This window comes from Epinephelus lanceolatus, chromosome 4, assembly GCF_041903045.1.
Source record: "Epinephelus lanceolatus isolate andai-2023 chromosome 4, ASM4190304v1, whole genome shotgun sequence".
Taxonomy (NCBI): domain Eukaryota; kingdom Metazoa; phylum Chordata; class Actinopteri; order Perciformes; family Serranidae; genus Epinephelus; species Epinephelus lanceolatus.
In genome coordinates, this window is record NC_135737.1 from 22,799,793 (window position 1) to 22,916,734 (window position 116,942).

The following is a 116,942-nucleotide window of genomic DNA, read 5'->3' on the forward strand; positions in this document are numbered from 1 at the left end:
TTTACAGGGAGTGGCATTGCAACTGCATGTTTCCACAATGGGTGAACAAGACACTGAGACTGGGCTTTTCTCTCCAGATCTATCATGTGCTATCCTCCCAGGCGGATATAGATTACCTCTCAGCAGAGATCCAGGACGTGTTACAGAAACAGTCTGTGTCTGTAGTTCCCACTCACAACAAACAGAAGGGTTTTACTCCACGTGCTTCCTGGGTCCAAGGAAGATGGGAGAGTTCAGACCTATTTTGGATCTTTGCATCCTAAGCCGATGCCTTGCACACAAGACATTTCTTATGCTAACCATCAAGCAGTTACTGTATCTGGTCCAGCTGGGCAATTGGTTCACCACTGTCAACTTTAAGAACACATTCTTTCATGCCAAGGTGGCTCTGAAACACAGAGAATTCTTGCATTTTGCCTTCCAAGGTATAGCTTTTGAGTTAAAAAGACTGCCATTTGGCTATTTCCTGGCACCTCACACCTTCAGTGGTACCATGAAGTACTACCTCCCACCTTCAGCAAATGTGTGGATGTGGCGCTTAAGCCGCTGTGCAACCATGGCATGAGGGTCTCCTTTTATCAAGTATAACCTCATTATCATGGCCAGGTCCAAGGAACAGGAACTGGCTATGTTCCACACAGTGCAGTAGCACTAACCAAGTTGGTGTTCCCAATCAACTGGAAGAAGAGCAGCCCCCTAACACACTAATGAGTGGAGTGTCTATGCAGGTTGTGCAGACCATCCAGGCAGCAAAAGTGGGGTCCACCACTGCTTGCTACAAGGCAAAGTGGTTGGGGTTTAAACGCTGGTACGAGGAAAGAAAGCTAGATCCCCTATCATGTGCAGTTGTCTCTGTTCTTTCCGTTTTGCAGTGTTTGATGGGTAGAGGGCTGTCACTTGCCACTATTACTGTGTGGTTAAACTCAGCTAGAGAATGTGTGAACTAACAGCCCTTTCGGTGCACCAGACTGTCTTTCTGCTTTGTGGTGACTGCAATGGGGCTTCTCTCAGTCCCTCCATTGTTCCTATAAGATGTTCCCAAGAACATAAGGAGTTAGTTCAGGTCAAGAGCAATACAGTTAGATGCTTTTTGTCCTCCACCCCATGAGGGGGCCAGGGAGGCAAAATTGCATCTATTCTGCCAAGTTCTTGTGTTGGCATGTAATGTTGAACACATGGCCTCTTTCAGATACATTGAACAGCTGTTTGTGTGCTTTGGTGATGGTGTGGCCAGTAACGACCTATCCAAGAAATGCCTTGGAAGATGGCTTTGTGAGTGCATCTCCCAGGCCTACAGGTGGGCAGGCCCTCCCACTATGGTCACTGTGCACACATATTTTGGCATTGTTGGGGGCCTTGTTCAACAGGGTGGAGAGTGTTGAGGACATATAAGATAGGATAAGATAAGATAAGATAAGATAAGATAAGATAAGATACACTTTTATTGATCCCACAATTGAGAAATTCCAGGGTTACAGCTGTCAAGGAGAAAGAGTCAGACTAAAAATTTCAAAATTTAAAAACTAAAAAACTAGGCATGCATAATTATGATACTACTACTACTACTACTACTACTTCTACTACTACTACTACTACTACTACTACTAATAGTAATAATAATAATAATAATAATAATAATGATAATGAACAGTGGATAAAAATGAACAATGGATTAACCCTATGGGCCCTAGGCGTTTTTGGGGTATTTTTACTGCCTTTACCTTTAAGCTCATATCACAGTCATTATAAAGGCTATATACACATGCTATATCTTGTTTTTTTCAGGACAATGTGGGCTATCCAGATTTGCCATCATTCCATGTCCTTTTATGTGCCTGTATTTTATATTATTTTATATATCAATGAAAAAAAAAAATCTGTGTTACTAAATTCTTACATTTTTACATGTATCTCACCATAGCAAGTTGGAAAATGACATATTCTGCCATATATGAAGAGGGGAGACTCTCTGGAATCTGGCAATATAAGAACCACGATGCTGGGACATTCTGTCACTTCACAGCTGTCCAAAACCTGTGGTTTGTGCCAGGCGGACAAGATTGCCAGTATTTTTTCATTATTGCAAGAAATTCCATTGACTCATTCACAAGTCAAAAATGTGTTTTATCTGAAAGAAACATGCAATATTTACATCTAAGATAATAGAAAAATAGTCAACCAAGTGCAATGATGTCCTCCAAGATAATATTTGCCACTTTGTTTGCGGTAAACAAAGTTTCTTGTTGTTTTTCAGTTTCAGTTATATATTGGGGGACATTTTGGGCATTGGGGGGGACACATGTCCCCCTCAATGTATATGGTGACTACGGCCCTGTCATGCATGCATAATTAGGCTACAGTTGTCTGGGTGCGCAAAGGTGAAGTGGCTGGTCTTGTCATACAAAGTTTGATGGAGTGTCAACTTGAAAGCCGGTCTACAAATGTGGATAGACAGGGAGAAACGCACGCAAGCCTAAGACGTGGTAAGATACATATTCCTCACTATATGAAGTGACTGATAACAAGATCTGTATAATGGGTTGTAAAGAAATTCGTCAGGTTTTTATTTTGTAGACAATTAATCTGGAACTATAACACGATGGGATGACAGCACAATGATGCGTGTGGTATCATTGGAAAGCTCTGCTCCTGCACTTTCATGTGATATGCGTGGCATTTCTGTGCGAGCCTGCATTTGCGAGTAATCCATCCAAGAGTAATGTGTGTGCAAAGCTGTATGAAAACTCTGTTATACATAATTTTAGTGTAACTTTATCATTTTTTTTCGCTGTGAAAACCTTGGACTACCGACAAGTGGCCTTGTCGGAAAGCTACAATTCCACTGTTTCACGTGATATATGCGTGGCTTCTCACTATGATGCACGGTCGCGGAGAAAATCAGTAGAGAAGAACAGGTGTGAATTCGGACACACTATGCGTCGTTCGGGCCCATAGGGTTAAAGAGAGCATATTTAGTGCAAAATATATATGGCAGCATCATGGTCTATGCCCTATCCATGTGTACGATTCTACTTCTTGGACATGTTAGGCTCCTTTTCAGGGTCCGTGTTCACTGGAACTTGCACCTGACTCCCTTCTGGGCACAATACCATCATGTTTCCGTGCACTTTAATGACCTGGTAAATGTGGAGTGCAGGGTGTCTATTGCTTTACTTTAAAGTCTTGCAAGGTTAGGCCAAAGCTCCAGCCACTGCTTACCACTTGGGTTGGCTGGGGTCCCGTATTTGTACTTACTACTACAACAACTAGCCTTTAGCCAGTCAGGATCTGTGTGGCTGGATCGATGTTATGTTGCAACAGGGCGTTTGTTCATCGGGCTCCCACTATACCCAGAAAATCCAGTAGAGAGTGGACACTGTGTGAGATAGGACAAGGGTTCCAATATTGTAACCCTAGTCAGGGGCGGAAATCCCAGGGGGGACAGGGGGGACATGACTCCCCCTTCAATAAAGCTGTACCCCCCTAGAATAATTTGAGACACAATTAATAATTTTTGAACATTGCAGTAGTATTTATTAAAAGCTCAATGTAAGCAGTGCTCATTATAAAAGCGCAATAATGTGCTATATAAATCTTAAAAGATTTAGTCCCCCCCCTCCCATTCCTAGTAGTGGTATATCCCACACTCTTTCCAAGGGGCGGGGCTAGCAGCCGTTAGTACTTGGCAGCAGTTGCAGCGTGTGGCTGGACCCCGCTGCCCACATCGCGCGGGGTAAGATGTACACTTGCAGATACAGTTTAACTTACACAAGTTACAACACATCCCATTTACTGTTACAACAAGCCCCAGGGCCAGGCTGATAATATAAACTGTCTGCAGCATTTCTCCTGCATTGTTCAAAAGCCAGAGTTTAGTGATAGTCAGAGAGGACAGGAGAGAAAGAAGAGGGAGAGGACAGGACAAGAGCAGTCAGTGACGGAGCAGCTCATAGTTAATATCTGTAGGCTCTCCACCTGTCAGTGAGACAAAAATGACAGACGTGCAGTTTAACTGATGAGGAGCAGCCATTACGCGCGATTATTACGCACGGTTTTGAGGTGCGCAGCGGCAGATCTCACAGCACACTGTTTATAAACCATTCACCAGTTTAATTGCAGGAAATGTTTATCTCACTGCCGGCAAAAAAACGAAAAAAACAAACAAAACGGTTTGCTCCTGCAGCCAGCAAGAGGCGAAGGATCCATTCCACACACCTGAGCCAGATGATAAAGAGGGAGAGAAGGAGAGAGATCGAGTTTCAGTCTTTGATGAATGAAGCCTTATTGTTTTGCTGCTATTAAACAATGACATGTTTTCTCCGTTTACTTAATAGCATTAATATTCACACTACTGCGCACGGGGAGACAGAGACCTGCTCTGCTCCAGACACACTCAGCACCTTGGACAGCACGGCGCACCTGACTGTTGTCGTTGTGTACATGTTAATTTGATTTCAATCATTTTGTTTTAAATCTGGACATGTGCAGGTGGACTCAGCCAGTGCTAAGAAAGGTCCTATGCCTGCCTGTTGGAGAGATAGAGAAAAGATTAAAGCGTCAAATTGCGGAAAAAGATGTTGTATAAAAGACAGGCTACAACTTTTTTTCCTTGTCCCCCCCTGGAATTACTCTCTAAAATTTTACTGTTTATTGTCCCCCCCAACTATGAAATGGGATTTTCGCCCCTGACCCTAGTTCTATTAGCACAGGTAGAGCCCTCTAATTAGGGGCCCTGTCGCTATATATACTGTGGGGTCTGCACATAGTCGGGTAAGCACATCCTGATTAGTGGGCTACCTTTATGCTTTTCTCAATGTGCAAATGCTTGCTTGTGATTGGATGAGTGAGTGAATAGTGGTGAAAAATGCATGAAATTGTGTCAAATTTAAATGTTTCCTCCATAAATTTGAAAAGGAAAATGATCCTGAAAAACACTGAATATTTCTGAAAGCTTGAAAAATATGATAAAAGTAATAGCAATAGTGTTCTAATTGAGATTAACATTTTGAATGAAGACTCTGTTGAAAAATATGGAAGGATTTAAGTTGAATAAAAGTAAAAATAAAGCAGCAATAATAATAATGAAGGTTTTTAAGAAGATCCTAGTTTGTGAATGCTTCTAGAATTCACACCCACTAAAAAGGTGAGTGAGATGGTGGTGCCAAGCCTCTGTCATTTGGAATAAAAGTATGTGATGTTTTGAGTCAACAGAAAGTAATACAACTACCTCACAGCTAGATGGACATTTTGTACTCAAATACCAGGAAACAGTACATAACACGAAAAAGAAAGGCAGAATTGGTGGACTCAGTTATTTATTTATAGCTTTATTTATTTCCATTTTGTTTTGATTTTTTATTCCTATAAAGAAACTTTAAAGGTCAAAAGAAAGCTATTGTTTTAGGCTTGTAAAGGACTGTAAAATACAGACAGCATCATAAGTTTTGCTTTATGTCTTGGGGGTTCCTCGACCCATGATTGCTTTCTTTGTGTTCCTCTCTGGTCTCACCAGGATTATGTAACATTTGGGTCCAAACAGAGCAACCAGCAGGCCAAAACTTGAGGCCAGGATGGCAAATACCTCAACTGCATCTGCATATTTTCCTGGGGAGTTGACATAAGCAGGGACAAAGGCCACCCACACTGCACAGAAGATCAGCATGCTGAAAGTAATGAGTTTGGCCTCATTAAAGTTATCTGGAAGATTCCTTGCCAAGAATGCTAACAGGAAGCTGAGGATAGCCAGTAAGCCAATATAGCCCAGTAGCACTCCAAAACCAATGGTGGACCCAACTACACACTCATAAACTATCTTGTCATTGTGGTATTGAGTGTTTTTATGAGGAGCTGGTGAGGAAGAGACAAGCCAAGCAGTGCAGATTGCACCCTGAAGAGATGTAAGAACCATAACTGTTCCTCTCTGCTGCAAAGGACCAAACCATTTCAGGCTGGCCCCACCTCCTTGCTTGGAGGCCTTGAACACAGCCAGAACCACCACAGTTTTTACCAAAATACAAGAAACAGAAAGCACAAAGCTGATCCCAAATCCTGCATGTCTCAGTTGGCATGTCCACAGCCTGGGACGTCCAATAAACAGCAGTGAGCAAAGGAAACATAATTTAAGTGACACCAAGAGCAGGAAACTCAGTTCTGAATTGTTGGCACGTACCATAGGTGTACTGCGATGATAGATGAAGATTGCCAGGACAACAGCACAGACAAATGTGCCCAGCAATGAGGCGGTTGTCAGGCAGATACCCAGAGGCTCATTATAGGACAGGAACTCTGTTTCCTTAGGAACACAGTGATCACTCTGGGCACTGGACCAGAAGTCCGCTGGACAACTGGTGCACTCCATGGAGTCTAAGAAGAGAAGAACAAGAAGAGATTCTCTTTGTTTCTGCAATATTTTACAATTGTTACCTTCTGTCACAACTTAGCATGACCAATTTTATACATTTGTTGTGGTCCCAGTCACTACACATCTATCATTAGCCTGTGTAGAATGTCAATGGAAATATACACACAAAGGTTTTATCTCACACAGGCTCCACCCTCTACTGGACTCTATGCATAATACTTTCCTCCAATTTTTTTGCACAATATGGAAAAAAAAAAAAAAAATTCCTGTGACTGCTTATCCTGTTAGGGGTCGCAGGGGGCTTGAGCCTATCTCAGTTGACACTGGGCGAGAGGCAGGGTATACCCTGGACAGGTCGCCAGACTTTCATAGGGCTAATACATAGAGACATTCATGCTCACACTTACACCTACAGCCAATCTATAGTCACCAGTTCACCTAGCCTGTCTTTGGACTGTGGGAGGAAGCCGGAGTAGTCAGAGAAAACCCATGCTGACAAGGGGAGAATGATGAGATGAATTGTGTCTTCTGACATCATAATGCCACATGGTCATACAGTGTTCATGAATGGACAAAGAGTCTTAATTTTCTCTAGTCACCTGTATGGATTGTAGGGGGAAATAGACATCATGCCTGGGGAGTAGATGTGTATGTGATAAGGTGAGCCCCTCACCAACTTCTCCTTTACTGGAGATTGGTTGGAGTTGAAAAGTGTGTACATGCTATGCCCTGGGCAGGTATGAATCTTCCTTGCCACCCATGCTGACATGGGGACAACATGCAACTTCTGCACAGAAGGGTTCGAATCCTCACCCCAGGTTCAAATCAGAAATCCTTTGCTGTGAGGTGATAAGGCTAACCACTGCACCACTGTAACGTTCAGATGCATTGACAGTCTATATTATAACTTCTTTTTTCACTGTAAAATTTTATATGATATGATTTTTGCTGGGGTCTCTACCAAACAAGCATATTCCCATACATTTGAAATATGGCTCCCATCAGACGAACTGAACAGCTGTTTGCGTGCTTTGGTGATGGTGTTGCCGGCAAGATCATGTCCAAGAAATGCCTTGTGAGATGGCTTTATGAGTGCACTTCCCAAGTCTACAGGCAGCCAGGGACTCTTCCACTGTGGTCTGCACGTGCTCCACATGTGGTATGGCAGTGTCTGCGTTCTTTTTCAGCAGGGTGAGTGTCGAGGATATATGTACGACAGTGTTATGGTCAGGATGTCTACTGCCTGTCTTTTGACCCCTGCAAAGTTAATCTGAGGCCCCACTCACTTTTGTTACTTACTTACCACTTCTCTATTGTGGCAGCCTAGGTTATAAAGAAGTAGTAGGGGACTTTCCCTTAGCTGGCCAGGTTTAAGTGTGGCTCGTTCGATGCTTTGTTGCGACAGAGCATTCGATATTGTAACCCTAGTTCTATTAGCCAGGTGGAGCCCTGTATGTTTGGGCCCTGTGGCTCCTAAGCCGCTGGTTAAATATGGTGTAGGATGTTTGACAGCGGGAATCTGCCTCCTTATATACTGTGGGTTCTGGACATATTTGGATAAGTATGTCCTGATTGGCGGGCTACTTTTAGGCTTGACAGTTTGTGAATGTGTGCTCGTGATTAGACTCATAGAGACTTGTGGAGGGGTCCGCCTGAGTTAACAGAACTAGGGTTACAATATCATAACCTTCATTATGTCAGATGGACCACCAATGCCAGGAGGTAAACTGTGATTCTGCAGTGCAGTAGGAATGTGTTTTTTTGGTCTACATTACCAAGGCACCAAGAAGAGGAATATGTCTGAATTGGATTCAATTTCCACTTCATAACATGTAGATTTATAATATTATACATTACATTTTATAATATACCAACCTGTTTCATTGCTGAACTTTCCCTCAGAACAAGGGACACAGTCGAAACAACACATAGGCTGCCCCTTTTTTCTAGCCATGCGGGTACCTGGAGGACAGCTCTCACTGCACACTGACTGGGGTGGCTGTAGGGGTTGTAAATGTAAAGTCATAGTTATGCTGCACTGTTTGTTTCTGTTTTTATGTGTCATACAGTAAAAAGGCAAAAAAATAGTAACCTGTTTGGATTCAAAGTTCCAGAAGATTTTGTCTTCATCAAGTGTGAGTTCTTCACCTTTGGAGGCCAACTTCTTAACAACCCCCACACTCTGAACTTTAGTTCGTCCATCAGGGAGCCACAGCCAGTTCATGATATCATATATTGGTAAGGCATCACCATTCTCATCAAATGACACTTGATCACCAAATGGTGTGGTGAAGTTGACCTTTTCCATGTAATACACAAGCTAAAGGGATGAAATATAGATAATTTGAGACAAGGGGACGCAATAAAAAACAAAACAAAACAAATAAACAACAACAAAGAATTTATATATATTGTTGATTGTGAATATGTTTCAGATGTTCTGTGTGATAGATTGAGGATTGAATCATACTAGTTTTCAAATGTTCTGCACACCTTTCTAAATTTCGTTAACCATTGTTGCAATAAAGTAATTAAATCTGTCACGAGAAATAAGGGAAATTTTAATTTGTTTTGATTTTATCCTCAAGACAGTCAGGGGATTCAAATTGACCAAACACAGCCATATTAATTTATTTTCTATTTTTCGACAATCTACTTCAGTATTACCTCTGGATGCAACAGGTTTTTTTTTTTTTCTTTTTTTTTTTTTCAAAAACTAAACAGGTGGAGTGTAAACTGGTATCACACCTGCCACGGCTCCAATGTTTGCAAAGTGGCACAGCTGTGCCTACTGAAGGGCCCTCTCCCTGGCTCACACTGCAGCATGTCATCAAGGGCATATGCCAGGGCATACACAGCCTTGTAAATATTGTACTCAGGCCTGAGATTAGAAACATCCAAAAACTCAGTCACACTCTCTAGGTCTTCATCACCAGTGCATAGGTCTCCCCCAGCCTCTACCCAATCTGCTGGCTGCGGAGCAAATCTACACTGGAACGTCTGCTCCCAAAACTGCCTCACCTGAAATGTATTTAAAACAAAGTCTTAACAGAAATAACAATACTAATTATTGTGATTACAGATGTGATTTTAAGGCTACAACTTTACCATGCTATGGCCAAAATCGTTATTGCCATGTAGGTCTGGACGTATTCTTAACAGAAATTCCCTGAGCCCTGGTATTTCTCCTCTGCGGATGGCAATGCCCAGAGTGCCACCCAGGTATGGCATGAGACGTGGAGTCTGGAGAACAGGAGATGCAGTCCAGGCTTCACTGGCCATCCACTGAAGGCCTGTCACATTCTGCCTCACCACCTGTGCATTGCATTATTATATATATATATATATATATATATATATATATTGTTCAGACTGATGTGGAGCAAATGCAGTCTACTTTGAAGGACTGAATCACAAAACATAGAATGAAATATGTAAATATTATAAAAACATGATATAGAAAGATACCTCTTCCATAAGTTGAATCATGTGGATCCGATGTGCAAACACAATGACCACACGAGCTGTGGATGTCTTCATCACTTCCACAATCCTTTTTATTTCAGCTGGGTTGTCACCCCAGGGTAAAATCTCTGAATAGGCTAGACAACCTCCACCAGACTGAGCCAGGTCTGATTGAAAGGATCGGGCAACATGGAGTCCATAATCATCATCACTGACCAGCAGACCTGCCCAAGTCCAGCCAAAGTGTTTCAGAATCTGAATCATGGCACGCACCTGATTTAATAGAGAGCAGAGGGATCAGTGGATAGTTTAGAATAATTTTTCACTTGAAACCAACATATTCATATCTCACAGTACAATTAAACCATTCCACAAAACTCCTTCTCCTAAATGCATGTAGTTTCATCAATTGTTCACAAAGAAAATACAGAAAGCTACTTTGCAGGCAAAGTATTTCTTTCTGTGTAACATATTTTGTTTCTTCAGAGTTTCACCTGGAAAGCATCACTTGGGATTGTTCTAAAGAACGATGGAAACCTTCCCCTATCACTTAGGCAGGAGCATGTGGCAAAGTAACTCACCTGAAACATACAGTATGCACAGAGGTTTTACTTCTCATGCAAATCAGTACAAACATTCAAATGATCTCACCAATGAAAACATTTAAATCATCTAAAATAAAAACCCAACTTGAAAACAAATCAAAGCTTGATGGAGAAACAGGATGAAAGATTTTATGTATATGGTCTATCCTGTTATTTTAAAATTTGAACTAGCCTACATTCAAATACGGCACATCAAAAACAAAGCTAAGACAGATGAAAGCAAACTTACAATGGGCAGTTTGAATAAACCTATCACATCAGAGGTGGCAATAGAAGATGTTGAGATGGTATCACCCACAATCCCCAGGACTGGAGGGGTTCCCAAACAAGTCTCCTCGAGCAGAAACTGCTCTTCTCGACCACTGGCCAATGATAATGCAGCACTGAATCCAATTACAAGTGTGGCACAGTTGTCATAAAGACTGTATCCCAGAGTCACATTAGGTAGCAGGTTGGAGTTTTTGTTGATCTCATCAATAGCAAAGGCCATGGTCATGGCATGCCTGAACCCTGGAGGGTCAAAGCTAGCACAACAAATGTCACTATCAACCACAAAATATTATGCAAAAAGTACATTATCAATTATCCATTGTGCACATTGTGTGCTATGTGTGTGAAACTTACCCTTGGCAGATGAGCTGATGTGGTTCTGAGGTGAACGTCAGCTCAGGTAAGACTGAGGTATAGTGGACCTCAAACAGCCCACCCAGCATCACATCACCTGGCTTGTGCATCCCATTAAAATAAAACTGTCTCCTCAATTTACAAGATGAGAAAAGAGAGGAAGCCTTTGTCGAGAAAATGGAGGAAGAGGACAAAATCAAGATCAGGTCGACATATAATAACAAAAATGTGTTGAGAACTGCCCCCATAACTGCCCTCATCTCTACACCCCTGTTACTGAGCTTCAAACATGGTTGCTTAATTTTATAGCCTATGTCATCTCCTTTGGTGCTTTTTGTCATAATTTAACACCACCCATCAGGGCTCAGAGAGGCAGGGCATATACATCTTAAATTAGCTCAACAGACAGAGAATGTCATAATTACATTTATTTTCTATTAATTACTCATATGTTTGAGGTCTTAAATCAATTTTTATTGGCGAAGCTGGAGCTCACCTTGAGTTTCTGTCTGTCAAATGTAAAGAATTATGCTGAGCAGAGTGACAGATAAATCATGTTTTTACCTCAAATGTGCAAAGTAAAGGGAAAACTCTGTAAACACAGTTGAGATAATAGACGAACAAGAGCAAAGCAATACAGCAATGGCAACAATTATGTTCACACTATGAGTACCGTTTCTAAATTTATGACAAAATAACATTCATTTTTTGTATACATTTTATTGTGTGTGTGCATTGTTGTGTGGGAAATATTTTTATCTAGCATTATAAATATGATTTATTTTCTTGTGTAAACTTAAGAGAAGGTGGCTAGTGGAAGGCTAGTGGTTAGCACTGTCCCCTCAAAGCAAAGGGGTTCCTGGTTCAAATCCAGGGTGGGGGAGCCCCTCTTTGCTGAGTTTGTATGTTCTTCCTGTGTCAGTGTGGGTTTTTTTCTGGGTAGTCCAGCTTCCTTCCACAGTCCAAAGACATGCAGGTTAGGTTAACTGGTGACTCTAAATTGCCCGTAGATGTGGATGGGAGTGTGAATGGTTTTCTGTCTCTATGTGTCAGTCCCCCCCGCAACCCCCATTTATGTTGCCTTACTATACAATGTCTGGTCTGGCATGAGAGATCACAGCAGCCCAACTACCACCACGTTTTTCATGGGACAGGTCAATCACATGAGTTGCAAGGGCAAGGCTGGCCCCTTTATGAAAGTCTGCATTCCTAAACACAACATTGTTGCTTTCTTTATGCATATCACTAGCAAGAACTGCAGTATGCTAATAAGGACATGCGCCAAACTCTCCAACTCCAACTGACTGGCATTCAGATACAATTATTTGGTTTTACAGCTGGTGACACTACCTTCCCTAATGCATTTAGTCCTCAGTGTGAGTTCTTCATAGGCATGTCGCTATAAGTCCATGACTAGGGTTCATGGTGTTGGTCCTCTCAGTTTTGATGCATTATTGGCTTCGGAAATATGCAATTTAGGATTGGGTCATATCTCCCATTGTGAAGTACTGAGGGAGGTTTCAAAGAGAACATTTGCTCACCAGGGTAGCCGTAGTTCTCTGAGTCAGGTATCTCACCACACTGAACTTTTTGCCATGTTTAGGGTTGTTAGAGACTGGCCTGCTTGTGCAATTCAAGTGATTGGTCTGTCACCTGACAGATGTGGTAGTAGTGGAGCTTCCGGGATTAGTCATGCCAGAAGGCACTTGCCTTCCAGAGATACATCATACAAACCTCAGAGAACTGGGATTTATCTGGTAACCTAAAAAATGTCAGTACCCCAAAAGATTTGATTGTAGTGTAATCTAATTATTAGCAGGTGCTAGGCCACTGGCCACTGGTCTCTTTCTTTCCAAACAAACGGACCAGAAGTCTCATTTATAACAATTGTGTATGCACATAACAAGGCCTGTAGGAGGCGTACGCTACTTCCCATGCAAAAGTTATGATCTATAAAAACAAACTTGATAGGAGAATGTTTAGCTGGTCAGGATCAGTGTGGCTGGGATTATGTTATTCATCAGGCTCCCACTGTACCCAAAAAGTCCCGTAGAGGGCTGAGACTGTGTGAGATAGAACAAAGTTTATGATATTGTGACATTAGTTGCATTAGCACAGGTGGAGCCCTCTACCTATGGGCCCTGTTGCTCCTATACCACTCATTGAAGAGGATGTAGGATGTCTGGTGCAGGAAATCCACTTCCATATATACTGTGGGCTCTGCATGTTGTCAGGTAAGCACATCCTGATTGGCGGGCTACTTTTATGCTTTCTTCAGTATGCGACTGCATGCTCACGATTGGAGGAGTAATATTACCCACAGAGTCCAGTCGAGGGCTTTGCCCGTGCTGATAGAACTAGGGTTACAATATTGTAACCTTCATTTTCTATATTGTAGTTTTATCTAAAACTAAATGACAATATAGGTAATGCTTTCCGCAAATCACAAGCACGCATTCACCCCCTGAGATTTGCACAAATTTAGCCAGTCAATCAAGGTATGCATACCTGAATATGTGTAGACCCCACACAATATAAGGTAGTGCACATGGCTGTCACTTTCAGATTCACAGTGCCAAGTGTAGGTGTGTTTGAGTCCATCATTACATATTTGTGACCAGCAAAAATTTTCAACATCTTGACCTAAATGATGCATGAATACTGAAAATTGTGGGACCAAGAGCAAGTTTAACATTTCTTTTTTTCACAAGATTTTAAAACTTCAAAGTCTGTCACATACACACTGTACAAAATACAATGAATCAAACAAAAATCGGAGGTTGTTTTTACTAAGCTTCAAAGAGGGTTGAATATTTAAAATGTTTTAATGGGATTTGACATTTGAATAACACCCCGAATGTATAAAAGATGTGGAACAGTTTAATATCTGAATAGAGTTTCTTTGTACATGTATGAGTGTGTGGATAGTGGAAAAAATGCAAATTTGTGAGTAATTTGAATATTCCCTCCATTAATTAGAATAGGAAAAAAAAATCCTGAAAAATGCTGAATATTTCTGAAAGCTTGAAAGGTATGATAAATGCAACAGCAATAATGTTCTAATTGAGATCAACATTTTGATGTTTGAATGAGGACTCTAGGTTGAAAAATATAGAGGGAGTTAAGTTGAAAAAAAAAAGAAAAAAAAGGAAAACGTAAAGCAGTACAGAATAATAATAATGAAAGTTTAGAAAGAAAATCCTAGTTTCTGAATGCCTCCAGAATTCACACCCAATAAAAGGGTGAGTGAGATGGTGGTGCCAAGCCTCTGTCATTTGCAATAAAAGTATGCGATGTTTTGAGTCAACAGAAAGTAATACAACTACCTCACAGCTAGACATTGACGGACATTTTGTACTTCTCTCAAATACCAGGAAACAGTTACGATAAAGAAAGGCAGAATTGGTGGATTCAGTTATTTATTTATAGCTTTATTTATTTCCATTTTGTTTTGATTTTTTATTCATATAAAGAAACTTTAAAGGTCAAAAGAAAGCTATTGTTTTAGGCTTGTGAAGGACTGTAAAATACAGACAGCATCACAATTCATCATTATGTCTTGGGGGTTCCTCGACCCATGATTGCTTTCTTTGTGTTCCTCTCTGGTCTCACCAGGATTATGTAACATTTGGGTCCAAACAGAGCAACCAGCAGGCCAAAACTTGAGGCCAAGATGGCAAATACCTCCACTGCATCTGCATATTTTCCTGGGGAGTTGACATAAGCAGGGACAAAGGCCACCCACACTGCACAGAAGATCAGCATGCTGAAAGTGATGAGTTTGGCCTCATTAAAGTTATCTGGAAGATTCCTTGCCAAAAAGGCTAACAGGAAGCTGAGGATGGCCAATAAGCCAATATAGCCCAGTAACACTCCAAAACCAACGGTGGACCCAACTACACACTCATAAACTATCTTGTCATTGTGGTATTGAGTGTTTTTATGAGGAGCTGGTGAGGAAGAGACAAGCCAAGCAGTGCAGATTGCACCCTGAAGAGATGTAAGAACCATAACTGTTCCTCTCTGCTGCAAAGGACCAAACCATTTCAGACTGGCCCCACCTCCTGGCTTGGAGGTCTTGAACACAGCCAGAACCACCACAGTTTTTACCAAAATACAAGAAACAGAAAGCACAAAGCTGATCCCAAATCCTGCATGTCTCAGTTGGCATGTCCACAGCCTGGGACGTCCAATAAACAGCAGAGAACACAGGAAACATAATTTAAGTGACACCAAGAGCAGGAAACTCAGTTCTGAATTGTTGGCACGTACCATAGGTGTACTGCGATGATAGATGAAGATGGCCAGGACAACAGCACAGACAAATGTGCCCAGCAATGAGGCAGTTGTCAGGCAGATACCCAGAGGCTCATGATAGGAGAGGAACTCTGTTTCCTTAGGAACACAGTGGTCACCCTGGGGGCTGGACCAGAAATCCTCTGGACAACTGGTGCACTCCATGGAGTCTAAGAAGAGAAGAACAAGAAGAGATTCTCTTTGTTTCAGCGATATTTTACAACTCTTACCTTCTTTTGCAATGTAGCATGACTGATTTTACACATTTGTGTCCCTGTCACTACACATCTATCATTAGCCTGTGTAGAATGTAAATTGGAATACACACACAAAGGTTCTATCTCACACAGGCTTCACCCTTTAATACTTTCCTCCAATTCATCATTTTTTGTATGGGGTAACGGGGAAGGCCGGGGCCTGTCCCAGCTGACACTGGGCGAGAGACGGGGTACACCCTGGACAGATCGTCAGACTATCACAGGACTAACACATAGAGACAGACAACCATTCATGCTCATATTCATCCTACGGCCAATTGAAAGTCACTAATTAACCTAGCCTGCATGTCTTTGGACTGTGGGAGGAAGCCAGAGTACCTAGACAAAACCCTTGCTGACACAGGGAGAACATGCAATCAAGGATGCTATGTGTCAGGTAATGTTTGTCTTCTGACATCATCATGTCTTAATTTTCTATTTTCTCCTGTATGGAGATTGTAGGGGGAAACAGACACCATGCCTAGAGAGTAGATATATGCACTGAGATTTGGTGGCCACAATGGGCATTAAATATGTTAACCAAAACGGCCATAGCAGGTGATGCACGCTTTCTTGACATCATCACAGCAATTATTGTGTTCATGAATGGAGACAGTGCTGTGTGCCACTGGCTAAGACCACTTTCTCTAAGGTGAGGCCCTCACCCACTTCTCCTTTACTGGAGATTTGCAGGGGTTGATAGGTGTGTGTGTACTATAGACTAGGCAGGTATGAAACGTCCTTGCCAAGCTTGGCAAGATGGATCATAACAAAGATGAGTTACTCACTTCAGAAAAGCTTGAGATAGGGGTAGTTTTATAGTATTATATACATTACATTTTATAATATAATGATACCAACCTGTTTCATTGCTGAACGTTCCCTCAGAACAAGGGACACAGTCGAAGCAACACACAGGCTGCCCCTTTTTTCTAGCCATGCGGGTACCTGGAGGACAGCTCTCACTGCACACTGACTGGGGTGGCTGTAGGGGTTGTAAACGTAAAGTCATAGTTATGCTGCACTGTTTGTTTCTGTTTTTATGTGTCATACAGTAAAAAGGCAAAAAAATAGTAACCTGTTTGGATTCAAAGTTCCAGAAGATTTTGTCTTCATCAAGTGTGAGTTCTTCACCTTTGGAGGCCAACTTCTTAACAACTCCCACATTCTGAACTTTAGTTTGTCCATCAGGGAGCCACAGCCAGTTCATGATATCATATATTGGTAAGGCATCACCATTCTCATCAAATGACACTTGATCACCAAATGGTGTGGTGAAGTTGACCTTTTCCATGTAATACATAAGCTACAAAGGGGTAAAATATAGATACATACTGTGACAAGGGGACGCAATTTAAAAAACAAACAAACAATGAATAAACAACAATTATATATGTGATAGCAAACAGGAAAAGAATCCAGGCACTCCATAACAAAAATGAGAATGAGGAAGGAAAGATTAGATTAAAAAGCCTTTATTATAATGGCCAACTCATTAAAAAGCCGACATGTTTCGATCACTGTTGGTCTTCATCAAGGCTTTTTTTTTTTTCTCCAGCCCTGATGAAGACCAACAGTGATCGAAACATGTCGGCTTTTTAATGAGTTGGCCATTATAATAAAGGGTTTTTAATCTATTTTTCCTTCCTCATTCTCATTTTTGTTTTGGAGTGCCTGGATTCTTTTCCTGTTTGCAGTATTTTGGATTTCCCTCCTTTTTTCCAAAAGCACCCGATACATTTTTTAATCTACACTCTACAACACAGAGCAACCAGTTATCTGTTTTTCTATATATGTGATAGATTGAAGGTTGAGTCATACTAGTGTTCAGATGTTCTGCACTTCAGACATGTAAATGTAAACTTTCCAAATTTCTTTAAAGTAAGTAAAGTAATTAAATTTGTCACAAGAAATGGGAATTTTACTTTGACTTGATTTTAACCTCAAGACAATCAGGGGATTCAAATCCACCAACTACTGCCATCAAAAACTAAACAGGTGGAGTGTAAACTGATATCACACCTGCCACGGCTCCAATGTTTGCAGAGTGGCACAGCTGTGCCCACTGAAAGGCCCTCTCCCTGGCTCACACTGCAGCATGTCATCAAGGGCATATGCCAGGGCATACACAGCCTTGTAAATATTGTACTCAGGCCTGAGATTAGAAACATCCAAAAACTCAGTCTCCACACTCTCTAGGTCTTCATCACCAGTGCACGGTTCTTCCCCAGCCTCCATCCAACCTGCTGGAGGTGAAGCAAATCTACACTGGAACGTCTGCTCCCAAAACTGCCTCACCTGAAATGTATTTAAAACAAAGTCTTAACAGAAATAACAATATTAATTACTCTGATTACAGATCTGATATTAAGGATACAACTTTACCATGCTATGGCCAAAATTATTACTGTCATGTAGGTCAGGACGTATTCTTAACAGAAAATCCCTGAGCCCTGGTATTTCTCCTCTGCGGATGGCAATGCCCAGAGTGCCACCCAGGTACGGCATGAGACGTGGAGTCTGGAGAACAGTAGTTGCAGTCCAGGCTTCACTGGCCATCCACTGAAGGCCTGTCACATTCTGCCTCACCACCTGTAAAGTGCATAATTTTATATATATATATATATATATATATGTATTGTTCAGACTGATGTGGAGCAAATGCAGTCTACTTTGAAGGACTGAATCACAAAACATAGAATGAAATATGTAAATATTACAAAAACATGATATAGAAAGATACCTCTTCCATAAGTTGAATCATGTGGATCCGATGTGCAAACACAATGACCACACGAGCTGTGGATGTCTTCATCACTTCCACAATCCTTTTTATTTCAGCTGGGTTGTCACCCCAGGGTAAAATCTCTGAGTAGGCTAGACAACCTCCACCAGACTGAGCCAGGTCTGATTGAAAGGATCGGGCAACATGGAGTCCATAATCATCATCACTGACCAGCAGACCTGCCCAAGTCCAGCCAAAGTGTTTCAGAATCTGAATCATGGCACGCACCTGATTTAATAGAGAGCAGAGGGATCAGTGGATAGTTTAGAATAATTTTTCACTTGAAACCAACATATTCATATCTCACAGTACAATTAAACCATTCCACAAAACTCCTTCTCCTAAATGCATGTAGTTTCATCAATTGTTCACAAAGAAAATACAGAAAGCTACTTTGCAGGCAAAGTATTTCTTTCTGTGTAACATATTTTGTTTCTTCAGAGTTTCACCTGGAAAGCATCACTTGGGATTGTTCTAAAGAACGATGGAAACCTTCCCCTATCACTTAGGCAGGAGCATGTGGCAAAATAACTCACCTGAAACATACAGTATGCACAGAGGTTTCACTTTTCATGCAAATCAGTACAAACATTCAAATGATTTAACCATTTTCAAAAAATAACAATTGGAAGAAGGGTTTATGCAAATGTTGTATCCTATCATTTTAGAATTCATTATAGCCTACATTAAAATACAGTGCATCAAAAACACAGCTAAGACTGATGAAGGCAAACTTACAATGGGCAATCTAAATAAACCTATCACATCAGAGGTGGCGATAGAAAATGTTGACATGGAATCACCCACAATCCCCAGGACTGGAGGGGTTCCCAAACAGGTCTCTTGAGGCAGAAACTGCTCTTCTCGACCACTGGCCAATGATAATGCAGCACTGAATCCAATTACAAGTGTGGCACAGTTGTCATAAAGACTGTATCCCAGAGTCACATTAGGTAGCAGGTTGGAGTTTTTGTTGATCTCATCAATAGCAAAGGCCATGGTCATGGCATGCCTGAACCCTGGAGTGTCAAAGCTAGCACATAAAATGTCACAATCAATCAATAAAAAGTAATACATTACTAAAAATCATCCGTGCATGTTGTCTGCTACATGTGAATGAAACTTACCCTTGGCAGATGAGCTGATGTGGTTCTGAGGTGAACGTCTCTTCAGGGAAGACCGATGTGTAGTGGACCTCAAACAGCCCACCTAGAATCACATCACCTGGCTTGTGCACCCCATTAAAGTAAAACTGTCTCCGCAATTTACAGGATGGGAAAGGAGAGGAAGACTCTGAAAAGAAAAAGAAGGAAGGGAACAAAATCAAGATCAGGTCAACATACAGGAACAAAACTGTGTCCAGAAATTCCCCCATAACTGCTGTACTCCCTACAACCCTGAAACAATTCAAACACAGTTACTTAGTTTTATAGTTTATAGTTTTTATACGCAGGGATATGTCAACTCCTTGGTGGTTTTCGTCATAGTTTCGCACCACCCATTGGGCACAGACAGTCATGTAGGGGCAAGGCATACACATATCAAATTAGCTCCATAGACACAAAATGTCAAGAGTAAATTAATATTCATCACTTTTATTTTTGAGTTCCTAATTATTTTGTTATTGGAGCTCATCTTGAGTTTTTCTCTTAACCCCAAATACACATCAAGGGGAAAACATAACTGTGAAACTCTAAAAGTCTAAATATAAAGTTTTTAATACTGCAATATGAATAACAGCTCAGTACAGTTCCACTGTATATAGAATTAGTAAAAGAAGGTCGATGAACAATGCAGTGCGTTGGCTAATTCCAACAAGGCCTTTTTAGAACAAACCAATGTGTTGATGAAATGTAAATAGATTCTGTTACTGTGTTGCCTATTTCTTCACTAAGATGTTTTCAGAAACTTTTTAGTGTACTGCTGAACTGTAATACAAGATTGTTACCAGCTGCCACCATACTGTTTTCAGATGGGCAGCTTGAATTATGTCATCCATCAGCGGGAGTGTTTATTGGTCTGGTGCTGTGCAGTGCATTCTGGTAGTTGTAGGTTTCCCAGCTTTTGAGCAAAAGCAAATGCCACAGCCTTTTACGTCTGTTTTCTCTGGTAATGTGCAACAATAGAAGACAGCCTATTACTGCATAGACAGCTCAAGTTTATGAAAAGGCCAGCTCTCCAGCAGTGAAACACTTCCTCGTGTAGTCTTTGCAGGTTTCCTGAAATTGTCCAGTTTTAAATGTACCCTAACCTAAAAGGATTGGGCAACATGAAGACCGTGGGGCTCATCACTGACCAGAGGGTCAAATCAAGTCTGGATGAAACATTTTAGAATTTGAATTGTAGCATGTACCTAATTAGATATTCAGCATTGTTATCTCAATGTTTTTTCATTAATTATGCCCAAAACATGCACTTCCTCATGCCCCAAACAGGAGTTTTCATTGAGGAGACTTATTTTTAAGTTTGCTATACCTGTAAAACTGTTTTTTCGCCAATAGTTTCACCTGGAAAAAGACAGATGGAAAGTGTTGCTGGTCACTTTGACAGGAATGTTTGGCAAAATGACTGTAAGGTAGCGAGATACGGGGGAGATTGGGGACAGGCCACACAGACTCATTACTGGAACAAGGAGAGAGAGATGTGATTTCAAAATAAACCAAAATTTTATTGAATTTTATTTATTTATTTGTTTAATTAATCAAAATAAGCAAATAGGCAAGGACTGGAGCTGCTGGGAGAAAATAAAATATATGATAGTCAAATCAACACAGATACCAGTAAGTGGAATTGAAATTGTATTTTATTACAGTTAGTTTAAAAAGGCCATAATGCAAAATATTTTTAATTTAATTTTAATTTTATTTAATTCATTTTAATTTTTAATTTATATACTTTATTAATTGTATATACTTGGCAAAATGACTATAATATAAAAAGAATAAAAGAAATGAATATAAAAGCACAAATAAATATTCAGTCCAACATAGGCATAGGTCTTTTTCAGGTCTATCCCCAGGGTCCACACATGGCTTCTCTGTGCTCATAGAACTAACGTAGTTTGTAAAATGTGTAAATGTGCCTTCATTTTCCATTTCCTTTTAAATCATTTGATTCTGTTATGATTTATGTGACCATATGCTTTGTTGATTTTAGAATATTGTTATGAAGAGTTTTACACATTATATCAGTCACATCCATTTAAACTAACCACAGAGCTGTGTATAATCTCTGATTGATTCAACACGCTGTCATATATTTTCTGAGTTTGACTAAAATGTCCACTAGGTGGTAGCAACAGAGTGAGCCATTAAGTGGGTATCTGTATTTACCTGGGTGGCACTTTGCATCAGTGAATTCGACAGATAGCAAATATGCACAAAAGCATGAATGAAAGACAGATAACTTCATCAATCTTTTTGTTGCTCAGTTAATCCCTTACCCAAAACCAAAATCAATGCAAACAAAATACATTTTACTGACATGAAATCGAAGACAACAGAAAGAAGAAAATAAAAGTTGGGTCACTATAACCACAAAATATTCGGTGGGTATATTGGCCATTTCAGGATACCTTAGTTTGTCAGAGGCAGTTCTGCTTGGTGGCTTTAAATTAGGGTTTATTGTTATTCTTAACTAAATGACTTTGTTATAAATTTGTGTATCATATATCAGAGTATGTTACTGTACTTAGAACTGAAATTCAGATACATATAAAAAAATTGGTGCTTCCTCCAAAGTTTGGAGTACTAAATCTAACCTTTCAGATGATAACCTCTGATTATTTGCAACTAAATCAGATTATAAATGTTATTTTCAAATATATCAAGTAAACCTTGTGACCAATAGGTAAGAGCATCCTCTTTCTGGTGTACAATAAGCTGACACACATTAGGAGGAGGGAAGCTTTTGTCTGAAAATCTATATAAACTGGTATAAACACATACAGTATCCCCACATGCAGAGAGTTGAGAGATGGAGATCTCACCTCTCGTGATTGGCCTGATCCTGTCTCTGCGTTTGCATGAGCTGAGCTCAGCTCTTGCTTTAAATGGTTCTGGGGATGAAATCAAACAAAGGGCTGGGTTTACAGAGGATAACACTGGTGCTAAAGTCAAAACTGAGGCTTCATCTTTGAAATGTAAGCTCCAGGGTACCACTCGTCTACCTGTCTTTTCAATGGATGGTGACTATATTATTGGGGGTGTTTTCTCCATACACTACTACATGCACACAGTGAAGCATAACTACACCACCATGCCTGAGCCACTAAGGTGCACAGGGAGGTGAGTAAGAGGGGGGAGTGAAGGATAAGAGGATGTTAGACTGTGTTGTAAAAAAAAGTTTGTATTCTGCCGTATAATTTGCAGGAACAAAGAACTGTCTTTTTAAGTGATAATTTTGATGTACTCAACAACTGTAATCTGCATATTTAAGACTACAGATTTAATTTAAGATGAATAATCCTTTATTTTCAATTTTCTGGTGTTCAGGCACATATTGATATATATTTGGTTCAAAGATGCAGTGAAGCTATCGGTGATGGTCAATAACTATGAGTTGCAGTTCTCTTGTATCGTGTATATGTCTGTGTGCAGCATGGACTCCCGTGAACTTCGCTTCTCACGTGCAATGGTTTTCGCCATCGAGGAGATTAACAACAGCACGGAGCTGCTTCCTGGCATCAAGCTTGGATATCAGATCTATGACTCGTGTGCTTCAGTGCCTGTGGCTGTGCATGTGGCATTCCAGGTTTCAAGCAGCCTGGACCCAGTGTTTTACACCAGTGATAATTGCTCACAGTCTGGTAAGGTGATGGCTGTCGTTGGTGAGTCTGGGTCCACACCATCCATCAGCATGTCACGCATCATTGGGTCCTTTAACATTCCTCAAGTAAATATTGTGTATTTCTGGCAAACTACGGTTAATACAGAGTACAGTGCTGTTTATTTTTTTGTCTGTCCTGTTAAATAATTACACTGTTGTTTTCATTTAGGTGAGCCACTATGCCACTTGTGCATGTCTGTCAGATAAGCAGCAGTACCCGACTTTCTTCAGAACAATCCCTAGTGACCAGTTTCAGGCTGACGCTCTAGCCAAGCTGGTAAAACACTTTGGCTGGACATGGATAGGTGCTGTCAGGTCAGATTCAGACTATGGCAATAATGGCATGGTGTCTTTCCTGGACGCAGCACACAGAGAGGGAATCTGTGTGGAATACTCAGAATCTTTTTATCGGACCCACCCACGCAGCAGGATCCAGAGAGTGGCTGATGTTATCCGCAGGTTTCTATATCACTTATTATGCTATTGATACCTGTGTTGACACTGGCCAACTGCACACAACACCAAATAAATGTTCTGTAAAATGCAAGATTGAAGATTTTTCTATGATCTCAGTGGCAAATTGGAAATGTATCTTTTTCCCCATCATCAAATTTCTCTGATAGTTATTAGTGATATTGTTACGAAATGATATATATACATGTAGACTGATATTATATTATGCACTATCTCTCCAGGTCAACAGCAAAGGTTGTTGTGGCATTTACAGCCTCTGGAGACATGAGGATCCTGCTGGAGGAGCTGTCACTCAAGCCTTCTCCACCTCGCCAGTGGATCGGCAGTGAGTCTTGGGTAACAGACCCTGACATGCTGAGGTTCAGCTTCTGTGCTGGAGCCATTGGATTTGCCATTGAACAGTCTATCATCCCAGGTCTGAGAGACTTCCTGCTGGATCTCTCTCCCTCTAAAGTGGCTGCCTCTCCAGTGCTTACTGAGTTCTGGGAGGATGCATTCAACTGCAGGCTGGGAAAAAGTGAGGAAGCTGTGCTGATTTTTTTTGCACATGTGCCATGCACTGTTGGGTCCTTGTGGTTGTGTTGTGTTGTGTTGTGTTGTGTTGTGTTGTGTTGTGTTGTGTTGTGTTGTGTTGTTTTGTTGATTGTCTGTCTGAGTGTGGCAGTAGCTGCTTTAAGACCAAACCCCAAACTGACAGGGAAATTACTGATATTGAACAAATTATGAGGTGCTCATGGTGCATCTCTGTGAATACTCTCACTTGATGTGATGATTGTTCTGCTCATATTGATGTACTCTGCTGTCTTGGAGAAGATTTCATATGCAGTGGTTTCTCAACACTGGATTTCTGAACACAATCACACACAGACTGCAGGCCACCAAGCTAAGTAAAGTACTAGTAAATCTCTTAAATTGTAATTACTACCATCTATTACTTAAAGCATATTTGTAAGGAGGTAGGTACTTATAGTTAGGCTATAATTCTGACAGTGATCTTATTGTTTTGTTTTAAGGCTCAAGCTTTATAGTTATATGCTCAACAATTATAAAGCAGTTGTCACTGGCATTGGAAATCTTAGATCCCAGGTCCCTTTCAAAAATGCTCATTTAATATTGATAAAAAGCAAATAATGCAGCAAAATGATAATCTACTTTATTTCTAATCTCTATGTCTATCTTTACTTCATCACTATCTCTGTCTGCCAAATGGCAGAAGGCAGAATTTGTGGTTAGGGTGACTGGGGTCTGATAATTCTCTAGGTCTTTTTCCTGCACCACTGGATACAGAGGTCCTCCACAGGTCACTAAACAGGTCAAGTCAGTATTTATTTGAAGGAAATAACTTTTTTTGCCTTTTATAATTGTGATTAATTTTCTGATGACGGATTCATGTTAACACGAGCTGATATACATAAAAGCAAAAAGGAAAGGACACATAAAATGAAACAACAACAATAAAAAAGAGAGATGTCTTCACAGCAGTTCTTTGAATTATAGGTAAAATAAACACGTTTTACAGATACATTTGAACACAGTTTGTACAAGGCATGTGTGGCAGGTTAATTAAAAAGAAAAAAAAACACAGAAGAAAGAAAAAAAGATCATTTGATTGTCATGGCCTCTGTCTCTGTGTGTTTCTAGGTGCAGCCACACATGGAAGTGTGTGCGATGGAACTGAAGACATCAAGACAATCCAGACCCCGTACACTGACACATCTCAGCTTCGAGTCACTAACATGGCATACAAGGCTGTTTATGCAATAGCTCATGCCATTCATAATGCAGTGTGTCAGGAAACTAATTCAACAACTAAATGCAACAAATTCATCAAGACAGAGCCCAAAGAGGTCAGTTGTAAGGAATATGTGAACACCCCAATGCCCACCTTTTCTATAATAGAAATGAAATATTCTTTTATTTTGCATTATTTCAGTTCTCCCTTTCACTGTCTAACTTAACTTCATCCTCACAGATTTTTATGCAGCTGAAGAAAGTAAAATTTTCCCAAAATGGTTATGATGTGTCATTTGATGCCAACGGGGATCCTGTGGCCAAATACGAGCTGGTTAACTGGCAAAAAAGTAAGAGTGGCAGTATTGAGTTGGTGACAGTAGGACACTATGATGCATCACTGCCAGCGGGCCAGGAGTTCAGTATCAACAGGAAGCTCACCTGGGTGGAAGGTGGCACACAAGTAAGGAGCCCAAAAGTAATGAATTAACATATTCAGATTTGGTGATTGTAAATGATAAAATATGTGTTTTTGGTCTCTGTTCCTTCTGTCCACATTCGCTGTGAAGAGATCCCTACCAAACTTACAGTATTTCTAGTATAAAATTCCGTCTTTATATTATTCAAGGAACTTCTACCTGCTAAGCAGCAGCAGAGGGATGGTAATACAAAGAGGGAATTTGCACTGAAAAGACTGTAATTTAGGTAGATAAGCAATTGTCCAAGTCTATTTACCTTCAGCCAAACATTAGAATGCACTTTAACACAAGAACTGTGGATTTCGTCCCCTAGCAGGAACACAGCTTTGAAGCACACCTGATTATTTGTGGGTCTATTTTTATCTATGTGTCAGGTGCCTGTGTCAGTGTGCACTGACAGCTGTCCTCCAGGAACTCGTAAAGTACTGCAGAAAGGAAAACCCATCTGCTGTTATGACTGTATACTGTGTCCCGAGGGAGAAGTTAGCAATGTTACAGGTACCTTTTTGGATTTATTTATTTATTTGTTTTAGTAATGCATATCTGCAATATCAACTATGTGACTGCTAAAAGCCATTTATTTTTTCAGATTCCCCTGACTGTTTCCCTTGTCCCAAGGAGTTCTGGCCTAATGCAGAGAGAGACACTTGTCTCCCCAAGCCTGTAGAGTTTCTTTCCTTCAACGAGGTCCTAGGAATCATCCTGACTGTGTTCTCAGTTGGTGGCGCCTGCCTTACTGTTATAACAACAGCTGTGTTCTATCATCACAGGAAATCCCCGATTGTCAGGGCCAACAACTCTGAGCTGAGCTTCCTGCTGCTCCTCTCCCTGACTCTATGTTTCCTATGTTCATTAACCTTCATTGGACCACCCTCTGAGTGGTCCTGCATGCTGCGCCACACAGCATTTGGGATCACCTTCGTCCTCTGTGTGTCTTGCGTTCTCGGAAAAACAATTGTAGTGCTAATGGCCTTCAAAGCTACACTCCCAGGCAGTAATGTGATGAAATGGTTTGGTCCTCCACAGCAAAAAATGACTGTAGTGTCTTTCACATTTATTCAAGTTTTAATATGTACTATATGGTTGGTTCTTAGTCCCCCTTTTCCAATGAAAAACCTCACCACATACAAAGAAAGAATAATTTTGGAGTGTGCATTAGGCTCAGCTATAGGGTTCTGGGCTGTGCTTGGATACATAGGCCTACTGGCTGTCTTTTGCTTTGTGTTAGCTGTCCTAGCCCGGAAACTACCTGATAATTTTAATGAAGCCAAACTTATCACCTTCAGCATGTTGATATTCTGTGCAGTCTGGATCACCTTTATTCCAGCATATGTCAGCTCTCCTGGGAAATTTACTGTGGCTGTGGAGATATTTGCTATTCTGGCCTCCAGTTTTGGACTGATACTGTGTATATTTGCTCCAAAGTGTTTCATCATATTGTTTAAGCCAGAGAAAAACACCAAGAAATATGTAATGAATAAAAATCACTTTTAAGACACCTGAGGTTTAGATATGAGGGGCCGCCAGGGACATTATTCAGAATTGCCTCTCACACACACATGTGAAATGCTCTTATGTACACTGCTGAAACACTCTCACACACACTACTGAAATGCTCTCACACACACTACTGAAATGCTCTCACACACACACTACTGAAATGCTCTCATATACACTACTGAAACGCTCTCACACACACTACTGAAACGCTCTCATATACACTACTGAAACACTTTCGTATACACTACTGAAATGCTCTCACACACACTACTGAAACGCTTTTGTATACACTACTGAAATGCTCTCACACACACTACCGAAACGCTCTTATATACACTACTGAAATGCTCTCACACACTACTGAAATGCACTTTCATATACACTACTGAAATGCTCTCACACACACTACTGAAATGCTTTCGTATGCACTACTGAAATGCTCTTACATACACTACTGAAATCTCCTCACACAAACAACTGAAATGTGTTTCACATACACAGTTGAAACACTCTCATACATACGAATGAAATACTGTTAGAAACACAACGGAGTACACAGCAGGTCTTAGACCTGCCTCATAGGCAGTAGCATAGTGTGCCACTGTCTGTTGGGCGTTCATCGCCCTAAAAGGAAAAAATAAATACATTTTAATTTTCTTCATTGCAATAACAAATGAACAACGGAGGAAATAAACATTTTTTCATCTGCCCTGACCTGTGTTTCTACTGTGCAAACTGAAAGTTGGGGTTTGATGCGCATCACAGTGTCAGAGAGATTGCTAGACTGTCAAGAGGCAGATATGTATTATCACATTTTATTTCATAATGGAAAAAGCTCCAAAACTTACACAAGGAAGAAACAGGAAAGATGAGGAGGAAAAGAAAGCCTAATATAGACGTATGTTGTCCAGTGTTAACATTAAAATGCTGTTTTGTGTGTAGACATTTTATTCGTAGCAGCAGTCGCTGGCTAAGCAGCAATAAAGCAAGATAATAGGCTTGTTCAGGATGAACTGTACCTCACCTCGAAAACAGACGAGATCAGGTGGCAGCAGCAGGGGGCAGAGACAAAAAGCTGTGGTCAAGTTGGACAGTTTCCAGCAGCTTTCAGTCTTCTTCTTCTTTTTGTTTAATTGCGGGAAGCAGTTAGCGTTCAAGGTGCATTATCGCTGTCAGCTATGTTGGAGTGTGGACCAACTTTACAGAAAGTCACAGAAACACTCACATCTTGTTAGATCTAATTCACATTTCTTAAAATGTTCTCAGACTCATATATCAGTTTGTACAGAGTCTCTCCAGTTGTTTTAATTATGATATTTAACTGTTCTACATGTGATTTGTGATTTCTATTCATGGTTCAACCTCAATGTGACAAGAATTCTCATGTAAATCAGCATCATATCAGTTTGCTGCAGTAAATAAATGAGCTGAGTAGACCTGTCCCTCTAAACCACATCAAGAAATTAAAAACATTAATAGTCAAACACAAAGGAAAAAGGACAACAGCTGTATCATATTAGTGATCTGTCAGATATGCAGACTGTCAGGGCTTCACGTCTGTACGCGTTTTTAACAATCACATTACTTACCAGAAGTTTTTGTGTTGATAAAAACTTCCATAATAAAATCAGTGTGATGTTAATATATATTAGACAACAACTATGATATATTGTATGCAGTTTATGATCTGTAAAACTGATGTATTTAGTCCCTGATCACTAACTGTCACAACATGCATTCTGTTAACACAATGAACCTTTAAAATCAGACAAATAAAATTAAAATAACTCCAGTTCAACAAAATAGAAAAGTTTTTGTAAAATGTCATATAGTAGAGTCAAGATCTAAACCAATCATCTGTTACATCAGGTGAGAACCAGGCGTTTCCCATCATGCCCTGGGTCTTGCAGTTGGTGGAGAGCAACTGCGGCGTCTGGCTCAGAAAACTGTGTCTGCCTTGATCTCATGAGGTTATCTTTGCTCAAGTGTGCATGACGTCAGAGCAAGTCATGATCAAGTCAGACACAAATCTAACCGGCATGCATTGTGCGCCGATCACTGGTGATCAATTCTGCGTAGGTCTGGCTCATCTCAAACGAGCCTAATGATGCTACGATAGCATCTCGACTCAGACAGGCTGAGCCAGTATCATCAGGAGAACTGCTCATTCCTACAACATACAGGCATTGTGCTGAAATTTTCAAACAGACCAAAAGGAGCGTGTGACACTGTTGCATCTGTCTTTCACTAAGATAGAGTTGTAAGATCGAGCTGACCCACTCTTAATAGTCTTCTTAGCGACCAAACGCTCACAGATCCAGCCGCGGCAGGCAGATTAATATTACACTAAGCAAGGAGACGTTAAAACAGTGCGCACCGTATATATTTTTATCTATTTTATACTTCAGATTTATATTGTTTAGCATTAATTGGTGCAATTTTGCACTCAGCCCTGAGGTGCAGTGACTGGCTGCGCTGCATTTTTACGCAAGGTGGTGGGAGACGGCACCGGCCTCAGCAAGGCATCTGTGGTGCGAAATTGCACTGGGTTGCCCTCCGGATGTGTGGAGACACTAGTTGATGAGGCTTTGTATCTCAGCCGGTACTTCATATGGACAGCCCAGTCTGACAGCACGTCGAGTGGGCTGAAGTGCTGATGCACAAATACATTTACATATGCAGTTTGGCTTCGCACACAGTGACGCTGTTGGTTAGCAGTGATAATATGCTGTAAAGCAGCCATGGTATCTCACACATGTGTGATGTGGCAACGCCTTTATATAGAGTAGCGGGTGCAGCGTCCCTTGATGAGGTTCCAGCTGAGGTCAATTACACCTGTCAGTTGCCTGATATGTGAATGTTGCAGGTTTGGAGGGTGAATGTGTTTCTGTTGCGCCCTGACGCATTTTTTGGATGCGGTAAACTATCTGATATGTGCATGCAGATGCGGGATATGTGCGGACAAACTATGATAAATGATAGTCATGATGATTCATTTTATTTGTGTGCCTGATGTGCACAGCACATACAGGAACACACTTGTTATTCCTCATACTTATTTTTCGTCTTATTATTATTTTTCTTCTGCCAGATTTCGGTGCGTAACTTGTGCCACAGCTTTGAGCGCACACAGGGTCTTCATAAAACATTCTTAGTGAAAGACAGTTGCAACTCCAAGCCAGGACACGCTGGACATACGTAGCGTCACTTTTCCCCTCCGGACAACACAGCAGCAACTACAGCTCCAGTCAGGAGAGAGTGTCTTGATAATGTGGCGCACACTCTCTCCTGAACGGAGCTGTAGTTGGCAGTGTCATGCTGCTGTGCTGTCCAGAGGGGAAAAGTGACGCCCTATGGGCCCTAGGCGTTTTTGGGGTATTTTTTACGGCCTTTACTTTTAAGCTCATATCACAGTCATTTTAAAGGCTACATACACACGCTATATCTTGTTTTTTTTTAGGACAACCTGGGCTAACCAGATTTGCCATCATTTCATGTCCTTCTATGTGCATGTATTTTATATAAATTTTTATATCAATGAAAAAAACAAATCCGTGTGACTAAATTCTTACATTTTTGCATGTATCTCACCATAGCAAGTTGGAAAAAGACATATTCTACCATATATGAAGAGGGGAGACTCTCTGGAATCTGGCAATATAAGAACCATGATGCTGGGACATTCTGTCACTTCACAGTTGTCCAAAACATGTGGTTTGTGCCAGGCGGACATGATTGCCAGTATTTTTTCATTATTGCAAGAAATTCCATTGACTCATTCACAAGTCAAAAATGTGTTTTATCTGAAAGAAACATGCAATATTTATCAATCAATCAATCAATTTTATTTATAAAGCCCAATATCACAAATCACAATTTGCCTCACAGGGCTTTACAGCATACAACATCCCTCTGTCCTTTGGACCCTCACAGCGGATAAGGAAAAACTCCCCAAAAAAACCCCTTTATCAGGAAGAGCAGCTGAGGAGGGATCCCTCTTCCAGGACGGACAGATGTGCAATAGATGTTGTACAGAACAGATCAGCATAATAAATTAACAGTAATCATCTAAGATCATAGAAAAATAGTCAACCAAGTGCAATGATGTCCTCCAAGATAAAATTTGCTACTTTGTTTGCAGTAAACAAAGTTTGTTGTTGTTGGTGGGGGGGCATGTGTCCCCCTCAATGTATATGGTGACTATGGCCCTGTCATGCATGCATAATTAGGCTGCAGTTGTCTGGGTGCGCAAAGGTGAAGTACACTGGTCTTCTCATACAAAGTTTGATGGAGTGTCAACTGGACAATATGGAGATATTTGCATCTTGAAAGCCGGACTACAAATGTGGATAGACAGGGAGAAACACACGCAAGCCTAAGACATGGTAAGATACATATTCCTCACTATATGAAGTGACAAGATCTGTATAATGGATCGTAAAGAAATTCGTCAGGTTTTTATTTTGTAGACAATCAATCTGTATTTACAGCGTGATGGGATGACAGTACAATAATGTGTGTGGTATCATTGGAAAGCTATGCTCCTGTGCTTTCATGTGGCATTTCTGTGCGAGCCTGCATTCGCGAGTAATCCATCCAAGAGTAATGTGTGTGCAGAGCTGCATGAAAGCTCTGTTATTCATGATTTTAGTGTAACATTATCATTTTTTTTTCGCTGTGAAAACATTGGACTACCGACAAGTGCTTGGTCTTGTTGGAAAGCTGTGATTCTGCTGTTTCACGTTTGGTCGCGGAGAAAATCAATAGAGAAGAACAAGTGTGAATTTGGACGCACTATGCGTCGTTCGGGCCCATAGGGTTAAACCGGAAGGCCATCCGGTTTAACTGAAATACCTTTCGTTTTGACTGAAATGACTTCCGTTTTAACTGAAATCATCTCTCACACACTACTGAAATGCCCTCATATACACAACGGAAATCGTCTCACACACACTACTGAATTACTCTTATATAATATACTGAAATCCTCTAATTTGTGTGAGATAATAGAGCACATAAAGCTTGTATATGGAAACCATGAATTTTATTTTTGGATGTGGAGGCACTTCAGATTTGACTTGGGACTAGGCAAAGGGCAAGCAAATTTCAGACTGTCAAATTATGGTGGGGGCTTTATTTAAGGTTTTTGTGAAGCAGGGATGATTGTGCTTGTATATATATTTTTGTCTATTATCTTAATATTTCTGTTCTCTTTTACTGTCTGATTTTCTTACTCATTTTGTTTGTCTATCTACCTGCCCAGGGACTACGGGTGGAAAATAGTGATTTTGCTAAAACCTGGTATATACATCTACATGTTTTTTGTGTATTGTCCCTATTTAAATAAAGATACATTATTATTATTATTATTCCACTTTTTCACAGGCATAAATCGGCTATTTTTCCTTTACCCTTTTACAGGGCTGGTCCTAGCCATTTTGGGGCCCTTGGCGAGATTGGGATTTGGTGCCCCCTGCTCCGCCCCCCCTCACACAGACTCATTCCACCACCACCTCCACCACTTTACCCCACTAGTACTACCTCATCACCACCCACTCAATCTACAGTAACAATATGGACAACACCAGACACTACAATGGTTTCGGAACAAAAATGTTTTTTTATTTGTATAAATGAAAATTACACAACACAGAATGAGTAAATTGTTATACTGCTTACCTTTTGGCAACATCCCTACAGGCTGTTTCACTGGACATAGCTAGAGTGCTTCATGTTACGTTTTGCTATGTTTTGTCGGGGCTGAACATGCCCCTGCATTCCAACATACAGTACACAGCAGGGGCGAAAATCCCATTTCATTTCGCAGTAAAATTTCAGAGAGTGATTCCTGAAAGGGACATGAAAAAAACTGCCTTATTTCACATATTTTCGAATGTCAGTAAAATAAATAATATCTATGAGATTAATGTGTCCTCCTCTGACTGTCACTGCCTGTTGCAGCAGGTAGAGAGAGGAGGGGCTGTTTACAACAATCTGCACAATTTTAAAATTCATAGCAAACTCAGTAAAATGCGCTGGCAGACTTCAGACAAAGCAGCTGAAATGTAGTTTTTCATGCTACGTTTGTGCTTGTTGAACAAGTGGTTTGATAAATGACTTACTGGCATTTTACTCATTAAGGTTTTATTGCACTTACAGTTGTCATATTATAACATAAATTATAACATTAGTTATAACAGTCTAGTTATAAATTATTAGTGCTGTACATTGTGATTTATTAATTACTGCATAAAAGCAGTTACAACACAAGAGATACAACACAACTCTGAGGAACAACTGACAAGAGTCGAGATGCTATTGTAGCATCATTAGGCTCGTTTGAGATGAGCCAGGCCTGCATAGAATCGATCACCAGTGATCGGCGCACAATGCATGCCGGTTAGATTTGTGTCTGACTTGATCATGACTTGCTCTGACGTCATGCACACTTGAGCAAAGATAACCTCATGAGATCGAGGCGGACACAGTTTTCTGAGCCAGGCGCCGCAGTTGCTCTCCACCAACTGCAAGACCCAGGGCATGATGGGAAACGCCTGGTTCTCACCTGATGTAACAGATGATTGGTTTAGATCTTGACTCTACTATATGACATTTTACAAAAACTTTTCTATTTTGTTGAACTAGAGTTATTTTAATTTTATTTGTCTGATTTTAAAGGTTCATTGTGTTAACAGAATGCATGTTGTGACAGTTAGTGATCAGGGACTAAATACATCAGTTTTACAGATCATAAACTGCATACAATATATTAACATCGCACTGATTTTATTATGGAAGTTTTTATCAACACAAAAACTTCTGGTAAGTGATGTGATTGTTAAAAACGTGTACAGACGTGAAGCCCTGACAGTCTGAATATCTGACAGATCACTAATATGATACAGCTGTTGTCCTTTTTCCTTTGTGTTTGACTATTAATGTTTTTAATTTATTGATGTGGTTTAGAGGGACAGGTGTAACACTGTTAAAAGTATAACTCCTCACAACTTTTGGTTGGCCCACCAGTAGAGGAGTCAGTCATTCCAGCTGAACCAATCAGCAGCGTTCTCCGTCACCTGGGGGCCGTCCCTTTCCTCCCGGTGAGGGAGAAATAGCTACCGGGCTCAGAGAGACACCAACAAGCCAGCAGTCAACTACACCCTACACCTCGCTACTCACACATTCGGTAAATAAGAGCAGAATGACGGAGACAGGAGGACTGGAGCTGGAAGACGGAACTCTTTAATGCGGGAGCTGGGAGTCGGTGACCGTAGGAGGGAGCAGGACAAACTCCCATGTCAAGTTCCAACTGAAACGTGTCGGTGAGTGAGAGCCATTCATGCTAATGCTAATGCTAGCGGGCTGCTGCTAACGCCGCTAGTATTGCTAACATGGCTAACGCCGCTAGTTCCACTGCTAATTAGCAATGCCTGCCATCATTTAACAGTTTAACTGCCCTGCTTGGATGATGTGATGCTGCGCTGCTACTGGAGACTGATGCTGGATTGGACTGGACACTGGTGAGAAATTGAGTGTTGATGGATGTGTTAATTCATTCAACCAGGCGGAATTAAACACAGAGATTGATGAATGATTGTACCTGTTCATTAAACAGGTCAGGCTTGATGATGATGATGATGAAGATGTGGATGAAGAACATGGAGATCAACTGAAATGGATGGCGAGCTACCCAGAAATGCGAAGGAGAAATAGCAGCTAAGACACACACACAGGCCGCAAGCCTGGCTGACAACCAGGTGGTGTGGTAGAACTTTCCTTCACCATTTAGCCTGTTACCCATTTACTTAAGTGACTAGTAGCAATTATTTCCTGGAGTTGTGCAATATTATTATACTTGAATCATGGTTATTAAGGTATTTATTATTCACCGAGTATGTGTGTGAAACTGGTATTGGGAAATGTATTTTGCAATGAGTATTTAACTGAATGAGTGTGTTCTGACTGAGTTGATTCACCTCAGTTAAATTTAAAGCTGCCTTGAGAACTGTGAACATTCCTGATAGTATACTATATACTATATTGCATTGAACTTTTGTAAATATTTTCCCTCTAAAAGGCCTTTATTTTGGTTAATCACTTTCTTTAATTATCATTAATTCACTTTAAAGTTCTGTTGTATATATCTTGTCAATACACATTTCATCTTTGCAATTCTGTCGTGTGTGCCTCGTCAATTCTCCTCAGCTCCCAGAGTCGAACCTCCTGTTACCATTAGTCCATCAACAGGTTAATTCTGGTATCCTCCAATTCTGATAGTCGGTTGGGTATCTTAAGTGCTACACAGGTCTGCTCTGCTCATTTATATATTGCAGCAAGTTGATATGATGCTGATTTACATAAGAATTCATGTCACATTGAGGTTGAACCATGAATAGAAATCACAAATCACATGTAGAACAGTTAAATGTCATAATTAAAACAACTGGAGAGACTCTGTACAAACTGATATATGAGTCTGAGAACATTTTAAGAAATGTGAATTAGATCTAACGAGATGTGAGTGTTTCTGTGACTTTCTGTAAAGTTGGTCCACACTCCAACATAGCTGACGGCGATAATGCACCTCGAACGCTAACTGCTTCCCGCAATTAAGCAAAAAGAAGAAGAAGACTGAAGGCTGCTGGAAACTGTCCAACTTGACCACAGCTTTTTGTCTCTGCCCCCTGCTGCTGCCACCTGATCTCGTCTGCTTCCCAGGGAGGCGCAGTTCATCCTGAACAAGCCTATTATCTTGCTTTATTGCTGCTTAGCCAGCGACTGCTGCTACGAATAAAATGTCTACACACAAAACAGCATTTTAATGTTAACACTGGACAACATACGTCTATATTAGGCTTTCTTTTCCTCCTCATCTTTCCTGTTTCTTCCTTGCATAAGTGAAGTTTTGGAGCTTTTTCCATTATGAAATAAAATGTGATAATACATATCTGCCTCTTGACAGTCTAGCAATCTCTCTGACACCAAAACACCAACACCAACACCAACTTTCAGTTTGCACAGTAGAAACACAGGTAAGGGCAGATGAAAAAAATGTTTATTTCCTTCGTTGTTCATTTGTTATTGCAATGAAGAAAATTAAAATGTATTTATTTTTTCCTTTTAGGGCAATGAGTGCCCAACAGACAGTGGCACCGTATGCTACTGCCTATGAGGCAGGTCTAAGACCTGCTGTGAACTCCGTTGTGTTTCTAAGAGTATTTCAGTCGTATGTATGAGTGTTTCAACTGTGTATTTAAAACGCATTTCAGTTGTTTGTGTGAGAAGATTTCAGTAGTGTATATGAAAGTGTTTCAGTAGTGTGTGTGAGAGCATTTCAGTAGTGTATATGAAAGTGTTTCAGTTGTGTGAAAGAGCATTTCATTAGTGTATATGACAGCGTTTTAGTAGTGTAGTGTATATGAGAGCGTTTCAGTAGTGTGTGTGAGAGCATTTCAGTAGTGTATATGAGAGCGTTTCAGTAGTGTGTGTGAGAGCATTTCAGTAGTGTATATGAGAGCGTTTCAGTAGTGTGTGTGATAGAGCATTTCAGTAGTGTATATGAGAGCGTTTCAGTAGTGTGTGTGTGAGAGCATTTCATTAGTGTATATGACAGCGTTTCAGTAGTGTGTGTGAGAGCATTTCAGTAGTGTATATGACAGTGTTTCAGTAGTGTGTGTGAGAGCATTTCAGTAGTGTATATGAGAGTGTTTCAGTAGTGTGCGTGAGAGCATTTTACTTGAGATTTTACTGTGAGAGGTAATTCTGAATAATGTCCCTGGCGGCCCCTCATATTTAGACATGATGATTGCAAAAATATAAAGCTCATGATGTACACATTCAACAGTCTTCACCTGGCTGATCTACACAATTACATTTTTTAATGTAACATTTTCCTGACTTTAATACCATTTGGTGAATGTGCTTTTAATATGTTAAAGTCTTATTTTACAAATATTATTTTATCATGGTCTGAAAATATAAAATGAAGCGAATAAATAAAATCAAAAGTCATAAGATAAATGCATGGTTTTGAGTTTTGTTCCAACACTTTTCAAAAATCATTGCTTTTTCAATAATATTTCTGTATGTTCAATTATCCAAGATGGAATAAAACAACACAAACAATTAAAGGTGTGCATTTGCAAGGTTATACAGTACTGTAATAGGGGTAGATCAAAATTGATAAGATATATGGTGCATATAATGATAACTTAACAAGAGTAAAAAAGTGACATGGTCACTTAATGCAGGTATATTGTACATGCAGCCCACTGAGAAGAAGTAAACAAGAGTTAAATTAAGACCACTGGGTGAGAGCATTTCCTGTGTGCTGAACAGTAAGGTGACGTACAGTAGAAGGAGGGAAGCTTTTCTCCACCTATGTATAGTATAAACACACACAGTATGATCACATGCAGACAGTTGAGGGATGGAGATCTCAGCTCTCTTTATTGGCCTGATGCTGTCTCTGGGTCTGTGTGAGCTGAATTTAGCTTTTGCTTTGAATGGTTTTGGGTATCGTATGAAACAAAGTGCTAGGTTTAAAGAGGATAGGACTGTTGCTGGGTCCAGCTCTGAGGCTTCATCTTTAAAATGTACACTTCAGGGTACTACTCGTCTACCTGCCTTCTCAATGGATGGTGACTATGTTATTGGCGGTGTTTTGTCCATACACCACTACATGCACACAGTGAAGCACAACTACACCACCATGCCTGAGCCACTAAGGTGCACAGGGAGGTGAGTAAGAGAATGTCACACTGTGTGGAGATGAAACTGTGTTGATTTGTATAATGTGCTCACAATCATGTTGCAAAGTTTTTGGTGTCACCAAAAATTTTTAAACAAAGTTTCTTTGTTCCATTAAGTGCCAAATGAAGTGTGGCCATATAAACTGCAGGTATTATAAAGGCATGACTGTATCAAAAAGATGTTTTGTATTTCTGAGCTCAAAACATACTGAAGGATAAAAACAAATTAAGACAACTGATTTAGTTGACTATTTTGCTTTGATTATTTGCTTTGAGATTCTTGTGAATTCTGGACTGATATTTAATCCTGTGTTTTGAATTTTGGTGTTTAGGCAACTCTTTGATATATATGAAGTTCACAAATGCAGTGCAGAAATCTGTTATTATTTATAACTGTGACATTCACTTTTTCTTTATTATGCATTTCTGTTAAAATTGTGAATTTTCCTCATGTCCTGTAAGTCTGAACAATGACACTAGTGTCTGTGTGCAGCATTGACTCCCGTGAGCTGCGCTTCTCACGTGCGATGATCTTTGCCATTGAAGAGATTAACAACAGCACGGAGCTGCTTCCTGGCATCAAGCTCGGTTATCAGATCTATGACTCATGTGCCTCAGTGCCTGTGGCTGTGCATGTGGCATTCCAGCTTTCAAGTGGTGTTGACCCGGTGTTTTACACTGGCAACAACTGCTCACAGTCTGGTATGGTGATGGCTGTTGTTGGTGAGTCTGGGTCCACGCCATCCATCAGCATGTCACGCATCATTGGGTCCTTTAACATTCCTCAAGTAAATATTTTGTATTTCTGGCAAAGTTTTTGTATGGACATGTGCTGATGTTTTGTCTGTCCTGTTAAATAATTACATTGTTTTCATTTAGGTGAGCCACTTTGCCACTTGTGCATGCCTGTCAGATAAGCAGCAGTACCCGACTTTCTTCCGAACAATCCCTAGTGACCAGTTTCAGGCTGACGCTCTGGCCAAGTTGGTAAAACACTTTGGCTGGACATGGATAGGTGCTGTCAGGTCAGATTCAGACTATGGCAATAATGGCATGGCGTCTTTCCTGGCCGCAGCACACAAAGAGGGAATCTGTGTGGAATACTCCGAAGCTTTCTATCGGACCCACCCACGCAGCAGAATCCAGAGAGTGGCTGATGTTATCCGCAGGTTTCTACATCACTAACTGTGCTTTTGTTCCTGTTGGTGACACTGGCCTACTACACACAACACCACAAAAAATGTTCAAGAAAATATAAGATGGAAGATTATTTTATTGTGTCAGTGGCAAATAAGAGATTCATTTTCATCATGTTAATTTATTTCATATTAGTCACTGACATTGTTATAAAAATAGAATTAGTGAGACCAATACTGTGCATTCAGGACACAAAAAAGTAGAGTATGTCATGTTTGTTGGTACTAACTATGTTGATACATATTTAAAATGGAAATTTTATATAATATATTGATATAATACCATATATATTAATGTCTCTCCAGGTCGACAGCTATGGTTGTTTTAGCATTTACGTCCTCTGGAGACCTGAGGATTCTGCTGGAGGAGCTGTCACTCAAGCCTTCTCCACCTCGCCAGTGGATCGGCAGTGAGTCTTGGGTAACAGACCCTGACATGCTGAGGTTCAGCTTCTGTGCTGGAGCCATCGGCGTTGGCATTGAGAAATCTGTCATCCCAGGTCTGAGAGACTTCCTGCTGGATCTCTCTCCCTCTAAAGTGGCTGCCTCTCCGGTGCTTACTGAATTCTGGGAGGATGCATTCAACTGCAGGCTGAGAAAAAGTGAGAAAGTTGTGCTAATTTTTAACATAGGAAACATTCACAGTTGGCTCCTTGTGTCAATGCTGTGTTGGCTTTTGATTATCTGTCTGAAGTGGAGCTTCCTGTCTTAAAATATGCATAACTGCTTGTTGGCAAATCCTCAGATTAAGAGGCAGATCTAGTGAACTAAGACATTTGAAGGATTTTAGGTGCATTTCTTTGAATAATCTCACTTCATGAGATGAATTTTGTTGATTGTATTAACTTGGCTGCAGTAGTATATGAAGTCTCCAGGCCTCCTAGTTAAGAAATACATTAGAAATTGTACTTACTAACTATATTTTTAATTGCGTAGGTAGTAATGCTTTTTGTACTGACAGGGATTTCAGATTATTTATTCATTTTAAACACATAAACATAGATCATGTCAGCATGCAATGGAAAGGAGATGTTTTTGCTCTTTATAAAGTAAGTAATCATCTGAAGACTGATTCAAGATAACATGACCTGGTAAACATAAATGTAAAATTAAAAAAGGGACAATTACAAACAGAAATAATCAGTTTATCTGTGAAACAGTACAAGGTAATGTGATGAAAAATACATTTTTACTTATAACTACAACCAATACAGATTTATTAGTTTCTTGTATGGCGTGTTTGGCAGGTTAAATCAAACAAAAAAAGAATATTAAATACATACGAATGAATGACAATATCTTATCTCATCAACACCTGTCACTGTCTCTGTGTGTTTTTAGGTGCAGCCACAGATGAGAGTGTGTGTGATGGAACTGAAGACATACTGACAATCCAGACCCCGTACACTGACACATCTCAGCTCCGAATCACTAACATGGTATACAAGGCTGTTTATGCAATAGCACATGCCATTCATAATGCAGTGTGTCAGGAAGCTAATTCTACAACTAAATGCAACAAATTCAACAGGATGGAGTCGAAAGAGGTCAGTTGAAACAAATACGTGAACACCCTAATGCCCAACTTCTTGCTATAAAACAAAATATAATATTCATTCATGTTACATTATTTCATTTCTCTCCCTCAATGTCTAACTTTACTTCATTCTCACAGGTTCTTACTCAACTGAGGAAAGTAAATTTTTCCAAAAATGGTTATGATGTATCATTTGATGCCAATGGGGATCCTGTGGCCACATATGAGCTGGTTAACTGGCAAAAAAGTGAGAGTGGCAGCATTGAGTTGGTGACAGTAGGACACTATGATGCATCACTGCCAGCGGGCCAGGAGTTCAGTATCAACAGGAAGCTCACCTGGGTGGAAGGTGGCACACAAGTAAGGAGCCCAAAAGCAATATTTTGACATATTAAAATGCCTGTGTATATTCTCATTCATCCAGGTCATAGTTATCTCCAGGCAATTGAATTGAACGCAACTGGACTTGGTTTTGTCTTAGAAGACGTTTCACCTCTTATCCAAGAGGCTTCTTCAGTTCATGCTTGTCTGACTAGGCTGGAACTAGTCTGACAAACTGGTGTGGAAGCACCCAGGTATTTAACCTCTGGGGAGTTCTTCACAAGGCCAATGATGTCACTGGTTCGTTAGTGCTCCAATGGTGTGTCAACGACAGTCGTTGAAACTCCTGCTGCAACGCTGCAATTGGAGTCGTTAGAGTCACATGAGGCCATTTGTGAACGACCATTGTTTTTAGAGGTTAAGTTGTTAAACCTCCTGGGCAAGGATGAAAGGACAGCATTATAGGTGGGGGATAGGTGGTGTCGCAGACCATCTCCTCTATTGAGAGATGGCTTTTCCAATTTCACATAGATGGCTTCTTTTACACCTCTTTCAAACCATCTGTCTTCCCTGTCCAAAATGTGCACATTGCTGTCTTTGAAGAAGTGTACTTTCTCCTTGAGGTGTAGATAGACAGCTGAGTCTTGCCCTGACGAGGTAGCCCTTCTGTGTTGGGCCATGTGTATCTAACAGCACTCAGGCCCAAGGGAAGGAGCATGAACATCTGAGGGAGGCTCTAAAAACATGTGGTTACCCCAGTTGGACCTTTGTGAAATCAGCAGCCTGTTCCAGAAAGAACAAGGTGGGTGAGGAAGAAAAGAGCAAGCGCAATAAGATTGACATCCCCTTTGTGGCTGGGGTATCTGAAAAACTCAGGAGGATTTTCAGCAAACACCGCATCCCTGTGTATTTCAAACCCAGTAACACACTCAGACAAAGACTGGTACACCCAAAAGACCGTACACCACACACTCAGAAGAGCAACCTGGTGTATGCTGTCCAATGCAGTGAGGAATGCCCAGACTTGTACACTGGTGAAACAAAACGACCACTAAACAAACGCATGGCCCAACACAGAAGGGCTACCTCGTCAGGGCAAGACTCAGCTGTCTATTTACACCTCAAGGAGAAAGTACACTCCTTCGAAGACAGCAATGTGCACATTTTGGACAGGGAAGACAGATGGTTTGAAAGAGGTGTAAAAGAAGCCATCTATGTGAAATTGGAAAAGCCATCTCTCAATAGAGGAGATGGTCTGCGACACCACCTATCCCCCACCTATAATGCTGTCCTTTCATCCTTGCCCAGGAGGTTTAACAGCTTAACCTCTAAAAACAATGGTTGTTCACAAATGGCCTCATGTGACTCTAATGACTCCAACTGCAGCGTTGGAGCAGGAGTTTCAACAACTGTCGTTGACACACCATTGGAGCACCAACGAACCAGTGACATCATTGGCCTTGTGAAGAACTCCCCAGAGGTTAAATACCTGGGTGCTTCCACACCAGTTTGTCAGACTAGTTCCAGCCTAGTCAGACAAGCATGAACTGAAGAAGCCTCTTGGATAAGAGGTGAAACGTCTTCTAAGACAAAACCAATTCCAGTTGCGTTCGATTCAATTGCCTTGAGATGACATATTAAAATCTTAAATGTTAAGATATGTGTATGTTGCAAGTATTTTTGGTCATCATAAATGTTTTTCCTGTCCACAATTATGCTTAATAAATCCATATGTAATACAATTCCACAGTTTTTTATTACTAAATTTAAGAATGAAATTCCCCCTGTATGTTGTCCAAGAGAGTTTTCCATTGCTGTGCTGTGACTGAGACATAGTGACAAAAAGAGACTGGTGAGGTCTCATTTTAGCTCCAGCTGAACTGATAAAAATATTTTTACACAAAAATGTATTTTATCCCCTAGCAGCTCCATTGAATTGGCTCTCAGACAAGATTTCTTCACAGCCAGTATGAATAGGATGAATGATTATGGAGACCAATAACACTTTTAGTACACATATTAAAATGTGAGGATTGTTTTAATACAGACTTGAGGATTGTTTTAATACAGACTTGAAAAAATGTGAACCTATCGTTTAATCCTCACAGCTTTGTAGCACACCTGAATATGTGTAAGTCTATTTGTATCTGTGTGTCAGGTGCCTGTGTCAGTGTGCACTGACAGCTGTCCTCCAGGAACTCGTAAAGTGCTGCAGAAAGGAAAACCCATCTGCTGTTATGATTGTGTACCATGTCCCGAAGGAGAGATTAGCAATGTTACAGGTACCTTATTCTTTGCTAACATGTATCTAAAACATTAAACATACAACTACTAAAAGCCATTTCTTTTTTTCAGATTCCCCTGATTGTTTCCCTTGCCCCAAGGAGTTCTGGCCTAATGCAGAGAGAGACACTTGTCTCCCCAAGCCTGTAGAGTTTCTTTCCTTCAACGAGGTCCTAGGAATCATCCTGGTTGTGTTCTCAGTTGGTGGCGCCTGTCTTACCATTATAACAGCGGCTGTGTTCTATCGTCACAGGACATCCCCGATTGTCAGGGCCAACAACTCTGAGCTGAGCTTCTTGCTGCTCCTCTCCCTGACTCTATGTTTCCTATGTTCATTAACCTTCATTGGACCACCCTCTGAGTGGTCCTGCATGCTGCGCCACACAGCATTTGGGATCACCTTTGTCCTCTGTATGTCTTGTGTTCTCGGAAAAACAATTGTAGTGTTAATGGCCTTCAAAGCTACACTCCCAGGCAGTAATGTGATGAAATGGTTTGGTCCTCCACATCAAAGAATGACTGTGGTATTCTTCACATTCATTCAAGTTTTAATATGTACTGTATGGTTGGTTCTTAGTCCCCCTTTTCCAATGAAAAACCTCACCACATACAAAGAAAGAATAATTTTGGAGTGTGCATTAGGCTCAGCTATAGGGTTCTGGGCTGTGCTTGGATACATAGGCCTACTGGCTGTCTTTTGCTTTGTGTTAGCTGTCCTAGCCCGGAAACTACCTGATAATTTTAATGAAGCCAAACTCATCACCTTCAGCATGTTGATATTCTGTGCAGTCTGGATCACCTTTATCCCAGCATATGTCAGCTCTCCTGGAAAATTTACTGTGGCTGTGGAGATATTTGCTATTCTGGCCTCCAGTTTTGGACTGATACTGTGTATATTTGCTCCAAAGTGTTTCATCATATTGTTAAAGCCAGAGAAGAACACCAAGAAACATTTAATGAATAAAAATTAGACATTTAGGGTTTAGAAAACACCTTAGATGTTCAGATGTTTTTTTTTTTTGTTTTTTTTTAACATTAAAATTTTCATTCATTCATTCATCTTCTAACCGCTTCATCCTCTTGAGGGTTGCGGGGGGGCTGGAGCCTATCCCAGCTGACATCGGGTGAGAGACAGGGTACACCCTGGACAGGTCGCCAGACTATCGCAGGGCTGACACATAGAGACAGACAACCATTCACACCTACGGACAATTTAGAGTTTAACCTAGTTTAACCTAGTCCCCAATCTGCATGTCCTTGGACTGTGGGAGGAAGCCAGAGTGCCCGGAGAGAACCCACGCTGACATGGGGAGAACATGCAAACCGTGCACAGAAGGGCTCCCACACCTGGGATCGAACCGGCAACCCTCTTGCTGTGAGGTGACAGTGCTAACCACCACACCACCGTTCCGCCCATTAATTATTTTCCATATTTCAAAACCATTCTGTTACTGTCTTCTTTATAAATGTTTTTTTTGTCATGTCCAGAGAATGTAAGATAAAGTAAATACATTTAAAATGCACAACAACAATGTGTCTTAACATTTTGAAATCAACAAATCATTGCTATTTGAATAATCTTCTGTAGAATTAATTAAAATCATGCAAATTAAAGGCTGATGCAGAATGAAACTGCAGCAACTGTAAAATACGATGATTTAAAGTATAACACATAAATTTGCACTGAGCCCTTTGTATCTATCCAAAGGCTGGAAGATATGATGGCCCCTTTGTTGAAATGGCAGCCTTTTTGTTTCACCTTCTTGCGGTGTTGGCATACTAGCAAGGTAAAGACATGGCTGTTTTTAGTAACTAGGGGGTTCTGCTTGGGATGTTTCAGTAGAGCATTTTTAATACGCCTCAAATTCTCACAAGGCCTTCTTCAACTGCAGGACTGATTTTGAAGAGTGGACTGCTTTTGTGCAGGGTTTTGCAATAAGTGAGGGCAGAGAATTCCACTGGGAAAGGTTATTTTTTGACTGCATTTATGATGACGTCCTTAGCTTGAGAATGCTTGTCAAGAGTGCAGGGCTGTTTGCACCGATGCCACCCTCCATATCCTTTTACACAGTCTGTGGACTTGTGAGATCAAGGTGAAAGGATGAGGAAGGTAGTGGCTCTCAGTAGTAAGTCCCATGCAGAGAAGTGTTTGAATTGTTCATTAGTGAGATTTTGCCTTTGAACTTGGGTGTGGAAATTTGACACCTTAGGCTACACACATTGATGTTAAGTTCAGGACTGATGATTTCAAACGGCACAGGTTTCTCCTGCATGCCCTGGTATGGTCTATAAAGATAAGCTGGTCTGCTTAGCCATGTTGTTTTTACAAGGTTAGATCCAGGGACAGCCCTGAACAAATGATCAGCTGGATTGTGCCCTCTCTGTATAAAGAACCACTACTCTGGCTTGGTCGACGGACATGCCTGCTAGATTCTATTGCAAGGACTACCTTGCTATCATAATAAAACTTTACCATCTTGAGGTCCACCTCACTAAGGATGAACCCTGAACTTGAGGAGCTAGCTTGGCTTTTCCTAGGATGAAGCCAACATTGCTTTTTCCATCTTTGTTGATGGCCCTGAGGTAAGCCACAACACCAATAGCCTTGGTAAAGGCATCAGAAAACCCACAGATTTTCAAGCTTCTTGTCTTAGAAGAGGGAATCTGGTGTGTAGGTTGTACATCATCTTCAGCCCCTGAGTCATGCCAGAGTACCCATTTACTCCGTTACTCCTCTGGGAGTGGGGGATCCCAATTAGATGTGTCACATCCTAATTAGATGTGCCTTCTGGGTGCCCAGTAAACCACCTCAACTGGCTCCTTTCAACACAAAAAAACCTGCAGCTTTACTTCGAGCTCTCTCTGGATGTCTGAGCTCCTTACTCTATCTCTAAGGTTGAGCCCAGCCACCCTCTGAAAGGAAACTCATTTCGGCCACAATCTCATTCTTTCAGTCACTACCCAAAGCTCATGACACAGGTGAAGGTTGGGATGTAGATGGACCCGTAAATCCAAAGTTTTGCCTTCTGGGTCAGCTCGCACTTCACCACAACAATATGGCTAAGCGTCTGCATTACTGCCGATGCCGTGCCAACCTGACTATCCATCTCACACTCCATTCCACCCTCACTCATGAATAATACCCCGAGATACTTGAACTCCGTAGCTTGGGGCAGTAACTCTTTCCCAACCTGGAAGAGGCAGTCCACCATTTGCTGGCTGAAAACCATGGCCTCAGACTCAGTGGTCCTGACTCTCATCCCGACCACTTCACACTCAGCTGAAAACCCTAGTGCATGCTGGAGGTAACGGTGGGATAAAGTCAACAGAATTACATCATCTGCAAAGAGCAGAGTTGCAGTTCTGAGGTCCCCAAACAGGACCCCTTTCTCTCTCCGGCTGAGCCTTTCAAAGCTTTGAAATCCATGACTAGCACAGAAGTCCAATATCATAACACCACTCAAGTTCAGATCAGGCAGGCTGTTCCTCCCAATCAACCCCCTTCAGTTTTCCCCATCATTGCCAACACGAGTGTTAGAGTCCCCCAGGAGAACTACAGAATCCCTGGTCGGCATCACTTCCAGGACACCCCCAGAGACTCTAAAAAGGCCGGGTACTCCAAACTGCTGTTTGGTGCATAAGCACAAACAACAATTAGAGATCTCCCCCCAGGAACTTGTGGTCGCATTGAAACAACCCTGTCATTTACCAGAAAGAACTCCAACACAGCGGTGCTCAGCCAGGGGCTCGTGAGTATCCTCACACTTGCTTGGTGCCTCTCACCCTGGAACACTCTGGAAAAGGTGAGGGTCCAGGCCTTTTCCAGGAATTTGGTTCCAGAACTAGTGCTGTGAGTAAAGGTAAGCCCTTTTATGTCTAGTAGGTACCGCTCCACCTCCTGCACCAGCTCTGGTTTCTTCCCTGTCACAGAGGTGACATTCCACATCCCTAGAGTCAGTCTGCGATGCCAGGGATTAGCACACCTGGATCTCTGCCCCTGCCTGCCGCCCTGCAGACAATGCACCTGGCCCACAATGCAATGGTGGGCCCACAGGGCGGTGGCTTCAAGGTACCCTTTCTCCGAACAGTTACCATGGAAGGGGATTCCAAGAATAGCCAAGGAAACTGTAACGTTGCAATTTATGTTGAAAGCTAGAAAAGATGAAATAGTAACATATAACCATAACCTCAATTTTAGTATAAGTAATATTTACACTCACATTCCTTTTTTTTTCATTAAGTTCTAAACCAGAAGTCACTGGTGCTTTCCCCTTGAGGTTTAGAGATACTGCGAGTACAGCCACTATCAGGAAACCTAGACCTCATCCATCAGCCCTGATGTTTGCCTTCCTCTTAGAAATCATGAAATTTGGAATTGTTGGAAAATATCTTGCAAGATGAGAATAGCCACCTAATTTTATACATATTATTATTACTACGTACCTAATAGCTTCTAGTAGGGACAACCAGCCAGACGTAATCACTGAAGTGCACTGTTAGTTTGGGGAGGAATGGGACCTTACTGTGCAGACCCCAGGCTACAAAAACTGGTTCTAAGGACATGGAGCATCACCTCTCTGGTTGAGGAGCTGGAGTTGGTGGAGCAGCATGGACTCTTTCTGGGAGGGTCTTGAAAGGCATGCCACTTGGGGATGCCATAGTTCTACCAGGGGACCTCAACAATCACATCAGAGAAATCTTAAGGGGTGTGACTGGGAAGAACAGCGTGCCTTATTGATTGTTCATAATAAACACCAAGAACAAACAAAAGGTGGTTCATTTGTTTACCTGGTACCAGAACACCCTAGGCCACAGGTTACTGATGACTTTATCAGCTCTGTGGTCGTATGTCTTATATCAGGTGGACTCCTGAAGCAACAAACAACGGATAAATAATGTAACAGATTCCATCCAAATATACATCAGATTAGTTATAGCTATAAAGTATTCTATTGTTGTAAAGTATAATTTGTTCTTTGCTAGAATTATCATTATTAATATGTGACCAGGCAGCAAAACAGTGTTTTGCTGCCCTCTGCGGTTGAAGGTTTCTGTCTGTTCATCTCTGACCACACCTGGAATCACTGATATAGATGACTTTGGTCATAAGTGTGCTCTGAAACTGTAACCACATAACAGTGAGGTCACCCGGTCCTAAAGTCAACCTGTAATTCATTGCAAGCCAGGTGAAAAGTTTCACCACTGGAGGTCAGCAAAGACAAGATATTCAGGGGGCGTCCAGTTACACTTACAATATAGAAAACAGAATAAATTAACCTCTCAAATTATAACATAATTTTTGAGAGACTATGAATTCTGGATGTTTTGGTTAATTGCTTAATTACTATGGTTTATTATCACTGTCACATAGCATAATGGTGATTCTGCTAGGAGGCTTGTTTATTAATGTCATTGTGAGATACTGTGTTTTATGTGTGTGTGTGTGTGTGTGTGTGTGTGTGTGTGTGTATATGTGTATGTGTGTGTGTGTGCAGGTGAAATAGCTGTATTTCACTTCCATTATACTCAGCTTATATTCTTTCCAAATTCCTCTGTAGCTTAGAGTAATAAATGTTGTCAGACCATGGTTTCATTGGAATGTTTAGCACAAATGACTGTATATTGTACATACAGCTCATAGAAAAGACTTGGACACAAGTTAATCAAAGACTACTGGGTGAGACCATTTATTCTCTCATGAACAGTGAGCTGACGTACAGTAGATGGAGGGAAACTTTCGTCTGACAGTCTATATAAACCAGTGATAAAACACAAAATGAATCATAATATGCAGCCAATTGAATGATGGAGATCTCAGCTCTCTTGATTGGCTTGATGCTGTCTCTTGGTCTGTGTGAGCTGAACTCAGCTCTTGCTTTGAGTGGTTCTGGGGATGGTTTGAAACAAAGGGCTGGGTTTAAAGAGGATAGGACTGGTGCTGGGTTCAGCACGGAGACTTCATTTGTGAAATGTAAACTCATGGGTACCATTCGTCTACCTGCCCTCTCAATGGATGGTGACTATGTTATTGGCGGTGTTTTGTCCATACACCACTACATGCACACAGTGAAGCATAACTACACCACCATGCCTGAGCCACTAAGGTGCACAGGGAGGTGAGTAAGAGGGAGAAGTGGGGGATAAGATGATGTTAGATGTGCTTATAATCATGTTGCAAAGCATTTGTGTTGTACTAAAAATGTTAAAAGAAATAATTCCTAATAATTCACATCAAGTAAATATCATTACTTGGCCATATAAATTGTAGTTATTTACTTATTATTAGTTATTTACTTACTTAAAAAGTAGTGTGTGACCATGAAAAAAATGCAGCATAGACATGCTTATCAATGGATTTAAACATATTAAACAGGATAAAAACACTTAGACTACTGTTAATGTGAGCATTAAAAATTCTTGAAGAATTTTGGAATGACATCTAATGCTGTGTTTTAAATATTGTTGTTCAGACACATCCTGGAAGTTTGATGGTTCAAAGATACCTGTGCAGCTATCAGTTATTTTCCAAAACTAAGAACTGCATATTTCCATTGTTATGTATTTTTGTAAAAATTCTGAATCGTAAATTTGAACAGTGACCTAAGTGTCTGTGTGCAGCATTGACTCCCGTGAACTGCGCTTCGCACAGGCAATGATTTTTGCCATTGAAGAGATTAACAACAGCACGGAGCTGCTTCCTGGCATCAAGCTTGGTTATCAGATCTATGACTCGTGTGCCTCAGTGCCTGTGGCTGTGCATGTGGCATTCCAGCTTTCAAGTGGCATGGACCCAGTGTTTTACACCGGTGACAAATGCTCACAGTCTGGTCTGGTGATGGGTGTCATTGGTGAGTCTGGGTCCACACCATCCATCAGCATCTCACGCATCATTGGGTCCTTTAACATTCCTCAAGTAAATATTTAAATTTTCTGGTGAATGGTGTATTTAATCTTTTTTGTCTATCCAGCTAAATAATTACACTGTTGTTTTCATTTAGGTGAGCCACTTTGCCACTTGTGCATGTCTGTCAGATAAGCAGCAGTACCCAACTTTCTTCAGGACAATCCCTAGTGACCAGTTTCAGGCTGACGCTCTGGCCAAGTTGGTAAAACACTTTGGCTGGACATGGATAGGTGCTGTCAGGTCAGATTCAGACTATGGCAATAATGGCATGGCGTCTTTCCTGGACGCAGCACACAAAGAGGGAATCTGTGTGGAATACTCTGAAGCTTTCTATCGGACCCACCCACATAGCAGGATCCGGAGAGTGGCTGATATTATCCGCAGGTTTCTAAATCATTTATTGTGATTTTTTTCTCAATTTCACTGACTTTCTGAACTCAAATTTGCAAAACTGAAGATTTCGTACAACCTCAGGGGCAAATCGGAAATGTGTTTCTTTTCATCATCACATTTATTTCTTTCATGTTTGTTACTAATATTGTTATAAAAATAGACTTAGTGAGATCAATACTGTACATTCAACTCACCAAAAAAAACAATAATCTTATGTTTCTTTGTGTTAACTACCTTTGTACGTCTTCAGAAATGCTATGTTTATATTTGATATAATTTATATAATATAATGCAGTATAATTTCTCTCCAGGTCGACAGCAATGGTTGTTGTGGCGTTTGCACCCTCGGGTGACATGAGGATTCTGCTGAAGGAGCTGTCACTCAAGCCTTCTCCACCTCGCCAGTGGATCGGCAGTGAGTCTTGGGTAACTGACCCTGACATGCGGAGGTTCAGCTTCTGTGCTGGAGCCATTGGATTTGGCATTGAGAAATCTGTCATCCCAGGTCTGAGAGACTTCCTGCTGGATCTCTCTCCCTCTACAGTGGCTGCCTCTCCAGTGCTTACTGAGTTCTGGGAGGATGCATTCAACTGCAGACTGGGAAAAAGTGAGGAAGCTGAATATAGACAGTCTGTCGGCCACCACCCTAAATAAAGATACAAAAACAAAAAAGAACCAATTAATAGTATCAAATACATTACATATAGGTTTAATTAGGCTTTTATATTGAGAATGATTTCAGATCATTTTAACCACACCAAAATGTGACTAATTAATAACTGAATTGTGTTAACCTGAGCGGGGACACATAAAAAAAAGGGCCAACAAACACTGAAATTGCAACAATTACAAACAAAAAAAAAAAAAAAAAAAATGTCTACAAAACAGAACAATATAGATATGTGAGGTTTGATATAATGTACATTTGGTGGGTTAAATATAACAAAAATAATAATAAACTCGAAGAAAAGAATGATGACATTATTGCAAATGCTCGTTAATATGTGCCTCTGTCTCTGTGTGTTTTTAGGTACAGCCATAGACAAGAATGTATGTGATGGAACTGAAGACAAACAAATGCTAGAAAAAAGCCCGTACACTGACACATCTCAGCTGCGAATCACTAACATGGCGTACAAGGCCGTGTATGCAATAGCTCATGCCATTCATAATGCAGTGTGTCAGGAAACTAATTCTACAACTCAGTGTGACAAATTCACCAAGACAGAGCCCAGAGAGGTCAGTTGAAACAAATATGTGAACACCCCAATGCCCATCTTCTGTTACAACATATATATACATTTTCTTTATTTCTGTTCTTCACTGTCAAACTGAAATTCATCCTCACAGGTTCTCACACAGCTGAAGAAAGTACATTTTTCCCAAAATGGTTATGATGTATCATTTGATGCCAACGGGGATCCTGTGGCCAAATACGAGCTGGTTAACTGGCAAAAAACTGAGAGTGGCAGCATTGAGCTGGTGACAGTAGGACACTATGATGCATCACTGCCAGCGGGCCAGGAGTTCAGTATCAACAGGAAGCTCACCTGGGTGGAAGGCGGCACACAAGTAAGGAGCCCAAAAGCAAACATTTTAAATTTGGTCATTTTAAAGGGTACAATATGTGTACATTTACCAAGTTTTTCTTCACTGTAATTGTTCATTCTGTCCATATAGGCTATGAAAAGATCTATCCCTAATGCAATTACATGTAAGAGATGGGGCAAAATCCATCATCCCCATTCCATGTATAGCCTAAGTGTCATCCAGAATTCAGCCAAAGTTAATGTGTAACTTTAGCAGTCCAAGAAATACAAATAAGGAGGGTATCTTCCAAAATTAAAGTATTTTTAGTGTGAAATTCCTCCAATATATTTTCAAAAGAGGTACTCCTTTGCTGAGCCATGGCAGGTGGTTGGCAACAAAAAAAGAGAGTTTGTACTAGTACAAGTATTTTGTACTAGACTGTAACTTTGGAACATAACAACTTGATATGCCCAAGTCAGACTGCTGAGGCGTCATTTTAGCCTCAGCTGGATTGTTATTCTTTACAACCAGCATGAACAAGAGAAAGAGTTACAGGGACCAAGAAAACTTTTTACTCTGTATCTATGTGTCAGGTGCCTGTGTCAGTGTGCACTGACAGCTGTCCTCCAGGAACTCGTAAAGTGCTGCAGAAAGGAAAACCCATCTGCTGTTATGATTGTAAACCCTGTCCTGAGGGAGAGATTAGCAATGTTACAGGTAATTCTTTTTTTTTTTTGTATCACATATCTGCAATATCAAATATCTGACTGCTAAAAGCCATTTATATTTTCAGATTCCCCTGATTGTTTCCCTTGCCCCAAGGAGTTCTGGCCTAATGCAGAGAGAGACACTTGTCTCCCCAAGCCTGTAGAGTTTCTTTCCTTCAACGAGGTCCTTGGAATCATCCTGGCTGTGTTCTCAGTTGGTGGCGCCTGTCTTACCGTTATAACAGCAGCTGTGTTCTATCATCACAGGAAATCCCCGATTGTCAGGGCCAACAACTCTGAGCTGAGCTTCCTGCTGCTCTTCTCTCTGACTCTATGTTTCTTATGTTCAATAACTTTCATTGGACCACCCTCTGAGTGGTCCTGCATGCTGCGCCACACAGCATTTGGGATCACCTTTGTCCTCTGTATGTCTTGTGTTCTCGGAAAAACAATTGTAGTGTTAATGGCCTTCAAAGCTACACTCCCAGGCAGTAATGTGATGAAATGGTTTGGTCCTCCACATCAAAGAATGACTGTGGTATTCTTCACATTCATTCAAGTTTTAATATGTACTATATGGTTGGTTCTTAGTCCCCCTTTTCCAATGAAAAACCTCACCACATACAAAGAAAGAATCATCCTGGAGTGTGCATTAGGCTCAGCTATAGGGTTCTGGGCTGTGCTTGGATACATAGGCCTACTGGCTGTCTTTTGCTTTGTGTTAGCTGTCCTAGCCCGGAAACTACCTGATAATTTTAATGAAGCCAAACTCATCACCTTCAGCATGTTGATATTCTGTGCAGTCTGGATCACCTTTATCCCAGCATATGTCAGCTCTCCTGGGAAGTTTACTGTGGCTGTGGAGATATTTGCTATTCTGGCCTCCAGTTTTGGACTAATACTGTGTATATTTGCTCCAAAGTGTTTCATCATATTGTTTAAGCCAGAGAAGAACACCAAGAAACATTTAATGAATAAAAATCAATCCTAATACATTTGGGGTTTGGAAACAGAACAGTGTAAACATCATGATGTGCAAATTCAACACAGGCTTTATCTTTTTGATTTTAATGTATATAACTACAAGTTATTTTTATTCAACATTTTAATTTTATTACTGTCCTTTGTGCTGCGTTATCATGTTATATTCCAAATATTCAAAGTCCTGACAATATAAAATACATTAATTTAATTAAATTAATAAAGACAAAAATCACAACATAAATGTGTGGTGCTGGGTTCTTTCTCAAAATTTTAATACCATTATTATTATTTCCATCATATTTCTGTACCAGCTTTGTTGAAGACAGCATTAAACCACACAAACAACCCATTCAAGGTATGTATTTGTTAGGCTTAACTGTAAAATGAGCTAAAACAAAACAGAAACAATTGTAAGTGAAGAACAATCTTAAGAACCATCTGGTGTTCACAATTATACTGTAACTTTGCAAGAGAAGTAAAGACACATGGACACTAAGTACAGATTACTGTATTGTATTGTACAGTGACCATTGGCTAAGAGCATCCTTTCTGCTGTATTGTAAGATGACGTAAAGTAGGATGAGGGAAGCTTTTGTCTGAAAATCTATATCAACCAATGTCAACACACAGTATGATCACATGCAGAGAGTTGAGGGATGGAGATCTCAGCTCTCTTTATTGGCCTGATGCTGTCTCTTGGTCTGTGTGAGCTGAACTCAGCTCTTGCTTTGAATGGTTCTGGGTATCGTATAAAACAAAAGGTTGGGTTTAAAGAGGTTAGGACTGGGGCTGGGTTCAACACTGAGGCTTCATCTGTGAAGTGTAAGCTTCAGGGTACCACTCGTCTACCTGCCTTCTCAATGGATGGTGACTATGTTATTGGTGGGGTTTTTGCCATACACCACTACATGCACACAGTGAAACATAACTACACCACCATGCCTGAGCCACTAAGGTGCACAGGGAGGTGAGTAACAGTGAGAAGTGGAGGATAAGTGAATGTTAAACAGTGTGGTGATGGGAATGTTTGATTTGTATGATGGGCTGACAATCATGTTGCAAAGTTATTGTTGGTACTGAAAACTAAATCTATTATTTCACAATCAGTGCCAATTCAGTATTTGGCCATAAACATTGCAGGTATCACATTCACAAAAACGTATGAAAATAAGCATTCTGTGTTTTTAAACTGAAAATATGAATGTGTTTAAAATCTGATTTACAGATATTTAAGATAATAAAAACAAATAAGAATTTTGATTTACTTGACTATTGTTAGTTTGTGCATTACGGTCCATGTGAATTTTGGACTGATATCAAATCCTGTGTTTTTAATCTGGTGTTCAGGCAACACTTTGATGTGTATTTGGTCCACAGATGCAATGCAGTCATTTTATCAGTTCCAGTCCATAAGTTATTCTTTAGTGTGCATTTCTGAGACTATTTCTCTTACGATTGTGACTTGTCCTTCTGTTAGTTTGAATCGTTACACAAGTGTCTGTGTGCAGCATTGTCTCCCGTGGACTGCGCTTCTCACGTGCAATGGTCTTTGCCATCGAAGAGATTAACAACAGCAGCAAGCTGCTGCCGGGCATCAAGCTCGGTTATCAGATCTATGACTCGTGTGCCTCAGTGCCCGTGGCTGTGCATGTGGCATTCCAGCTTTCAAGCAGCCTGGACCCAGTGTTTTATACCGGTGACAACTGCTCACACTCTGGTATGGTGATGGCTGTCATTGGTGACTCTGGGTCTACGCCATCCATCAGCATATCACGCATTGTCGGGTCCTTTAACATTCCTCAAGTAAATATTCTTATTTCTAGAAAATTGTGCGTTTAACATACAGCACAGATTTTTTTTTTGTCTGTGCTGTTCAATAATGACACTGTTGTTATCATTTAGGTGAGCTACTTTGCCACTTGTGCATGTCTGTCAGATAAGCAGCAGTACCCGACTTTCTTCAGAACAATCCCTAGTGACCAGTTTCAGGCTGACGCTCTGGCCAAGCTGGTAAAACACTTTGGCTGGACATGGATAGGTGCTGTCAGGTCAGATTCAGACTATGGCAATAATGGCATGGCGTCTTTCCTGGACGCAGCACACAAAGAGGGAATCTGTGTGGAATACTCTGAATCTTTTTATCGGACCCACCCACGCAGCAGGATCCAGAGAGTGGCTGATGTTATCCGCAGGTTTCTACATCACTGACTGTGCTTTTGTTCCTGGTGGTGACACTGGCCTACTACACACAACACCTAATAATATGTTTTATAAAATATACAATGGATTCTTTTTTTTTTCCATTGTCGTGGGGTATTTCTGTTTTTCAACATGATTATGTCTCATATTTATTACTGCTTCAGGTCGACAGCTACAGTTATTGTGGCATTTGCATCCTCTGGAGACATGAGGATTCTGCTAGAGGAGCTGTCACTCAAGCCTTCTCCACCTCGCCAGTGGATCGGCAGTGAGTCTTGGGTAACCAACGCAGACATGCGGAGGTTCAGCTTCTGTGCTGGAGCCATTGGATTTGGCATTGAGAAATCTGTCATCCCAGGTCTGAGAGACTTCTTGTTGAATCTCTCTCCCTCTAAAGTGACTGCCTCTCCAGTGCTTGTTAAGTTTTGGGAGGATGCATTCAACTGCAGGCTGGGAAAAAGTGAGGAAGCAGTGCTGATTATTGACAGGCTGACAGGGTAATTGCTGATGTTGAACAAAGATATGATATAAGATGAAGATATTAATAGCATGTATCAGTTACACTGTATGTAGGTCTTATTCAGCTATTCTGTTAGCAACAATTTAAGATAATTTATTAATTTAAATATGGGATCATGTCAGTAGTTAATTCAAGAAAAAAGCCTTTGATAAATATGATTAATGTGTTATGTTGAGCTGATATCTGCAAACATTGCTTTGAAGTGTGTGAGGATGTTTTATAAATAAATTAGAACAATATACAGTATGTGGTTCTCCGTAGGCCACATGTGGCAGTTTAATAATAATGAAAATAAAGCAAAAATTTTTTGATAAACACAGATTAATGAATAACAATGTAATGTTATTGTCAAGGCTAATATACACCTGTCACTGTCTCTGTGTGTTTCTAGGTGCAGCCACAGACGAGACTGTGTGTGATGGAACTGAAGACATACAAATGCTTCAGACCCCGTACACTGACACATCTCAGCTGCGAATCACTAACATGGTGTACAAGGCTGTTTATGCAATAGCTCATGCCATTCATAATGCAGTGTGTCAGAAAACTAATTTGACAACTCAGTGTGACAAATTCACCAAGACAGAGCCCAGAGAGGTCAGTCAAAACAAATATGTGAACACCTCAATGCCCATCTTCTGCTACAACATATTATTAATTTCTTTTTTCTTTTACATTTTCTTAATTTCTGTCCTTCACTGTCACTTTAATTCATCCTCACAGGTTCTCACACAGCTGAAGAAAGTAAATTTTTCCCAAAATGGTTATGATGTGTCATTTGATGCCAACGGGGATCCTGTGGCCACATACGAGCTGGTTAACTGGCAAAAAACTGAGAGTGACAGTATTGAGCTGGTGACAGTAGGACACTATGATGCATCACTGCCAGCGGGCCAGGAGTTCAGTATCAACAGGAAACTCACCTGGGTGGAAGGTGGCACACAAGTAAGGAGCCCAAAAGTAATGAATTAACATATCCCCTTTACTCCTTTCCATACTAGCTGTAAAGAGTTTAGTTTATTTGTTTATTTGAAAAGGGACAATGTACATTAATCAACATTAAAAAAAAAAACAATTAAAATGCACCAGAAATAGCCGAGCGGCTAATGTTCATCAGTAGTCCCTTTGCCAGTTGTTCAAGGCATCAATAAAATACAACAAAGAGATCTGTTCCAAACTCCCTTCCAAATTTTCTATGATCAGTCTTCACACGGATTAAAACTCATTGACTTTATGCTGCAGCTCAGATATGTTTGTTCTGTTATTGTCTATAAGGGTCAGTCACACGTCATATGAAAGAAAATTATATATCTAATGATGTGCCATAGCAGCGTGCACGTGTTCCTGAGCGCCTATTTTTTAGGGTGTGACAGCTGCGCTCTGAAATAAACGCATGTCATGTAACGAGGATCAGCCAGTCACAGTCGACAGACATCTATTCCTTCTTCCGTAAATATCAGTCTGCGATAAGTATGGAAAGGTTGGTCATTTTGGTGCAGGGCTGCTAGAGCTTTACATCTGTCTCACGAATGATATACACAGTGCCTGAAAGATCATCTCTGCACTCAGGATTTCAGGTAAATAGGCTATATGGTGCTTGTTAAGGTTGCTTAGCAACCTCAGACACAATCTGCCGCAAGGCTCTTGAAAGCTGGCACAAACAAGGCAAAAGGGTAGCGTCCAGTGCCAACTGGGCACTACCGACTGGAAAAATGTGACATGTGTACGGCCCGTAACTTCTCCTCCCCTCTTTTTGTTAAAATGTTTCGGGTCTTTTAACATCCGATCCCCTCACCCAAGTGACCCATCCAGGGTTAATCATGTCCCTGACTTCATCCGAGCAGCAGCAATCCACAGGCTTGTCCTTGAAGCTTGAAACACACATTTACTGTGGATTGTGTCCCCCAAAACTGACAATACACACAATACAGATATTAATATGTGAGTATTGTTTTAAGACAGATTTGTAAAATGTGAGCCAATGCTTTAATCCTCACAGCTTTGTAGCACACCTTAATATGTGTAAGTCTGTTTGTATCTACTTGTTAGGTGCCTGTGTCAGTGTGCACTGACAGCTGTCCTCCAGGATCTCGTAAAGTGCTGCAGAAAGAAAAACCCATGTGCTGCTATGATTGTATACCATGTCCCGAGGGAGAGATTAGCAATGCTACAGGTAATTTTTAAATGTAATTATTTATTTTTTGTAGTCCACATATACAACATAAAATATATAAATGCTAAAAGCCATTTATTTTTTTCAGATTCCCCTGATTGTTTCCCTTGCCCCAAGGAGTTCTGGCCTAATGCAGAGAGAGACACTTGTCTCCCCAAGCCTGTAGAGTTTCTTTCCTTCAGTGAGGTCCTAGGAATCATCCTGGTTGTGTTCTCAGTTGGTGGCGCCTGTCTTACCGTTATAACAGCAGCTGTGTTCTATCATCACAGGAAATCCCCGATTGTCAGGGCCAACAACTCTGAGCTGAGCTTCCTGCTGCTCTTCTCTCTGACTCTCTGTTTCTTATGTCCATTAACTTTCATTGGACCACCCTCCAAGTGGTCCTGCATGCTGCGCCACACAGCATTTGGGATCACCTTTGTCCTCTGTATGTCTTGTGTTCTCGGAAAAACAATTGTAGTGTTAATGGCCTTCAAAGCTACACTCCCAGGCAGTAATGTGATGAAATGGTTTGGTCCTCCACATCAAAGAATGACTGTGGTATTCTTCACATTCATACAAGTTTTAATATGCACTATATGGTTGGTTCTTAGTCCCCCTTTTCCAATGAAAAACCTCACCACATACAAAGAAAGAATTATTCTGGAGTGTGCATTAGGCTCAGCTATAGGGTTCTGGGCTGTGCTTGGATACATAGGCCTACTGGCTGTCTTTTGCTTTGTGTTAGCTGTCCTAGCCCGGAAACTACCTGATAATTTTAATGAAGCCAAACTTATCACCTTCAGCATGTTGATATTCTGTGCAGTCTGGATCACCTTTATTCCAGCATATGTCAGCTCTCCTGGGAAGTTTACTGTGGCTGTGGAGATATTTGCTATTCTGGCCTCCAGTTTTGGACTAATACTGTGTATATTTGCTCCAAAGTGTTTCATCATATTGTTTAAGCCAGAGAAGAACACCAAGAAACATTTGATGAATAAAAATCAGTCGTAGGACAATTGAGGGGTTGAAACTGTTAGGATTGCAACAGTATGAAGCTCATAATGTGCATATTTAACACAGTCTTCATCTTTTGATTTAAATATGTAGATCTACAAGTTATTTTTATTCAACATTTTAATTTTATATTTGTCATTTGTGGTGTGTTATGGTGTTGTTTTTAGAAATGTATTTCATGTGCTGACAATATGAATTCAGTTTAATTCAGTTAAGTTCAATTCAATTAATAAAGACAAAAATCATAACATAAATGTGTGGCGCTGAATTCTTTCTCAAAATTTTGATAGTTATTGCTTTTTCCACAATATTTCCAAACCTGCTTTATTAAAGGCTGCATTAAACCACACAAACAACCCATTAAAGGTGTGCGTATGTTAGGCTTAACTGGAATATGAGCTAAAACAAACAAACAAACAAACCCTACAACTTAAGGAAGACATCTGATGTTCACAGAAAAGACTTGGACAAGAGCTAATCAATGACCATTGGGTAAGAGCATCCTCTCTCTGCGGTATTGTAAGCTGACGTAAAGTTGGATGAGGGAAGCATTTGTCTCTATTTAAACCAATGTCAACACACAGTATCATCACATGTATACAATTGAGGGATGGAGATCTCGGCTCTCTTTATTGGCCTGATGCTGTCTCTGGGTCTGTGTGAGCTGAACTCAGCTCTTGCTTTGAATGGTTCTGGGAATCATATGAAAAAAAGGGCTGGGTTTACAGAGGATAGGACTGGGGCTGGGTTCAACACTGAGGCTTCATCTGTGCGGTGTAAGCCTCAGGGTACCACTCGTCTACCTGCCTTCTCAATGGATGGTGACTACATTATTGGGGGCATTTTCTCCATTCATGTCTATATGCATGCAGTGAAACATAACTACACCACCATGCCTGAGCCACTAAGGTGCACCGGGAGGTGAGTAAGAGGAAGAAATGAACGATAAGGCGATCTTAGTCTGTGTGGAGATGGAAACGTTTTGTGTTGCATGCTGAGCTGACAATTGTTCCACAAACCTTTTGTATCAAACACTTTAAGAAAAGGAATTTTTATGCTTTCACAATCAGTGACAATTCAGTATTTTCTGTATGAATTGCGGGTATTATATTCACAAAAATAGTAAAGAATAGTAGACTATATGCAGAAATGAATGATGATTTGTGTTTATTGTCTAAAAGTTTAGGTGTGTTTAACAAGTGATATATATATATATATATATATATATATATATATATATATATATATATATATACATATATATATATTATTGAGATAATAATTGAAATACATAAATAATTATATAAGACTATAGCTTCGTTTGACTATTATTAATCCATACTTTACAATTTATGCATTTTTGACTGATATCTGTTCTTGTGTTTTAATCTTTGTTGTTCAAGCATCTCTTTAATGTAGGTCTGTATTTGTTTGAAAGAGGCACATGCAGCAATAAGTTATTGTTCATAACTATGATTTGCAGTTCTCCCTTATGATGTATTTCTGTCTTAATTGTGAAGTGTCATTTTCAAGTTTGAACAATGACAAGAGTGTTTGTGCAGCATTGTCTCCCGTGAACTGCGCTTTGCACGTGCAATGATTTTTGCCATCGAGGAGATTAACAACAGCACGGAGCTGCTTCCTGGCATCAAGCTCGGTTATCAGATCTATGACACGTGTGCCTCAGTGCCTGTGACTGTGCATGTGGCATTCCAGGTTTCAAGCAGCCTGGACACAGTGTTTTACACCAGTGATAATTGCTCACACTCTGGTATGGTGATGGCTGTCGTTGGTGAGTCTGGGTCTACACCATCCATCAGCATGTCACGCATCATTGGGTCCTTTAACATTCCTCAAGTAAATATTCTGATTTCTGGAAAATTGTGTGTTAAAAATACAGTACTGATTTTGTTTGATTGTTTGTATTGTTTGCTTTTTTCTGTCCTGTTAAATAATTACACTGTTGTTTTCATTTAGGTGAGCCACTTTGCCACTTGTGCATGTCTGTCAGATAAGCAGCAGTACCCGACTTTCTTCAGAACAATCCCTAGTGACCAGTTTCAGGCTGACGCTCTGGCCAAGCTGGTAAAACACTTTGGCTGGACATGGATAGGTGCTGTCAGGTCAGATTCAGACTATGGCAATAATGGCATGGCGTCTTTCCTGGACGCAGCACACAAAGAGGGAATCTGTGTGGAGTACTCTGAATCGTTCTATCGGACCCACCCACGCAGCAGAATCCAGAGAGTGGCTGATGTTATCCGCAGGTTTCTACATCACTGATTATGCTTTTCATCCCTGTGCTGACACTGGCCTACTACACACAAAACGACATACAAATTGACCATTTATCGTTTTCATTATTTAGTCAGAGACCAAATTCTAAAGCAACTCTCATGTCTGTTTGTGTTAACTAACTTTTTGCATATGAAGAAATGTTAATTTTATATTTATGCTAAAATAAAATAATGCACCATGATGTCTCTCCAGGTCGACAGCTATGGTTGTTGTGGCATTTACTGCCTCGGGAGACATGAGGATCCTGCTGGAGGAGCTGTCACTCAAGCCTTCTCCACCTCGCCAGTGGATCGGCAGTGAGGACTGGGTAACTGACCCTGACATGCAGAGGTTCAGCTTCTGTGCTGGAGCCATTGGATTTGCCATTGAGAAATCTGTCATCCCAGGTCTGAGAGACTTCCTGCTGGATCTCTCTCCCTCTAAAGTGGCTGCCTCTCCAGTGCTTACTGAGTTCTGGGAGGATGCATTCAACTGCAGACTGGGAAAAAGTGAGGAAGTTGTATATAGACAGTTTCAAGGCCACCAAGCTGAATAAAGATAGAAAACAAAAAAGTCAGGTACCTGAAGGTAGAAAAAAATAAAAATAAAGCTGACACAACTAAAATTCCAACCATTGCAAAAAAAATAAAAAAAAGTTGCGACATGTGCAAAACAATTCCTTGACATATAACTTAAAATAAGCATGTTCAATGTGATATTACTCCATAAATTTAGATACAAGTCATGCTTGTCAGGTAAAAAAAACAAACAAAAAAAAAAAACACATACAATGGAATGATATTGTAATTTTTAAGGCTAAAAAACATATCTCTGTGTATTTTCAGGTGCAGCCACAGATAAAAGTGTATGTGATGGAAATGAAGACATACAGATGATCCAAAGCCCGTACACTGACACATCTCAGCTCCGAATCACTAACATGGTGTACAAGGCTGTTTATGCAATAGCTCATGCCATTCATAATGCAGTGTGTCAGGAAACTAATTCTACAACTCAGTGTGACAAATTCATGAAGACAGAGCCCAAAGAGGTCAGTCAAAACAAAACAAATAGCCTAAGTTAATACCCAAATGTTATTGTTCAGCTATAATGTACCTTTTATCAAATAAAATATTAATTTGACTTAATAGTATTCAATTTCTTTTTTCTGTACTTCACCCTCACAGGTTTTAACACAGCTGAAGAAAGTACATTTTTCCCAAAATGGTTATGATGTATCATTTGATGCCAACGGGGATCCTGTGGCCAAATACGAGCTGGTTAACTGGCAAAAAAGTGAGAGTGGCAGCATTGAGTTGGTGACAGTAGGACACTATGATGCATCACTGCCAGCGGGCCAGGAGTTCAGTATCAACAGGAAGCTCACCTGGGTGGAAGGTGGCACACAAGTAAGGAGCCCAAATGTAATGATTTAACATATCTACATGTCAACTTTGGTGATCCTATGTGTTTCTGTTTCCTGTTCCTCCTGTCCATTTTGGCTGTGAAGAGATCCCTACCAGAGTCACAGTGTTTTTATCATGGAATTCACTGTTTGTCTTTTTTGAGCAAGTGCTCACAGTAAAGCAATTTGTCCTAAAAACATGGTAACCTTGAGATCACCACAACCAACATGAACAGGGAAATGGTTATAGTGACCAAAAACATTTTCAGTACACTTATTGGCATGTGAGAATTTTTTAAGAAAAACTTGAAAAAATGTAAATGGGTCCTAGAGCTTCGTAGCACACGATTATTTGTAAGTTTGTATCTGTGTGTCAGGTGCCTGTGTCAGTGTGCACTGACAGCTGTCCTCCAGGAACTCGTAAAGTGCTGCAGAAAGGAAAACCCATCTGCTGTTATGATTGTAAACCCTGTCCTGAAGGAGAGATAAGCAATGTTACAGGTATTCTTTTTTTCTGATGCATATCCACTGTACAACATCATAGTATGACACTGCTTAAAATCTCATTTATATTTATTCTTTTTCAGATTCCCCTGATTGTTTCCCTTGTCCCAAAGAGTTCTGGCCTAATGCAGAGAGAGACACTTGTCTCCCCAAGCCTGTAGAGTTTCTTTCCTTCGGCGAGATCCTAGGAATCATCCTGGTTGTGTTCTCAGTTGGTGGCGCCTGTCTTACCATTATAACCGCAGCTGTGTTTTGTCGGCACAGGGCATCTCCGATTGTCAGGGCCAACAACTCTGAGCTGAGCTTCCTGCTGCTCTTCTCCCTGACTCTATGTTTCTTATGTCCATTAACTTTCATTGGACCACCCTCTGAGTGGTCCTGCATGCTGCGCCACACAGCATTTGGGATCACCTTTGTCCTCTGTATGTCTTGTGTTCTCGGAAAAACAATTGTAGTGTTAATGGCCTTCAAAGCTACACTCCCAGGCAGTAATGTGATGAAATGGTTTGGTCCTCCACAGCAAAGAATGACTGTGGTATTCTTCACATTCATTCAAGTTTTAATATGTACTATATGGTTGGTTCTTAGTCCCCCTTTTCCAATGAAAAACCTCACCACATACAAGAAGAGAATTATTCTGGAGTGTGCATTAGGCTCAGCTATAGGGTTCTGGGCTGTGCTTGGATACATAGGCCTACTGGCTGTCTTTTGCTTTGTGTTAGCTGTCCTAGCCCGGAAACTACCTGACAATTTTAATGAAGCCAAACTTATCACCTTCAGCATGTTGATATTCTGTGCAGTCTGGATCACCTTTATCCCAGCATATGTCAGCTCTCCTGGGAAGTTTACTGTGGCTGTGGAGATATTTGCTATTCTGGCCTCCAGTTTTGGACTAATACTGTGTATATTTGCTCCAAAGTGTTTCATCATATTGTTTAAGCCAGAGAAGAACACCAAGAAACATTTGATGAATAAAAATCAATAATAAGACATCCAAGGTTTAGAAACCGTTAAGATGGCAACATACAGTATAAAGCTCATAATGTGTAAATTCAACTTAGTCTCCATCTTGTTGGCATGAATATGAAGATCTAAAAATTATTTTCAATTCAAGATTTTAATTTTTCAACTATCTTTTGTGGTTTGTTATTGTGTTATTTTTACAAATATTTTTCATGTGCTGACAATATAAATCCTGTTCAATTCAATTCAATTAATAAAGACAAAAATCATAACATAAATGTGTGGCGCTGAGTTCTTTCTTGAATTTTTAATACCATTATTGCTATTTCCATAATATCTTTGTACTGGCTTTATTTAAGACAGCATTAAGCCACACATACACCCAATTAAAGGTGTCCATTTGTTAGGCTTATCTGGAATATGAGCTAAAACAAAGCAAGCAAAAACAAAAAACAAAACCAAAAAAATACAACTTGAAGAAGATATGTGGTGTTCACAATGATAACATTGCAAGAGGAGTAAAGAGACATGGACTAGTACAGATTACTGTATTCTGTACATACAGCCCATAGAAAAGACTTGGACAAGAGCTCATCAACCATTCGGTAAGAGCATTATCTCTCTGCTGTATTGTAAGCTGACGTAAAGTAGGATGAGGGAATCTTTTGTCTGAAAATCTATAAAAACCAATGTCAACACACAGTATGATCACATGCAGAGAGTTGAGGGATGGAGATCTCAGCTCTCTTTATTGGCCTGATGCTGTCTCTTCACTTAGGTGAGCTGAACTCAACTCTTTCTTTGAATGTTACTGGGGATCGTATGAAACAAAAGGTTGGGTTTAAAGAGGTTAGGACTGGTGCTGCGTTCAACACTGAGGCTTCATCTGTGAAGTGTAAGCTTCAGGGTACCACTCGTCTACCTGCCTTCTCAATGGATGGTGACTATGTTATTGGAGGCGTTTTCTCCATACATGACTACATGCAAACAGTGAAACATAACTACACCACCATGCCTGAGCCACTAAGGTGCACAGGGAGGTGAGTAAGAGGGAGAAGTGGGGGGATAAGGTGATGTTAGTGTGTGTGGGGATGAAAATACTTTGATTTGCATGCTGAGCTGACAATTGTGCCACAAAGCTTTTGTACTAAATTGACATGCATTCACAGTCATTGACAATGCAATATTTTCATTGTGAACTTAAGGCATTATATTCACAAAAATAGCAAAGAATAGTAGACTATATGCAAAAATGAATGTTATTAGTGTTTTCTGAAAGTTTAGGTTTGTTTAATAAGTGATGTACCTATTAAAAGGATAGAAATTTAAATACATGAATAAATAAATAATTATGAAAGACATAAGATTAACTTGACAATTTTTAATCCACAATTTATGTGAATTTTTGACTGATGTCTATCTATAGTTTTAATCTTTAGTGTCCAGGCAACTCTTTCATGTAGGTCTGTATTTGTTTCAAAGCTGCAAGTGCAGCAGTCAGATATTGACTTGAAGCTCTCCTTTATTATGAATGTCTGTTAAAATTATGAAGTGTCCTTTTCAAGTTTAAACAATGTCAAGAGTGTTTGTGCAGCATTATCTCCCGTGAACTGCGCTTTGCACGTGCAATGATTTTCGCCATTGAGGAGATTAACAACAGCACGGAGCTGCTTCCTGGCATCAAGCTCGGTTATCAGATCTATGACTCGTGTGCCTCAGTGCCTGTGGCTGTGCATGTGGCATTCCAGGTTTCAAGCAGCCTGGACACAGTGTTTTACACCAGTGACAATTGCTCACAGTCTGGTATGGTGATGGGTGTCGTTGCTGAGTCTGGGTCCACGCCATCCATCAGCATCTCACGCATCATTGGGTCCTTTAACATTCCTCAAGTAAATACTCTGATTTCTGGAAAATTGTGTGTCTAATATACAGTACTGATTTTTTATGTTCTGTTAAATAATTACACTGCTGTATCCCTTAGGTGAGCCACTTTGCCACTTGTGCATGCCTGTCAGATAAGCAGCAGTACCCGACTTTCTTCCGAACAATCCCTAGTGACCAGTTTCAGGCTGACGCTCTGGCCAAGTTGGTAAAACACTTTGGCTGGACATGGATAGGTGCTGTCAGGTCAGATTCAGACTATGGCAATAATGGCATGGCGTCTTTCCTGGACGCAGCACACAAAGAGGGAATCTGTGTGGAATACTCTGAATCGTTCTATCGGACCCACCCACGCAGCAGGATCCAGAGAGTGGCTGATGTTATCCGCAGGTTTCAACATCACTGATTTTGCTTTTGTTCCTGGTGTTGAAACTGGCCTACTACACACAACACCACATGAAATGTTCTTTTTAGTATATGGTGGAGGATTGTTTTATTAGTTTCAAATTGACCATTTATCATTTTTATCGTTTATTTCTGTCATATGTATCGCTGATATCGTCAAAAACATACGGTCCCCTACGGTGGGACCAAATATTAAAACAACTCTCATGTCTGTATTCATGTTGAAAAAAAAAAATCATTATGATGTCTCTCCAGATCGACAGCTATGGTTGTTGTGGCATTTACAGCCACTGGAGACATGAGGATTCTGCTGGAGGAGCTGTCACTCAAGCCTTCTCCACCTCGCCAGTGGATCGGCAGTGAGGCCTGGGTAACCAACCCTGACATGCTGAGGTTCAGCTTCTGTGCTGGAGCCATTGGATTTGCCATTGAGAAATCTGTCATCCCAGGTCTGAGAGACTTCCTGCTGGATCTCTCTCCCTCTACAGTGGCTGCCTCTCCAGTGCTTACTGAGTTCTGGGAGGATGCATTCAACTGCAGGCTCAAGAAAAGTGAGAAAATTGCATATAGACAGTTTCTATGCCACCATGCTGAGTAGAGATACAAACTCGTACTTTACTTGGGATGATTCATCATTCATTCAATTTAAATGCATTAAAACAGGTGAACATTTATAACTGTCACGTATTGTCTAATGGTGTATGGTTGTAAGCTCAAGATGGAATACATGAAGGTAAAAAAAAAACAACAAATAGGGTTGACAAAACTAAAATTCCAATGATTTAAAAAAAGAAAAAGTAGAAACTGAGATGTGTGCAAAATGATTCATTGACATATACTGTAGAGTAAGCATGTTTTATGCAATATTGATGCATCAAATGAGATATAACCCACATTTGTCAGGTCAAAAAAAAAAGAAAAAAAACATAAGAAGGAATGATAATGTACTTTTCAAAGATTTTCAAAGAAAATCTGTCTGTGTTCTTTCAGGTGCAGCCACAGATAAAAGTGTATGTGCTGGAAATGAAGACATACAGACGATCCAAAGCCCGTACACTGACACATCTCAGCTCCGAATCACTAACATGGTGTACAAGGCTGTTTATGCAATAGCTCATGCCATTCATAATGCAGTGTGTCAGGAAACTAATTTGACAACTTGGTGTGACAAATTCACCAAGACAGAGCCCAAAGAGGTCAGTCAAAACAAGACAAATAAGTGATCACCCAAATGTTATTGTTTTAGCCATTACTGATCTTTTGTCACATAAAATATAAAACTTAATAGCGTTTAATTTCTTATTTCTTTACTTCATCCTCACAGGTTCTTATGCAGCTAAAGAAAGTAAATTTTTCCCAAAATGGTTATGATGTGTCATTTGATGCCAACGGGGATCCTGTGGCCAAATACGAGCTGGTTAACTGGCAAAAAAGTGAGAGTGGCAGCATTGAGTCGGTGACAGTAGGACACTATGATGCATCACTGCCAGCAGGCCAGGAGTTCAGTATCAACAGGAAGCTCACCTGGGTGGAAGGCGGCACACAAGTAAGGAGCCCAAAAACAAAAATTTAACATATCTACATTTCAAAGGGTAGATTTCTTTCTGTTTCCTGTTCCTCCTGTCCATTCTGGCTGTGAAGACATCCCTACCAAAGTCGTAGTGTTTCTATCATGAAATTCCATGTTTTTGTTTTCCAAATAAGTGTTCACAACAAGGTGATTAGTGCTAAAATGACTGTAACCTTGAAAAATAACCACAGCCAATACAAACAGGAGAAATGGTCACAGTGATCAAATACACTTTCAGTACACATAGGGCCGGATCTACTAAGATCCCAATTTGTGTGTACTAATTTGCCTGCGCAATCTAGAATTTTGCGTGTGGGGCTGAACCGTGGTTTGCGCGTGATTTACTAAGAGTAATTGCGTAAACGACAACAGGTGCAAACGTGTTGGAGACACCCTATTTAAATGAGGGTTTTGCGTGTTTTATGGTTTGCAGCATGGCGAGTTTGGAGAGAAAGCGCAAAGTGAAATTCGACCCTATGGAATTAGAGGTGGTGGTAGATGAGGCCAATAAACACTTAAATGAGCTACAGGAAAGAAACCTGACTGTCTCACAAAGGAACACTATATCACTAGGACCGCCAGGATTACAGCTCCCCTCTAAGCGCAGCAACGTCTGTCAGACCGTTATGTAACTTCATTGTTTATGCTGCCCGTGTGCTCAGAAGCACACAAAAATGCATTTTTGAGTAGGTCTAATTTCCGAGAAGTTATGATAAAATAAAAAAAATATTACAGATAGGACTGACAACCTCTCCAATGTCTCATGTCAATTAATTAGGCCTAACACTAGCTATTTGTCGTTTTTTTTTGTTTTTTTTTTTGCTGCTGCGCTGCTGCTGCTGCGCCGTGTCTCCAGTTGAAAGTGGCTTTGCTAAATACATTCTACAGTAATAAATTAGATTAATTTTTGGTCTTTAATATTGTTGGCTAGATTACGCATTTTAATAAAAAAAACTTAAGGATAAAATAAATAAACACAGAAATAATTAGTGGAAACTTTTTTTTTATTGATACTCCTCCTCTCTGACACACACACACACACACACACACACATTGAACTCGCGATTGAATGAATGAATGAATGAACATTGGAAGCGGTTCAGCCACAGTCCCGCCGGCTGGCGCGATCACTGTTGAGATTACATTCGTTTTTTATTATCAATCAATCAATCAATCAATCAATTTTATTTATAAAGCCCAATATCACAAATCACAATTTGCCTCACAGGGCTTTACAGCATACGACATCCCTCTGTCCTTATGACCCTCGCAGCAGATAAGAAAAAACTCCCCAAAAAAAAACCCTTTAACGGGGAAAAAAAACGGTAGAAACCTCAGGGAGAGCAACTGAGGAGGGATCCCTCTTCCAGGACGGACAGACGTGCAATAGATGTCGTACCGGTCGGAGGTAACTTATAGGCTTCAGAAAACATACAAGACACATTTTTAGGATTGTTTCCTCATTCATTCCAAAAATGTTCGCACGAGGGTGAAACATAGGTTCTCTGCATCTTCTTTCATCATTTCGACGTCTCCTTCTTGCAACAATAACTGCAGCCACGTGTGCGCAATTACACATACAAACCGTTTGCACCTCCCTTTGACACGTGTTAAATATAGACGCAGTTTCTATAAGCAAAATTGCTTTCAGGTTTGATAAATCACGCTGCGTGTGCTAAATTAATATATTTACATTTTCTCCTCCCAGCACACGCACAATTGCGTGTAAACGCCCCATATTGCATATTCATTGCAGCAAACGTACTAACTGGATGCAGACACGCTATTTTGCACCTTTGAAAGACACAACCCTTAGTGCGCACTGTTAGTAAATCAGTTTGTACATTTTTTTGCGCGTGCAATGAGTTTGCACACGTTTTTATACACGCAAACCTTTAGTAGATACAGCCCATAGTGGCATGTGAGTACATTATCTAACAGACATAATAACGTTAAACCTATCCTTTAATCCTCTGAGCTTTGTAGCACACCTGATTATTTGTGGGTCTATTTTTATCTATGTGTCAGGTGCCTGTGTCAGTGTGCACTGACAGCTGTCCTCCAGGAACTCGTAAAGTGCTGCAGAAAGGAAAACCCATCTGCTGTTATGATTGTGTACCATGTCCTGAAGGAGAGATAAGCACTGCTACAGGTATTTTGTTCCCCGATGCATATCCACTGTACAACATCAAATACATTGTATGACACTGCTTAAAATCTCATTTTCATTTATTCTTTTTCAGATTCCCCTGATTGTTTCCCTTGTCCCAAAGAGTTCTGGCCTAATGCAGAGAGAGACACTTGTCTCCCCAAGCCTGTAGAGTTTCTTTCCTTCAGTGAGGTCCTAGGAATCATCCTGGCTGCATTCTCAGTTGGTGGCGCCTGTCTTACCGTTATAACAGCAGCTGTGTTTTATAATCACAGGACATCCCCAATTGTCAGGGCCAACAACTCTGAGCTGAGCTTCCTGCTGCTCTTTTCCCTGACTCTATGTTTCTTATGTCCATTAACGTTCATTGGACCACCCTCTGAGTGGTCCTGCATGCTGCGCCACACAGCATTTGGGATCACCTTTGTCCTCTGTATGTCTTGTGTTCTCGGAAAAACAATTGTAGTGTTAATGGCCTTCAAAGCTACACTCCCAGGCAGTAATGTGATGAAATGGTTTGGTCCTCCACAGCAAAGAATGACTGTGGTATTCTTCACATTCATACAAGTTTTAATATGTACTATATGGTTGGTTCTTAGTCCCCCTTTTCCAATGAAAAACCTCACCACATACAAAGAAAGAATAATTTTGGAGTGTGCATTAGGCTCAGCTATAGGGTTCTGGGCTGTGCTTGGATACATAGGCCTACTGGCTGTCTTTTGCTTTGTGTTAGCTGTCCTAGCCCGGAAACTACCTGATAATTTTAATGAAGCCAAACTTATCACCTTCAGCATGTTGATATTCTGTGCAGTCTGGATCACCTTTATCCCAGCATATGTCAGCTCTCCTGGGAAATTTACTGTGGCTGTGGAGATATTTGCTATTCTGGCCTCCAGTTTTGGACTAATACTGTGTATATTTGCTCCAAAGTGTTTCATCATATTGTTTAAGCCAGAGAAGAACACCAAGAAACATTTAATGAATAAAACTCAATCGACATTTGAGGGTTAGAATCAGTTAGGATGGCAGCAGTCTAAAGCTTATGATGTGCACATTCAGAACAGTCTTCACCTAGCTGATTCACATAGTAACACATGCTTTACATTAAATATTTCATATTTATAGTACCATTTTGTGAATATCCTTTCTAACATTATTCTCTTCTTAACAAATATTTTCTAATCATCTGCATACATACAGAACAACATACAGTACACACACACACACACAAACACAAACTCAAATTTGTCAAAGTTGTATGCATTAGCAGTGTTTATTTTTGGTTTATTTGACTTTGTAATGTTGTGAATAAATGTTTTTGGTATTATACTTGCTGTCTGTTGCATGTATTTGCTGCGTTTTATGAGATTTCATTCACAAGCTATAATTTTTCATGTATTGGGAATGATGCCACACAAGTCGATTTATTGTAAATTAACTCACATATTTAACATAATCAAAAATGATTATTCATATTCACTAATTATTTCTGATAGCCATTTTGATTTTTAGAACCAGAAGTTCCTGGCAATTGGTGACCTGTTGCGAGGTCTGGTCCCAGCAGCCTCTCTGAGTTGAGAGAGAGGGTAACTGCCCAAGCAATGGAGATTAAGTATCTTGGGGTCTTTTTAAAAAGACAGGCGGTTTGGTGCAATGTTATCAGTGATGTGGGCATTGCACTGTCTGTTGTAGTCAAGAGGGAGCTAAGGTTGAAGGCAAAGCTCTCAATTTCCCAGTCCTTCTGCGTTCTGAGCTTCACCTATGGTCATGAGCTTTGGGTAGTGACCAAAACAAAGCCATTGTGTATACAAGCGGCCGAGATGAGCTTCCTCCATAGCGTGTCTGGGCTCAGCCTTAGAGAAAGGGTTAGGAGCTCAGACATCCAGTGGAAGCTTGGAGTAGAGACACTGCTCCTTCGTATTGAAAAGGGCCAATTAAGATGGTTCGGGCATCTGATCAGGATGCGTCCTTTGTGCCTCCTCTAACAGATTTCCTGGGCACGTCCAACTGCTAGGAGGCCTCAGGGGGTAGACCCAGAGCACAGTGGAGAGATAAAATATCTCATCTGGCATGGGAAAACCTCACAGCTCCAGGAGGATCTGCAAAGCGTTGCTGGGGAGAGGGACATTGGAGTACCTTGCTTAGCCTGCTGCCCCATGCAACCTGGCCTCAGGGGACCTGATAAAAATGTACAAAATATTTTTTCATGGGCCGAAAAAAAAGAAAAAAAAATCAAAATTATTTCAATAATATTCCCATGTCTTCATTATTTAAAACAGGATTAAACCAATATGTACATTACTGTCCATGTGAATTGTCGACTGATATCTAATCCTGTGTTTTGAATTTGGTGTTCAGACATCTGTTTGATGTGTATTTGGTTCACAGATGCAGTGCAGTCTATGTATCAGTGTTGGTCCACAACTTTGAATTAAAGTATTTACTTAGTATGCATTTCTAGGGGTATTTCTTTAACAATTGTGACTTGTGTAACCCTGGTTATGTAAAGAATTACTGTACTATGTTAAAAGATTAAAATCTATGCTCTTGGGCATGTGAAATTCATGTAATGTGAATTAGATTAAAAAAAAAAGAAACAGATTCATCTTATTTTGAAAATCTCAGAAGTGTAAGGAAGGTGAACTCCGCCCCCTTGTGGTGACTGTGAGCTAGAAAGACGAGAAAGAACAACCTGATCTCACAGAAATACGTGAAATGACCACGACCTATTAACACCGCATTCCGTGGTGGCAGCACGTAATGGGTTGAAATTACGTGCTGCCACCATGAAAACAATGCCAATGTAAAGTCAATTAGGATCCTCTCCCGTGGTGGACACACGGATTCCCTGATTCAATCACGTCACGTCAACCTCGTTTTCCTCAATGATATCTTTAACATTCTTGTATACACACAAAAACGCACAAGTGTCCTTGATAACTCAACAATATGACAGGTTAATGTCAAGGCCATAAAATAAAATAAATGTATTTTGCCAGCTTTTGATAGCGTGGGGCTTTAAGAGCATTGTGCTTGGGCGGATGGGGCGCGTTCCACTACTGTTTTGTAGCTGCTGTCCGCCGTTTGTGGGCCATCCATCTGCCGTAACTGAATCCAAACAACAGTAATAAATAAATAAATAAGAAGATAAAAATAAGGCTGAGCACGGAAGAACCAGAGAGGAAACACCATCACATGGAGCCGTCTGCCCCTGGCAACCCGGCCACCCTCCACTCCACCAGGGGAGAGTGGACCCCAAGCCAGCGCCACAGAACCAGCGGCTGCCCCGCTGGTTATACGTCCAACCGTGGCAGCTGTCACACAAACCGCTGCTGAAAATTATACATTTTGATACAGGTAGGCTATATACATATTGCAAAACTCTGTAAAAGTACACCAAAGCATATTTTCATTTCCAAATATTTATTTGAAAACGAAATCATTCATACGGTCAATATAAAACATTTTGTTAGTAATAAAAAACAAATGTAATCTCAATGTGAGCCAGCCGGCGGGACTGCGGCTGAACCACTTCCAATGTTCATTCATTCATTCATTCATTCATTCATTCAATCATGTGTTCAGTGTGTGTGTGTGTGTGTGTGTGTCGCAGAAAGGAGTATCAATAAAAAAAAGTAATTATTTCGGTGTTTATTTCTTTTATTCTTCCGTTTTTTTTTAAATTAAAATGCGTAATATAGCCAACAATATTATAGACCAAATGTTAATCTAATTATTATTGTAGAATATATTTAGCAAATCACCACTCTCAACTGGAGACAGCAGCAAAAAAAAAAAAAAAAAAAGGCATTATAAAAAGCTGACAAATTGTGTTAATTGACGTGAGACATTGAAGAGGTTGTCTCCTATAGTCTGTAATTTTTTATTTTTTTATCATAACTTCTCGGAAATTACTCAAAAGTAGAACATACTAAAAGTAAATACAATAATAGGCTAAATAGTATCTAAGCAATAATAAAGTGTCTAAACAATAATAAGTATTATCTAAGTTATCTATTAGGCTACCATTCCACTCTGTAAATAGATTTTAACATTTCAATATGATTTTAATATTATTTTTGCTTATTTCATTATTGTTATTATTGGTTTTACTTTTTAGTAGTATTGTATTGTCTGAGGATGACTCATTTTACTAACTATCTACAGTAAAAAAAAGATAAAAACAAGCAAAGAAACAAACAAAACTCATTTTATACACTGGGCCTTCAAAGTGCTCTCTGAAACTACACCTGGCATGGCTTGTGTCCAAAAAATGAAAAAATCTAAACTTCGTCGTAGAGCTAAACCAAATACATCATTGGAAAGGTCTCGACCTGGAGAGTGACATATGTCAGTATGAAGATTCTACATGGCTCCTGCTTTCAGCCATTGACCTTTGAACCTTGACCTCAGTGCATGTTTGAGGGCTTATAACTCAGCAACGAAAGGGGGTACAGACATGGGACCAACTGTTATAGAGAGCTCTTGACCTCAGCTATCATGTGAGTGTAGTCAACAACTGTGGGTGCTGTCAGATATGGATAAAATATGGATAAAATTAATTTTCACCCATTTAGAAATTAGATATTTAAAATCTGATTTCACAAATGTGTTTACCATCCCCTTAAAGTCCACAGTGTACTCTCAATTCAATATTTACAACTTCCAAATCTGGGAAAAAACACTTAGATTTTTAAAAAACTACAATTCCCTGGGACCGCGCCATGAAGTTTGATACATATCAGCAACATAATTGTAGTTCTTCTGATTTGCAAAGTAGGGCTCTAAATGGGGTTGTAAAAAGATATATCTACTGAATATATCTAATATCAAGTAAAGCCGAACCAGTTATTACACTCCACCTAGATGAACTATGGTAAGAAAAAGTAAAGATGTCGGCTAATTTTCGATATTTTAGCTAATACACTAGAAACGGCGTTTTTGGGACAGTAGGTTCGTTTGCGGCTTGTAAAATAGGGTTGTAAAAAGATAGATCTACTGAATAAATCTAATATATAGTAAAGCCGAAGTAGTTATTACACTGCACCTAGATGAACTATGTTAAGAAAAAAAGCTAGGATGTTGGCTAATCATAGTTATTTTAGATAGTACTCTAAAAACGGCGTTTTTGGGACGGTAGGTTTTTTTGCAGCTTGTAAAACAGGGTCGTAAAAAGATACATCTACCGAGTATATCAAATGTCTAGTAAAGCTGAACTAGTAATGACACTGCACCTAGATGAAATATGTTAAGAAAAAGTAGGCATGATGGTTCATTTCAGATATTTTAGCAAGTTCTCTAGAAACGGCGTTTTTGTGATTGAATATTTGAATAGGCTGTAACAAATATCTAGAACAGCCGAACTATCACGTTATTATCATTATTATTATTATTGGTGGGAAATTATAACAGGGGAATGTATTTGCCATTTTAATATCAAGAACACTTCCGCGTTTTTGTGTGTGTACAGGAATGTTAAAGATATCATTGAGGAAAACGAGGTTGACGTGACGTGATTGAATCCGTGTGTCCACCACGGGAGAGGACCCTAATTGACTTTACATTGGCATTGTTGTCGTGGTGGCAGCACGTAATTTCAACCCATTACGTGCTGCCACCACGGAATGCGGTGTTTAGAGGTCGTGGTCATTTCACGTATTTCTGTGCGATCAGGTTGAGAAAGAAACAGACCTGAGATGTCGTTTTCCAACCAGGGGCTGTAAATGTTTTTCTTTGTTAGAAGATTGTCAGCAAAAGACCTGGATATCCACCAGTGAGACGAACGCTGTTTTGCCAAGATTGTTTTGTGTTTATTTGGACTCTGCTGGGTGAGTTGAACTGTTTCTGAAATGAGAAATGCATGACAATGAAACGTTAATGGCGGCCGCTGCGTTGTGAGCAGTGCTCGTAGAAATTATATGCTTACGGCTAGTTTTTATGTAACTTTACAAAATGTAGTTGATACTGTTTAAGTGACACAGGTTATATGTTCACTATAGAGTGTGTGGGTGTGCATTTGTGCACCGAATGTAACTAAAATGCACAGCACAGTGCACTGAGAAAAGGGTGTTTTGTTTTGTAGTGTTTCGGTGACGCCGCGGTGGCGTACCGTCACCATTTTGAGGCTTCAGGAGAGTCCTGTTTACATTTTCCTTTGGTAAGATTCAGCCTTTTTGTAATATTTTGGGTTGTTTTATGAATGTTTGTTTACACTGTTAAACCAAATGGTGAAACATGTACTACTGTGAAGGAAAGATGAAAGTTAGATATGAGATTTTGAATATTGCTCTGACTGTTAGACAGGTCAGGTTTTTTTTTGGATGTTTGATTCCGCGAGCTGATCCAGTCCAAGGGTGGCGAGCCAACTGTACCAAGATTCACGGATGTCCGCTGATTTGGAGAGAGTTTGATTTCCTTTGGACTGCTTGAACTTTGCTGATTCTGCCGAGTGGTAGGCTAGACTTGCACTGCACCGTTCTTCTGCATACACTGAAGGGAGAACATCAGAACCCCAAATTTCGTGGTGTGGATAAGCACCACAAAGACTGACTAAAATCCCCCGGAGGTGTATTTTGATTTTCTTTTTAGTGATCTGGGCCCATTATTTGTTTTTGTGTCTTTTGTTTTTATTTCTTGTGGAAAATTGAGTGTGTGGTTCTGTTTAATACAGGTACCGAAACTAAATTACTGTGTGGTCTCATTAATTATCCCTCCTGCTCCAGTAGCCGAACCTAGTCTCCAGACTTGAGAAACTGGCTTAATTTGTTAAATCCTGATTCCTGATTAATTCACTCTAATCGTTGAAGAGGGTGTTACACTTGTCCTTATGTTAGTTTGATCATTGTCATACATGTCTGTGCAGCATGGTCCTCCATGAGCTGCACTTAACACGTGCAATGGTTTTCGCCATTGAACAGACAAACAACAGCCGTTGGCCGTTCTTGATAATTGAGCTTCATGCTTGAACTGCCTCTGCATGTCTGCAAGGCAGAGGGAAGCCTATTGCCATTCATTTGACAGCCCCTTGTCAGGGCCTGTAGCCAGCTAAGCGCCCTAGGTTGGTGACTCTTCTTCTCCACTATTACAGTATCAGTAGGGGGTGAGCAGATTGTGTCAAATGGGAACTTTCTTGCTCCTCGGCCCTCTGCTGAGTTGGATAGGAGCCAGTCCCCCCCTGGGTCAGAGGTGGAGGTAGACATTCTTAGGTCCTGTTTATGCGACAAAGATTTCAACTGAAAACGGTAAACTTCAGCAGCGTTTTGGGTGCCTGAAAATGCAACGTTTTGAAAACGGGTTCCAGAGTGCAATTTTTTGGAAACCGCAGCGTTTCCATTGTCATGTAAACTTGCAATGTGCAGTTCCTCTGAAAACGGAGACTTTTCACACATGTGCATTACGGCTCCAGTCACTAGGCATGCGCGAAAAAGTCGACTGTCACAACAACAATGCTGAGCTCTGTTTGTGCTGCTCACCCTGTTGATTTGATGTGAAGTGTAGATCTGTTACTGTAGCAACTCCACCTCGTCATCCATCCAGACAAAGTTATCTGTACGTTGCCTTTCCAGTAGATTTTGCGGCTCCATGTGAACGGGGATCGTTTCAATAAAGTCGTCATATAAACGCAGAAGTTTTTTAAAATGCACAGGACAGACTTTTCCATCTTTAGAGAATCTGTTGTCGTCTAAACAGGGCCTTAATGTTGGGCCCCAAGAGGATGATGAGTTTTCCTCAGAGGGGCAGCAGATGCCTGTAAAGATGCATGACAAGCAGTCGCCTTTCCTTCTGTAAATTATTGGCCGGGGGCTCTGGGACTCGACCTGCCAGCTGGTAAGGGTCCTGCCCCTTCTCGTTTCAATGATGAAACGGGGGCGACCCACAGGGTTCCTTGTGCCTCTCCTTTCTGATTTTGAGGAGGTAGTCAGGAGTCGGTTTACAACACTGGCAGCAGTGGCACACTGGTCATGGCTCTGTTGTCAGATGGCCACGGTTGACAATCAGGGGATGATAGGATGTGGGCCATTGCCCCCCCATGGATCAGGCTTGGCTGCCTTGGTGGCTCAGTAAAAGTCCCTCTTGGGCAAGGCGAATTGCCCAAGTAGAAACTGCAAAGTAATGGATGGCTTGTTGAGAAAACCATGGGAACCATGGCAGTCCAGACACAGCTGGCAAACACAGGTGCCATACTGAGGAGGATTGTTGTACAGATCTAATAGCTGAACCACAACGCATCTCCTCACTTCTTCCTAAGCTCATGAGGGAGCAGGGTGAAATGGCTGGCAGTGCTGTGGCAGGTTTTTGGGTGACCAGGAGACATCTGTCATGGTCTATGCTGCAGGATGGGGCGTGTCTACTTAAACTGCCTGTTGAGCCATCTGCCTTATTTGGGCCTGACACTTCCATGATGATTCAACAGGGCCAGGAAGCCCATCACTGTGCTAAGGAAGTGTTGGGTGCCTTGAAGCAAGGTCAGGGCTGGCAGCGGCCTCAGCCACAGCAGCCCAAGCAACCTAAGTCTGCTTGGGATCAGGAAGATCTGCATGGCTGGATGGATGCAGCACAGTGTGGCAAGTCTAAATGGGGGAGAGGATGTGGCAGTGGCCAGGGGCCACCCAAGCCCACGCCTCAGTTGTGACACGACATCACCCCCAGCCTTCCCTTGCCTTCAGGCGACAGGGGAAGCTCTGGGGGCAGACCCCTGGGTTGTTTCAACAATGACCCAGGGGTATCGTAAAAAAATTCGAGCTCTGTGTCTTCCGTTTCGGCATCTCACTGGCACCCCGCACCTTCATGGACGCAGTCTTGGGGCCTCTGTGGTGCTAGGGTCTGAACTGGCTAATACTGGCTAATATGTGCACTGACAGAGGAGCAGTGTCTGTGCTGTTGGATCACATTCAGGGTCTTGAGCTGTGCATCAGCGAGAAAAGTGCAGTCTCCAGCCTGCACATGCCACTCAGTTTCTAGGCATGTGGCTGGATGCCAGACCTGGGTTGGTGACGCTGTCACAGGAGAGGCAATTTTCAATCAGGACCTGCCTCTCTCATTTTTCAGCTTTTCAGCTGGTGCTGTGTGGCTGCCTCTTGTGTCTTATGGCAGCTTCAGTGCAGGTGGTGCCATTGGCTCTTTACACATGCATCCAGTCCAGAAGCATCTCTTCATCCTAGGGCTCTGTCTGCAAAGACAACTGCAGGCAGCGGTGCATGTCACCATGCAGCTTTGTACAGACCTCAGGTGGTGGCAGGACACAGCCAACATTTGAGAATGCTTTGTCCAGTATTGAGTTGCCAGGTGATCTGTATGGGTGCACACTCCACAAGGGCAGGGGCACCAGTGGGGTCTGGTGTGCTCGCTGGAAGGTCCAGCATATCAATGCTCTTGAACTGAGAGACATTCACCTGGCCCTCCAGCATTTTTTCCTGAGTCTGCGAGGTCATCACCTGCTAGTAAGAATCGATAGCAAAGTGTCAGCAGCATATGTCAACAGGCAAGGGGGCTTGGGCTCCCCAAACCTTTGCAGAAAAGCACACCGGCTGTGGACCTCAGCATGGACACGGTTCATGTCCCTCAGAGCCATGCTTGGATTGGTGAACCAGGGGGTTCCAGGGGAGGCCCAAGTCCAGGGGACTGGGGGCTGCACCAGGAGGTGGTCGGAGAGATCTGGCGCCGCTCCAGCAGAGCAGTGGCTGACCTGTTCACAACTAGGGACAATGCCCATTGCCCACTATTCTTTTCCATGGGGTGGGACTCTCGCCCTCTGGGCATTGATGTGGAAGTGCAGCTGATCCTGGTGGCCCCAACCTGGCCCCACATTACATGGTCTCTCCTGGCCGGGAGGCCATGGGAGCTCCTGGTCCGGTAGGACCTTCTTAGTCAGGCACAGGGGGCCCTGCTCCATCTTTTCCGCAGGCCATCAGGCTTTGGGCCTGGCCCCTGAGAGGGCGCCGTCTATGAGAGCTGCATACTCTTATCGCTGGGAGCTCTTTATATCATGGTGCACAACTAATCGGATCAATGCAGTGACGTGCAGCCCCAGAGGTGTTCCGGTACCTGCAGGGCTGCTCCAGGCAGGAAAATCACCTTCGACCCTGAGAGGTATGGTGGCAGCTATCAAGGCTGCTTGTACAGGAGATAATTGTCTTGCAGATGATTCATTGATTTCCACCTGTCAGAGTCGACATGAGAGCAGAAAGGAAAAAGAGAGATGACTTTAGTGTTTTGGCCTTGCCAGCGTGCTGCGTCCCTCTAGGAGGTAGTTGCTGACTCAAACCCAGCCGGGTCCAGGGGCAGCTCGTGTCGTTGAGCCTCTGGAGTCAGTGAGCATTGAGTGGCTGTCACTTAAAGTGGCTTTTCTCTTGGCAGTGACATCAGCCAAAGTTGTGGGGGAAATGCACGCTCGATCAGTGGATGAGAGCTGTTGTCAGTTCCTGCTAGATGACGCTGGTGTCATGTTGCGTCCAAACCCCGCTTTCCTGCGAAAAGTAATCACAGACTTTCATTTGAATCAGTTAGTGGAGTTGCAGCCCTACAGCCCCCCCCAAGGAGGGTGGTGGGGGTCAAGAAGACTCAAATTTCTGTCCTGTTAGAGCCCTGAAGGTATATGTGGGGTGCAATGCAGTGTTTAGAAAGACAGACCAATTCTTTGTTTGCTTTAAGGCCCAGTGCCAAGCCACCTGGTGTTGAAGAGTCTCAGTGGGTTGTGGAGACAATGCAGCATCTCATTCGAATGCTGGGGGTGGGCCTGTGGACCTGCATCTGCCCTGTCTCCTGGGGCCCCTTGTTCCCCCTTGCTTCTCTGAGTGAGCCTCAGGGCCGCTCGGTATCCGTTCCAATTAATGTCAGTCAATTGGTGCATGTGCATGCATGCGGGCCACGTAAAGTGGTGTGTCTTAAAGATTATTAATTTTCCATGTTGATTACCCCAGGTGGGGATAATTCCCATAGTTATGATATAACTACTGGGGAGATAATCTCCTAAATCAGAGAACCAAGGTTACAATGTAACCGAACAGAATATTTGCTCCAATGTGTTTCATCATATTGTTTAAGCCAGAGAACACAAACAAACATTTATCAATTAAAATTCAATCCTAAGACACCCAAGGTCTGGAAACAAAAAGGTTAAATTCAGCATTTTGGTTTCTTTTGTGGTGAGTTAGCATGTTATTTTACAAATATTTTTTATGTGCTGATAAATTAGATTGAATTAAATTAAAATAATAAAGACAAAAATCCTAACATACACGTGTAGTGCTGAGTTCTTTCTGAAAATAATTCTAATTATAATATAATATAATAATTAATACCATTATTGATTAATCTATAATATTTTTGTATCTGCCTTATTTAAGACCACATTAAAAAAGTGTAGAACAATCTTAGGAAGACATCTTGTGTTCACAATTACTTTGCAAGAGGAGTAAAGAGACATGGAGACTGAGTACAGATTACTGTATTTTGTACATACAGCTCATAGAAGAGACTTGGACAAGAGCAAATTAATGACCATCGGGTAAGATCCAGAGGTAGGAGTAAGTCACACATGTGCAAGTCATAAGCAAGCCCCAAGTCACCGTGGTGAAAATCAAGCTTGAAAGTCAAGTTGAGCCTTTGCCATAAGTCGAACAAGTCGAGTCAAGTCATTGGTGGGGTCAAGCAAGTCACAGTCAAGTCATACTCACAAATCCATCATGATAATATGAGATAAACTGCACCCAGTGGTCTAATGTAACTAAATACATTTACTCGGGTACTCTAAGTACAAATCTGAGTCTGTTCTTCTCATGCCACCTTCTACTCCTACTCCACCACATTTATCTGACAGATTTAGTTACTAGTTACTTTTAAAATTAAGATTTTGCACTCCAAACATATGAAAATGTACAAATACAGCTGGAACTATAAGTCAGTTATTGACTTGACAAAAAATTAATTTGCCAAAATTAATTTGCCAAAAAAAAAAAACATTGTTCCAGCTTCACAAATGTGAGGATTTTTTTTTCTTTTTGCTGTTTTTCCTTTTTTATTAGAAGTAGAAGTATAATTTTTACAAACCAATAGATTAATGGTAAATAATCAACAGCCATAATAAAAATAATCATATTCAATAGTTCAAAATCAGTTTCACCTCAGCTAGCTACAACGGTCAAATGCTGCTTCAAATTATTGCATGAGTCAGAATCATGTAATAAGATCATATATAGTAGTATACTACAACAGTCACAGGGGACATTTTTACAGTACTTTTACTTGTGATACTCTAAGTACATTTTCCTGATAATACTTACTTAAGTAACATGTTAAATGCCGGATTTTTACTTGTAACAGAGTATTTTTACAGGGTGGTATTAGTTACTTTTATGAGAGTATAGGATGTAAATATTGCCTCTTCTGCTCCGAACCCTCTGAGGGTGAAAGACTCCACTCACATAACGTACCTGCTGCTGTGAGAGAGCAGGCAATATAATAATACACTGTTAAAATCCACAAATGCAAGGCTGAAAAAAGTCACTGGAGAAACTGGCGTGACACACAGATGCGCGCAACAAACGCACACACACTCACAGTGAACTTATGTTAGGTCAGCAGGCAGCAACAGTTGTTACACACTGTGGCAGTATCAAAACCTCATACAAATGAGAGCCTGCCACACATATCGGCTCTCACAGTAGTGACTGTGTGTGCATAACAGCCCAGCGCTGACAGTGTGCCGTTGGTTGTAAAGCATGTTCAATACTGAACACACATGTATCACGCAGACAGAACTGAATAAAAGCACATGGTGAGGTCCATGATGTCGCTACATACTGCCACTCCTCCAAGGAGAGCTCTGGGCAGGGGGACAGAGCTGTGGTAGCGTGGGACTTGACTCGAGTCAAGTCCTGTGACATGAGTCCCCCACCTCTGGTAAGAGAATCCTCTCTCTGCTGTATTGTAAGATGACGTAAAGTAGGATGAGGGAATTATTTGTCTGAAAATCTATATAAGCTAATGTCAACACACACAGTACGATCACATGCAGACTGTTGAGGGATGGAGATCCCCACTCTCTTTATTGGCCTGATGCTGTCTCTTGGTCTGTGTGAGCTGAACTCAGCTCTTGCTTTGAATGGTTCTGGGTATCATATGAAACAAAAGGTTGGGTTTAAAGAGGTTAGGACTGGTGCTGCGTTCAACACTGAGGCTTCATCTGTGAAGTGTAAGCTTCAGGGTACCACTCGTCTACCTGCCTTCTCAATGGATGGTGACTACGTTATTGGGGGTGTTTTCTCCATGCATGCCTACATGCATTCAGTGAAGCACAACTACACCACCATGCCTGAGCCACTAAGATGCACAGGGAGGTGAGTAACAGTGAGAAGTGGAGGACAAGAGTATGTTAGACTGTGGAGATGAAATGTTTTGCATGATGACCTGACAATTGTGCCACAAAGTTTTTGTACTGAAAATGTTAAAGCAAAGAATTTATATGCTTTCACAATTCTATATTTTCTGTATGAACTTCAAGTATTATATTCACAAAAATAGTAAAGATTAGGAGATTATATGAACAAAAAACTTTTTTTGTGTTTATTCTCTGAATGTTTTGGTGTGTTTAACAACTGATAGAAATATTAACAAGGTAATAATTAATATGAATGAATGAATGAATGAATACATAAGACTATAGACTATTGTTCATCCATACTTTACAGTTCATGTGGAGTTTTGACTGATATCTATCCTTGTGTTTTAATCTTTGTTGTTCAGGCAACTCTTTAATGTAGGTCTGTATTTGTTTTAAAGAGGCACATGCAGCAATAAGTTACTGCTCATAACTATGCATTGCAGTTCTCCTATATTATGTATTTCTGTCTTAATTGTGAAGTGTCCTTTTTGAAGTTTGAACAATGACAAGAGTGTTTGCAGCATTTTCTCCCGTGAACTGCGCTTTGCACGTGCAATGGTATTTGCCATCGAGGAGATTAACAACAGCACAGAGCTGCTTCCTGGCATCAAGCTTGGGTATCAGATCTATGACTCATGTGCCTCAGTACCTGTGGCTGTGCATGTGGCATTCCAACTTTCAAGCAGCCTGGACACAGTGTTTTACCCCCGTGACAATTGCTCACACTCTGGTATGGTGATGGGTGTCGTTGGTGAGTCTGGGTCCACACCATCCATCAGCATGTCACGCATCATTGGGTCCTTTAACATTCCTCAAGTAAATGTTTTGATTTCTGGAAAATTGTGTGTTAAATACACAGTACTGATTTTTTTATGTCCTGTTAAATAATTACACTGTTGTTTTCATTTAGGTGAGCCACTTTGCCACTTGTGCATGTCTGTCAGATAAGCAGCAGTACCCAACTTTCTTCAGGACAATCCCTAGTGATCAGTTTCAGGCTGACGCTCTGGCCAAGTTGGTAAAACACTTTGGCTGGACTTGGATAGGTGCTGTCAGGTCAGATTCAGACTATGGCAATAATGGCATGGCATCTTTCCTGGACGCAGTACACAAAGAGGGAATCTGTGTGGAATACTCAGAATCTTTCTACTGGACCCACCCACGCAGCAGGATCCAGAGAGTGGCTGATGTTATCCGCAGGTTTCTATATCACTGATTTTGCTTTTGTTCCTGGTGGTGACACTGGCCTACTACACACAACACCACATAAAGTGTTCTTTTCAGTATATGATGGAGGATTGTTTTATTAGGTTCAAATTGACCATTTATCATTTTCCAGGTTATTTCTGTCATACGTATTACTGATATTGTTACAAACATACAGTCAGTGGGACCAAATATTAAAGCAACTCTCATGTCTGTATTCATGTTGAAAAAAAATCTGATAATGCATTATTATGTCTCTTCAGTTCAACAGCTATGGTTGTTGTGGCATTTACAGCCCCTGGAGACCTGAAGATTCTGCTGGAGGAGCTGTCACTCAAGCCTTCTCCACCTCGCCAGTGGATAGGCAGTGAGGCCTGGGTAACCGACCCTGACATGCGGAGGGTCAGCTTCTGTGCTGGAGCCATTGGATTTGCCATTGAGAAATCTGTTATCCCAGGTCTGAGAGACTTCTTGCTGGATCTCTCTCCCTCTAAAGTGGCTGCTTCTCCAGTGCTTACTGAGATCTGGGAGGATGCATTCAACTGCAGGCTGAGAAAAAGTGAGGAAATTCTAAAGAGACAGTTTCTATGCCACGATGCTCAGTAAAGATACAAACTTGTACTTTACTTTACTAAGAATGATTCATTTTAAATGCATTAAAACAGGTGAACATTTATAAATGTTGCTTATTGTCTAATGGCTTATGGTTGTAAGCTCAAGATGGAATACATGAAGGTAAAAAACCCCATAAGGGCTGACAAAACTCAAGTTCCAATGATTAAAAAGAAAAAAAGAAAAGAAAAATTAGAAATGGAGATGTGTGCAAAATAATTCATGGACATGTACTGTAAAGTAAGCATGTTTTATGCAATATTGACACATAAAATTAGATATAACCCAAGTTTGTCAGGTCAAAAAAACAAAAAAAACATAAGAAGGAATGATAATGTAATTTTCAAAGATTTTTAAAGTAAATCTTTTTGTGTTCTTTCAGGTGCAGCCACAGATAAAAGTGTATGTAATGGAAATGAAGACATACAGACAATCCAAAGCCTGTACACTGACACATCTCAGCTCCGAATCACTAACATGGTGTACAAGGCTGTTTATGCAATAGCTCATGCCATTCATAATGCAGTGTGTCAGGAAACTAATTCTACAACTCAGTGTGACAAATTCATGAAGACAGAGCCCAAAGAGGTCAGTCAAAACAAAACAAATAGCCTAAGTTAATACCCAAATGTTATTGTTCAGCTATAATGTACCTTTTATCAAATAAAATATTAATTTGACTTAATAGTATTCAATTTCTTTTTTCTGTACTTCACCCTCACAGGTTCTCACACAGCTGAAGAAAGTCAATTTTTCCCAAAATGGTTATGATGTATCATTTGATGCCAACGGGGATCCTGTGGCCAAATACGAGCTGGTTAACTGGCAAAAAAGTGAGAGTGGCAGCATTGAGTTGGTGACAGTAGGACACTATGATGCATCACTGCCAGCGGGCCAGGAGTTCAGTATCAACAGGAAGCTCACCTGGGTGGAAGGTGGCACACAAGTAAGGAGCCCAAATGTTATGAATTAACATATCGACATATTCACATTTGGTGATCTTAAAGGGTAAATTTCTTTGTTTCCTGTTCCTCCTGTCCATTCTGGCTGTGAAGAGATCCCTACCAAAGTCATAGTGTTTCTATCATGAAATTCCCTCTCTTTGTTTTCCAAATAAGTGTTCACAATAAGGCGATTAGTACTTTAAAGACTAACCTTGAAAAATAACCACAGCCAATATGAACAGGAGAAATGGTCACAGTGATCAAATACATTTTCAGTACACATATTGGCATGTGAGTACTTTATTTCAATCAGGAGAGACATGTTTTTGGTTAGGAAAGAAAACATTTAATTACAAGTGCACATGAGAATGGAATGTTAAAATGTGAAAAGTCTTTGGCGATCAGACCCCTTCGAGATGGTGAGCTATAAGGAGGGTGATGGATCCGAAGCCAATTAGGGAACCCCCCCCCCCCCCCCCCCCCGGGGTCTAGACGCTGGTGGTGGTAGAGGAAGTGGAGAAGAGATGAGAATCAGATGGATGGGTGCTGATGATCCGGATGAGAAGAGGAATGAGTCTTTGGGTTTATCTTTGACCTTGGATGTGACGGCTGGAGGTGAACGGGGTGGAGGAGGGGCGGCGATTCTGTGTAGAATGACAGCTGAAAGCGGCAGAGGAGAGAACACATTTAAAATCTCGTAGTGACAACCTGATTGGCTGATAGAGGCCGTGGCTAATTATGATAGGACAGCAAGAAGAGTGCACGCCTGGTGGCAGCTGATTGGAGGAAGCAGTGGGAGTGAGAGAGGGAGAATTGTGAATGAATGAGCACGGAAAGTTCTTCCTGATTGAACTTACGCTGAGCTTCATTTCAATCAGGAGAGACATGTTTTTGGTTAGGAAAGAAAATATTTAATTACAAATGCACATGAGAATGGAATGTGAAAATGTGAAAAGTCTTTGGCGATTAGTCCCCTTTGAGATGGTGAATTATAAGGAGGGTGATGGATCCGTAGCCAATTAGGGAACCTCCCAAAACAGTGTGAGGAGTGAGAAGGACGACAAACCGTATGACGTGAGACAATCCTTACCTTACCGGGAGGCAACAAGCTTCTAACAAAACAAGCAGATAAGATTAGTAGGGAATGCATTGCAGAAGAAGCATGAACGAACTGAAACGAGGAGGCAGTGAATGTGAAAGGACAGATTTGAAAACCTGCATGACTCCTGAATGGGGTAATTTAACCTTGATGAGAACATATGGTCAGGATGAGACTGGGACAACAAATGGGGAGCTGCTATCTAGAAAACAGGGGATGTGAGATGAGCATGGAAGGGAAGTGGCAGAGGGAGGCTTGGATAGATCTAACCACCGAGATGAAGCTAGGGTGAAATGGCAGTGCCAGGGTATGAGGTCATATAGCAGAGGGAAGGCTGGGATGGCATGATTCTGGAGGCCATGGTGTCTATATGTTGAACGAAATAAAAGGTCAGCGAGGACCAACAGAAATGAAAGATCATAGACCAAATGTAAATTAAGGTCAGAAGACCAAACTTAGGATAATGCAAACTAAAGGCAAAGGTGGGGCAACCAAACATAAATTAAAGTCAGCAATTTTCAGCATGATAGCAACAGAAATTAAAGGTCTGATGACCAAACTGAAATTAACGTGACTGGTGCAAGGTCATAGTGACCTGGGCCTATGTATGCAGAAAATAATAAAAGATCAATAAAGACCAAACGTAAATAAAAGGTCACAAGACCGAACGAAAATTAAGATCATAAGACCAACTCAAATAAAATGGTGAAAGTCAAATAAGGTCCAGCGACCAAAAAGAAATTAAAGTCATCTTGACAAACAGAAATTATGGCCCGTCGGCCGAAAATAAATTACCGTGTATAAGCATGAGGTCCCGTAGACCTGGGTGCACAAGCTGGAGTCCTAAAGACCATCAGTAGAACAAAATAAAAGGTCGGAAGGCTGAACAAAATAAAAGGTCACATGACCAAACAGAAACTAAGGTCAGAAGACCAACTTAAATAAAATGGATAAATTAAAATAAGGTCCGATGACCAAACATAAATTACGTCCGATATTACAAAACAGAAATTAAGTGGGTCCCTCTGACCAAAGAAAATTAAGTGTTGCAGGGGAAACATTCTGAGGCAGTCCAATGACCTTGGTGTGGTGCATGAGGTCCACAGACCACGGGGGCATTTGCATAAGGTCCCGAAGACCAAGGGTGTTGGAGCATACAGCATGGGGTCCACAGATCATGATGGGGCATTTGCATGAGGTCCGAAGACCGAGGGTGTTAGGGCGTACAGCATAAGTTCTTATGGGCCATGATGGGGCATTTGCATGAGGTCCTGAAGACCGAGGGAGGCAGAGCATAAAGCATGAGGTCCCACAGCCCATGGTGGGGCATTGGCATGAGGTTCCGAAGACCTGGGGTGTAAGAGCATGCAGCATGAGGTCCCACAGAACATGATAGAGCATTTGCCTGAGGTCAGAAGACCGAGGTTGTTAGTGCATACAGCATGAGGTCCCACAGAACATGATAGAGCATTTGCATGAGGTCCGAAGACCGAGGTTGTTAGTGCATGCAGCATGAGGTCCCACAAACCGTGATTGTGCATTTGCGTGAGGTCCCGAAGACCATGTAAATGAGCGAGAGATCAGGCGAACGAGGTAAAGGAAATAAACCAATAAAATTGCATTAAATTACGGCCAACTTGAATAAATGAATACAGCAGAATATGTCCCAGGACCAGCAGATAGAGAATTGGCAGATAGAAATTGTGATTATATAACCAAAATGGAATATTCATGGGTGATGCATGATTGAGGATTATAAAATGATAGGTGAGCAGTAGCGGATGAGCAGGTGTTCGTGCATGCAGCATGTAGTTGGAGGGCCACGGATGACTGTGCAAACGGCATGAGAACGCGTAGAGCATGGGTATTGAGGGAACATGGGATAAATGACAGCCATCCTAACCAAACTGAGGCAGACGGAATTGGAAACATGAAAGAGTGCAAGGAACATAGGACTGCACAACAAGCAAATTTCAGGTCAGCAATGATGCAATAGCAATGAGATAACCAAACAAAAATGGCAAATGGCTGATGCATGACTGTCGCTCCATCGAATATAAAGGTGGGCAATAGGACAAACCATAACTGGGATTTGATTGAAGGTAGCAGATGAGGAAACTACGAAAGACCACTACCAGCTATTTGCATGAGTTAGTGAGAATTTGGGGAGCAGAAATTTGATTTATGAATTGGTGCTAGAATGGAGCCATACCTAGCTCCCCCCAAAAACCAGTAGGTACTTGCTACCCACTAAAAAAAAAAATAAAAAAAATTCTGCCCTGGTCCTTGATCCCTGTCTTTGTATGTTATATTGATCACTTTTTTATTTATTTATTTAATTTTATTTTATTGTTATTATTTATTTATTTTTTATTAAAGAGATGGATTTATTTATTTATTCATTTATATATTTTCTTTCTCCCTGTATTGCTCAGCCTTAATAGATATTACCAACACTGATTGGGAAGTGCAAAGCTAGATGCATCTATCTCAACAATAAGTGGATCAAGATTATTGCCCAAATAGATATAGTGGGTCCTATGATAAAAGCCCTACTGCTGAACTGGACAAGTGTCACTAAGAGGATTAGAGATTGCATGGGCATCTTCGAGTGTATGCTGGCCGGCTACATTTCCCCTACAGGCAGTCGACGAATGATGCTCTGGATCACTGCTAAATATGAACAGAGCGACATGGCACGAAGATGCCATGTGCATGAGGGGGCGATCATGCAACTACTTGCTGTGCTCAAATGAGTTGACAACTACTATACATGTCCTTAAAGTGCGTGAAAACAGGGAAAGATTGGGCTGATTAGAGGCTGCCCTGCATACTGCTCTGCATGACGGGATTGAGGCATGTTTCCAGGCCCGATTCATGGATGAAATTGTGAATGGTGAATCTGAGATGGATATAATTGTGAAGGGCAGCTCAAATTAAGTTAGACCATTTACGACTGGGAACTGTGATTACCAGAACTGATCAGTGTGCATACCACTGAACTGCAGACAGACTGGAAACATGACAATTAAAAAATAGCACAAGGGTTGAGAAAAAGCCTGGAGCGCCGCCAGGAAGGAGCTGCTTGTGAGGACCTCTTAATAGAATAGAATAGAGCGAACCAGATGATTGAGCCTTTCTTAATGTGCATGTTAATCAACCATGGTGGAGGGAGACGTGCCAATGGCTGCTTCTGTATTACTGTCCATATAATAATGATAATAATAATAATAATAATAATACATTGTATTTTGAGGCACCTTTCAAGACGCCCAAGGTCCCTTACAGAGCATGGAAAAAAGATCAGTAAGACATAATTAAAACAAAACAACAACATAGGAACAAATATAGGCTAGCGCACAGTGTCCAGATAGAGTGAATATGCCAATTTTTTTTTAAATTTTTTTTTTTTATTGTACAGGAAGGCAATGAAGTTGGATGAGAACAGGGGTGATGAGGTCAGATAATTAGATACAGGTGATGATCCGGGTGGCCGAGTTCTATCTATGATAAATGACAAGAATCAGGCAGATGGAGGTAATGGTACTGCAATAGAGACCGCCATGCTTATCCTTTGAGTATTTTAAATTTTTTATTTATTTATTTTATTGCCACCTGATGAAACAGCTGTTGTGAGAGCATGTGCATACTGTAGACACGCATGCGAACTACGCTGTGTTTCCTGAAAGAAAGGGAATGCGAATAAATATGAGTGCTGCAATGAGGCGTTTTTAATTGATTGTGCTATAAGTATATTCTCGGTCACCTGAAAAACCCGCACAACCCCATTGGAAAATCGCTGAAGAGCTAATGATTGAAATGATACAGGAAGTGTGGTAAGATAGCGGCATGATGTGCATGTGAGTTTATTTTATGAATGAAAATGAAGAGGAAAAATCGCTTAGCTTAAAGCGAATACCATAGAGAACGGAGGCCATAGTGTGCCTGCTTAATATGCTCACTTTGATGAAACCCAGTGAGCCAAAAATTGAGGTCCGTGGCTATTGCAGTATTAGGCTAATTGTTTTCCCATTTAAACGGGGGTGAAGGGAGAATTAAATAAATCACTTCATATTAATGATGCAGTGATAATATTGTCTGCAGCACTGAATGGAGTAGTAGGCTGATCATATGAGACACACTTAACTTAACAGTGAGGGAAGCTGATGATTGGATGGCTTAAACTGCTGGCTCTCTTACCGTGAGGGATTTGGGAGCTCCGGGGCTGGGCTGGAGACAGAATGAAGCGCTGGTTCGGGGTGGACGCCACCTGAGTGGACCGGTCGGCTGAGAGTGGTGGCCGCTGCATGTGGTGGCCTGCGGTGATGATGACGATGACGAGGCGGAGGTGAAGCATGTCCAGGGACTGAAGGTAGGTGTGCGTGGAAGCTTGGCCGGAGTAACGGGGGACAGCGCGTGGCAATCCGGGTGTACGTATGCAACGTGTCCCGGAGAAACAGATCATGTAACGTGTAGTTTGGGCCCACATCTTGAATCCGTACACGACACTGAGCTCGAGACTGAAGAAGGAAACGGAGGCAGAAGACGTGCATTGACAATATGACTTAAAAAAGGTGAAATTGCCTGAGCTGGAGCACTTGATGAATGAGAGATGATTCTACTGCTGCTGAGGAATCGCACAAGGCTGTAAAATCAGCAATAGACTGCAGGGAAAAAAGGTAAGGTGAGCAATGGTCGGCGACGGTGATTCTGCCTAGAATGACAGCTGAAAGCGGCAGAGGAGAGAACAGATTTAAAATCTCGTAGTGACAACCTGATTGGCTGATGGAGGCCGTGGCTAATTACGATAGGACAGCAAGAAGAGTGCACGCCTGGTGGCAGCTGATTGGAGGAAGCAGTGGGAGTGAGAGAGGGAGAATTGTGAATGAATGACCAAAGAAAGGTCTTCCTTGGACTTACGCTGAGCTTCATTTAACAGACGTAAAAATGTTTAACCTATCCTTTTATCCACTGAGCTTTGTAGCACACCTGATTATTTGTGGGTCTATTTTTATCTATGTGTCAGGTGCCTGTGTCAATGTGCACTGACAGCTGTCCTCCAGGAACTCGTAAAGTGCTGCAGAAAGGAAAACCCATCTGCTGTTATGATTGTAAACCCTGTCCTGAAGGAGAGATAAGCAATGTTACAGGTATTTTTTTTTTTTTTTTTGATGCATATCTACTGTACAACATCAAATACATTGTATGACGCTGCTTAAAATCTCATTTTGATTTATTCGTTTTCAGATTCCCCTGATTGTTTCCCTTGTCCCATGGAGTTCTGGCCTAATGCAGTGAGAGACACTTGTCTCCCCAAGCCTGTAGAGTTTCTTTCCTTCAACGAGGTCCTAGGAATCATCCTGGCTGCATTCTCAGTTGGTGGCGCCTGTCTTACCATTATAACAACAACTGTATTCTATCATCACAGGACATCCCCAATTGTCAGGGCCAACAACTCTGAGCTGAGCTTCCTGCTGCTCTTTTCCCTGACTCTATGTTTCTTATGTCCATTAACTTTCATTAGACCACCCTCTGAGTGGTCCTGCATGCTTCGCCACACAGCATTTGGGATCACCTTTGTCCTCTGTATGTCTTGTGTTCTTGGAAAAACAATTGTAGTGTTAATGGCCTTCAAAGCTACACTCCCAGGCAGTAATGTGATGAAATGGTTTGGTCCTCCACAGCAAAGAATGACTGTGGTATTCTTCACATTCATTCAAGTTTTAATATGTACTATATGGTTGGTTCTTAGTCCCCCTTTTCCAATGAAAAACCTCACCACATACAAAGAAAGAATAATTTTGGAGTGCGCATTAGGCTCAGCTATAGGGTTCTGGGCTGTGCTTGGATACATAGGCCTACTGGCTGTCTTTTGCTTTGTGTTAGCTGTCCTAGCCCGGAAACTACCTGATAATTTTAATGAAGCCAAACTTATCACCTTCAGCATGTTGATATTCTGTGCAGTCTGGATCACCTTTATCCCAGCATATGTCAGCTCTCCTGGGAAATTTACTGTGGCTGTGGAGATATTTGCTATTCTGGCCTCCAGTTTTGGACTAATACTGTGTATATTTGCTCCAAAGTGTTTCATCATATTGTTTAAGCCAGAGAAGAACACCAAGAAACATTTAATGAATAAAACTCAATCTTAAGACATTGGAGGGTTAGAAACATTTAGGATTGCAGCAGTATAACGCTTATGATGTGCACATTCAACACAGTCTTCACCTAGCTGATTCATATACTAACACATGCATTACATTAAATATTTCCTATTTATAGTACCATTTTGTGAATATCCTTTCTAATGTTATTGTCTTCTTAACAATTTTTTTTTCATCATCTGCATACATACAGAACAACATACAGTATACACACACACACACACACACACACACACACACACACAAACACAAACTCAAACTCAAACTTGTCAAAGTTATTTATATTAGCAATGTTTATTTTGAGGTTTATTTGACTTTGTAATGTTGTGAATAAATGTTTTTGGTATTATACTTGCTGTCTGTTGCATATTTACTGTATTTTATGAGACTGATTTCATTCACAAGCTATGATTTTCACAAGCTATCAACAGAGGTTTTAATTATTGGTCCTGAAGGTAAGAGAGAGAAACTTTTACCAAAACTACAAGATTTTAAACCTTCACAATGTGTGAAGAACCTGGGCGTAATTTTTGACTCTGAGCTTAGTTTTATTCCACACATAAAAAATGTAACAAAGATAGGTTTTTATCATCTTAATAATATAGCCAGATTCCGCCCGTTTCTCTCTCAGGCTAACACGGAGGTGCTGATGCATGCTTTTATCTCTTGTTGTTTAGGTTATTGTAATGCCCTGCTCTCTGGTCTTCCCAAAAAGAGTATCTCTAACCTGCAGTTACTTCAAAACTCAGACGCACGGGTGCTGACGAGGACCAGAGGGCGGGTGCACATTACACCAGTTTTAAAATCGCTGCATTGGCTCCCTGTGTGTTTCAGGATCGATTTTAAGGTTCTTTTATTAGTTTTTAAATGTCTTAACGGTCTTGGGCCATCTTATTTATCTGACCTGCTTTTATCATATCAACCCTCGCGGATCCTGAGGTCCTCCAGCACCGGCCTTTTAATTGTTCCAAAAGTGAGAACAAAAACCCACGGGGAGGCTGCATTCAGCCATTATGGCCCTCACTATGGCCCTGGAACAGCCTGCCGGAGAGCATCAGGACTGCAGAGACTGTTGATGTTTTTAAGAGGAGGCTCAAGATTCATCTCTTTAATTTAGCTTTTAACTGATTCTTTTACTCTTTTAATTCTTATATTATACATTATTTTAATTTCTAATGCTTTTAAATGATTTATTTTTAATCTTTATGCATTTTATTATTATTAAGTTTCTAAATCTTCATTTATTTGTTTATTATTATTTTATCTCATACTTGTTTTATCTCATTATATTGCCTTTTAGTCTTTTAGTTTTTAGCTTCAGTGTTTCCTCATGGGGGGCCTCCACACTGAGAGGTGTACCTGGTCTGCCCGCAGGGACGTCGTCCTGGAGATCCCTCAGGTCCGGAGGACTGGGAGGCTCTGCACCATGTGTGGAGTCCACCCTAGTCTATCTGGGTTGGGGTGGTCTCTGTGAGCTCCCTGTAGGTGGTCCTTTCCTCACCTGGTTCCTCAGTGCCCAGCCATGTTATTGACTATATTGACTCTGTGTGTGTGTGTGTGTGTGTGTGTGTGTGTGTGTGTGTGTGGGGGGGGGGGGGGGGGGGGGGGGGGGGTATGTAATATTTTTGTTGGATGTTTTTATTCTGTGAAGCACTTTGTGCTGCATTTTTAATGTATGAAAAGTGCTATACAAATAAAGTTTGATTGATTGATTGATTTTTCCTTTCTTGGGAATGATGCCACACAAGGCGATTCATTGTAAATGAACTCACATATTTAACATAATCAAAAATGATTATTAATATTCACTAATTATTTCTGATAGCCATTTTGATTTTTAGAACCAGAAGTTCCTGGCAATTGGTGACCTGTTGCGAGGTCTAGTCCCAACAGCATCTCTGAGTTGAGAGAGAGGGTAACTGCCCAAGCAAAGGAAATTAAGTATCTTGGGGTCTTTTTAAAAAGACAGGCGGTTTGGTGCAATGTTATCAGTAATGTGGGCATTGCGCTGTCTGTCGTAGTCAAGAGGGAGCTAAGGTTGAAGGCACAGGCATTTCCAGCCCATTTTTGGGGGTGCTGAAGCACCCCTAAATTGAATCCCAGCACCCCTAAATTTTGTGAGATTTTTTATTTTATTTTGTTTTTTACTGTATGTCCTTTTTTAACAAACTAGAAAAGTGTCAAAACCATACAGTACTTGGTTGAAACGTAATATTTTAACAACAAAAATACGCTGCCTTCCAGAGTGGGTGATATGCAGTAGTGTTGTAAGTACCTGGCTTAAACCAGGATATGTGGCACATTTCTTAACTTCTACCACTCAATACCAACACATTATTATTCCCAGTCCTCATTTTTGCTGCATTTAACCATAGGTCACTGTTTATGTTGTTAGGTAGGAGTTAGCTGACGTTTTTTCTAGCTAGGAAACGTTACAGGTGGTCAGTACCACTGTCCTCTGTTTGAATTGGAATGAGAGAAGCTAGCTGTTGTGTCATGTGTATGTGTTAATATTAAAGCCAAGGTGCTACTGACTACCTAACTGACTGGATGCCCATCAACATTATAACTCCTATTGTGTGTATTTATTATTATTTTTTTGTAGATTTCAAGCACTTTTATTTTTTTGAAGTGTATTTTCATTTATGTATTTTTATTATATAATACAGACAAGAAGGAAAAAGGCAGAGACAAACATTGAAAAAGTCAATTACTGTTAATGTGTTAATGTTACATGTTGTGCATTGCATTTCAAATAAAAGTCCAAAAAATAAGTCTAAGGTCCATTTTTGGTATTTTTGGGACTCACTATAGGGGGCTGGTTTACTCCAGAAACATACATACTGTTTATGTGTATGTTGAGGAGCTGCTGAGTTATCCTCCCCCAGAAATTAGGATTATGATATGTTTCTTTTATGATTCCAGTCCAGTCCTCTTTTGCTGTGGCTCAGCATTTAAATAACCTTCATCAAATTTGATGGTTTAGTCACAGACTGTCCCAAAAAGTGTTTTTTTTTTCCTTCACAAATGTGGGAATGAAATTGAGTTAAAATGTACAAAACAGTGAAATTTATCTGGCCGGGCAGCTCTCTGGGTGCTCAGCACCCCTAAACCTCTGATCCTAGAATCGCCCCTGGTTGAAGGCAAAGCTCTCAATTTCCCAGTCCTTCTGTGTTCTGAGCTTCACCTATGGTCATGAGCTTTGGGTAGTGACGAAAACAAAGCCATTGTGTATACAAGCAGCCGAGATGAGCTTCCTCCGTAGGGTGTCTGGGCTCAGCCTTAGAGAAAGGGTAAGGAGCTCAGACATCCAGTGGAAGCTTAGAGTAGAGACACTGCTCCTTTGTATTGAAAGGGGCCAATTAAGATGGTTCCGGCATCTGATCAAGATGCCTCCTTTGTGCCTCCTCTAACAGGTTTCCTGGGCACGTCCAACTGGTAGAAGGCCTCAGGGGGTAGACCCAGAGCACAATGGAGAGATAAAATATCTCATTTGACACAGGAAAACCTAACAGTTCCAGATTTCAAGTAGCCTGGACCCAGTGTTTCACACGGGCAGCAACTGCTCACAATCTGATAAGGTGATGGCTATTTTTGGTGAGTTTGGGTCAACAGCTTCCATCAGCATATTGCTGTTCTGTCTCATATTGATCGCAGGCCTCTGAAACACATCAAATCAAAACTGTATAATGGCAGACTGTGTAAAATTGGCAAATATCAAACCTTTTTTCAAAGAATCAATATAATATTGTATCATGATGAAACTGATGATTTACATCCCTACTTTATGGTTGGTTCTTAGTCCCCTTTTTCCAATGAAAAACCTAATGTCATACAATGAGAGAATCATCCTGGAGTATGCATCAGGCTCAGCTTTTGGAATCTGGGTTATGCTCAGATACATAGGCCTACTGGCTGTGTTTTGCTTTGTGTTAGCTGTCCTAGCCCGGAAACTACATGACAATTTTAATGAAGCCAAACTTATCACCTTCAGCATGTTGATATTCTGTGCAGTCTGGATCATCTTTATCCCATGTAATGTCAATATGCCAGTAGAGGATGGCCCTGACTACTGTGTGTTATGTTTGGGAATTGAACATGCATTGGATGTTCCTGATAATCGTCTTCTTGAGCTTCATGCTTGAACTGCCTCTGCATTTCTGCAAGGCAAAGAGAAGCCTATTGCCATTTATTTGACAGCCCCTTGTCAGGGCCTGTAGCCAGCTAAGCGCCCTAGGTTGGTGACCCTTCTTCTCTCCTATTACAGTATCAGTAGGGGGTGAGCAGATTGTGTCAAATGGGAACTTCCTTGCTCCTAGGCCCTCTGCTGAGTTGGATAGGAGCCAGTCCTCCCACGGGTCAGAGGCAGAGGTAGACATTCTTAACCTTGGGCCCCAAGAGGATGATGAGTTTTCCTCAGAGGGGCAGCAGGTGCCTGTAAAGGAGCATGACCAGCAGTGCCTCTCCTTCTGTAAATTATTGGCCAGGGGCTTTGGCTCTGAGACTTGACCTGCCAGCTGGTAATGGTCCTGCCCCTTCTCGTTTCGATGATGAAACGGGACCCCCATGGATCAGGCTTGGCTGCCTTGGTGGCTCAGTCAAAGTCCCTCTTGGGCAAGACGAATTGCCCAAATAGAAACTGCAAAGTAATGGATGGCTTGTTCGGAAAACCATGGGAACCATGGCAGTCCAGACACAGCTTGCAAACACAGGTGCCATACTGTCCCAGTACCAGCGCCATCAGGTTGGCCAGCTGGAGGAGGATTGTTGTACAGATCTAATAGCCGAACTACAACGCATCTCCTCACTTCTTCCTAAGCTCATGAGGGAGCAGGGTCTAGCGGCTGGCAGTGCTATGGCAGGTTTTTGGGTGGCCAGGAGACATCTCTGGCTGTCATGGTCTATGCTGCAGGATGGGGCGTGTCTACTTAAACTGCCTGTTGAGCCATCTGACTTATTTGGGCCTGACACATCCATGATGATTCAGCAGGGCCAGGAAACCCATCACTGTGCTAAGGAAGTGTTGGGTGCCTTGAAGCAAGGTCAGGGCTGGCAGCGGCCTCAGCCACAGGAGCCCAAGCAACCTAAGTCTGCTTGGGATCAGGAAGATCTGCATGGTTGGATGGATGCAGCACAGTGTGGCAAGTCTAAATGGGGCAGAGGATGTGGCAGTGGCCACGGGCCACCCAAGCCCACGCCTCAGTTGTGACGCAACATCACCCCCAGCCTTCCCTTGCCTTCAGGCGACAGGGGAAGCACATCGTACACAGTTCCAAAAGCACTCCTGTTTTGCTGAGGGTGGCTGCATTTTCCATCATGGCAGACCATCAGCACAAGGAGGTTTTGTGCTGGTCGGCCATCAGGGAAGTGAAAGGAGAATATCTGCAGGCAGGGTTTTATTCCCATTATTTTCTTGTTCTGAAGCGGGATGGGACACTCAGGCCTGTCTTAGATTTCAGGGGGCTGACCAAGTTCCTCAGACCCTTGAAGTGCAAAATGTTGACTGTGCCCAGGGTTCAGCAGGCCATCTGGGTAGGAGACTGGTTCGGAACCTTCAACCTCAAGGACGCTTTCCAATCTGGGAGGAACACAGGAGGTTTCTCAGGTTTGCCTTTGAGGGAAAAAACTGAGTTCTGTGTCCTCCCTTTTGGCATCTCACTGGCACCCCGCACCTTCATGGATGCAGTCTTGGGGCCTCTGTGGTGCTAAGGTCTCAGGATACTGAATTATTTGGACAACTGGCTAATATGTGCACCGACAGAGGAGCAGCGTCTGTGCTGTTGGATCACATTCAGGGTCTTGAGCTGTGCATCAGCGAGAAAAAGTGCAGTCTCCAGCCTGCACAGGCAACCCAGTTTCTAGGCATGTGGCTGGATGCCAGACCTGGGTTGGTGATGCTGTCACAGGAGAGGCAATTTTCAATCAGGACCTGCCTCTCTCAGTTTCAGCTTTCCAGCTGGTGCTGTGTCACTGCCTCTTGTGTCTTATGGTAGCCTCAGTGCAGGTGGTGCCATTGGCTCTTCTACACATGCGTACAGTCCAGAAGCATCTCTTCATTTTTGAGCTCTGTCTGCAAAGACAACTGCAGGCAGCGGTGCACGTCACCGCACAGCTTTGTACAGACCTCAGGTGGTGGCAGGACACAGCCAACATCTGAGAATGCTTTGTTTGGTACTGAGTCGCCAGGTGATCTCTATGGATGCACACTCCACAAGGGCAGGGGCATCAGTGGGGTCTGGTGTGCCCGCTGGAGGGCCAGCATATCAACGCTCTTGAACTGAGAGACATTCACCTGGCCCTCCAGCATTTTTTCCTGAGTCTGCGAGGTCGTCACCTGCTAGTAAGAACCAGTAGCACAGTGGTTGCAACATACAGTATGTCAGCAGGCAAGGGGGCTTGGGCTCCTCAAACCTTTGCAGAATAGCACACAGGCTGTGGACCTCAGCATGGACACGGTTCATGTCCTTCAGGGCCATGCATGGATTGGTGAACCAGGAGGTGGACCTACTCTCCATGGGAGACCCAAGTCCAGGGGACTGGGGGCTGCACCAGGAGGTGGTCAGAGAGATCTGGTACCGCTCCAGCAGAGCAGTGGCTGACCTGTTCACAACTTGAGACAATGCCCATTGCCCACTGTTCTTTTCTATGGGGTGGGACACTCCCCCCTGGGCATTGATGCCATGGTGCACCAGTGGCCTCAAGGCCTGTTGTATGCACTTTTCCCAGTCACTCTTCTCCCGAATCTGCTGCAAAGAGTTCAGGGGGAGGAAGTGCAGCTGATCCTGGTGGCCCCAACCTGGCCCCACATTACATGGTCTCTCCTGGCCGGGAGGCCATGGGAGCTCCTGGTCCGGTAGGACCTTCTTAGTCAGGCACAGGGGGCCCTGCTCCATCTTTTCCGCAGGCCATCAGGCTTTGGGCCTGGCCCCTGAGAGGGCGCCGTCTATGAGAGCTGCATACTCTTATCGCTGGGAGCTCTTTATATCATGGTGCACAACTAATCGGATCAATGCAGTGACGTGCAGCCCCAGAGGTGTTCCGGTACCTGCAGGGCTGCTCCAGGCAGGAAAATCACCTTCGACCCTGAGAGGTATGGTGGCAGCTATCAAGGCTGCTTGTACAGGAGATAATTGTCTTGCAGATGATTCATTGATTTCCACCTGTCAGAGTCGACATGAGAGCAGAAAGGAAAAAGAGAGATGACTTTAGTGTTTTGGCCTTGCCAGCGTGCTGCGTCCCTCTAGGAGGTAGTTGCTGACTCAAACCCAGCCGGGTCCAGGGGCAGCTCGTGTCGTTGAGCCTCTGGAGTCAGTGAGCATTGAGTGGCTGTCACTTAAAGTGGCTTTTCTCTTGGCAGTGACATCAGCCAAAGTTGTGGGGGAAATGCACGCTCGATCAGTGGATGAGAGCTGTTGTCAGTTCCTGCTAGATGACGCTGGTGTCATGTTGCGTCCAAACCCCGCTTTCCTGCGAAAAGTAATCACAGACTTTCATTTGAATCAGTTAGTGGAGTTGCAGCCCTACAGCCCCCCCCAAGGAGGGTGGTGGGGGTCAAGAAGACTCAAATTTCTGTCCTGTTAGAGCCCTGAAGGTATATGTGGGGTGCAATGCAGTGTTTAGAAAGACAGACCAATTCTTTGTTTGCTTTAAGGCCCAGTGCCAAGCCACCTGGTGTTGAAGAGTCTCAGTGGGTTGTGGAGACAATGCAGCATCTCATTCGAATGCTGGGGGTGGGCCTGTGGACCTGCATCTGCCCTGTCTCCTGGGGCCCCTTGTTCCCCCTTGCTTCTCTGAGTGAGCCTCAGGGCCGCTCGGTATCCGTTCCAATTAATGTCAGTCAATTGGTGCATGTGCATGCATGCGGGCCACGTAAAGTGGTGTGTCTTAAAGATTATTAATTTTCCATGTTGATTACCCCAGGTGGGGATAATTCCCATAGTTATGATATAACTACTGGGGAGATAATCTCCTAAATCAGAGAACCAAGGTTACAATGTAACCGAACAGAATATTTGCTCCAATGTGTTTCATCATATTGTTTAAGCCAGAGAACACAAACAAACATTTATCAATTAAAATTCAATCCTAAGACACCCAAGGTCTGGAAACAAAAAGGTTAAATTCAGCATTTTGGTTTCTTTTGTGGTGAGTTAGCATGTTATTTTACAAATATTTTTTATGTGCTGATAAATTAGATTGAATTAAATTAAAATAATAAAGACAAAAATCCTAACATACACGTGTAGTGCTGAGTTCTTTCTGAAAATAATTCTAATTATAATATAATATAATAATTAATACCATTATTGATTAATCTATAATATTTTTGTATCTGCCTTATTTAAGACCACATTAAAAAAGTGTAGAACAATCTTAGGAAGACATCTTGTGATCTTGTGTTCACAATTACTTTGCAAGAGGAGTAAAGAGACATGGACACTGAGTACAGATTACTGTATTTTGTACATACAGCCCATAGAAAAGACTTGGACAAGAGCAAATTAATGACCATCGGGTAAGATCCAGAGGTGGGAGTAAGTCACACGTGCAAGTCATAAGCAAGCCCCAAGTCACTGTGGTGAAAATCAAGCTTGAAAGTCAAGTTGAGCCCTTGCCATAAGTTGAACAAGTCGAGTCAAGTCATTGGTGGGGTCAAGCAAGTCACAGTCAAGTCATACTCACAAATTCATTAAGATAATATGAGATAACCTGCACCCAGTAGTCGAATACTGCTCGTTACCTGGTTGCACCCAGAAACACGGCGTAAAGCATATACATACTTAAGGCACTGGAGGCAATATGATGTGTGCAATACTTCTGTTATGTGTCGTTAGCCGACTCTATCCTGCAACAATAAGAGTGATATGTGTTTTAATGTATCTAATACTGGAATTGTATATTTTATGTGTACTGTATTGATTTTATACTACCTTTAAGGAGCTATGCTGATAGACATCTGGCAGGGGGACTACCAATGTAAATTAGCCCCTGGCTGCAATTGGTTGCATCTGCATTTTCTTTTTTCTTTTCTTTAAAAGGAATGTTTATTGATGTAAACTGTCCCTTCTTAAACAAATAAACGTCAGTGTATTGTATTGTATTGAATGTAACTAAATACATTTACTCGGGCACTGCCAGTACAAATCTGAGTCTATTCTTCTCATGCCACCTTCTACTCCCACTCCACCACATTTATCTGACAGATTTAATTACTAGTTACTTTTAAAAGTAAGATTTTGCACTCAAAACATATGAAAATGTACAAATACAGCTGCAGCTATAAGTGACTTGACAAAAAAATAATTTGCCACTCTTAATGTGGCCAAATTTTTTAATGCAAAAAAACAAACAAACAAAAAAAAATCATGGTTCCAGCTTCACAAATGTGAGGATTTTTTTTTTTTTTTTTTTGCTGTTTTTGTTTTTTTTCATTAGAATTAGAATTTTTACAAACCAATAGATTAATGGTAAATAATCAGCAGATTAACCCATAATAAAAATAAAATACCAGCACAGAGCTACTTCCTGCTGTGAGAGAGCAGGCGATATAATAACACACTATTAACATCCCCAAATGCAAACCGAGCAGGAACGGGAGGCCGAAAAAAGTCACTGGAGGAACTGTCATGACGCACTGATGCACACAGCAAACGCACACACACTCACAGTGAACTTCGCTATACATACTGCCACTCCAAGGAGAATTCTGGGCAGGGGGACAGAGCTGTGGTAGCGTGGACACGCATGCACTATCATATTTTTTAAACAAAATGTATCTTGTAACCCAGAAAAACACAAATGTTGGATAAAAAGTCAAGTCCTTTCAAGGCATCTGTCTCAAGTCAATAAAAGTCTCAATTCATGAATACCAAGTTAAAGTTAAGTCGACTCTTTAATCGGTGTTAGTCAAGAAAGTCTCAAGTCCTGAAATTCGCGACTTCAATTTGACTCGAGTCAAGTCATGTTACATAAGTCCCTCACCTCTGGTAAGAGAATCCTCTCTCTGCTGTATTGTAAACTGACGTAAAGTAGGATGAGGGAATTATTTGTCTGAAAATCTATATAAACTAATGTCAACACACACAGTATGATCACATGCAGAGAGTTGAGGGATGGAGATCTCAGCTCTCTTTATTGGCCTGATGCTGTCTCGTGGTCTGTGTGAGCTGAACTCAGCTCTTGCTTTGAATGGTTCTGGGTATCGTATGAAACAAAAGGTTGGGTTTACAGAGGTTAGGACTGGGGCTGGGTTCAACACTGAGGCTTCATCTGTGAAGTGTAAGCTTCAGGGTACCACTCGTCTACCTGCCTTCTCAATGGATGGTGACTATGTTATTGGGGGTGTTTTCTCCATGCATGCCTACATGCATACAGTTAAGCACAACTACACCACCATGCCTGAGCCACTAAGGTGCACAGGAAGGTGAGTAAGAGTGAGAAGAGGAGGACAAGAGTATGTTAGACTGTGGAGATGAAAATGTTTTGCATGATGACCTGACAATTGTGCCACAAAGCTTTTGTACTGAAAATGTTAAAGCAAAGAATTTATTTATTTTCATAATCAGTGACAATTCTATATTTTCTGTGAGAACTTCAGGTATTATATTCACAAAAATAGTAAAGATTAGGAGATTATATGAACAAAAAAACTTTTTTGTGTTTATTTTCTGAATGTTTTGGTGTGTTTAACTGAAATATTAACAAGGTAATAATTAATATGAATGAATGAATGAATACATAAGACTATAGACTATTGTTCCTCCATACTTTACAATTCATGTGGAGTTTTGACTGATATCTGTCCTTGTGTTTTAATCTTTGTTGTTCAGGCAACTCTTTAATGTAGGTCTGTATTTGTTTTAAAGAGGCACATGCAGCAATAAGTTACTGCTCATAACTATGCATTGCAGTTCTCCTATATTATGTATTTCTGTCTTAATTGTGAAGTGTCCTTTTCAAGTTTGAACAATGACAAGAGTGTTTGCAGCATTTTCTCCCGTGAACTGCGCTTTGCACGTGCAATGATTTTTGCCATCGAGGAGATTAACAACAGCACAGAGCTGCTTCCTGGCATCAAGCTCGGTTATCAGATCTATGACTCGTGTGCGTCAGTGCCTGTGGCTGTGCATGTGGCATTCCAGGTTTCAAGCAGCCTGGACACAGTGTTTTACCCCCGTGACAATTGCTCACACTCTGGTATGGTGATGGGTGTCGTTGCTGAGTCTGGGTCCACGCCATCCATCAGCATCTCCCGCATCATTGGGTCCTTTAACATTCCTCAAGTAAATATTCTGATTTCTGGAAAATTGTGTGTTAAATATACAGCACAGATTTTTTGATATCCTGTTGAATAATTACACTGTTGTTTTCATTTAGGTGAGCCACTTTGCCACTTGTGCATGTCTGTCAGATAAGCAGCAGTACCCAACTTTCTCCAGGACAATCCCTAGTGACCAGTTTCAGGCTGACGCTCTGGCCAAGTTGGTAAAACACTTTGGCTGGACATGGATAGGTGCTGTCAGGTCAGATTCAGACTATGGCAATAATGGCATGGTGTCTTTCCTGGACGCAGCACACAAAGAGGGAATCTGTGTGGAATACTCAGAATCTTTTTATCGGACCCACCCACGCAGCAGGATCCAGAGAGTGGCTGATGTTATCCGCAGGTTTCTACATCACTGATTTTGCTTTTGTTCCTGGTGGTGACACTGGCCTACTACACACAACACCACATAAAGTGTTCTTTTCAGTATATGATGGAGGATTGTTTTATTAGTTTCAGATTGACCATTTATCATTTTCCAGGTTATTTCTGACATACGTATTACTGATATTGTTACAAACATACAGTCAGTGGGACCAAATATTAAAGCAACTCTCATGTCTGTATTCATGTTGAAGAAAATATGATAATGCATTATTATGTCTCTCCAGGTCGACAGCAATGGTTGTTGTGGCATTTACAGCCTCTGGAGACCTGAAGATTCTGCTGGAGGAGCTGTCACTCAAGCCTTCTCCACCTCGACAGTGGATTGGCAGTGAGTCTTGGGTAACTGACCCAGACATGCAGAGGTTCAGCTTCTGTGCTGGAGCCATTGGATTTGCCATTGAGAAATCTGTCATCCCAGGTCTGAGAGACTTCCTGCTGGATCTCTCTCCCTCTAAAGTGGCTGCCTCTCCGGTGCTTACTGAGTTCTGGGAGGATACATTCAACTGCAGGCTGGGAAAAAGTGAGGAAATTGTGTACAGACAGTTTCTATGCCACGATGCTCAGTAATGATACAAACTTGTACTTTACTTTACTAAGAATGATTCATTTTAAATGCATTAAAACAGGTGAACATTTATAAATGTCACTTATTGTCTAATGGCTTATGGTTGTAAGCTCAAGATGGAATACATGAAGGTAAAAAAAGAAACCAAAAGGGCTGACAAAACTCAAGTTCCAATGATTAAAAAGAAAAAGGAAAAGAAAAATTAGAAATGGAGATGTGTGAAAAATAATGCATTGACATATACTGTAAAATAAGCATGTTTTATGCAATACTGACACATAAAATTAGATATAACCCAAGTTTGTCAGGTCAAAAAACCAACCAAACAAAAAACATTAGAAGGAATGATAATATAATTTTCAAAGATTTTCAAAGAAAATCTGTCTGTGTTCTTTCAGGTGCAGCCACAGATAAAAGTGTATGTGATGGAAATGACGACATACAGACGATCCAAAGCCCGTACACTGACACATCTCAGCTCCGAATCACTAACATGGTGTACAAGGCTGTTTATGCAATAGCTCATGCCATTCATAATGCAGTGTGTCAGGAAACTAATTTTACAACTCAGTGTGACAAATTCACCAAGACAGAGCCCAAAGAGGTCAGTCAAAACAAGACAAATAAGTGATCACCCAAATGTTATTGTTCAACTATAATGTACTTTTTATCAAATAAAATATTAATTTGACTTAATAGTATTAATAGATTTCTTATTTCTTTACTTCATCCTCACAGGTTCTCACACAGCTGAAGAAAGTTAATTTTTCCCAAAATGGTTATGATGTGTCATTTGATGCCAACGGGGATCCTGTGGCCAAATACGAGCTGGTTAACTGGCAAAAAAGTGAGAGTGGCAGCATTGAGTCGGTGACAGTAGGACACTATGATGCATCACTGCCAGCGGGCCGGGAGTTCAGTATCAACAGGAAGCTCACCTGGGTGGAAGGTGGCACACAAGTAAGGAGCCCAAATGTAATGAATTAACATATCAACATATTCACATTTGGTGATCTTAAAGGGTATATTTCTTTGTTTCCTGTTTCCTCCTGTCCATTCTGACTATGAGGAGATCCCTACCAAAGTCATAGTGTTTCTATCATGAGCTTACCTCTCTTTGTTTTCCAAATAACTGTTCACAATAAGGCGATTAGTACTAAAAAGACTAACCTTGAAAAATAACCACAGCCAATATGAACAGGAGAAATGGTCACAGTGATCAAATACATTTTCAGTACACATAGTGGCATGTGAGTACTTTATTTAACGGAAATAAAAACATTAAACCTATCCTTTAATCCTCTGAGCTTTGTAGCACACCTGATTATTTGTGGGTCTATTTTTATATATGTGTCAGGTGCCTGTGTCAGTGTGCACTGACAGCTGTCCTCCAGGAACTCGTAAAGTGCTGCAGAAAGGAAAACCCATCTGCTGTTATGATTGTAAACCCTGTCCTGAAGGAGAGATAAGCAATGTTACAGGTATTCATTTTTTCTGATGCATATCCAGTGTACAACATCAAATACATTGTATGACACTGCTTAAAATCTCATTTTCATTTATTCTTTTTCAGATTCCCCTGATTGTTTCCCTTGTCCAAAGGAGTTCTGGCCTAATGCAGTGAGAGACACTTGTCTCCCCAAGCCTGTAGAGTTTCTTTCCTTCAGCGAGGTCCTAGGAATCATCCTGGCTGCATTCTCAGTTGGTGGCGCCTGTCTTACCGTTATAACAACAACTGTATTCTATCATCACAGGACATCCCCCATTGTCAGGGCCAACAACTCTGAGCTGAGCTTCCTGCTGCTCTTTTCCCTGACTCTCTGTTTCTTATGTCCATTAACGTTCATTGGACCACCCTCCAAGTGGTCCTGCATGCTGCGCCACACAGCATTTGGGATCACCTTTGTCCTCTGTATGTCTTGTGTTCTCGGAAAAACAATTGTAGTGTTAATGGCCTTCAAAGCTACACTCCCAGGCAGTAATGTGATGAAATGGTTTGGTCCTCCACAGCAAAGAATGACTGTGGTATTCTTCACATTCATTCAAGTTTTAATATGTACTATATGGTTGGTTCTTAGTCCCCCTTTTCCAATGAAAAACCTCACCACATACAAAGAAAGAATTATTCTGGAGTGTGCATTAGGCTCAGCTATAGGGTTCTGGGCTGTGCTTGGATACATAGGCCTACTGGCTGTCTTTTGCTTTGTGTTAGCTGTCCTAGCCCGGAAACTACCTGATAATTTTAATGAAGCCAAACTTATCACCTTCAGCATGTTGATATTCTGTGCAGTCTGGATCACCTTTATCCCAGCATATGTCAGCTCTCCTGGGAAGTTTACTGTGGCTGTGGAGATATTTGCTATTCTGGCCTCCAGTTTTGGACTAATACTGTGTATATTTGCTCCAAAGTGTTTCATCATATTGTTTAAGCCAGAAAAGAACACCAAGAAACATTTAATGAATAAAACTCAATCTTAAGACATTTGAGGGTTAGAAACAGTTAGGATGGCAGCAGTCTAAAGCTTATGATGTGCACATTCAACACAGTCTTCACCTAGCTGATTCACATAGTAACACATGCATTACATTAAATATTTCATATTTAAAGTACCATTTTGTGAATATCCTTTCTAACGTAATTTTCTTCTTAACACATATTTTTTTCATCATCTGCATACATACAGAACAACATACAGTACACACAAACACAAACTTGTCAAAGTTGTAGCAATGTTTATTTTTGTGTGTATTTGACTTTGCAGTGTTGTGAATAAATGTTTTTGGTATAATACTTGCTGTCTGTTGCATATTTACTGTATTTTATGAGACTGATTTCATTCACAAGCTATCATTTTTCCCTTCTTGGGAATGATGCCACACGAGGTGATTCATTGTAAATGAACTCACATATTTAACATAATCAAAAATTATTATTAATATTCACTAATTATTTCTGATAGCCATTTTGATTTTTAGAACCAGAAGTTCCTGGCAATTGGTGACCTGTTGCGAGGTCTGGTCCCAACAGCCTCTCTGAGTTGAGAGAGAGGGTAACTGCCCAAGCAAAGGAGATTAAGTATCTTGGGGTCTTTTTAAAAAGACAGGCGGTTTAGTGCAATGTTATCAGTGATGTGGGCATTGCACTGTCTGTCGTAGTCAAGAGGGAGCTAAGGTTGAAGGCAAAGCTCTCAATTTCCCAGTCCTTCTGCGTTCTGAGCTTCACCTATGGTCATGAGCTTTGGGTAGTGACCAAAACAAAGCCATTGTGTATACAAGCAGCTGAGATGAGCTTCCTCCATAGGGTGTCTGGGCTCAGCCTTAGAGAAAGGGTTAGGAGCTCAGACATCCAGTGGAAGCTTGGAGTACAGACACTGCTCCTTCGTATTGAAAGGGGCCAAATAAAGGGAAATTTCGGTTTTATTTCAACCCGTCTCCTATCATCCTAAATTTGTTTCAAGTCACTAGTGACATAGAAATAATACTTAGCATGTTAGCCGTTAACCTAGATACAGCCATAGCATCAGACCTGTTAAAACGTAATTGAACGGGCATCCTTTCACGTACAAAGTTAGTCCACTAAACAAGCTTTTTCTCCACAAAGACCGCCTCATATTGTTAGGATAAATGTCAGAGAACATATGGAAATGCTCTAGGTTGGTGACCCTTTTTCGCCACTATTACAGTATCAGTAGGGGGTGAGCAGATCGTGTCAAATGGGAACTTCCTTGCTCCTAGGCCCTCTGCTGAGTTGGATAGGAGCCAGTCCTCCCACGGGTCAGAGGCAGAGGTAGACATTCTTAACCTTGGGCCCCAAGAGGATGATGAGTTTTCCTCAGAGGGGCAGCAGGTGCCTGTAAAGGAGCATGACCAGCAGTGCCTCTCCTTCTGTAAATTATTGGCCAGGGGCTTTGGCTCTGGGACTCGACCTGCCAGCTGGTAATGGTCCTGCCCCTTCTCGTTTCGATGATGAAACGGGACCCCCATGGATCAGGCTTGGCTGCCTTGGTGGCTCAATCAAAGTCCCTCTTGGGCAAGGCGAATTGCCCGAGTAGAAACTGCAAAGTAATGGATGGCTTGTTCGAAAAACCATGGGAATCATGGCAGTCCAGACACAGCTTGCAAACACAGGTGCCATACTGTCCCTTTACCAGCGCCATCAGGTTGGCCAGCTGGAGGATGATTGTTGTACAGATCTAATAGCCGAACTACAACGCATCTCCTCACTTCTTCCTAAGCAGGGAGAAACAGCTGGCAGTGCTATGGCAGGTTTTTGGGTGGCCAGGAGACATCTCTGGTTGTCATGGTCTATGCTGCAGGATGGGGCGTGTCTACTTAAACTGCCTGTTGAGCCATCTGCCTTATTTGGGCCTGACACATCCATGATGATTCAGCAGGGCCAGGAAGCCCATCACTGTGCTAAGGAAGTGTTGGGTGCCTTGAAGCAAGGTCAGGGCTGGCAGCGGCCTCAGCCACAGGAGCCCAAGCAACCTAAGTCTGCTTGGGATCAGGAAGATCTGCATGGTTGGATGGATGCAGCACAGTGTGGCAAGTCTAAATGGGGCAGAGGATGTGGCAGTGGCCACCCAAGCCCACGCCTCAGTTGTGACGCAACATCACCCCCAGCCGGCTTCCATCCAGCAGCCGATTCAGGGCCCCAAGGGCGAGCCGGAACATATATAAGAAACCTTTCATTCCATATGCCATACAAGCACTGAATGCAAAATGACAGCACCAGGGAAAGCAAATAATTTTAAGTGTTTTATCTGGTTTATATTGTCACCTGCTATACCATTCATCTGCTGGTATTTCTTGTCTATTTGCACAATTGTTTTGTGGTGTATGGTGGGAAGTGTCTTGTGACTTTGTTTGTCTCGTCTCGTCTCGTCGTCCTCCACTTATCCGGGTCCTGGTCACGGGGGCAGCAGCCTCAGCAAAGAAGCCCAGACAGTCCTCTCCCCAGCCACCTCCGTCAGCTCTTCCGAGGGAACCCCGAAGCATTCCCAGGCCAGCCGGGCGATGTAATCCCTCCAGCGTGTCCTGGGGCGGCCCCGAGGTCTCCTCCCGGTTGGACATGCCCGAAATACCTCCCAAGGGAGGCATCCGGGAGGCATCCTTACCAGATGCCCGAACCACCTCAACTGGCTCCTCTCGATGTGGAGGAGCAGTGACTCTACTCCGAGTCTCTCCTGGATGTCTGAGCTCCTCTCCCTATCTCTAAGGCTGAGCCATCCTGCGGAGGAAACTCATTTCGGCCGCTTGTACTCGTGATCTCGTTCTTTCGGTCACTACCCAAAGCTTGTGACCATAGGTGAGGGTTGGAACGTAGATTGACCGGTAAATTGACAGCTTCACTTTCTGGCTAAGCTCCCTTTTCACCACAACGGACCGGTTAAGCGTCCGCATCACTGCTGACGCCGCCCCAATCCGCCTGTCAATCTCCCGCTCCATCCTACCCTCACTCGTGAACAAGATCCCGAGATACTTAAACTCCTCCACCTGAGGCAGGACCTCCCCCCCGACCTGGAGTGGGCAATCCACCCTTTTCCGGCTGAGGACCATGGCCTCAGACTTGGAGGTGCTGATTCTCATCCCAGCCGCTTCACACTCGGCTGCAAACCGTCCCAGCGAGAGCTGGAGGTCACTGTTCGATGGAGCTAGGAGGACCACGTCATCCGCAAATAGCAGGGACGAGATCCTCCCATCACCGAACCTGACACCTTCCACCCCTCGGCTGCGCCTAGAAATTCTGTCCATGAAAGTTATGAACAGAACCGGTGACAAAGGGCAGCCCTGGCGGAGTCCAACCCTCACCGGGAACAGGTCTGACTTACTGCCAGCCACGCGAACCAGACTCGTGCTCCTTCGGTACAGGGACTGGATGGCCCTTAGCAGAGGGCAACCAACCCCATACTCCTGGAGCACCCCCCACAGGATGCCCCTGGGGACACGGTCATAAGCCTTCCCCAAATCCACAAAACACATGTGGACTGGTTGGGCGAACTCCCATGCCCCCTCCAGCACCCCGGCGAGGGTAAAGAGCTGGTCCACGGTTCCGCATCCGGGACGAAAACCACATTGCTCCTCCTAAATCCGAGGTTCAACTATCGACCGGACCCTCTTCTCCAGCACCCTGGCGTAGACCTTACTGGGTAGGCTGAGGAGTGTGATCCCCCTGTAGTTGGAACACACCCTCTGGTCCCCTTTCTTGAAGATGGGGACCACCACCCCGGTCTGCCACTCCAGAGGCACTGCCCCTGATGTCCACGCAATGTTGCAGAGGCGTGTCCCCCTGGCTCTGTTTCCTCACTGGAATACATGTTGGTGGGATTGAGGAGCTCCTCAAAGTATTCCTTCCACTGCCCGACAATGTCCCCAGTTGACGTCAGCAGCTCCCCGCCCCCACTGTAAACAGTGTGAGCAAGTTGCCGCCTCCCCCCCCGAGGCGCCGGACGGTTTGCCAGAACCTCTTTGGAGCCAATCGATAGTCTTTCTCCATGGCCTCACCGAACTCCTCCCACGCCCGAGTTTTTGCCTTCGCGACTGCCGCTGCTGCGCTCCGCTTGGCTCGCCGGTACCCGTCAGCTGCTTCTGGAGACCCACAGACCAACCATGCCCTGTAGGCCTCCTTCTTCAGACTGACGGCTCCCCTCACCTCTGGTGTCCACCAGCAGGTTCGGGGGTTACTGCTGCGACTGGCCCCAGTGGCCTTGCAGCCATAGCTCGCAACAGCTGCCTTGACAATGGCAGCGGAACAAGGCCCATTCAGACTCATTGTCCCCCTCCGCCCTCGGGACGCGGTTGAAGCTCTCCCGGAGGTGGGAGTTGAAGATCATCTTGACAGGTTCTTCCGCCAGGCATTCCCAGCAGACCCTCACTGCTCGTTTGGGCCTGCCAGGTCTGTGCGGCGTCCTCCCCTGCCACCTGATCCAACTCACCACCAGGTGGTGATCAGTTGACAGGTCTGCTCCTCTCTTCACCCGAGTGTCCAGAACATATGGTCGAAGGTCAAATGACACGACTACAAAGTCAATCATTGACCTGCGACCTAGGCTGTCCTGGTGCCACGTGCACCGATGGACATCCTCATGCTTGAACATGGTGTTAGTTATGGCCAAACTGCGACCCGCACAGAAGTCCAATCACGCCCCTCCAGATCCTGCTGTCATTGCCCACGTGAGCGTTGAAGTCCCCCAGCAGAACAACGGAGTCCCCGGTCGGGGCACTGTCCAGCACCCGTCCCAGGGACTCCAAAAAGGGCGGGTACTCTGAACTTCTGTTCGACGCATAAGCGCAGACAACAGTCAGGACCCGTTCCCCGACCCGAAGGCGCAGGGACGCAACCCTTTCGTCTACTGGGGTGAACCCCAACGTACAGGCAGAGAGTCTGGGGGCTATCAGAAAGCCCACCCCGGCCCTCCGCCTCTCACCCGGAGCAACTCCAGCAAAGGAGAGAGTCCAACCCCTCTCAAGGACTTGGGTTCCAGATCCGGAACTATGTGTTGAGGTGAGGCTGACTATATCTAGCCGGTAGCGCTCAACCTCTTCCATAAGCTCCGGCTCCTTCACATTCCATGTCCCAAGAGCCAACTTCCGTAGCCGAGGATCGGACCGCCAAGGCCCCCGCCTTGGTCTGCTGCCCGATCCACACTGCACCAAACCCTTCTGGATCCCTCTGCGGGTGGTGGGCCTGCAGGGGGACGAGCCCATGTAGCCGGTTCAGGCTGGGCCCAACCGGACCCCATGGGCGAAGGCCCGGCCACCAGACGCTCGCCCACGAGCCCCAGCCCCAGCCCCAGGCCTGGATCCAGGGCGGGGCCCCGGTAACCCTCCGGGCCGGGTACACCAACTCTTGTTATCTTCCATCATGAAGGGTCTTCTGAAAAAAGAAACTTTGTTAGTAATGTAACTTAATGTTGGAGGAGCCAAAGACAATTTTCCACTAAAGTGGACAATAAAGTTAATCTAATCTAATCTAATCTTCCCTTGCCTTCAGGCGACAGGGGAGGCTCTGGGGGCAGACCCCTGGGTTGTTTCAACAATGACCCAGGGGTATTGTAAACAGTTCCGAAGCACTCCTGTTTTTCTGAGGGTGGCTGCATTTTCCATCATGGCAGACCATCAGCACAGGAAGGTTTTGTGCTGGTCGGCCATCAGGGAAGAGAAAAGAGAATATCTGCAGACAGGGTTTTATTCACGCTATTTTTTTGTTCCGAAGCGGGATGGGACACTCAGGCCTGTCTTAGATTTCGGGGGGCTGACCAAGTTCCTCAGACCCTTGAAGTGCAAAATGTTGACTGTGCCCAGGGTTCAGCAGGCCGTCTGGATAGGAGACTGATTTGGAACCGTCAACCTCAAGGATGCCTTCCAATCTGGGAGGAACACAGGAGGTTTCTCAGGTTTGCCTTTGAGGGAAAAAACTTTGAGTTCTGTGTCCTCCCTTTTGGCATCTCACTGGCACCCCACACCTTCATGGATGCAGTCTTGGGGGCTCTGTGGTGCTAGGGTCTCAAGATACTGAATTATTTGGACAACTGGCTAATATGTGCACCGACAGAGGAGCAGTGTCTGCACAGGCAACCCAGTTTCTAGGCATGTGGCTGGATGCCAGACCTGGGTTGGTGACGTTTTCACAGGAGAGGCAATTTTCAATCAGGACCTGCCTCTCTCATTTTCAGCTTTCCAGCTGGTGCTGTGTCGCTGCCTCTTGTGTCTTATGGTAGCCTCAGTGCAGGTGGTGCCATTGGCTCTTCTACACATGCGTCCAGTCCAGAAGCATCTCTTCATTTTTGAGCTCTGTCTGCAAAGACAACTGCAGGCAGCGGTGCACGTCACCGCACAGCTTTGTACAGACCTCAGGTGGTGGCAGAACACAGCCAACATTTGAGAATGCTTTGTTTGGTACTGAGTCGCCAGGTGATCTGTATGGATGCACACTCCACAAGGGCAGGGGCACCAGTGGGGTCTGGTGTGCCCGCTGGAGGGCCAGCATATCAATGCTCTAGCACTGTGAGATATTCACCTGGCCCTCCAGCATTTTTTGCTGAGTCTGCAAGGTTGTCACTTGCTAGTAAGAACCAATAGCACAGTGGCAGCAGCATATGTCAACAGGCAAGGGGGCTTGGGCTCCTCAAACCTTTGCAGAAAAGCACACAGGCTGTGGACCTCAGCATGGACACGGTTCATGTCCTTCAGGGCCATGCACGAATTGGTGAACCAGGGGGTGATCCTACTCTCCATGGGAGGCCCAAGTCCAGGGGACTGGGGGCTGCACCAGGAGGTGGTCGGAGAGATCTGGCACCGCTCCAGCAGAACAGTGGCTGACCTGTTCACAACTTGGGACAATGCCCATTGCCCACTGTTCTTTTCTATGGGGTGGGACACTCTCCCCCTGGGCATTGATGCCACGGTGCACCAGTGGCCTCAAGGCCTGCTGTATGCACTTTTCCCAGTCACTCTTCTCCCGAATCTGCTGCAAAGAGTTCAGGGGGAGGAAGTGCAGCTGATCCTGGTGGCCCCAACCTGGCCCAACATTACATGGTCTCTCCTGGCCGGCAGGGCCTTCTTAGTCAGGCACAGGGGGCCCTGCTCCATCTTTTCCGCAGGCCATCAAGCTTTGGGCCTGGCCTCTGAGAGGGTACCATCTGAGAGCTGCATACTCTTACCGCTGGGAGCTCTTTACATCATGGTGCACAACTAATTGGATCAATGCAGTGAAGTGCAGCCCCAGAGGTGTTCCAGTACCTGCAGGGGCTGCTCAAGGCAGGAAGATCACCTTCGACCCTGAGAGGTATGGTGGCAGCTATCAAGGCTGCTTGTACAGGAGATAATTGCCTTGCAGATGATTCATTGATTTCCACCTGTCAGAGTTGACATGAGAGCAGAAAGAAAAAGAGAGATGACTTCAGTGTTTTGTCCTTGGCAGCGTTAGTTAGTGGAGTTGCAACCCTACAGCCCCCCCCCAAGGAGGGTGGTGGGGTCAAGAAGACTCAAATTTCTGTCCTGTTAGAGCCCTGAAGGTCTATGTGGGGTGCACCGCAGTGTTTAGAAAGACAGACCAACTCTTTGTCTGCTTTAAGGCCCAGTGCCAGGCCACCTGGTGTTGAAGGCTAGGCTGTCTCAGTGGGTTGTGGAGACAATGCAGCATCTCATTCGAATGCTGGGGGTGGGCCTGTGGACCTGCATCTGCCCTGTTTCCTGGGGCCCCTTGTT

The 116,942-nt window shown here is 42.0% G+C and overlaps 10 protein-coding genes and 1 long non-coding RNA gene across 11 annotated transcripts; 9 read left to right on the top strand and 2 right to left on the bottom strand.

The window, feature by feature from the left end:
• Positions 1 to 5,449: 5,449 nt before the first annotated feature.
• Positions 5,450 to 11,180, bottom strand: LOC117259877 (extracellular calcium-sensing receptor-like). Its single transcript, XM_078167503.1, has 9 exons — positions 11,056 to 11,180; positions 10,661 to 10,955; positions 10,321 to 10,407; positions 9,830 to 10,099; positions 9,470 to 9,676; positions 9,110 to 9,382; positions 8,454 to 8,681; positions 8,237 to 8,360; positions 5,450 to 6,363 (listed from the first exon to the last, which is right to left on the bottom strand). The coding sequence occupies exons 1-9, from the start codon at positions 11,163 to 11,165 to the stop codon at positions 5,450 to 5,452; spliced, it is 2,508 nt and encodes an 835-aa protein (XP_078023629.1). The 5' UTR covers positions 11,166 to 11,180.
• A 3,427-nt stretch (positions 11,181 to 14,607) lies between these two features.
• Positions 14,608 to 19,912, bottom strand: LOC117259878 (extracellular calcium-sensing receptor-like). The gene is made up of 9 exons (XM_078166786.1): positions 19,843 to 19,912; positions 19,521 to 19,686; positions 19,132 to 19,426; positions 18,843 to 18,929; positions 18,352 to 18,621; positions 17,631 to 17,906; positions 16,687 to 16,914; positions 16,470 to 16,593; positions 14,608 to 15,521 (listed from the first exon to the last, which is right to left on the bottom strand). Exons 1-9 carry the CDS (start codon positions 19,910 to 19,912, stop codon positions 14,608 to 14,610), a joined length of 2,430 nt encoding a protein of 809 aa, XP_078022912.1.
• A 2,658-nt stretch (positions 19,913 to 22,570) lies between these two features.
• LOC117259879 (extracellular calcium-sensing receptor-like) lies at positions 22,571 to 27,398 on the top strand. Its single transcript, XM_078166787.1, has 8 exons — positions 22,571 to 22,679; positions 22,992 to 23,286; positions 23,390 to 23,679; positions 23,916 to 24,211; positions 25,336 to 25,541; positions 25,667 to 25,888; positions 26,279 to 26,402; positions 26,494 to 27,398. The coding sequence occupies exons 1-8, from the start codon at positions 22,573 to 22,575 to the stop codon at positions 27,396 to 27,398; spliced, it is 2,445 nt and encodes an 814-aa protein (XP_078022913.1). The 5' UTR covers positions 22,571 to 22,572.
• A 7,145-nt stretch (positions 27,399 to 34,543) lies between these two features.
• On the top strand, positions 34,544 to 35,576 carry LOC117260057 (uncharacterized). The gene is made up of 3 exons (XR_004501892.1): positions 34,544 to 34,726; positions 34,852 to 34,924; positions 35,020 to 35,576. It is a non-coding gene; the product is annotated as an uncharacterized LOC117260057 (long non-coding RNA).
• Positions 35,577 to 38,037: 2,461 nt separating this feature from the next.
• Positions 38,038 to 44,947, top strand: LOC117260056 (extracellular calcium-sensing receptor-like). Its single transcript, XM_033631924.2, has 8 exons — positions 38,038 to 38,144; positions 38,649 to 38,943; positions 39,035 to 39,324; positions 39,658 to 39,953; positions 40,693 to 40,898; positions 41,027 to 41,248; positions 43,368 to 43,491; positions 43,565 to 44,947. The coding sequence occupies exons 1-8, from the start codon at positions 38,038 to 38,040 to the stop codon at positions 44,461 to 44,463; spliced, it is 2,439 nt and encodes an 812-aa protein (XP_033487815.2). The 3' UTR covers positions 44,464 to 44,947.
• Positions 44,948 to 49,462: 4,515 nt separating this feature from the next.
• On the top strand, positions 49,463 to 54,017 carry LOC117259880 (extracellular calcium-sensing receptor-like). The gene is made up of 8 exons (XM_078167504.1): positions 49,463 to 49,608; positions 50,111 to 50,405; positions 50,491 to 50,780; positions 51,101 to 51,396; positions 51,820 to 52,028; positions 52,140 to 52,361; positions 52,913 to 53,036; positions 53,113 to 54,017. The coding sequence occupies exons 1-8, from the start codon at positions 49,472 to 49,474 to the stop codon at positions 54,015 to 54,017; spliced, it is 2,478 nt and encodes an 825-aa protein (XP_078023630.1). The 5' UTR covers positions 49,463 to 49,471.
• An 811-nt stretch (positions 54,018 to 54,828) lies between these two features.
• On the top strand, positions 54,829 to 59,895 carry LOC117259881 (extracellular calcium-sensing receptor-like). The gene is made up of 8 exons (XM_078166788.1): positions 54,829 to 54,977; positions 55,519 to 55,813; positions 55,913 to 56,202; positions 56,374 to 56,669; positions 57,121 to 57,326; positions 57,453 to 57,674; positions 58,779 to 58,902; positions 58,991 to 59,895. Exons 1-8 carry the CDS (start codon positions 54,871 to 54,873, stop codon positions 59,893 to 59,895), a joined length of 2,445 nt encoding a protein of 814 aa, XP_078022914.1. The 5' UTR covers positions 54,829 to 54,870.
• A 3,913-nt stretch (positions 59,896 to 63,808) lies between these two features.
• LOC117260163 (vomeronasal type-2 receptor 26-like) lies at positions 63,809 to 65,309 on the top strand. The gene is made up of 3 exons (XM_078166789.1): positions 63,809 to 63,823; positions 63,958 to 64,081; positions 64,168 to 65,309. The coding sequence occupies exons 1-3, from the start codon at positions 63,809 to 63,811 to the stop codon at positions 65,067 to 65,069; spliced, it is 1,041 nt and encodes a 346-aa protein (XP_078022915.1). The 3' UTR covers positions 65,070 to 65,309.
• A 671-nt stretch (positions 65,310 to 65,980) lies between these two features.
• On the top strand, positions 65,981 to 72,063 carry LOC117259882 (extracellular calcium-sensing receptor-like). Its single transcript, XM_078166790.1, has 8 exons — positions 65,981 to 66,087; positions 66,642 to 66,936; positions 67,029 to 67,318; positions 67,589 to 67,884; positions 68,324 to 68,529; positions 68,658 to 68,879; positions 70,932 to 71,055; positions 71,147 to 72,063. Exons 1-8 carry the CDS (start codon positions 65,981 to 65,983, stop codon positions 72,061 to 72,063), a joined length of 2,457 nt encoding a protein of 818 aa, XP_078022916.1.
• An 11,845-nt stretch (positions 72,064 to 83,908) lies between these two features.
• LOC117259884 (extracellular calcium-sensing receptor-like) lies at positions 83,909 to 94,727 on the top strand. The gene is made up of 8 exons (XM_078167039.1): positions 83,909 to 84,389; positions 84,955 to 85,249; positions 85,344 to 85,633; positions 85,903 to 86,198; positions 86,634 to 86,839; positions 86,976 to 87,197; positions 93,321 to 93,444; positions 93,542 to 94,727. Exons 1-8 carry the CDS (start codon positions 84,079 to 84,081, stop codon positions 94,444 to 94,446), a joined length of 2,649 nt encoding a protein of 882 aa, XP_078023165.1. The 5' UTR covers positions 83,909 to 84,078; the 3' UTR covers positions 94,447 to 94,727.
• A 10,047-nt stretch (positions 94,728 to 104,774) lies between these two features.
• On the top strand, positions 104,775 to 109,211 carry LOC117259522 (extracellular calcium-sensing receptor-like). The gene is made up of 8 exons (XM_078167505.1): positions 104,775 to 104,881; positions 105,446 to 105,740; positions 105,835 to 106,124; positions 106,393 to 106,688; positions 107,132 to 107,337; positions 107,472 to 107,693; positions 108,091 to 108,214; positions 108,307 to 109,211. The coding sequence occupies exons 1-8, from the start codon at positions 104,775 to 104,777 to the stop codon at positions 109,209 to 109,211; spliced, it is 2,445 nt and encodes an 814-aa protein (XP_078023631.1).
• The last annotated feature ends 7,731 nt before the right edge of the window (positions 109,212 to 116,942 follow it).

Coding starts and splice junctions, on each gene's coding strand:
- LOC117259877 (XM_078167503.1), bottom strand. CDS start 11,165: ATGCACAAGCCAGGTGATGTGATGCTGGGTGGGCTGTTTGAGGTCCAC. Junction 10,100..10,320: donor TCCCAAGTGATGCTTTCCAG/GTGAAACTCTGA, acceptor CTATTAAATCAG/GTGCGTGCCATGATTCAGAT. Junction 8,682..9,109: donor AAACATTGGAGCCGTGGCAG/GTGTGATACCAG, acceptor TCATCCCTTTAG/CTTGTGTATTACATGGAAAA.
- LOC117259878 (XM_078166786.1), bottom strand. CDS start 19,912: ATGACTGTCTGTGCCCAATGGGTGGTGCGAAACTATGACGAAAACCAC. Junction 18,930..19,131: donor GTTTATTTAGATTGCCCATT/GTAAGTTTGCCT, acceptor TGTATGTTTCAG/GTGAGTTATTTTGCCACATG. Junction 18,622..18,842: donor TCCCAAGTGATGCTTTCCAG/GTGAAACTCTGA, acceptor CTATTAAATCAG/GTGCGTGCCATGATTCAGAT.
- LOC117259879 (XM_078166787.1), top strand. CDS start 22,573: ATGGATGGTGACTATATTATTGGGGGTGTTTTCTCCATACACTACTAC. Junction 25,542..25,666: donor TCAAGACAGAGCCCAAAGAG/GTCAGTTGTAAG, acceptor TCATCCTCACAG/ATTTTTATGCAGCTGAAGAA. Junction 25,889..26,278: donor GGGTGGAAGGTGGCACACAA/GTAAGGAGCCCA, acceptor TCTATGTGTCAG/GTGCCTGTGTCAGTGTGCAC.
- LOC117260056 (XM_033631924.2), top strand. CDS start 38,038: ATGGATGGTGACTATGTTATTGGCGGTGTTTTGTCCATACACCACTAC. Junction 38,944..39,034: donor GGTCCTTTAACATTCCTCAA/GTAAATATTTTG, acceptor GTTTTCATTTAG/GTGAGCCACTTTGCCACTTG. Junction 39,325..39,657: donor GTGGCTGATGTTATCCGCAG/GTTTCTACATCA, acceptor ATGTCTCTCCAG/GTCGACAGCTATGGTTGTTT.
- LOC117259880 (XM_078167504.1), top strand. CDS start 49,472: ATGGGTACCATTCGTCTACCTGCCCTCTCAATGGATGGTGACTATGTT. Junction 49,609..50,110: donor CCACTAAGGTGCACAGGGAG/GTGAGTAAGAGG, acceptor GTCTGTGTGCAG/CATTGACTCCCGTGAACTGC. Junction 52,029..52,139: donor CCAAGACAGAGCCCAGAGAG/GTCAGTTGAAAC, acceptor TCATCCTCACAG/GTTCTCACACAGCTGAAGAA.
- LOC117259881 (XM_078166788.1), top strand. CDS start 54,871: ATGGATGGTGACTATGTTATTGGTGGGGTTTTTGCCATACACCACTAC. Junction 56,670..57,120: donor CAACTGCAGGCTGGGAAAAA/GTGAGGAAGCAG, acceptor GTGTGTTTCTAG/GTGCAGCCACAGACGAGACT. Junction 58,903..58,990: donor AGAGATTAGCAATGCTACAG/GTAATTTTTAAA, acceptor TATTTTTTTCAG/ATTCCCCTGATTGTTTCCCT.
- LOC117260163 (XM_078166789.1), top strand. Junction 64,082..64,167: donor AGAGATAAGCAATGTTACAG/GTATTCTTTTTT, acceptor ATTCTTTTTCAG/ATTCCCCTGATTGTTTCCCT.
- LOC117259882 (XM_078166790.1), top strand. CDS start 65,981: ATGGATGGTGACTATGTTATTGGAGGCGTTTTCTCCATACATGACTAC. Junction 66,088..66,641: donor CCACTAAGGTGCACAGGGAG/GTGAGTAAGAGG, acceptor GTGTTTGTGCAG/CATTATCTCCCGTGAACTGC. Junction 68,880..70,931: donor GGGTGGAAGGCGGCACACAA/GTAAGGAGCCCA, acceptor TCTATGTGTCAG/GTGCCTGTGTCAGTGTGCAC.
- LOC117259884 (XM_078167039.1), top strand. CDS start 84,079: ATGGAGATCCCCACTCTCTTTATTGGCCTGATGCTGTCTCTTGGTCTG. Junction 86,840..86,975: donor TGAAGACAGAGCCCAAAGAG/GTCAGTCAAAAC, acceptor TCACCCTCACAG/GTTCTCACACAGCTGAAGAA. Junction 87,198..93,320: donor GGGTGGAAGGTGGCACACAA/GTAAGGAGCCCA, acceptor TCTATGTGTCAG/GTGCCTGTGTCAATGTGCAC.
- LOC117259522 (XM_078167505.1), top strand. CDS start 104,775: ATGGATGGTGACTATGTTATTGGGGGTGTTTTCTCCATGCATGCCTAC. Junction 106,125..106,392: donor GTGGCTGATGTTATCCGCAG/GTTTCTACATCA, acceptor ATGTCTCTCCAG/GTCGACAGCAATGGTTGTTG. Junction 106,689..107,131: donor CAACTGCAGGCTGGGAAAAA/GTGAGGAAATTG, acceptor GTGTTCTTTCAG/GTGCAGCCACAGATAAAAGT.